Genomic DNA, 130861 nt, shown 5'->3' with positions numbered 1-130861 from the left:
ATCGGAGCACTTGCCAAAACATTAGGCACACTATTCAGATTTATTTATAAGGATCCACATTAGCTGTTTCCTAAAAAAATGTTGTTTGTTTGTCAGCTTCGAGAAGTCAGTTGAGTTCACCTACGAGTCCTTCGAGTTAACCGTAACATGAACGCTATTATATTGTGATATCAAAAGTCTGAAATTTCCCCATTGGAATATAGAACTTACAGAGTTTTTGTGAAGGCATCATCTAAGCTGTTGTCGGAAAGATGGAGGGAAAATTGTCTATAATGATAGCTAATATTAGTTGTTAGGATGTAAAATTTGCAATTTAGGGCTAAAATATAAGCTCCAGTTTTAATTTTGTATAATTTGAAACTGAATTACATGGTTAAATTGCTAATCGAAAAGACTTCCCTAGACTACAGTCCACATTAAAACAATACAGTTAAAAAAGATACATTAAAAAGACACATAAAGAACAAGTAATACCACAAAACTTAAACTAAACTTCCACCAAATCCCTTGAAACATCATCAGAAAGGTGGTAATTGACCTTTTTTGGAGGATGTAGTTTGTAGTAAAATGTCAACATCTCTAGTTATTTCTGAAGCTGAGATTTAGTGCATTTGAATGCATCAGTTTTAACCGAACTGGCAAGTGAGTGCATATCATACTGGACACTGTACAATCATTTATTACAGCACTACTTACATTGGACTGCCATCCATGCTTGCTCTCTCTCTTGCGCAGTGTTTTTAGATTTAACTTGAACCACTTGCGATGGGCGGAGCTCTGCAGGCGAAGAGGCCGCGGGGAGATTGATAGGCGCCCAGATCCTGTGAGAGAAAAGAGAGGCATATATCAGACAGGTGTCAAAACTCACAGCAGGGTGTGGGCGATAGCCGCCGTTCGAAGGGCTCTGAAGACCGAGAGGTGGACGGGAGCAAAATTGGAGACAGTGGAAAGGGCAGGGAGATAACCCGAAGATTTAGTTTTCCTCGACACCTTTATGAGCGTGACATTAGCGCGCCCTCCCTCTCATCCTTTTCCCACTTGACGTGAGGTTTAAGTTTGGCAAAACAAAGTTTTGGGACGCGGCGTGGTGCGTCTTCAAATAATTAAAGACAACACAATATCTGATAGTGATAGATTATCGGGCGCTTTCCACCCGAGACCGTCCGCCGGACCCACCAGACAGACGAGGACGCATTAGGAGCCCGGTGACAGAGCGACAGCCCCGGGCCCATTAGGACCGAGGAGACTGAGTGCCGCGAAGACAGATGGGATGAAAGACAAGCTCGCAGCTAGCAGGGCCCGCATGGTGCCACCAGTGTTTTCAGACTGTCGTTTAAAATAAGGGAGGCCATTAATAACCTCCTCACTGCGCTCTGCTCTGCTGCAGTCTGGCGCTTCTCGCAGAGCTAAATGTGGCACCGCATGGCAGCAGACTGGCAGACTGTGTCAAAGGGAAGCAGCTCGCACCTGAGGAGGCAGACAGCTCGAAGTGTGCCCGCGCATTCGAATGCGCCGCGTCCGTGTTTGTTTTTAATTGTGTTGTCCCGTACGCACTCGCCCTCCGGTGTTTGTCGGGCGGCAGGTTGGACGGGACTCGGATAGCGGGGCGCTGCAGTCGGAGGAGCCGTCAGCGGCGAGGTGAAAAGTCACGGTTGCCAGTGGTAATGACTGCGTTCCCTCTCGTCAAAACCTTTTCTTTGGCAGGGGAACAAAACATAGTATTTGACAGGGAGTGGGCTTTTTCACCCTCACGGTCCAAAAATATTACATGCACACGGCCACGCCGTGAATGAGTTTTTGCAAAGATGGAGTGCAGAGAAAATAAGCTTTTCCTGAGCGGCGAGGTGACTCATGTAATTATTGAGTTATTTAAAGCCCTCGTGCTTTTACAACAAACCTCTGACGAATCGTGGACGCTTGATTTATAATAACCGTTCATTAGAAGACGGCTCTCGCGTGACCAACCCGCACGAGCGCTCGACTCAAATTGGAGATTGTATAGCAGGTACTCAGCTTCAGAATTCTGCAGCGATACCAGATATTCAAAAGCGTGTCAGCTGAGTGAAGATGGATGGCTTGTTGTTTGTTTTGTTTGTTTTTTTTTGTCATCCTGACTTTAAACTGGAGCGACACGCGAGGTGCTAAGGTGAGTTAATGTATCGGCGACGTGAGCCGCACTGAATCCCAGAACGAACGCAGTTGCAGCAGCAACACAATGTCAACAAATCGGATTGGGCCAGCGGTGTGGTGCCGGGTTAATTGCGGGGCTCCGTCCTCCAATGCAACACAAATAAAAGAGGTTTTCCACAAGAAAAGCTCCCTCCGTTCGACAGAAAGCAAAGAAACCGGAGCTTAAGGACATCTGCCAAAAGGTATTCTGTATAGATTATGCAAAACAACGACATCTACATATTCATTTTGTGTCGGCTGCCGCGCCGCCTCTCATGTGCTCCCTCTGACATTTCTGTACAATGATTAAGGCGCATTCTTCTTACTTCTGTCACGACAAGGCCACCGCTATATTTTTAAATGCTACACTGCCGAGGGAGAAAAGAGATAAAAAAAAAAACGGCACATCAGATGATGCATTGTCAACAATTTGCACACACACAGACACTGACATTTGTTCCTGTATGAATAAGTGTCAGGGAGTTGTGTGCTCTGCATGCAGATGTGGGCCACATGTAGGAGTCTTCCTAAAACAAGCAGTGTGGAATGGGAAAAGTTGTTCTTACAGCGCCTCTCCAGGAGGGGCTGGCTGCCTCCCAGACTGCACTGCTGCTGCTCGAGCTGCTCCTACAAATAAATAGTCGGCATCAAAATCTGGTCATAATAAAACACTTGTGAACGTGTCTCCCTTTGAGGATACTCTCATTTCGCGGACTATTTTTTATGCTTGCTATTGTGCTGCGATTCAGAGGATCGGCGTTGCGCAGCCGTTTCGCTTTTTCCGGGGGATGTTGTTGCATCCTGTTTGTCCCGGTCCGGTTGCGGCCCGGCCGCGTTCACCACATCAACGACGCCGATGCTTCAGCAGCGCGGGAATGTGGCATCAATCTTCACACTCGAAGCCGTGGATAATAGAGGAAGTGGACTCCGTTTCAAAGAGCCGTGCCTATCCGAGGCCACGATCTGACGACCTCCGAGCGAAACAAGCGCTTGTTTGCAGAGAGTAGGGGGAAATAAATGTGCTGGAACGGAGTAAAAAGTCGCCTGCCGGTGCAACTAGTCTGGAAGGACGCATGCGTTACAGCTGAGGGTCAAGGCCGGACAATAAGGCCACAGCAGATGGGCACACACGCACACTATTTTGAAGTCGGTCATAATATCAGAAAAAAGGAAGTTGGAGAATCGTGTGCCAAGACCCAGAGGGGCCCAGGAGTTGTGGATGAAGAGTGCAGCGAGAAAAGTGATGAAAAAATACACTTAAACTACATCAAAAGGAATCCTATAATAAGTTTGTTTTCAAGTTTTTTGCACGAGTCAGCAAAAACGGTTCTATTAGTAGCCGCCTGCAACACAGAGAACAGTGGACGGACTTGTGAGCCGTCCCGTATTTATACTGGGATCACGGTCGAGGTGCACGGAGTGCGAATATAAAGACCTGCAACGAATCAGGGCAGCGACGATGGGCCGCGGGATCTTGGACAGGTCCGTCCCGCGGACGTCATCGCTGACCTTTCATGTATTTATGGAGGAGGTTTGATTTCCACACTTTTTTTTTTTTCCGTGCTCACACACGAGCTGTTGTGAAGCGGGGCCGCCGAGGTAAAAGGGCGGCTTTGTGTGGAGCTGGACGGAGAGAGAGCGGCGGAGCAGCGCGCCCCTGCCAGTCCCCGAAAGAAGGGCCCACTAGTCGCGGGCCGTTGAGGGGGAGCACAGGGATCACCTGTTTTATATTAAATCTGTCAGATTAATTACGGAAGTCAATAACCTGCAGCGCTCGAGGTGCGATTTTTTCGCCAAATCTCGCCCCTTGGCTACTGCGATCACAGTTTTGCTGGGCGGGAGAAGAGAAACTTTTGTGAGGAAAACGCATGAATACATTTGTATTTACGGGTCGACTTGTGCGTCGATGCGATCGTGTCATTAAATAGGACGCGTGATAATAAAGAGGAAAGAACAACAAACCACAAAGCAGCTTGCAAATAAGTTTTTTGTTTGGATTTGCCTCTGAGCAGCAATATAAACTGAATCTGTAATGCACCTTATGCTGTTTACCCATCACCTAATAAAATTATAGCACGAGTACAGGGAGCTCATTATCATGCACAAGACACATGAAGGCATCTAAACAGCCCATTCACAGGACTCCTCGCTCCGCAGACAATGTTGCCCTCTACAGGTCACACACATTAGTCACGCTTGTCTGTCTCATTGATTATTGCTGTTATTATTTTTAGTAAGGGAGGTTGTGATGATTTAAAAAGTCTCCACATGAGGTGATGCCTGTGTAATCACTCAATGTTTGCAGAGCTCGGGGACCAGGGAGGGAGGCCGTGATCCAACCTGGAGGCCCTGAATCTCTTGATACAAGCATCTGTCCTCCTCCAGTGTCCTCCAGTAACAAAAAAAAAAAAAAATCCTCTGAGCTTAATGTGCGCTGCTTTGAAGACGACCTCTGACCTTACCGTGAAGGATAATGAAGACAGAGACTGAATCCGCTGATCCAAAGTAGAAGTTAAAAGAAGAGTGAGAACAATCGCAATGTTGTTATAGAGGAACTTTTAATTAAAGCGTGAAAACTGATTAAAAGACTGATCAGAATAACAACTGATATGTAACTATACACTCACCGGCCACTTTATTAGGTACACCTGTTCAGTTTCTTGTTAACACAAATAGCTAATCAGCCAATCACATGGCTGCAATTCAATGCATTTATTCATGTAGAGGTGATTAAGACAACTTGCTGAAGTTCAAACTGAGCATCAGAATGAGGAAGAAAGAGGATTTAAGTGACTCTGAACATGGTGTGGTTGTTGGTCTGAGTATTTCAGAAACTGATGATCTACTGGGATTTTCACACACAACCATCTCTAGGGTTTAACAGAGAATGGTCTGAAAAAGAGAAAATATCCAGTGAGCAGCAGTTGTTGAGAGGTCAGAGGAGAATGGGCAGACTGGTTGGAGATGATAGAAATGCAACAGTAACTCAAATAACCACTGGTTCCAACCAAGGAATGTAGAATACCATCTCTGAACGCACAACACGTCCAACCTTGAAGAAGATGGGCTACAGCAGCAGAAGACCACACCGGGGGCCACTCCTGTCAGCTAAGACCAGGAAACTGAGACTACAGTTCACACAGACTCAACAACACTGGACAATAGAAGATTGGAAAAACGTTGTCTGGTCTGATGAGTCTTGATTTAAGCTGCAACATTCAGATGTCAGGGTCAGAATCTGGAGTAAACAACATGAAAGCATGGATCCATCCTGCCTTGTATCAACGGTTCAGGCTGGTGGTGGTGGTGTAATGGTGTGGGGGATATTTTCTTGGCACACTTTGGGCCCCTTAGTACAAACTGAGCATGGTTTAAATGCCACAGCGTATCTGAGTATTGTTGCTGACCATGTCCATCCCTTTATGACCACAGTGGACCATCTTCTGACGGCTACTTACATCAGGATAATGCACCATGTCACAAAGCTCATATCATCTCAAACTGGTTTCTGGAACATGATGATGAGTTCACTGTACTCCAATGGCCTCCACAGTCACCAGATCTCAATCCAATAGAGGAACCTTTAGGATGTGGTGGAACGGGAGATTCTCATCATAGATGTGCAGCCGACAAATCTGCAGCAACTGCTTGATGCTATCATGTCAATATGGACCAAAATCTGTGAGGAATGTTTCCAACACCTTGTTGAAAGTATGACACCAATAATTAAGGGGTTCCAACCTTTTCCTCGTGTTCCTGAGGTAGGCACTGATAGCATTAAGGATCTTACAGTGATATATATATATGTTCCTAGGAACACGATGTGCTGTAATTCATCAGGAGCCTCTAAGTGTTGAAGACGATTAAAATGAATGAGGTGGTCGCATGAAGGACCTGATCAGTGATCCGAGACCGGCCACTCCTTCACACAGAGAGCTGATGAATCCTGATTCCGGCCTCCAAATTAGCTGTCCGGCTAAAGCGAAGAGAAGAAGACAAAACTGACATCTAATCACTCTTGTGGGAGTGGACTGTAGCACCTATTCGACTCCCGGCGCGAGGAGCGAGGAATGTGATGAACTGTGGATTCGTCGCTCCCCCCGGGTGTTTTCATTGACAAAAAGCCGCAGCGAGAGAGATTCTCCAGAGTCCCAGCCCCGGGTTCAGGCTCACCGCGACATACGAGGGACCCCAATTTAGGACACAAAGAGTGGGTCAAAGCAGCGGGAGGTGTAGCCTTTCTTTCCCCTAGAGTGAGCCATTCCTTTCCTCTTCATGCATCCGTGCCCTTGCCTCTCTTCTTCCTATTTTTGTATTCTCCCCTCTGCTTCATCCTTGAGTCCCTTTCTTCCCTCACTTTCATCACCCGGTGTGTCGTTTTTTTTGTTTGTTTTTGTTTACCCTTTCCATTAAAACCCCCAAAAAAGTTTATTTTCTAACTAATGCACTCATTTACAATTATAAATCCGAGCATCCGGATGCAAATTTTATTATTTTTTTTTGTTAGATGGCTGGAATCTAAAAGGTGTTTCTGCTGAATTGCCTCGCGAAAAATTAGCCTGGAAATTAACATCCTCAGCTCTTCGGATGATTTATTTTCGGACGACGGCTCGAGTACGACTGAAGGAAGGGAACCTCTCGATTCACGATTCACCTTCTGAAGAAGGACAGAGAGGCCCTCCAACCACTTTTTTACCTGGGTTGTGGAGTAAATCACAAACATGCCACGGCTCGATCCTCTGGGACCACACATAACCTTTGCTGTCCCGTGCCGTGCGACTAACCAACGCCCTCCTTTTCCGCGGCCGAGGACCCCCTGAGCTGAGAACAACCACCCACCATCTTATTTTCCTTCTTTTTCGATCTCTCGCTTGCTTTTCCTCCTCCAGGCATTGACATTTAATCAAACCCAAATCCCATTGTGCCTATTAACATATCAGGCTGATACGAGCGGCTGTAAAAAAAAAAAAAGCTCGAATACAGGAACCGGGAGCAGAACATTACCATAACTCTGCCAGCGTGATCTCTATTTTCTCTCCTCCGCCTACGTGGAAAAACGCTTACCTGGCAAGCATGGTGGTGGTGGAGGGAGGTGGAGGGTGGTGGCGGTGGAGGGGGGAGGGAGACGTTTCTCTCCCACTCCTCCACTCATTCACCCTCTGCTTATCTTTTTAGAACGTGTTAATTATTTAGCTGTTTGTGCTCGAGAGTGTTTGCCAAGAGGCGCTGAGACATACTAAGCATTTAAGCATTTAATATTTCACCAGACCATCAAAAGCATCCCAACTTTCTCGTCTCAGCGGTGACTGAATAAACAGTAATTTGGGATTATTATTTTTTTTTCCTCCATTATTATTATTATTATTATTACTTCAGTAATGCTCAGCGCTTTAATGGATGGTGTTGTTTCTCTGAACGCGGCCCCCGTCGTATTAATCATCGCAGACGCGAAGGGGGCCAATGTACGCGATGCGGAACGCGTTTGAAAAATGGTGACGATCACCGGGTCGGGATAAGTTGCCATTATTTTTAAAAAAAAAAAAAAAGAAAAGAAAAAAGAAAAAAGGAAAAAGTCGAGGGCTGTTTTTTTTCACAGCTCAGCAAATATTGGCCGCGCTTCTTGCGACCTTGCTGAAGGTCTTCCTGCTCCTGACCCCGTTGGCAGCCGCTCATGTATGTCAGGTCCATATGTTGGTTTGTTTGTGTGGCAGCGTCTCTACCTGAGACCAACACGGGGCCGAACAGGCTGTCGGTCTCGTGTCAGGGCAGCCAATTACTCCCCCCCCACCACCCACCATCAAAAAACGAGGCCACTCCGCGCTAATGAGGGCGCAATATTTATAATATTTAGCGCGATGAAAAGAAATCGTTGCTGTCAGCGTTGTTTTCTTAGAGAGAGGACGACGAGGCAGCCGGAACGGAACAGAACGGGGCCGCGTCGTACAAAGAGGATTACGAAGACAAAACAGCTCTGACAAGTCTGATATTTGAGGACACATCCGGGGAGATGTGGAGACTATCAAAGTGGAGCTGTTCGGCGAAAAAGCTGTGCTGGATTCAAAAGCTTGACAGAATAGAGCCACTCAAAGCGGAGGGTGGTTTACTGCATAGGTCTTCAACAGGGGGTCCGTGACCCCTAGGGGGTCCATGGAGGCACTGCATGGGGGTCGCATAATCTTTGGTTGATTAGACATTTTTCATATATGTATTTTTTTTCATTTTCCCCACACATTAACATGAATCCGACATATTTTAGTAAAGGGATGAATGCAAAATGATACTAATAATGTATATTTATAAATAGGCTGCATGGGGGTCGCAAAATCTTTGGTTGATTAGACATTTTTTATATATTTTTCATTTTCCCTCACAAATTTAAACTTCTTTAAATACACATTAACATGAATCCGACATATTTTAGTAAAGGAATAAATGCAAAATGATACTAATGATGTATATTTATAAATAGGCTGCATGGGGGTCACAAAATATTTGGTTGATTAGACATTTTTTATACATATATTTTTGGTATTATTATTTTCCCACACAAATTTAGATTTCTTTAAGCACATTAATCCAACATATTTTAGTATGTTAGCTTAATATGAATGGAAAATGATAATAATAATGTATATTTCTATATAATATATAGAACACATATAGTTGGTAGGGGGTCCCTACTTAATTCTCTCCATCACTTTTGGGTCCTTGGATTGAAAAACGTTGAAAACCCCCGCTTTACTGGGGTGACAAGCGGCAAATAAATAAATTAGCAACTGGATAATTGCGCAGACAGGCTGCAACATTTGTGTCCTCATTTAGAAAATGAAATCCGCCCCAGTTTCACTTTTAGTCTGAAACCGATTAAACACCATTTTTATTTTTGTGTTTATATTTAAAGTTTATATAACCGTGTTACATAAGCCATCTTCACATATTAAACAACACAAGTAACACAAGCAGCCCTTCGTATCAATGTACCTGAGCCATCTGCTGTGTAATACCAAGGATTTCACTCTCTGCAATTGCATAACCCGAGCTACGCCTCTCACTACATCCCGATCAGGATTATAGCTTTGGCAAGGATCAAAATCTGCCTCTGTGTTTCTTCATTTCTTTTTTTTTTTTTTGGCGGTCTGCAGCCTTGTACATACAAGGTGGCAGTTTGTATGCTTAATACAATCTGGTTTGTTTACAACGCACTTGATCCTTTAATAGAGCGCCGGACTATCTGGTTTTTATTATTCACCAAATCAAACGCCAATTTCAGAGCCACCCGAATTGATAACGACAAAAACACAGTGGCGACACACTCGCTGCTCTCACGGCGTGTTTGCTTATTAGCCGGGCTGTCTGGTGAAAAATATGGAAATGATATTCACACTCAGACAGGTAATAACCCAAAGGCGAGGGGCGAGGTGTGTATGCCAATTAGTCCGAAACACAAGCGCTGTTGTATATTTGCATATTGTCTTTGAACACACTGTTGTCGGATGATAAGGTTACTTTAACATTTAGATCAGAATTCACTGAACAAGTGGGCCAATTAATTATATCATTATCATGTTGACTGTTATAAATCATCAAGGACCAGTTTATGTATGATTTTAGAGTTTAAAATCATGACTAAACTAAACCTGTGTGAAACTTGGGAATATCAGTTACTTTTATTGAAAAAATTGCAGTTAATGTCGTCAATGTAATTTTTGCACTTTGCAACAGATTAAAAAACTACAGCAATTCTTCCAAATTTAATTTCTCCAAGGTGTTTGGGATCAGTAGCACCTAGGACGTATAAAAACCGAGCATCATCTTTCAACAGGAAATAGTAGTTTTTGAAAAAAGAAACAATGTCCTGATACTGGGATTATTTCATTATTTATATTATAATAAAGTCACCAATGTATGATAAAATATAAACCTCTTTATTTTAATACCTGAGGCTGGGCTGGTCAATGACAGAATTATGAACAATGAAGTCCCAGCGTCCTCAAACGTTGCTACTGATAAAATTTGTTAAATTTGTATTTTGTACGTCATAACAAACTAGAAATGTTAATACGCATAAACAAATACGTTTTTGCTACCACTAGATGGCAGACCAAAGCGTCCACTCATGAGGACAGTGGGTTTAAACAAAGCTAAATAAGCTGCAATAAAACCTAAAACTTAATGTCCACATATGAGGACGCAGGGTCTCAGGAAGTGTTTCCTTTAGATCCAAGGCTTCCGGTTTATGAAGTCTGACGGCAGGGAAACGGTGGAAATGACGATGTTACATTTCTATGAGATGTTCTTATTGTGTATCCAAGTTTTTTTTTCTTTCAGGGTCTGAGGTGAATTTGTTTTTAAGGAGGAGGGTGCTGCAGCTTCCAGCCCTCAAGAACTACGTCCTCATTTGTTGGTGTTTGTTTCTATTTTTGGTTTGGCTCGGCTGAACTGAACTTTGGTTTGGTTGAACTTTGATTTATCTTGTGTTTTTCTATTCAAGCATTCAGTCACTCAAACTGCTGATGGGTTATTTAATGACAGAATCCCACTCATGCACTCATATTAAATGATTAATTAGATGTATTTATTTATTTTTTAGTTAGTTAACAGCTACCAGGACAGAATATTTTAAAAGTCTCTCATTATTAATGAACACACATCAGTTACGGTACTTTTTCCTTTTAATGCCGTCATTTTGAGGGCAGATGTATGTTTTTTTTTTCTAAACAAATGAGGCAAAACTCCACACGGGAGAATCCCTGCTGAGTAAAAGCTACCACAGGAATACAAACCAGACTTAGGTGCACATTTGATTCAAGTCAATACATTAAATTTACTTCATTAAAGGGATGTGTGTGTTTGTGTGTCTCCACATTTTTGTCCTTCCTTTGACCTGGGCCGTGATACTGTGCTATTAAAAGTTAGCCAACTAACAGAAAAGACAGTGTGATGACAACAATAATAATGATGGATTATTTCATTTTAATTGTATTTCTGGATTTAAAGGTTGCATAGTGTTCCTTATCAAAGCACAGCCTTTATTACTGCTGTATAGTGAAAATACTCTTACTGAGTGAGCTTGGTACTAATAAAAATGACTAACAGAATGAAACTATCTGTCCAAACAACAGGACTAATTTCGGCTAATCCAGCCATTATGGTTTCCACTGGTTCTCTGGGGGCTTGTAGTTGTCACTGCAGCTACACACTTCAAATAAATAAAAATGTCATTAAAAGTCCATGTGATTTTTTTTTTTTTTTTTTTAATGAAGTCATGGTTTCTGATTTGTAAATTAAATAAAAAGTGCCACCTTCTCCTCCTCCTCCTCCTCCTCCTGTAAGGACAGAGGCGTCAAACATATGGCCTGTGGCCCAAAATTGGCCCACCAAAGGGAATAGAAAATAGAAAACTGCAATTTTTCAATGAAAATATAACGGTTATCCCTAATTTGTTCACTGCTTTAGAAAGAGAAGCGGAAAACACTCGGTGCGTTTACATGCATGTGAAAAAAAACAAATTGTTGCCTTAATCCGACTTTAACTGGACAACTTAAGACTTATCTGATTAAGACACCAAGATAATGAGATTGTAAATCGATTTTCACCACCATATATATGCCTTAATCAGACTTTAACCGGACAACATGTGTGCGCATGCACCACAACCACTGCGCAAAAACATCCAAGAAAGCCGGTCGCAAAAGAAGAATGTAAAGAAGAACCACCTGAGAGATAGCACCATCTAATCTGCACCATAAATAGTGTACAAGATTAAAAAAGCTGAACTATTATCCATCTTGTTGTTGTTCAAATTTCGGTCTGACACATGAACGACTCTTGTTTATGATGTATTAGGTCAACTGGTGTAGGCACCAGATAATAAAAACTGTATTTTTACTTTTTCAGGATAAAACTTCTTAAATCCTTTTGCGCCTTCTATACAAATGAATGGATTGCACATTTTCGAAATGATTTTATTACTTTATTTTTTATGAATAATGCGGTGCCATTGTATTTGTTTTGTGGAAAATTAACAATTACAAGCGGCATCGGGAGCAGATCTGGTACCGACACCGGAAAGGGGACCACATTAACCCGCTCAAAAAACACATATCGCCACCTAGTGTGGTGGAGGAGGACATGTTACCGTCAGTCACTCGATTTTCTCCGTTGCATGTGATCTGAGACAAGAACCACATTCAGAAAGTCAAATTTCCAGCATAGCTCCATTAAACTGTGCATGTAAACGCAAAGACTGAGACCCAGGACTAAAATTCAGACAGCAATGTGCAAAAATTGCACTTATTTTTCTTAAGAAAAGGAGGATAATTTATTAAATGTAAGCATTTTCCTAATCCACTTATCCTTCTTTGCACTAAAACAAAAAAAAAATATATCTCTAGTTGTAATTACTTAGAGGTTATTATGTTGTTATGTCTTACTGCGTGTGACCCCAGAACTAGAAACGAGTTTGACACCTCCTCTGTTCCTCTACAGGCAGATATCCCCCCACCCCTCCTCTGTGACGGGGATGGTGTGGTCCAGGAAGCGCGCTCCCTCCGCTCCCTCCGCTCTCCTCCCCCGGCAGGAGGAGTGAATCAGCTGACGAATGGTATCTCCCTCCTCTCTCCTCTCCCGGATGGATCGCGCCGCTGAAGCCGGCCAGCCGGAGCGCTATAGCTGACTCCGGAGAGCAGGCTGTGCGCACCGCTCGCCCTCCTCCTGCGGGACGAACCGAGCCTTGAGTAAAAAAAAAAAAAAGCCACCGGGGAAGAGCCTACTTTAGTTCACATCTCGCTGATTTTTACTCCGGACTGGAAGCCAGCCTCGCTTCCCCCTTCAGCATGGCTTCCAACTTCAACGACATAGTCAAGCAGGGATACGTGAGGATACGGAGTAAGAAACTGGGGGTGAGTACTGTTGCACTTGCTGCCTTGCACTTGCGGCGGAGGAGGAGGAGGAGGAGGTGGTGGTGATGGTGGTGGTGGTGTAGGAGGATGGTGATGATCAGGAGGAGGGGTAGAGCGGTTCCAGTTGTTTGCATTGAAGGGCAGCTGGATTAAGAAAGAGGATTTAATTGCTCCGTAGGCTGCGTTTCAAGAGGGAAAAACAGATTAGAGCAGCACCAGCAGCAGCAGCAGTAGCAGCAGCTCCACTGTCTGCTCGGTGCTTCGGGACTTCTGAGATGTTGTGGAAGTCTGATTGATTGATCGGTGATTGACAGCTGCCCTCTTGTGCCTTTTTGTTTCCAGTCTCAGCAGCATGAAACTCTACGAGAAAGTTTGGGAAATTATGAGAAGTGACCAACATCCCACAAAGGGTTCACAGTAAATCATCTATTAAAGTATTAAGAGGCATGGTGCATTCATTCATCCCATCCTCACTGCACGTCGACTCCGTTTCAATTATTCCCAGTTTCCCCTCTGACGTCCAGCTGATCCGGTGTGACCAGCACCTGGATAACGGACTAAAAACGGGCGATATACGTTCAGCAACGAGCGCCTCATAGCGTCTGACTCATAAAGCCATCTGCTTTTGTTCATACTTCCAGCTCATTACGCGAGCAGAGCGGGGCTCACTCCCTCTCCTCTGATGAAGTGTGATGACGGGGGTAATGATGTCTGCCTCCTCACATCATCACCTGGCTTCATCAACAACCGTCCTCCATTGTTTCGCTGCTCCCGAGGAAATCTTCTGTTGCTCCTTGAGAGCAGCCGGTTTACGACCTGTAAAACGAAAACCAAAGTGCAGGACACGTCCTGTTGTTGAGTTGGCCTCGGCCGCATATATATATATATATGTATTTACTCCCTTGCATATGCATTTAAAGAGCCTGTGACTTTGCTTTGCATGCTGCGTTGGCTGATGTATGGATGCCTTATCGCTGCCAGCTCCGCATCTCATCCTGCTGTTTGCGGAGAAAAAACTGTTTGTGTCCTCGTCGCCCACTCCCTCAGCCCTCCACTCGCTCCTCGCTGCCATTTCATCATAGAAAAGTCCCGCTGTGATGGCCTCGGAGGACCCCAGCGTGGGCAGAGAGTGCATATGCATATCTATCCTTCCACACCGTGGGTTAGTTTTATGTCCAGGACGTTTCTTCTCCTGAATGAGACAGAAGCCCGTGTGCCCGATTCAACAGGCACTTCTTCTTCGTCTTTTTTTCTTTTTTCCGGAGCTGGAAATCATCATTAGTGCTAAATGGCTTCATTTCAAGTGTGTGACAGGCACACACACACACACATACACACACATGTGTGTAGGCCGAGTAGAAAGGCGCACATCTGGGTGGCAGAGTGATTCACAGTAATCGAAACAAGTGTTGTTTTGCAGCCCATTTGCAACACAGACGCAAACATCGCGTCTGCCCCTTTTTAGTTTCGTGCTAATTTCTTCCCGTTATTGATGACTCAACAGCTCAGTGGTGTTTACGGCTACGAAAGCGAGACTCAGGGCATCGTTCTCCTCGCCGAGGAGAGTAACTGAATACACTCATATTCAGTGACATAGGCAGGGAGATGGACTTCTTAAGATGCAAAATCGATAAATTGTAGGTAAAACTGCAACACGAATGTCCTTCCCGTGACCCATCCTGTTGCTAATGGCTCATTCGATGCAACCCCAGTTAAATTTCTTACGTCAGAAATCCATTTCTTTATTCCTCTCTTTGAATATCTTCATGGTTTATTGATCTTTTATTCTCAATTTCCCCCCCAATCTTTCCAAAAATAGAAAATTAAATGTCCACATCCGTTTCTCAGACTTTAATATCCTTATTTTGTTTAAGCAAAACGACCCAAACCCACAGTAAAAGGGCTTATTATCATATCATCCATGGGAAAATTGCAGTTACTTCACGTTAGGTAGGAAATCAGTTTCATCAAATTCAAATTATTGACAAATTCTTGAGAAGTAAATGCAGAAGCAGCCGTTCGACAGTGCGGCTGAAATAAAAAAAAAAACGTCGAGAACTTTTTAGATTGAAGAATGAAGAAATAAGATCACAAAACTGACCGGAGGCTTGATGCAAGTTCTTGACAGCTTTTCATGCTCTTTGCTCCAGATAGATTTCGCTCTCGGCTGGAGGAGTGTGGAGGTCTGATGCCTGTCACAGCGTCTGAATTCTGTCTGAACTATCTCTGCTCAGCGGGAGTTTTAGGCCACGAGGGTCCTTGGTGTTTTCTTCTTCGTGTGATGGTTACTTAATATACACATATATATTTATTTTAGTTTAAAGGTCTCTCAGATATCACATATCGAGACTTAGCATCACAGCTGACCTTCTAACGCTCCCCCTGTTGGTCTCAATTGTGATGCTGTGCCATTTAAAGAGTTCCATTGTTTTTATTAGAAAATGGTACAGTCCAACGGTTCTCATTTTTCGATATGTATTAAAGTGGCCGTGGCAAACAGCTCCGGCTGAACTCATCAGCATCACTCACTATGAATGGCTCATTTCCAAACCCCGTCATGTGTGAAGGTTGAGGCCATGAGGTCAGTCTGCAGAGTGATCAAAATTACCAGCCGGGGCACTTTCTCTTCTCCAGTTTTTTTTTTTTAGGAGGGACTTTTGTTTTCCCCACCAGTGATTTCCTACATTAACCACTAGCCCCATTCGCACAGTATTATTTTTACCTGAGGACGTCCTGTGATTCATATATTACTCCCCTACGTCTGTGTTTCATGTGGCGCATTCACACGTGATAAACAAACTCACTGTGTTGTTTACAATTCGTTGTTATGGCTCTGCTACTTTCCATCTCACTGCAGATTTATCCCAGGGAAGAAATTACCAACGACCTGGCGGTATTTAAATCAGCTCCACCTTTGCCGATGAACACATTAATGGTTGATTTAATGGTTTCGTCCGTCTAAACGCGCAAATAGTTTAGCAACATCGTGACCTCGTGCTCTAACATCTGTCCAGACTTTGCATTATAGCACATCCTTCATAATTCTTAAGTTACAAGAGGCAAAAGTCGCGAAAAAAGTAAAAACTCAGCCCTAAATCCCAGAGATTCACGCTGGATTACTTTTATTGGACGACCTCTGTGTTACGAGAATTTTGGTAGGTAATTTGCAGCGTCATTTTTACTCTACACATGGATGATTCTTAGATCAGAGACGACCTCTGTTACTAGGGATGGGCATCGATAACCAGCTCTTTTCATTAGCCTCCATGCGTAACGATTCTTTTCGTACAAAATCTTAATGTCCCAGTCCAGAAGGTGGCTGTAATGCACCTAAAAGTTGTTTGCCAGCTGCTGTAAAACAAAAGAAGAAGACGAATCTTTACACTGAAGCACGACGACAAGGAAGACGCGATGGCAGAGAAGCTAAAACTGTCGCAAGTGTGGCTTCAGTTCACCAGAGGGGACCGGAACAGCGCGACCGTGACAGCGAGGGTGACAACACAACCAACATGATGAAGCATTTGATGTGTGTGTTCAACAATCTCCGGTCAACAAGTCTCAGCAGAGCAGGATCCGGTCACGAATTTCCTATTTATTTTCTTACACAAGCTCTTCTGTCTCATTTAGAAACTCAATAAAATTACTGTTGTTTACATGAAAACACGAACTTTTTCTAGAACAAAGATTCACAAAAGGAACTGATAAAGAATCGGATCGATAACGGCATCGGTATCGATAAAATCTTATCGATGCCCATCTCTTTCAGTGATTATTAGTAATTACCCGAGGTGAAACTAATCCCGTGCGAATCGGGCTACGCTCTTTGTCTTCGTGTTAGCCGAGGAGACGGCGGTGTTTCTCCTTTCTCGTTTCACATTCACCAACTCCTGCTCACCTCTAAACCCGTCCTCTCACCTCTCGTCCCCGAGCATCTCACCTATACTCCCGGCACGCAACAGCGTCGCTCTCACCTCCTCTCCCCTGTTTTTATCTCCCTTCCTCTCCTCTTCCCCTTTATCTGCCGATCTCCCTCACCTTACCTCCCCCCCCCTCCTCTCCTCTCCCACCTTTCTCTCCTTCACTGGTTTGTAGACAGCTGCAGGACCGAGCACAAAAGCATCCTATTCATCACCCCACGCTGCACCCTCCATAACCCCAACAGGCTATTCCCCCTGACACAGTGGAAAGGCACACACACACAAATTGGCTTGGTTCAGCATTGAGGAATTGGCACACACACATGCGCCGACAAACAAGTAAACAATCTGCTGCCAGAGAACAGTGCGTGGATTCTCAATTAATTTTAATCCTGTGGCTTTGTACCATACAGTATTTTTTTTTTGTTGTTGTTGTTGCTACATGAAGACAAACTAAAGAACAAAAGACAAAAGAAGTGTCTCTGAGCAAAGGAAGAAACAGAGCAGCGTCAGTGAACGCAGGTTCTTAGTTGCCTTTCAGCGAAAAATGGCTGATGCTATCAGAGGGATGGACTCCCCCTTGAAAGGCTGAATAACATGACCTTTGAGAATTTTGTGTGTCAGTCTCAGCCCAGGTGCATGTTTCCCAGGTTTAGGTTTGCTGTGGTAAATAGAAAAGGTCAGCTGCTGAATATTTTCTCTACGCCTGTCCAACTTTTCTTGGAGCCTTAACAATAATAAAAAAAAAAATGGTCAGTGTATGTTTGTTGCAGGACAGGTCAAGTGCCATTTTTCTTGCTTCGCCAACGTATTCTGACACTTCAGAGGAGCAGGAGATCAGATGTTTAAGAAGACAGAAAATTCTTCACACATAGACTATAATAATATTTTGCACCACAGTAGTAGTGGAATATTTTTCTATGTTAACGCATACACGCCTCAAACTGGGCATTAACCAATTTCACTTACAAACGACGCCGAGAGCGATGTGACGATTACTCAAGTTAGGAAAATTTGTGTGGAATTCGTTTTGGAAAGTCACAAAAAAAGGCCCAAACCCAATCATCAAGAGTTAATGGTAGTTAATCATCAGTGAGTTAATGGTAGATGGTTTATGGTTGTCATTCAGTGGCAAGTCAACCAAATGAATAATGGACTACACAGAAAATAAGCATAAATAAATTGAAAAAATAATGTAACATCCCTGATATAAACTAGAGGCGGAGGCGTTTACATATAAATGAATGTCTGTAACATTTGAGCCTGTGAAACTCCAAAAGTTCATCAGATAAATACAGACTTTTAACCTCCTGAGACCCTACGTCCTCATATGGGGACATTAAGTTTTTCATTCTGCAGCCGATCACGGGACAAAAGTGGACAAATGTGCAAAACCTACACATTGGCGACTTTATTGTGTCACACGGGGAAATAATCCCCGTGTCCACATATGAGGACATTGCATTTTTCAAAAATGACGTCCCATTCACAGACGATGCTTAATTTTTCTTTTACGTCTTAGGTCCTGGGAGAAATACCTGGGAGAAATTAAAGATACATCGCAAACAAAAGCAGGATAAGGGCATATGAACTAGGAGTACAACAAGGACCCATTATATAAAAACGAGGGTTATGAATGTAACCGAGGTTCTACGAAGTTACTGTCCCTGGGGTTCAGCACAGTTTGACCTAGAAAAGTGTCAGAAAGTCCAGATAAAACAGAAAATCAATGCTCACATGATGGATTACAGCCCCACCTCCTCCAAAAAAGAAAGAAAGAAAGAAAGAAAGAAAGCAAGGATACACGAAAATTAGGCTCCTGTCAGTGCAAAATAAGTACATTTGTCGAATTAACTCTTTTCAAACTCTTTACAAATTAAACCGATTTATTTGATCTGTGGTTAATTTTATGATTATTTATCTTAATGTGTATTTAATGAAATTTAAATTTACTAAAAAATATATAAAAAAAAATGTCTAATCAACCAAAGGTTTTGCGACCCCCCTGTAGTACCCTCTAGGGGTCGTGGACCCCCAGTTGAAGACCTATGGCTTAGACGATCCCTCACTTTCCAGTTCACCTGGATCCCTGCTGTTGATATTTTGCGAACTGCATTTTTCAGACCATCAGGCAGTGAGATGAAGCTGCTTCAAGCTCAGACTAATTAAAAACACACTAACTTGGATCTTGAAAATATGCAAATAATATATACCATATAACTAACTCCTAATATGAGTTGCAAGAATGAAAATTGAAAGGGACAACTCTATTGCCGCCCAAGTGTGTTATTTTTTTTATTTTTTTTATTTTTTTTGAGAACACTGTGGTAAAACCACAACATTAAATGTCAAGGCAGAAAACACATTAAAAATGCATTACATCCGGTCCAGGATGAGGAGGAGTGAATATACAATCTGCCAAAAGTCTGGATGTAAACAAATAATCAGTAAACCAATAATCGCGGCTGCAAGTTATTCATCATCCTAACAGAAGGATATGATTTGCAAAAATATGAGTACAGCCCTGTTTATGGAGGCACAGAAGTGATTTGGGGTCTTAAAATTACTTTTTTTGCGAGTGAACCATTTGGCAATCTTGTGTATATGCGCACTTTTTTATTTTTTTTGCGATAACAATGACTTTTAAAAAAAATAGTGAGTATTAGTGAGGTTTAACGTTCCACTGAGAAAGTAAAAGATGAGAAGTGTCCCATGTAATGATTGGGTCGAAATTGACAGTAAGGAATATATTTGGTGGAACACTTCAAATTACATGGAGTAATATTTATATCAACCAGACTGGCTCAGTGGGCTGATACTAATCATGAATATTTACTCGTGAGATAAATGTAAGCTCCATGAATCCATCCATCTCTGCCTTATTGGTGAAGAAATGAAGGCTGAAGAGCTATTCCTGCCGAAAGGATTCAGGATTAGTCATTCGACTGAAAAATAATACCCTGGCTTGTCATTTTTCTGCAGATAACATGGAAAACGTTGTGTGGGTTTTAGTTTCCTAACATGAAATAACACAATATCTTTGTATTTAGGTTGTTGGATATTTTTTTAATATATTATTTAGGGCAATAAACCAAGAAATTGAGTGTTCGGTTGAAGTTTCCCCTTTGCCTGTTTTTCCTAAAGTTCTTGACGCAGTCCTCGACTACACAAACAAATGCGAACACCTTCTGCTCTAACTGTGAAGCGTGGTCACAGCCAAGTCATCTAATTTATTCATTCAGTGTAATCCACAGCTGAACAAAAGAAATCCCTTTTCACTCACTCATACACATTTACAGTAGGTCACGTATCATTACTACGGAAGCCCTAAGCGGCCATGCATTCATACTTATTATTTCCTCCATTTTCCTGTGATAAAGGGTTCATTTCCTCCGTTTTCTTGAAATAGCGAGTTATTTATTTATCATAAATAAATAATTAATTGTCATCTAGCAAACTGCTCACCTTACAATAGACCTATTACATTAGGCTATTAGGGCACCAATCAGTCAGCATGACGGAACTCTCTCGAATTAATGAGATAAATAACTCGTTATCTCTGGAAAACGATAATGAGATAACTCAAGATCTTGAGAAAACAGAGGTTGTTTTCCTGAGATAACGAGATAAATAGCTTCAGATCTTGAGAAAACAGGAAATTAACTCCGGAAAATGGAAAAAAAAATGATATGTGAAAGCTTAGGGCTTCCATACATTACATACCAGAGGGGTTGATGTGGTGAAAGTCGAGTTGACTAGTTGATGACATCACACATAAAAACAAAGTAGAAAGTAATGCTTTGCAGCAATGAAATCTATATTCTTGACCTGAATACATATCGTAGCATTTCACACAAAAAGAAGCTTTGGAGGCTCTGGAAAGTTTGTTTAAGCTACGTCCAGGCTGCATGGCCATATTTGGAGTATCCCAGTGTGGGCGGAGTAAAGCTCGTCCAACATGGCGGCCACGGGCTCCGCCCACTTCAGGCTTCATTTTTGAGGTTCAGAATCCAATGGGTGACGTCACCATGGGTTTCTCCATAGTACATAGAGTCAGTGTTCCTCACCTGTCTTCTAGGAGGTTGTTATTGTCACATGATTGGTGACCAGCAGTAAACAAGTCGGTACAACCCCTATTACATATGCACCGTTACAATTACTGAAAATAATGTAGTTCATTCATCACGGTGCATTTTCAGAAAGCTATAATAAAGACTTCAAAAAAGTAGTTTATGAAGACCTTTAATATCTGACACTTAGCTTGCAGCTTACACTACATTAAGATATTAAGGGTGCAAATAAAGTAGGTTTAAATAGAAAAAGAGTCGAGAGTTATTACTCTTTAAGTACCTTTCTGGACCCAATGTGTCTTCCTACCCGTGTGTATTTGCAGTTATCAACAGTTTTATCCCTCTTTTGTTTCTCTCAGCAGTTGTAGGCTTACAAAGTGGGCATTTGTGTCCAGCAGGCAGCGGCCTTTACATGGACAGCATGTATTGTGATGGTGTGTGGGTACGTTCCCCCTTGTTGGCGCACAGGCAAGCACCAAAGCACAGGCAGAAGAGTGCAGAACAATGTGTCTATTGTCCAAGATGGCACGGCCGTTTAAGATAGGATCTTGCCACTTCCATGCACTCGCTATTAACAATGACAGGCTGTCCACAACGGTGGACGTCAGGAGATTTTTCATCCCAGGAACTGAACTTGTCAGTGGAGCGTAGAAAACACACAGTCAGCTGCGTTAGGCTCTTAGGCCACTGAGACTTTCAAACAGCACGGAGAAAAGTGCAGTGAAATCAGATTAAATCAGTTAGAAAATCATTTGTGTCCTCGATCCAGTGGCTGAAATGTTCCACTTCGTCTTTAGTGGTGAAGCAGATAGAGAGTTTTAATATGCGTGGTTGTGCTTATTGTTTATTTGTGGCTGCATGTAGCCTACGCATAGCTTCTCTTCGTGTGATGAATGTTTAAGGACTATGCATTAATTCACGGATATGCATAGCTATACATTGTGTGGTCATTTCCTCCCGTTTTCATCGGCTTCCTCCATCAAAGACCTGAAGACAAATCACCGGCTCTTATTGGCCCTGATGAATTGCATCTCGTGCAGCATATGGGAACAACATCCCAATAGTCGTTATTCAAGGTGAAAAATGTGCCTCTTGTTATATAGTCTCTTTCATAAATAAGTCTCTGCCTGCACTTCGCTTGAACATTTCATGTCATTGATTCACGTCACTCTTAATTATCAAAAGAGCTTTCAGTGGTGAACCTGGACAAGTCATGTTATTAGTAGTTACTAATGCCTAAAAGCCAATTGATTGAGTAATGCACCATCAAAGGCTTGTGGTTCATAATCCTTCATTGCATCAACACTCAATAAACTAGAGAGGTAAGGGATGAGGGGTAGAGCACTGAGCTGGACTGAGCTATTTAACACAGTTGTGTTGGGTGCTTTCAATTCGACATGTTTGGACCATTGCTTGTATCGAAAATGTTTAAACTCGTATTATTTGCAGATGATGCAAATATTTTTTGTTCCGGAGAAAATTTAAAACAGTTGCTGGAGGACATTACTGTAGAAACGTTATTTGGTAATTGTAGAGGGAAAACTGAAACTCAGGTGCAAATAAATGGTGTTAAAGCTGAAAGAGTGCATGAAAATGAGTTCTTGGGGGTAGTAATAGATGCGCAACTCAACTGGAAATCACATATGCATGCACACTGTAATAAAATATCAAGAAGCATTTCAATTTGATATAAAGCAAAGCAGATCTCAGATCACATGTTGCTCAAAATTATTAAAATTCATAGACATTGATGGACTGGTGACATTTCAAACAGTTCAAATAATATTCAAGGTCAAAAATGATTATTTACTGCTATTATTTACTTATTTATTCATTCCTTTATTGTGTGTATGTATGTGCATATGTATTAACATGTGCATATATGTATATGTGTGTGCATAGGTACAGTGCATGCAACAGCTTTCATTAATTAATGATTTAAGGAAGAGCGGTGGGATTTAATACGTTTCTCTACTTCCACCCACTCCTTTTCGAGTATGTAAATTAAATTATAAATTGTTAGAATATTTTTTTTGTATTTTGCTTCTTATTTGCTTCATCTATGTACGCTTGTATAAGAGCCTTATTTAAATATTGTTATATTTGCTGAGAACAAACAGCTCATGCGCTACATACTGTGAGCTTCAGATATGTATAGCCTGTATAAAAACAGGCACCATCAATAGCATTTAAAAGTACTTCACAGTGGGGGAAAAAAAGCAGTATTTCTCAGAAGCCTTTTCTGTGTACAGCTGCTAAAGGTCTGATAACTTTGACAATAAAATCCTCCAGCAAATTAATGATTTGCAGCCTCCTCCTCTGAGAGGTGAGAGGATTTGGACCTGCTAGCGTTAGCAGAAGCCTTTTCAGATGAGTTTGCACTGTAGCAGTACTTGCTACATGTTCTGCATGTCAAGGTGTGCGGGTTTCATCTCTAGTGAAATATTTCCACACACACCTTGCCTGTCTTCAAGGAGGCGTCCATGTTGGCAGTGTGTAATATGATGCCTCGTGATTGGCTCAGGAGCGATAGGGGCGGAGCCTGCTGTGTACAGGAGGCTTAAATTGAGATCTAGTGTAGCGCTCCGTGTGAAACAATGCGCTGTTGAGACAGCTGCTGTATCACTGAATGTTAATGCGTTTTTAAATAAATTTAAATTTGTGGGGGGAAATGAAAATATATATATAAAGAATATATCATGGACCCCCTGTTGAAGACCCATGGACTAGACGACTAGTTTGTACAGTATCTAGCGCTGTGAGAATTTGTACATTTTACATGCATGGTCCTCAGAGGATGAAACCAACTACCTCCTTTATTTTAATCTAGTGCCTCTATGAAAAACTATGCTAATAACCTTATAGTGAGTATTGTCATTATTGTACCTGTTAAACATCAGCTAACGCTAACTTGCCATGTCACACTGGAAGTGTCCTCACCATGCTAATGAACCTTCAAATGGGTTTATCACAGTTTTCTTCATTTCATTACACGTCTGATGAATCTGAAACACCAACCATTTTCTATTGAAATCCATCTCGATTTGAAAGATACGACATCAATTCCTAAAATGCTCGGATCCGTCTTTTGAATACGTGCCATTTCCTGCGTGAACAAATGAGACGTTCAAGCAGAATCGCTCAGCGGTGTCATCAGAAAGTCTCAGTAGTGTTTTCGAAGATTTTTAATCTAACGGCTGGAAATAGGCCGGCAGTAGTATTCTAAAAAACGTTCTGTCAGAGTTTAATTAATTCCTTCGGTAATGAAAGTGCTTTGCTCCATATTCGAGTCCCTCTGATCCACATGTTTCGACTGGGTCCGGGGCTTCACAGTTCTCTCAGTAGCGCTGCGTTGCTACATTGTGCAGATACACTGGAGACTCACTGAATAAAAAGCCAACAACAACAGGCCTAGAAGAATCTATCATGGCTCCATTAACACTTCTGCTTCATCCCCCTCTCCTTGCCTTCCTCCCTTCATTAATCAACAGACCAGCCCTCGGGACTATGCGGCTAAACTCACTTTCAATTTGTGTGTCCGTACGCTTAATATATGCGCGCACACATATATGGCAGATTTTTTTTTTTTTTAATGCGTCTGTTTTCTTTTGGCGTGCCCTTTAATTTTGCCCTTTTTCAAAGTACAAATCTGATAAAAAGAAATAAAACAAAAAAAAACGCGCTTCCCGTTAAACACGCCTGTCACCTCCGTCAAATTCAATGCAGCCGGCGTGTGATTCCGAGAAATTTCATCAAATCCCGTCTTCTGAGAAGAGTTGTCATCCTTAAAAGTCACATTTTGTGCGTGCTGCTTCAAAGGGGAAAGCGGATGAAGCCTTTATGTTTGAATCACAATCTATAATGAGTTTGTCTCCTGCAGTTACCTCTCATCAACCTGCTTGCCAGGCACATTCAGTACAGTGTGCAGCCAAAGATAGCCTCAGCTGTGTGTGTGTGTGTGTGTGTGTGTGTGTGTTAAGGGGCTTGTCTTTGTGTCTGTGCATAGGTAAACATTATTATAGCCTTGCTTGACGAATAATTAAATATTACACCTGATGTGCTTTAAATGCATGCAAATAGCCTTGTTGAATAATGTAAGCGCGCCCAAGCTTTTATTTTATTTATTTTTTTTAATGCTTATTATTTAGTGCTCTATTATTAACGCGTGGTTAAGAAAGCTTTGACCTCAGAGTGTTGTGTGTTGCAGGAAAGAGAAAGCGAGCGCCTGTCACCTGTCAGCGTCGGGGGCTCTGTTTGTTTCGGTTTGTTTGTGGCTGAGTTTGTTCACTCCACTCTCCTTCCCTCCCTCTTTATTTCTCAGGGGAGTTCTTTTAATAGTAAGGAGGTGACAGTTTTCCTCTCGCTGAGCACCGTTGTGACAGTTTTGGTACCTGCCCAGCTCGGCATGAAGCTGACTCGCTCGCGTTGCCCTCAAAAAGCTTTTTTCCCTTTTTCTTCCTTCTTCCTTTCTAAATTCGGTTCTAACGAGCCGAAATGACCTCAAGTGTAGGGCCAAGCCGATCTGATCCCCTTTCTATTAAACAGCTTTTAATATTTCCCCGAGAATTATTATTCGGGGGGGAATGAATTTTGGATAAGTTCTGCCAAAGGGAAATGGAGCACATGATAGTAGCCTTGGCAGTGGCACTTTGAGGAGATCATTTAAAGGTCATAATGGGGGGAAATGATGGCTCTTAAGTGTCATAAAACAATAGAAAACATGAGGTTATTGGACAAAGTCTTGGAGGGAAAGGGAAGTTAATGTGATGAACTTTTGACCCGTCGTGAATCGCCAGCAGATTAAGACTTGGCTAATTTAACAAGAGGAAGTTGGGAGGAGGCACTAACTGCTGTTACCTCCCCTTCCCTTCCCACACTCACACACATAACTCCCCCCCCTCCCCTCTTATGTTCCCAATTGTTCGCTCTCGTTTCAGAGAAATGTCTGTTGGGCAAAGTGATAATTGCATTCCTCAATGATTTCATGCTGAGACACAGAGTGACACTGAACCACAGCCCACTTATTCCAAGGGAGTGTGTTCTTTGGGGGGAAGTGAGACAAAAACAATATGACAAACTCCATCGGACCCCGTTCCTTGACATTAAAAAACTCCCTCGCTCGGGCTCACGCGTGTTTATTCCCCCTCGGCGTCCCCTTTGATTCGCGCCGCACGAATGTGGCTGAAGTTAAGTTGGTTCCAGCGAGTCGTAAGACGCTTTGCTGGTTTGCGAGGGGACGGTTGTTGCAGACACACACGGCCGTATCACAGAAGCAGCCTGAACATCAGTAAGCGAGTACCTCTTTAGAATTAATCCTCGGAGGGAGGGAGGGAGGGAAGGGGGGGCACCGAATGTACCAAAGCAGGAGGATTACTGCTTTTAGGGCTTTCGGATGAAATTCGAACAACAAACGCTTGTGTCCTGGAAAACACTTCCGTAATATCCTGCGAAACATGCAAATATTTGCTGGAACGCCGCGTGGCTGCTCTGTGCTTCATTCAATTTCACAGTCCTTATTGATATGATAATGAAGTGGTCATCTAATGGTAATTAAGTTCGTCAGTTGGAGGAGTTGCATCACGGTTGTGAGCTGAAGCTCCTTTCATCCTCTTGCTTTGTATTCTCTTCCCACCGAGGCTGGCCGGGGCCACTTCTGAGGAGCTGTATTCGGTTTCCACGAAACAAACCCCTCACCTGTTGGCCTCGATGCTAATTCTGCAGGTCTGGAAGCGGCGACGGCAACACAACATATTAAAGCGGAAAATAAAGCTTTGCCTACTTACTCTGCTTCATTTATGTATTTAGTTAACAGTCGGGCTGGCTCGAGGACACACAGTAGTGGACAACTCATTCCCAGCTTTATAAAGAAAACAACACTGCGCCGTATTGTTGCCCTCTTTCTGTGGTGGTCTCCTTGTCAGTGAGGGCATTCTGCCGTAGTCAAATGCTCCTTTGTCTGTGTGTTATTGTCTGTGAAAGCTCCAGCCTTGTGCATGGATTAAATGGAAATTGCAGTGTGTGTGCGTGCAGGGGATTGCTGACTGGGGCTGTAATACATGAAGAGGTTTTTGAATGAGGGACGGTTTAAAGAGCAGGTAATTGTCATAATGACGACTTGGACCGAAATTGTCCGATCGCCAGTCCACAGCGGCCTCGCCTCGTTCGCCGGAGCCGGGCCGAGCCTGCCAACCTCGGTGTCACTGGAATCGATAGCGGCTAAAATATACGATAGAATAACTTAACCACAGCGAAGTAAGCAACTTTATAAAGCTGCGCTGGTAGATTATTGGATTATGATTACAGTGTGATCCTTTGTCCTCTCCTTTCCCATGTTTCCTCCACTTGTCTCCATGTCCAACACCCCGGGGTAAACGCTGTGTACTTCTCTTCACTCCCTCATACCTGAGAAAGAATCTTCAATATTGACCCACATCTCCTTCAGAATAATTCAGCTGCTATTTCCGTGCCTTGCTTAAAAAAAAAAAAAATGCTTTGCCGCTGCTGCGGCTGTGATGGCTGGATTCACACAGTGTGTGACATTTTAACTAATGTTTTTTCTGCTCAAGGCTGCGCTGCTCAGCGTGGGTCAAACATCTCCCTTGTCTCCTTCGCAGTAATAAGAAACAACATGCTTTTCCCTGCACTCAACTGTTTTATTTGCATGAGAATTGGACGCGGTTTTACACGGTTGTTTGAGAACGCTCGGCTTGTCGCTTTTTCAGGGTTTAGAAAAACATTACCACGTGGTGGTTTTCCTGTTCCGTGGGAAATCTGGAGATTCCTTTTAACTAGATGCCAAGAAGGAAGCCATCACAACCCATTCTCAATGCTCCGAAACAAGGGATGCAGAGGTGGATTTTAGGTATGGGCGACATGGGCAGACACTTGGCACTTAGGAGAAAGAAACTCTGCGCACAGGATCCTGTCAGTTTGATAAGATTTCACTTTGTGGGTTGATGTGGGTGAAACTTTCTGGTGAGTAGGCAGATTTCTGTCTGGGTTGAAGATTTCAGTCACAGACGTAGTGGGAGAAGAGGAATAAACCACAAAGACAGAATGTTCTGGTTTGCTTTAAATAATGAAGTTAATAATAAAGCAGAGTGTGCACCGTCAAGTTGAATTGGTTTAGTGGTGTGTTGCATTACGGAAGTTCACCCAAAGCACTAAACAAGCTATGACCACCTCTGAATTGATGGACCACCATCTGACCTATAACTCCCTATTAATTGGTAGCAGTTTGCACAGCTTTCTAAACCCTACTTGAATGACATCCAGTTAGGAGTTTGTTGAAAGGTCTTTATTTAAGCAATAGTAACTGTCACGGTTTCTGGTGAGGTTAAACCCAAATACAGGACAGAGGGATGAGGCAGGAGTTTCGAAAACGCAGGGATGGTAGGAAAACCCAAAGAAACACAACAGAGAACTACAGGAACAGGAACTAACAGAGGTAACATAGCAGATGGCATAACAGAGAACAAAGGAGAGACAGGGCTATTAATACCTGGACAGAGGGGTGATGAGATACAGGTGAAAAATGTCCGTGAAGGTTCTCATTCATCCAGGTCATAGTAATCCAAAATAGGTGGGAAACCTCAACTTCCCACCACTAGCCTTTTAGAACTGAAGAAGTAAAACGTCTTCAAGAAATTCCACAAGTCCAATTGCCTTTCTTCGAACGGCTTTTGGATACAGGTAAAACTAATGAGGTCGGAGGACACAATGAGAATCCAATCCCAGCTGTCATTGGGCGAGAGTCCGCCCTGGACAGGTCTCCAGTCTATCATAGGTCTAACACAGAGAGACAGATAACCATTCACACCTATGACCAATTTAGAATCACCCACCCAAACACCCAAACAAACTTGAGACTAAAGCTTCAAGGGTAATGGGAGAAATGTGCGTCTCTACGAGGTTCTGGTGCTAGCTCATGTCACAACTCCAAAGCCACAGCTACAGATCAAAACATTTTTAGCTGCCTAATTTTCCTGTGTATGACAAGTGTATGGGCAAATCACGGAGGAGCCAGAGCTATGTCAATAAAAACACGGTTCTTATTTACTTATGTACGATCCGAGAGCCCGGGTTCGTAAAGGTGCTCAAAACAATCGATCGCACGATCGAACCGCTGAAATATTTTGTGCATCGAAACACAAGAGAACATTGCGGTGCTGTTGGAGAAGAGGATGTTTGACTCGACAACAACAAACTTCTGGACGAACGAAACCACGCAGCCTGATGTGAACGTATTGATTTTACTGTAAATGGTACCTGCAGTCCTCATGTTGTTGTTCCTCCACTCAGCAGCTACACTTTATTACAGAAGAAGAAGGATCACTTGAAGTGTAGCTGGGCTACACAACAACACTTCATACTGAATACTGGAGACTTTTGCCGATCAAAAATGTATAATACCACTTGCAAAAACGAGTTTTAACAAATAATACGCATTGTCACATATAGAGATCGACCTATATGTTTTTTTTGGGGCCAAAACAGATACATTTTTTTTTTTTTTACATAAGCATTGGCCGATTGCCGATATGTGCTTCCAAATTTTCTGAGCCAATATTTGAAGCCGATACTGATTTTTTCTCACTTCATTAACATGATAAAAACATGCACTCTGCTAGCGGGGGAGGGGCAATGTATGGGCTGCACAGGAAAAAAACCTATATGGCCACTACCAATAAAAAATGCAAATATCAGCCCAATATATTGGTCGGGCTGATCTCTAGTCACATGTGTAAGTGCTGTGTACTTCCTACTCTTGCTTGACATATAGTTTTACTAAAAAAAATATATTTTTTAGTTTACGAACACTGAAGAAAAAACAAATTGTGTATAATTTTTGTAATATCATACAATACGCAGTGTTAAATGACGTGGGCGCACACCTGCTCATACAGTTTATGGTACGGTTTGGATGGACAGCAACCACTTAATCAGTCTAAACTGTCATTTTTTTATTTTTTATTTTGGTTTGGCCTGTTTGGTGCAAGAAGAATGTGCATCACATGGCCCAAGTCCAGCTACCAGTTCCTGTCAGTGCACTTTTAGTTTTACGCTCTACAGGTTAATTACTTACCTCCATGAATCTCCTGGAGAGGCAGCCCATTAAATTAGCAACATAAAATTACAAAAGAAATGCCACAAAAAAAAAATAAATAAAAATCCACCAGCAATGGACTCATCCCGTCGAGGATAGCCAATGCATTGGCCCACCCCTTCTCTGACCACAACTTCTATTTAAAAGCCTAATTTATCATGATTCCTAACGGAGGAGTGCAGCCAGTTTCCTCTCTGGCTCTGCCTTGTCCTCTTTCAGCTGCTACTCTCAACACTTCCTGACTTTCACTTCTAAATAATTTCTCTTAACAAACATGCTTCTTCTCCTCATTGACCTTCTCCCATTTTCTCCAGTGCCCTTTTATTTTGTTTTTTTGCTCATGCTCATTTAATACCACCTGCCCTAGCTTTCTTGGTCATATCGGATAGACGGACGGAGCCGTTGCTTTTGGCTACGAATCAGCTGGAACTTGTTGTCCATCATATTTCATGCCACATTGCGACTGGGATCCAGTTTTCGGCTATGAATACACTACTATGAATGCCGCGTGTCATGCCCCGCAGTCACAGCCAAGACCTTAACAAATGAAATAAAGGCTGCTAATGCTATGATATTACATTTTGGGACCAGTTTGGCTCATGAATGTTTGATGAGAATGTCCAATCATGCATAGACAGAAGAAAGGGATGAGGAATGGGAGAGGAGAAATTTAGAAGGGAGAGAAGGCCAAGAGACAAATCAGGCTTGGAGAAAAAGTGAGGAGGGGGAGTGTGCGTTTGGGATGAAGTATGTGTATGTGTGTGTGTGTTTTGGGGGAGGGTGGGGGGTGATTACTTGCTGCTGAGGTAGCACTGCATTACGCATGAGGATTTGAAATGGCCCAGATAAAGTAATCTATGATTAACTGGGGCGCGGCTGGCTTGCCACCCCGCCAACAGCTGTAGTCGGAGGCGAATTACAAAATTATGGGATGTCCAAACATTTTAAATTCGACGGGGAATATATATCAGTGCGAGGAGGGAGGGGGGTGGCGGCGGACGCGTGGGATGGGAGTTATGTCTGGAGTCAAAGGTGAAAGCCGCCGGCGACTAGGGAGGAGAGTGACAGAAGGAGCGGCGGTGCAATTAAGACGAACTTTTTTGTAGTCGTTGGCGGGGAATTGTCGAAATGGCAGAAGAGGCCTGGGAGGGATTGGGGAAGGGTAGCTGCAGGCCGGGGTCGGGGTTTTGGAGGAGTGATCGCGGCAATGATTGCTGTAACAACTGTCCGACGGGATAACAAATCAAATTATAAAGATGGACACCCCAGCACAGACCCCGCCGCCGTCTCAAATTGATTGCTAGCACCAGAAGCTGATATTGCGAGGTCTGGTCTGTCATAGTCCATCAGGCGTCATTATCACCGGGGGAACACTAAACCTTACGCAGAGCTGAATGAGGAGGAAGAGTTCATCCAGTTTGACAGAGAGGCAGTTAGGACCACGCTTACCAGCTGAGCCTGAATTGTTGTTTCAAGGTTAAAAAATAAAATAAAAATAGCTAAACGCCCCACATCTACATCGCTACCTGAATCCGGTCGGTTACCATCCTGTCTGAGGGTTGCAGGACTACCTTGATTGAAGTGCTCTCATGTCCTGTACTTGTATTGCCAGCAAGTACAGCAGCAATCACTCTTAAATCGCAGTTTGCAGAACACGAATCATCAAGAGGTTACAATCCCTTCCCACATTTGCCCCTTCTTTTATCAAATATCTGAGGGGTAATGAATGCATTCGCGCCTCAGATGTATTACGATTGTGTTTCAATATTCACTGGTTCTCCCATTCTTGCAGACAGCTATTTTTATTCTGCCGTGTGATTAGTCATTTAGCTGAAGCGAGCTGTCATTGGAAATCATTTTCACGTCTTTAGACAGTTCCTCGGTTCATCCAAATGGTGAGTGATTTTGCCTGTGAGGGGAATAGGGTCCATATTTTATTGAGAGGCCAGACAGTTCCTCAATAATGCCAGAAGTCTGAGAATGTTCTGCAAAGTGAATGGACTTTGTGTTGGAGGCCACTTACAGAAAATGACTGTGGCTTCAAAGACGATTTTCTACCGACCCTCTCAGTTCAGTCACTGTTTTATACACCCCTGATAGGAGTTGAACTTTAAGGTATTTACTGTCACATAAAATGTTACTGCAATACGATGGAAGTTTATTTCACGACTAGCCAGATCAGTTCCCAGCCCTCCTTTGAACCTCCTAAAAAAGCCCATTGAACAGTCTGCCTCTATTTGTCTGTCGGTGATCATAGTTTGACTCTAATCCTTCTTCTGGTTTCGTAGTGAAACTGGTATTGACACCTTGCCAAGTACCTGCTGAAATGTTTTTCCTTGCCATGGGCAGACCTCCCCCAAAAGTGAAGGGATTGCCCTTCAAACGTTCGATACAGCTTGTTGCCTTTGCTGCTGCTTATTTTACACGCTGCCTCGCGCCACTACCTGGCTAAGCCCTCCTTGGTTTGATAGTTTAAAGATCCACTGTAGAGCAAAAGAGCTGTTGATTTTTAAGAGACACATTAAATCTGATGACTCTGCTCAAGTTTTTGCAGTTTGAAGTGTCTATTAAAATGCCACAAGGTCAATAAAAAAACAAAACAAAAAAAAGTTGTTGTGAGTGAAAAACATTTTTCAAGCGGTTTTGTAATTTCGGTGGAATTCATTTTGGACTGAGCCACTGCGCAGCCAATTCATTATTGATTTCAAGGCTCGCTGAGGGCCGTTCTAATCAAAGATCTTGAGTACTCTGAGGCAAGTCCTCATCAACAGTTTGCATGATATGACTCAATTTATTCGTTCTTGTACAAAAGGAAAGGCACAACTGATGTTGGCAATGCCTACATGGATTAGGAGCTTGTTTTTTTCTCCAGATACAGAGCATTTTAACTGAGGAGTTTGGTCTTTCTTGCCATCCGACCTCAAAAATATGTTGCTCTAGCTATGCATCACATTGGCCTTTTTTTGGCATGCAGTGTGATTCTGACTAGCGCGGCGCTCATTGTTATTCTACCACCAACTTAGAAAAAGAGGGCAAGGTCATTACTGATTAGTTGTTCTATTTGGTGAGACAAGTACACAACGAAAAGTGAGCAGCCATAACATTAAAACCAGTGACAATACAATACTGTCTTAGACATGTACCATCCATCTATTATACGATTGCATTTGACCTCGGTATCTAATCCACGGACATGGGAGCTGAATGTCTGATGTGGTCCAGTAACTATTAGAATTGATAAAAAATAAGGAAGGACTTAACTGATTTGTAACATTTGTCATATTTAACACAGAGTAGGTAATATTGTTGGGTGTATTACATTATTTAACATACAAATCTAGATAATATTGTACGTCCAAACACCAAGTAAAAACGTCCTCCATGAATCGTTTGATTGAGTTAATGAAGTGTTGAATTTTAATAACGTGTTCTCGTCTGGATTCCAGTGGCCCTGTGGCTTCATCTCATCCTTCAGAATTTAAATGAAATACGCAATAAAAACGATTGCTTTAAATCTTCACCTAAGTCTGACCTTAGCGACCTGCTGGATTTTGCTGTTCACTGAAAACACCATTCTGACCGATCGATCATACAAATGATGAATAAATGACTTCTACTTGATAAGAGACTTGAAAATCATGGCGATATTTGACCTGTCTGTATTTCTCTAATTACCTTTTAATGACATGCCCCTTGCTCATTAATCTTTAGAGACTTTAAGACCGAGACCTCCCAGTCAGGCCATCTGGGTTCAGATGTTTAGTCTTTATGGAAAAGTAGAAGAGGTGTGTGGTGAACTGATCTGCTGGTATCTGTGAGACTAAACTTAGTGGTAGTTTCTCCACCAATACTTTCATGTCCCCTAGTGGCTTCTTCAGCAGACATGACGTCACTCTCCGTGTGCTGATGACACCCTTCTTTATATGGCTGTCCTTTCCTGATAACAGAGGGTATCTACAAGAGTCTTGAAGTTAATTTCAATAACTTTTCAAGACCCACTCAATATTTTTTAATACCTCACCTTCCTACGAATTGTAACCATTTACATCAGTGACACATTTGACTAAACAGTTTTAGTTAGATAACTAGGGATGTAACGATTACCGGTTTCATGATAAACCACAATAAAATTCCCAACCGTTAGTAATACCATTTCAGAATTTTATTATCATTAAAACGTTGATGATTACCCTGATAATTCTGGTTACAATAATCGTGAAATTAAATTTTCATATCGGTACATCTCTACATGGAACAGAATTCAAATGGACTGGGAGAATAAATTTAACTTTGAACAGATGTATAATGTAGAATGTGTAGAACACCTGTATAAACTGAAAAATGATTGTACATGTAGTGTTGCTGTGGCACCCAGAGCCACCCTGATGTGGGTAAAGATGAGGAGACAATTCTACTAGCCGAGATCTTAGCTGTCGCTTCAGGTGTGGCTACCGGTGGTGGTGTAATATTAACACTAAGTTGAGGTGGTGTAGGTACCAGATCTGCTTGCCCTGAGTATCCAGCTAGTGCCATGACATAGAGTGGATTCGTAAGGTTGTACTCATGGTGCTCTCTGGTCTTTCGAAACGTTGTTTGTGATACTGAGCTTCTGTCCGCGTACGTTCTGGCGCTCTCAGTGACAATTTACGAACACACCCATGGTAGTCCAGTTTTTATCACTACTTTTATAATGATTAAATTCACACGCTTTTTCAGTGTTTTTGGACAAAATATTCCTAAAAAATACCTTCAAATTTTAAGACCTCATAAAGTCATGATAAGACTATTTAATAGTTAGTTAATAGTTAGTTAGTTAGTTTAATAGTTTAAGGGTTCCCCAAAATTGAATTATCATCTTTTAATACTTATCAAGATACCCTGTAACAGAGGCCCATTGATGCCATTTATATTATATTTTGTGCACTTACTAAGGGTTTGAATCTAAAAGTACAGTCAGGTTTATAGAATCAAGTAAATCAAACCTGAGGCTATGATTTTTTTCTGATTATATCTATTTTTTTCTTGATTATCCAGAGCCAGTTGTCAAAGGGGATGACATCACATGTGATTTGATGAAAGACAGACATGCACCTTCATCTCTAGCAAGTTTAACTCTTGTAAGGCTTTCCTGGCAGTGGATTCTTAAAGTATATGTGAGTGACAAGGTGAAGCCTTGAGTCTTTCCATGAAATAATTAATTGTTCGTGCTCAGTTGTGGTGTCAGTTGGGTAAGATCTGACTGATTTAATTAGATGCAAGTACTAAAAAAAGAATTAGAATTGCTTTTTTCAAGACAGTTTTTTTATTGTGTAATTAACCACAGGTATATCACAGAAGGTGGAACTGTTTTTGCACAAAAGTGATCAAAGCAAAACTGAAGATGATTTATTTTCACCTTTCTATTCATCATTTGTGTTGCTGTTTTTGTTTTTTTTTCTCTTTCTGGAACTGGTGGATTGGTTTTCTAGTGCCAGCGTATTCAGTGCTACGGCATTAAATGAGTCAAACCAGCGGAGAGTCTCATTCACGTCTGTGTAATTACAATCAGTGTAAGAGTGTCTCTGAATAAGAGCCACCAGCGGCCCGAGAATAGGACTGCCTCGACAAAGCGTTGACAACTGTGGAACAGGCAAAATTAAGCCCTCTCCATTCATACCCCCTAGTTCTTATTATGCAGGAGCTATCTCACTGAGCTTGCTTTTGTGCTGGTATAATTACTTAATCTGAGCACTCCTAGGGTGAATTACTTTGTGTGCAGCGAGCAAGCAGGCAGCATTGCTTTGACTAGAGCTCCCAAAGGGAACTGAGGCTTGCTTTAATTGTCCTGTTTTAAAGTTGCAAATGTCGGAATGGTCAAATCAAAAAGGGATCCGCATCTATTTGGGTGTTTCCATCAAAGCTGCATTTACAATGGAAATAAATACAGCATGATCAATTTAGCGTGAGATTTTATCACACGTTTGTTTCTTTACTTCTTTATAGCGTTTTTATGGACGGTGTAGAGAATGATCCAAGGCGCATTAAAGAGTGTGTAGTGCACTTTTTTTTTCCTGTTGTTTGCTGCTTATAATGGGCCTGTGCAACACTTAACTAGAATGGAGGCCCATCAAGGCAGACCGATAAGGACCTAGGGATCCACTCTAGTCAATTATCACAAAGTGCCAAGTTCAACTCAGTGGGCCTTTTATGAAGTACACCAGCTGAGTAAACAAATTAATTGTACAGCCGTGGTTCCCCGACGCGACTGTGCGGCTCAGGGCAATCATACATCAGACAGAGTAATAGCGTGTCTCCACCAGGAAATAGGAGGGACCTACCATTAAAGATAGGCAACCACAAAGGAGTCATTGACTCTTGGCCATCAAACTCATTCTGCCTCTTCCTTTGCTGTTTTCCCTCTATTAGCTTTTCACACACCGACACTGGGTTACGTTTTAAAATTATTTTCGGTTATAAAATACCTGTCTAATATAAAATGGAGCATACAGCATCATCAACTAAACATGTCACTGAATCCATAAACACAGAGGATGATCTTGAGAGCTTTGCATTGATTATTCTAAATAGACAGGGTGATAATTGTCTCAAAAATGTACAAAAAAAAAAAAAAAAAAAAATCAACCGAAGATTTTGCAAAACCCCCTCCTGCAATACCTCCGCGGACCCCTTAGGGGTCGTGGACCCCCTGTTGAAGACCCCTGCTTTAATGTACAGCTATCGGCATGTGCGTGTCGGTGTGCACAACGTCAGAAGAAAAAGAGGCCGCGTTTGTTCCGTCTAAAAATGGAATCGCATTACTCCCGCTTCAAACTGAGTTATAAAGTTGATGAGCCCGTGCAGCTCTCAGGAAAGCATATTATTTGTTGATTTTGAAATGGTCTGAATTTAGCTCTAATTTCAGTCCCCTGGAACGATATTTGTTTGTGCGCGCACAAAGTCTGAAATGCAGTTTTAATGTTGGCAGTTTCAGGCCATATTCGCCTTAGTCGTGATGAATAAATAAATGCCGCACTGAGCCACAGGAGAAGCTAAATTGAATCAATACATAATTTAATTAAGTTAGAAGATATGCAGAATTTGGGATATGAATTAATAACTAAAAGAAATCTGTAAATAAATCGGTTTATTTTTTTATTTTCCTGATTTTCTTTCTAGCAAAATATTTATATTTTAAATATATATTTCCCTCATGTCCTAGTCCCTTTAGGTTATGCTGTGACTGCAGTTATTGTTGGCCATGACTTTTAAGATTTAAAATCCAAGATCAGACTAGTGGATAATTCATTTTATGATTCATTTTATTTAACAGAACTTAAGAACCAGCAGCCTGTCAAACAAGGGCATCGCTCACAATTGCTGACCTGAAAGTGGCGGACACACCCTTTTCCCGGCTAGGCTAGCTAGCACCGTGGCTGGGCGGCGTTATCCAACTTTTCCTTCAAAGTCCGCAGTGAAAACATTTCAGATCTGCAAGCAAATCGACATCCACCATCATGATTTCAACAAATAGCTATCAAAATGTTAATGAGGATAGTTTCGTTGTGCAGCTTGCAACCACTGACTGTATATACTAGCTCGCAACAGACAAACATGAACCACTAGCCCCCATCCAATCAGAGGATGAGAAAACACTGACGCTGCCGTAGGCCACAGAAGAGAAGGCCTAAGAATGCCAACTTGAAATGTGATTGGTTAAGGGAACAGCGTCATTACGACGTATTTCGAGCTTCAGCCGCCTGCAGTTTTAATTGTGAAGGTCCAGGCAGATTTCTTTGAGTCTGGCAACACATGCTGGCTGAGATATGATTGGATAAAAGCTCTAATGCGAAGTTACTCTGCCAGAAGAGAGACAGACGAGACATAAAATGAAAAGAATGGGCTATTAGAAATAATTTAGTGACATTAATGGGAAAATATTAAAATGTAAGTCAGTGATTTTGATCAAATCTAGGCCAGCAGAAAAGGCTTTGCTGGCCCACCACTGACACAATAATAAGTACTTGTGTGGATGCAAGCTCCTATCTCCTTTGGATTTACTTCAAGGAACAACGGCTGGCTTGATATTTGTCCCTCTGTCAAATATAAAAGTTGTACAACGAAAAGTGGACAATAAAAACACAACAGTTACAGCAACCCTAACCCTGAATAAAGACGAGTAAAGTTTATTTCACATGAGCATTTCCTTTCTGTCAGCCGGGAAAAGGTTATATCACATCCGTGCACCGAACAGGATTTAGCAACGTACGTTTAATCTCAATCTGATGACAGATGGTGGTTGTTGTCTTCCACTGGCAGCCATCAGCAATTACATCTGATTAAAACCACACCTTCGTAATAGCTGAGGTTTACAGTGCTTAAATGCACACTTTTTCTCTTTTAACACTTACATCTTATCTTAATTAAACAGGCTGAAGGGATTCGGTGCTACAGTCTTACATGTTCTGGTATGAACAGCAGCTCGAGGTGGCTAATGTTAAGAACTGTACAGTGCTGCTTAATGGTCACTACTTCACAGTTACTACATTGTAGCATTTGCCATTATACCACAATTGTCAGAATTTAGTTCCATAGCCTTGGTCTAGATCGAAATAGATAACACACATTGTCTATACTGTATGGAAAGATGGTTTTTGAGGCTCAAAGTGGGCGGCTCTGGTTGCCGCCATCTTGGCAGTCGCTGACTCCTCCCAACTCAGTTAGTTAGCTCACAAGTATGCAATGAGGAGGAGCAAAAGTTGAGTAAATATTTTTTAAGTTATTATAGTTCTCGCCATAAAAACTGATTTAAAACTCAGTCCTCCACTTTTGAAATTGTTATAAAATATTAAATATATGAAAATATGTAAATTGTTGTGTATTTGCTGGTCAAAAAGAATCAGGTTAGCTGGGTTTTCATAATCATGGCCATGAAATTTGATTATGTCTGTAATTTTGCAAATCCATACAGACTAGATTTGTTAGTGTCTGTCTGTAACAGCTTACTTTTTGCAGCAGCCTATTAAGTCATTCAAAATATTCTTACCAGAAACCAAATTATAGCATTAACACTGAATCAGTTGCATGTTTCCTAATGCTGCACCTCATCAAAGTAATTTGTTAGAAGAGACTGCGAATAACAGGTTCTTTAATGTAGCAGGTGCGCTTTCTGAATGTGCTTTGAGCCCGTGAAACGTTAGAATTACAAATCCCATACCTGAGATCAAAGGAAGAGTAATTGGATTTACTGCTGACCTAAATGAAAACCCAATTTACTTCGGCTCTAATAATGCACAACAGCTATCATGTTATCAAGATTCACGAGTGGTGAGATGTACTGGCTTTAATTTCCTTTTTCCAAATCTTGCGTTTGCTCTCACATAAAATGACGCTCCCTAGATACCGTATTCGGTCACTGTTAGAATCAGCATCGTCAGCTTTATGCCAGGACTTTACAATAATAAACTTCATGAATGAGCCCTGAGGCCAATCAATATCCTGATCAGTCTAACTGTACACAAAGCTGCTTTAATGTGTTTGTTTGCTTTGACGTTTGAAAGATGGGTTTAGGTGGTCAAAGGTGGCTCTTTTATAGCGAACTATTAGTTATATATTGTGTATTTACTGAGGCTGAACTATCTGGACCGCCTGTTTGTGTTATATATTTCTCCGCTCTGAGGGAGTTTCTCTAACGGGGCTGCCATCGTTCTCTGTTGTCAGATCTTCCGGAGGTGTTGGCTCGTGTTCAAGAAGGCCTCCAGTAAAGGACCCAGACGGTTAGAGAAGTACCCAGACGAGAAGGCAGCCTACTTCAGGAGCTTCCACAAGGTAAACAAATGCATCAGTTTCTTCATTCATTTTCCTGTTTAATTTCATAGTAAATGAGACCATATATTGAGTTAGTATTAAGTTACTAGTTACTTTTTACCTGCTGTTAGCTAGGCTAGTTAGCTGGTGGCTTTTAGTGTTTTACTTTCGTTCTTAGGCAGAGGGGGGAGAGGTGTTGGTTGAAGTGTAGTCACATGTCCCATCACTTTTTACCTGCTGCTGTTGGCTAGACTAGTTAGCTGGTGTCTTCTTGTTGGTTGCTAGCTGGTAGCTGACTGCTAGCCTGCTGGTTGGCTTTTCAGTTGGACTAGGCTTCTAAACGTGTTTTGCCTCGGCACAGGGGATTGTAACACCTTATACTGTGAATTAATGAATTACTGATGCATCTGCCTATTGCTTCTTGGGAGGATAATGTTGATCAATGTATGTAACTACAGTATATTATTTTATCATAGTATATATTGTATGCAGTTATCAGTCATAACACTATGACCACCTTCCTACTATTGTGTAGATCTCCCTTGTGACCTTCTGAAGGTGTCTGGTAACAGGATATTCTTAGTACGGGGCCTTTGGGTCCTATGGGGAGGGGCCTCTGTAGATCATCTCACAGATACTTGATCAGTTTGGGGTCTAGTTCAGGGGTCTCCAATGTTTTTATATCATTATAATCATTTTGCATTCAATATTAAGCTATTCCTTATTGTGTCTTTAAAGAAATTTAGATTTATGGTGGGAAATATGTCATGCTAAGTATGCTGTGGCAGCAACAACAAGTCTATGTGGAAGATTTCTTATGAGACGGTGGTAACATTATCAGTGTTTGAAGTGAACTGAGGAAAGAAATAAAATCTGTGCTTGCAATTGGATGGTCCTTCAACCAAGCAGAGCAATTTAGTTACAAATGAATTTAACTCCACAACATATCTGATTGTCTATTAAACCATTAAGCTTGTCCAAACTGTCTAATTGGCCTGGCAGATTGATAATACTGGAGCTTCTCCACTCCAAATTCCTGCTGCAAAAACTTTGTAGGAATTTGGGCTGACTTCCAGTCTAGAATAAGACACGGGATTGGGCTGTATTAATGGCAAATCACACAGTTCTAAGCTTCATGTTGTCACTTTCCAAATTGAAGCCTGTTGCTTTTGTGTGTGTGAACACAGCACAAGGTGCCACGTTTGCACAGGTTTTTGTGTGCCTGTACGTTTAAGGTCACTGTGAAGTCCTTGGGGTGTGAAGATGACCACAAACTGTTGGCATTTACTGAACAGGGTTTTCAGAATGGGACACACACTACACTGCTTTATAATCCAACCCTTAGACTAGGCTAGAAAACGAGTGAATGTTCACATTTGCGGTGACGTGGGCAGTGACTTTCTAATCACAAATAATCTGTGTCTTAGCTGTGAGGGTTGGCTGCTTTTCCTCATCTTTCACAAATGGATTATTGTTGACCTTTGAACTGTTGGCTGACCAACACCCGGCATTGACCAAACAAGTGACTGTGAAAGTGCAAATAATCAGTTACATTATCAGTCATAGTAAGTACAGGTACACACTATTGTACAGTAACAAAATATGAAGATTGAAGGCTCTAGAACAATATGGATCTTTATTGATATTTAGCCATGTGTCAGTGAGCCAGGTGTTTATATTAACATTTTTGTCAGTCAGTTTATCAATCGATCAAGATAATGCAGCATGCAGTGACCACGTTGCCATGAAATTTAGAACCAATATTCATGAACTCCAAGACATAATTCCAAATTATTTGGTAATACCTTGACGTTTCTAAACTGATTTTTACTCTTAAAGCTTGTACAATCTTTGTCTTTGGATACCAAAAGGAGATTAAACCTCCAGGGAGCATCTGTCCCAGTCCATCGACATGCACGGCACAATCACCAGACAACAGCCAAGACTTTTATTTTGCAATTTGGCCAACTGGTGGAATTAATTAGCTTAAGATGATAAAATCTGACGCCAGTGGCCGCATACTAAAAACAAAAAGCCAAGACTTTGGCCTAAAACGCGCTCTTCTCAAAATGCAGAAAAAAATATATATGTGTACTACTTGTGATATCGATTTTAAAAGAAGATTTTCTAGTGTGCTTTCCTAAAATGTTTGACTTAATGTGTAAGATTCAGTTCCACATGGGGTGTTTTTCACACCACATTAAAAAGGAGAGAGCATTAAACCTATGGGATAAACGGCACCATTGAGCGCTGAGCTGTTTTAAACGCAAGATAAGAACCTTGTTTTCATCTTCCCGTAATAGGTTCTGTGCATTGGCCACAGATGATGGAGTTAAAGATCTATTAAGACACATTTGCAACTTTATCTTGTCCTCCAGGGCCTTTTTCTCTCTTTTGAAAGTAATAATCCAGAGTATAATATCTCTCTCCCCGCCTCTTAAGCCCTTTGAAATACCCCAATTATGGCTCATTATCATGGTGAGTGGAGATGATGTTAAAGGAGTAGCACCATGAACAATGTTTTATCTTAATGAGAGGAGATAACTGCAGATAATAAGGGACTGTGACATCAGGTTTCTTACGTGTCTGGAGCTTGAGAGACAATTTAGTACTATTTCTGCTACCTTGTGATTATGGGTCAGGTTGGGAATTTCTCCTTTCAGGTGGAACTGTATTATTTCGCTCTATTTTTTTTTTTCTTTCCATAATGTATAAGCACAAGCTGGGCAGATGCTTTGATTCACGTTGTTTGCATCCCTTGCTGCTACAGTATCAGCCATGCATTGTGAATGAAGCGTCTCTCGAGCTATCATGCTGTCATGCAGTTACGTCCTGTGTGGCTGTAACCCCCCCTCACCCCCCCCACCCCCCCCCCCCCCCCCAGAGGCGTCTCACACACCCGGCGCAGGAGTGAGCGATGAGTGCAAACATGCACCAGTGGACCTTGTAATGCATCGCCACAGAGATCAAGAAAGGTCCCGTCTGAGGGCTTCATTCAACGCTGCAGTGCTTTGGGGGGGAAATAGGTTGCACTGGTGGCTGATTTACACAATCAACACAAAGGGGATTGAGGTTTTTCTTCCTCACATTTTTTTTTTTCCTTTCCCTCCCCATTTCCTTCTTCTACATCTCTCTCTCTCTTGTTCATTTTTCTCTGTCTGTGGAACAGTGGCCCGCACAGTAAAGCAGTTCCCGAATTTATTTATTTTCTTCCGCAATATTGGGCACTCGGAAAAGTTGTGCTACTTTTCTTGAGCTCTCCTGAGTTCCTGTGATGGGCCCCTAATCTCAGACAAAACATTATGTAAATGCAGAAATATGTCCCAAACCCAAATGCTGTTATGGCGGGTTTTTAAAATGATTTGGGAATAAGAGCGATGCCAGGTCCAGGTCTCGTCGCTGGTCATAATGTTGTGGCTGGTCAGTGTATAATATCCCTAGAGGATGAAGCCAAATGAATATTAGTGACATTGAGTCAACAACTACTGGAGGACGTTTTGTAAAATTTGGTTCACAAAATTATGGACCAAGATTTTTTCTCCAGTACCGATTCAACTAATTATATTATCATCAACTTCAAGTTACTCTTTGTTTTCAGTGCTTATCAACAAATGTTAGCGTGCTACAAGCTAAATTAAAGCCTAGTGAACATTGCGCCTCAGCATTTTAGCCTGTTATTAGCGTGCTAACAGTAGCATTGTGCAGCTTCACCAAGCCACAATGTTGCCATGATGTGAAATGAAAAATTATTGTACCAGAGGCTTAAAATTATCATATTTTGTGGAAAATTATGTTATATACCCGATTTGACGTCGTTCAGGATCATCTGCTAGATAAAACATTACCACAGACCATATACTATAGCTTATAATGCAGCTTTATCTTTAAATAAACTAACAGCGCTGTTTGTGTTTGCCGTGTATTGAAGGGGTCAAATTATCGATTACAAATACGATAATTATTGTACGTCTGGCAACGCTGCCAAGCCACTAAAGGGGCCGCTGCAGTAACACATTAAATAGCCTAGAGATACAGAAGTCACAATTTGTTGTGATGCACATGCACACAATACTGAGTCAGTTGGTACTTAAATCACTGCGGAAAGAAAGTAGGACTGAATTATGAATTAAACTAATAAGAGCATGGCTGCTCTGGATGCTAAACTGTTCTATTTTTTTTCTCAGTCTACTTTTATTTCTACTACACAAGCTACGTGATCTTGGCCTGCTGGCCTATGTCTCGGCTGGCTGGAGCAGGGAACATTATGAGTGGTGTGAGAGGAAACAACAAGTATGGAAGAGGTCCGTACTTGTCTAGAAACTAGCCGTAGCCTACTGACTCTCACATCCGTTCTGCTCTTTAAATGTTGCTCGCCAACAGCTTTAGCCTTTAACCGTTTCATTCATTGATGACCGGCCTTTTAACATGGTTGACAAGAGAACAATTAAAGACTGTAGCTAGCGTGTTAGCATGCTAGCGTTAGTATGTAGCCCACATAGATGCCACCTTTGTCCATTGGAACGATGCGGCGGCCATCTTGGGCAGGGGGAAGCCCTGTCCACGTACTGTTATTTGTTTGCATATCAAAACAGATTAAGATATAACAATAAAAATATGACAATAATAATAATAATACAGTAGAATTTATGACATAATCTTTTTTTTTTTTTTTAAACAAGACACTGTTGCCATAAGAGTGTGTGTGAAATAACACAAAATATTACTAAGTTCTAATATTACATGTATATATGAAACCGATGATTTAGGAACAACATGTCCTAATTAGTACAGTTACATAAAGTGGCTGATTTCTAGATGTCATCTCATTTTACATCTCCTGTTTTCTTATCCTTACATAAGCTAGTAACTAGATAGCTTAATTTATATTAGACATACATCAAATTCAACACATTCATAACAGTTAAATAATATAAAACATCTTCTCACTTGTGAAATGGTATTCCCTGTTGCTTGGTTTTGGTGTTTCTTTAACAGGAACATCCGTAAGCTGCACAAAAGTCTTTTTAGTGAATTTTAGTCAGTCAGATGCACCGACAACAGAGGATGCGTTGACGTGAGTCTGAACGCGGCATCTGTGTGGATATATCTATGGTATGTACCCTTGCAATGGAATAGACAAACGTTTTAGCCTAACATCACATTCATTTCAGAACTTGAGCTAGTTTTGCAAAATATGTTTTCCTCTTACAAATCGCCCCTTTAACCTTTATATTTTTGAAAAAAAAAAATGAGTAGGAGCGCAGTTGGGGAGTAAGTCTCATCACACAAACGATTCCCTTTGTTCAGACACTTCGCGCCTTAGGCTGGGAATGCACCGAAATCACTCCCTTCACACACACACACCGCATGTATAAAGATTAAAACATTCACACTAAACACAAACACACAAGGAAAGAGGATGAAACGCTGCAGGAGTCCACGGCTCAGAAATTCCCACTGTTGGCGTTTACTTTGTGCCACTTACATGTATGAATCACCTGCCTGAGGCCAAATACGCGTCTCACATTAAATATGTAAATGCAGCCTTTGAGGGGGATAATAAATGAAAAGTATCTCCTATCAGGTTTTCACCCGTTATATTTTATTTTCTCAGATCGACGTTGAGACACTTTTAAAAGAGCTTGGATGTCGAACGCAGGCTACTTGACAGTAAAAGGGGAAATTTATTACATGTTATTTAACCGAGCTAAGAAATCTGTAGTGCACATATGTCGTGCATGTTATGAGGCCTGGTCTTTTAACCTTTAACAGTCAAACTTTACTATACGGGCAGCGAGCCCAGCTAATTCATTCTCAACAGTCTGGCAGAGGGCCCACAGTTAGCACACAATGGACTACAATAATGTAATGGGCCTTATCTACTAGGCAGAGCGCACAAAGAGAAGACTGCTGAACAAAATGGCCTGTAAATGCGGGTGATATTCAATTAAATGTAATCTTCTCTTTTTTTTTCCATTCACGATCAATCTCCTGGTAAAGTGATTTAGATGCTTATGATCGCACTGCTACCTACCGACTGGAGTTCCCAGAGATGTGCACTTAAACAATGGATGCACGGCTTACACGGAACGAGTGTCAGGTGGCATTTATTCATAAGGGTGGTTTTAAAATAAATCACACAGCTTACGTTATTAGACATTACACTGCGGCGGGCTTCACTGCTGCAACAAGGCTGCGAGTTCTTACTGCTTCCGACTTCTTTTTCATCATCAGAATATAAAGCTTAGCATCACCCCCTCATCTGGCTTACTTTGCCTTTCTTTATATGCTAAGCCTCTAACTGCTATTGCACTTTCAGCAAAGCCGTGCAAAGATGGCAATTAAGCGTTACTGCTGCTGCTGCCGCGGCGTTGGATGTGTTCATTCGGGGTAATGTGCTGCTGCAACTCTGTCTCTCCTTGCTCTTTAGATCACTGAGCTCCATAACATCAAGAACATTACCCGGATGCCACGGGAGACAAAAAAGCACGCTGTGGCGATCATCTTCTGTGACGACACGTCCAAGACATTTGCCTGTGAATCAGGTGAGTTCCTTTTACTACCCTGCAAGAGACAAAAAGCTGCAAAAAAAAAAAAAAAAAAAAAAAAAAACAGACTGGAAGAGCTGCATATGTTTTCGTTTTGCCTCTGAAAGGCATGTTCTGCCCTGGAAGTTGCTGGATGGAGACTCGAGGAGCCGTATTTCTTTTTCAAAGTTTGGACAGAAGCGAGGAGGAAGAATGAAAAGTAAAAGGCCAAATGAGAAAAAGAAATAGACGGATAGGGGTGAAGGACTGCAGTGGAGAACTGGAGATTAGCCAAGTGATGCTCATTTGCCGCTATATTAAGAAGTGGGAGGATCTGTTCCGAAATATTGATTTTCATAGAGCAGGTATGAAAACCAATATTGGGCATAATTTGCAGTGTGTTTCAACCCAATTATAGACTGTAACAATAAAGATTGCTTCTTATACGTGGACAGGAAGCCAAAGAGGCGAGATGCAAGTGTCTTTAAGTGCAAAGTCGGAGGTGAATGCAAATTAGTGTGTTACTGCTTAACCCTTTATGGGGCAAGGAACCATATATGGTCACTTCTGCACACATTTTTAAATTGCATTCCTGTGTTTGTCTGTGAGGTTTAGAAGCGTGTGGTTTTCACTCAGCTAATCAGAGAAGATCTTTTAAACATTCTCAGGTCAAATTCTTGTCAGATATGGTCTGTAAGGTCAACCTCTGCATGAACGCTGAGCAAAACTGATTTCTTAGGTACCACAAAGAAGTGTCCTAAAGTTGTCTAATATGATAACGTGTATGTTGACAAGTGCCTGAATCAGCGCTTACGTTCTAATCCAGGGCTTTTCAACATTTTTCAGGTCAAGAACCCCAAACTGATGAAGAGATTAAATAGGGACCCCCTACCTACTATATGTGTTCTATATTTAACGACTAGTGATGTTTATAAATATACATTATTATCATTTTGTATTCAATATTAAGCTATCCCTTATCCCTTTACTAAAATATTTTAGATTCATGTTAATGTGTATTTGAAGAAAAATTTGTGGGGGAAAATATATAAAAATATATATATAAAATATCTAATCAACCAAACATGTTAGGACCGCCATGCAATATCTCCACAGACCTCCTAATAAAAACCTATGTCCTAGTGGTCTAATTCAGATTTAGAAAACTTTATTTATCCCTCGGGGTCAAGGAACCATTAACATGGTAAATTCATTAATCTTGATTTTCTCTATGAAAACTAAACACACTAAAAAAAGGCTTGTGAGGCCCGACAGTAACACATTGGGGTTGAAATTTTGAATTTCCAAGTATTTCAATGAGTGCCCTTTAAAGGGTTAAAGTGTTGAACTCTCTCTTGCTTTAACCTCCTGAGACCCGAGCATTTGTTTGGTATGCATTTTTAATTTCTCCAAGGTATTTGGGTTCAGTAGGACCCAAGAAGTAGAAAACCAAGCATCTTCTATCAACAGGAAGTAGTAGTTGTCCTCATATGTGGACAATGGGATTATTTCATTATTTATATTCTAATTAAGCCACTAATGAGTGACAAAATATAAAACTGTTTATTTTAATACCTGTACATGGCTGAGCAAAAGCAGAATTGTGAAAAATTTTGTCTCAACGTCCTCAAACGAGTACATGCTAATTAGCGTCGTTGTAGCTCGTTGCTACCGATAAAATTTGTTAAATTTGCGCGTCATATCAAACTAGAATCATTAATAAGAACAAATAATTACGTTTTAACTGTAGAATTTAATGGGGCTTTGTTCCTCATTCACTTTTGTTTTGTGATTGTCTGTAGAATGAATCCAATGAAATGGCCGCTATCATATTTTTACCAACTAGCACATTGACCCTTTGTGACCACTAGGTGGCAGACTAAGTGTCCAGTAACGAGGACAACGGCTTTTTAAATAAAGTAGAATAAGCTCCAAATAAAACCTAAAACTTAATGTCCCCATATGAGGACACAGGGTCTAAGGGATTAATTCTGCTTTAACTCCCATGATCACTCACACATTGTCCCTCTGTTCCTGGAAACCCTTCTCATATTCAGCCTTAAGCCTCGCCTTCATATAAAGCGATTTGGTCGTCATCCATCTTTTTGCAGCAAGTCGATCGCTAGTGGACGTTCCAAGCGTTGCCTGGGTAAACCTCTTGTATTTTTTCCCCACTCCAAATGTGAGCGAAGCAAACAGCCCATAAAGCATTGCTCTTCTTGCCATCACTGCTCTGTGTTTGAAAAGAAAATACAGTCCGAGCCAATACTGCTCCATCTGGATTCACCCGGCGCCAAGCCTGCTATCGGCCTGGTGAATATGTTGCGAGAAACCAAAGTCATGGATATTGTTTTGTTGCCTTTCCCCCGAAAGCTGAGATTAACTCAAGACACCCTCTCCATCAGTTTATTTTTTTTGCCTGGAATTGCTACAACACCCTGGTCACTTCTTGTGTGTCTATTTACTGGAATCGCATGTGGACATTCACATGATGACAACACTACAATGATTTTAAATGTTGTTTTTTTTGTTTGTTTTTTTTAATCCAAGCAGAAATTGAGTTCTTCCTACTTTTTAAAGGATTATAGTAACAAAAAAAAAAGTGCGTATGTTGCCAGCTGGGTCAGGTTGCATTAAATCTCTCTTACACTGTATCTAATACTAATCTGTCATGCAGCCTTTGTACTGCGGAGCAATATCAATGGGAACGGTAAAGGAAACTGCAGGCTTATTTGAAGTCATTTATACTTTGAGAAATCTGAAATGGAAGTTGACTGTTTTTTTAGAAAGGGAAGAAAAAGGTAATTAGGCGTCATGAAGATCTCATATTTTATTTTTTAAAACTAACAACACCCGAGTACGGCCCGTGAAGTGCGCCGTCGTTGGAAAAAGGAGCGGAACAAACGGAAAATAATCGTGCATTTTTGACAGATTCGGGTGCGTCTGACACGCACATAAAAGGAGAGCGCGAGCTGAAGGTTTGTACGAGATACAAATACTACCATGTGTGTAAATTCCCTGGATTCTGCATTTGAATTGGGTCAAAAGAAAATGTAAATACAACTACATGTTGTTTGGTTAATGACACACGATGCTGAAAAGACAATGGATCTTCATCTTTTTATATTATTATTATTATTATTATTATTATCCCTTGCATCCTCACACACTCACAAAACTCCATTACACATCGCCCTGCCACGTCTCATCATGCGTAGCACATGGAGTAGCCAGGCTGCTTCTGTGCTGATGAAGTGTTTGTTTAGCCGATTTTCCACTCGGTGGCCTTAAAAAGTGTGGGAGTTTAGAGGCTCTTAAAGGCCAGAGTAACTCCAAACGAGAAAAGCTGAATCCGCGGAGGCATGAGGAAAGAGCTAAAGTGCAGAGCTGCTGCTGCTGCTGCTGCTGCTGCCTATAAATGTGTGTTTTTTGAATTTTCTCCTGTGGGTGAATGAAGTGCTTCGGGCAGCAGCAGACCTTTTCTTCACCCTGCAAAGTAGTGTAGATCTGTCCCATCTACAATGTTTGTCAGAGGTTGTTTTACTGTGCCAACGATTACACAAGACAATACCTCTCTAGACACATAAAACACAAGTAAGTGGTATTTTTATTTTTTTTTAGACAGGGACATGGTGGCATTCCCGTATTTCCGTACGTGTCTCTGTAGACGAGTGGCCATAGTTGCTTATCTTAGAAGTCTACGGTATCAGGAAGCTTCACACAGCTAAACAACTCTGGAGTTCACTTCATTTCACACCTCAGTGACTTTCACAAAAAGCTCACATAAGACAATTGAAAATCTTCTGCACTGTACAACACAATTTTTTTCTGACTTAACGGGAAGGAAAATAACAAGCACCACACTGACAAACAGACTTCCAGATTTAATTAGAGAAATAATTAGATACCAGTTTTAAAAATCTAAAAATGAAACTTGTGAGTTTAAGAAAAGACCACCTCCGCTAGGCTAACACTTTAGCAAGCAAACAAGCAGGTAGCGTAATGCAGGAAATGAGAAGGCAAATGAAAGAGATGAACTATCAATAATCAAACTCCCATGGGAAACAGCAAAAACTCATTAGCTCTTAGCTGTCTGAAAAAGTTCCACTTTCAAGGTGCTGAACACAACAAAAGTTCTGTTTTCATTAACACGGTCAACACAACTAGACTTGAAGGCTCAGTAATTAACATAGCGGTCCAGAATTTCTTGATTTATTTACTTTACAGCCAAGACTTCAGTGAGAAATGAATTTTAAATATGAAACAACTGCTAACAGCTAGTTAGCCTAGCTGGAACTGTTCTTTTTATTTAACGTTATGCTAGTGTATTTTCACTTCTTGTTCTACTTTAGCCAACCAGGTGCTAACTGTAGCTGTATAAAACTAAAATTATGATCTGACATTTCTGAATAAGCCTCTTGTATGTGTAATTTAAATGTGAAGAAACTGCTAACAGCTAGCTGTCTTAGCAAGCTGTTTCTTATTTTTTGTCACAATTAAACAGACACTACATGTTAGCTAGCAAACTTTAGCGGTGCTGGTTTGTATGTTAAATATGACACTACTGGCAGTAGATAGATAGCATAGTTTAGCTTAGCCTAGCTTAGCGTGAAGAGCAAGTAGGGGGAAGCATCCCGGCTCTGTCCAAAGGTTGAAAAAATAATTCAGTGTGAAGCTCAATCAAACAAATGATGCATAAATGACAGAAACAAAATAAATTTGGCTAAATTTAGCCAACTAGCCCCTGACTCCAGCTACCAGTTTAGCTAAGTGACACAAGAGCAGTATTAGCCGAAATACGAACAAAAAAAATACCTTATTATTTGGACTGGCTATTATTATTTAGCCCCATGCATCCATCCATTTCCTTTCCAATTAACAAGCTAACACCCATCTGCAATTTGGAAAATAGCTTATTGATCGTCTGAATAGATGATCCGTTGTTTCAGATGTGACTCTGGGCATATTGTTCTAGGAAAGCAACTCATATTGTACAGCCTTTCATCTGAGTATTGGCAATGGAGTGGAGGAGAGGCCCAGCCTTCATCTGTCGCTGGCTGTTGCTGAGCCGACTGCCTTTTTCAATCTGCACCAAATCGATCAGATGGATTTTTCTCCCCCCGCGGTCGCTGTTTGCTGTATTCATGTCCTGTACATGCAACATTTTATCTTGAAATTCCTCGGGTTTGATTTATGTGCATATGTATTTGTAAACACACTATTGGCAGCGCGCTTTAGGTGGTGTAATCCGGACACTGTGTTTAATTATGTATGCAGTGTTGGGTGTAAGGGGGCGGTGTGTGTGTGTGTGTGTGTGTGTGCGTGTGTGTGTGTGTTTGTTGGTGGACTAACGGCGAGCCGATGTGTGCAGAGCTGGATGCAGAGGAATGGTGTAAGCTGCTGTGCGTGGAGTGCCTCGGCAGCCGTCTCAACGACATCAGCCTGGGAGAGCCGGACCTGTTAGCAGCGGGGGTGCAGCGGGAGCAGAACGGTGAGTGCCCAATTAGTCCCCGCTAACACAGACAGCCATTCAGGGTCAATCTCTCTCACTCAGCCCACCACCACCACCACCAAGCAGTTAGCAGTTGCAGTCTGTACCCATATGTGTTAAAGCAGAGCTGAGACGTAGAAGGGTTAGGGGAGTGGAACAGCCACCGTCCAATTAGGCCTGCCTAATAAGGGGCCATTTATTGTCAATATCTGATACGAAGTCCCCTGCTAAAGCCTTTAGGTACGTTAGCTCAACTTCACAAGTGTGTTGTGGATGTGTGTGTTGAAGGAAACCGGTGTGTCTGTGTCGAGCACAGGTCACAGGCTGTGGCCGGGGCTGTGTTCCAGGCCTAATGAGAAGTGCTGTGCATCACTGGCTTCCCTCATAATGAAGCTTGTCACAGAGATGGATGAGATTATGGCTCCTAAAGCCATGTGAAATAAATGTGCCTCCCCACATATTCTGCTCACAGGAAATGGAAAAGGAAAAGAGAGAGGAGACAACGGGGCCCCGCTATCACGGCGGAGCTCATTCTCTGTGTAATTTGTAAACGCGCGGAGGAAATCGAAAAGGCAACAGGCAAAAAAGAAGCAGTTTAAAGTTGTAAAAGGGCGAATAATTGATAAGAATCTGCCGTCATTTCAACCCTTTTTCATTTCACTGTAAAGTGTATTTCGCTGTAAAGTGAAATTTTAACCCTCAGCTGAACTTTGCCTCATTTATTTACGGCGTCAGCACCCGAGATTTTGACTGTGCCGGTGTGAACCGACTGAACCGTTTTGAACACAATCCCTCTCCCTCCCGTCGAGGCAGAAATCCTGCGGGAAACAAACCCAAACGTCGAACCTCTCCACTGCGTTAAAAAAAAAAAAAAAAAAGTCTTTTTCCTGTGATTTCAATTAACAGCAGGGCCCGGTAATTAGATCAGAGTTCATTTTCACTATCCCTAAAAATACGCTGCACCGTGACATTGCCATTTTCCATCCACTGCAGACACAAGGCTTATTTTGAATCATTAAGCGTAATTAGTGAGAACTAATTTAGATTATGGAGAACCCTCTCTGTCTCTCTCTCTCTCTCTCAGTCTGCCTCAGAGAGACAGTTTAATGTGAACAGGCAGATTTGGCTTCTTGAACCCGGTGCAGCTCACTGGACGCCTATTTAGACCCATTATAGTAGAAGACAGGTAAAGTGCTATTGAAAATAACGTTTTCACAGGTTGTTGGGTTTAATTAAAAGTGAGTTAAGTAGAGCAGCCACAAAAAAGGTGACGCATTTTAGTAACAATAAGTTTCATTCTCTAGAGTTTGGCAGTGTGTTGATATTTTACAACCGGCCGTCGCCCGGTGTTTGTGAGGCTTGCATTGTGGCACCATAAAAAACAGCATTAATATTTCTTGTTTATCGCTTTTTATTTAAACAGTATCCTTTATTACGGTCGGCTGCAACCTTGGGATTGTGGCATAAATTTTTACGGGCCAAAATATTTATTCGTTTGCTCCATTTAATTTCGATCGCACCTCGTCCTCAGACATCCACAGACCTGAACACATGTGAAAATCTAATTTTAGCGAAACCCGCCACGAAACAGCTCAGTGAGACGTGACGCATCACCCCGTAATAAGGTGTAAAGACAGGCTGAACAGGTGTCTGACACGGTTTGAAAAAGAGTCAGACGGCCTCAGATGAAGCTCGCAGGTTCTAAATGAACAAACAGGTGGGAGTAACCGAGGCCACAGGTGTTAAACATCAAAATTGGGCCACCAGAGCCGTGGTTCCCGACCTGGGGTCTGCAGAGCGCCAAAACGTCTGATCTGAGCTCACCATCAGTTTTCACCCGTTTCACCAGTTTTAAACGAGCATTGCATGTGTCTCCCTAAACCTACTAGATGCAGGATATTGTCAGGTTCGAGCAGTCAATAGAGCTCATCTACCAATGGAATGAGAGTAATACAGCTTTCCCAAGTAGGGTGGGTGTAGGTCTTGGAAAACCTGGTTAAGATCCAGCTGCATATCTGGTGAACCACTGCACCAGAGGGTCGAATCTGGCCCGTGGCATGAATTTGCCAAGTTCAAAAATCTCACAGAAATCTCATCTGCTCCTGAGCTTTATTTTTTTCTGAATTCTTTACTCTGAAAGTCTAATTATGTTGCACAGTTTGTATTTGTTACGCTTTTATTTTTACGCTTATTTAAGTGCTTTGTTTTTTATTCATAGAGGACTGCAATTTTTCAATGAAAATAACTGCTGTCCCTAATTTGTCCACTGCTTTAGTAAGAGAAGAGGACATAACACAACACAGAGACCTAGGACTAACCCAGGACAGTAATGAGCCCAAATTGCACCTATTTTTCTTAAGAAAAGAAGGATAGTTTAATAAACTGTAAGCATTTTCCTAATTTACTTGTTCTTCTATGCACTAAAACAAATGGGAAAAATCTTGAGTAGTCATTACTTAGAGGTTATTATGCTAATATCTTACTGTTCTGGGGCCGCTTGAGAGCAAATTGGGCTGCATGTGGCCCCTGAACTAAAATGATTGTGACACCCATGACTTAGGCTATTGAATGATAAGGGTGCACGGCCACACACACACACACTGTAATTAGCATAGTTGTGTTTTGTCCTTAACGGAGAAATCAGTAGAACGTGCTTCATTTGGTCCAACACAAACTGCCAGTTCCTATTAGCGCACACTTTGTTTTACTCTTTTTACAGGTTAATTATTTAATGCAGTACGTTTTCATGCACGTACAAAAATAAATTATTGCCTTAATCTGACTTTAACTGGACAATTTAAGTGCATGGAAACCTTTCCCCAGCATGTATACACCTTAATCTGACTTTAACTAGACTACGCAGGTGCGCATGACCCCAGAACACAGATATCCAAGAAAGACGGCTGCAGAAAAAATAGAAGTAGGTAAACAGAGTCAGTAGAAGAACCGCTAGAGGGATAGCGCCATCTTTTCCATCGCACCATAAGTAGCGCACACATTACGTACGAGATTAAAAAAGCAGAACAATTATCTGGTTGTTGTTTGAAATGCCGAGCAACATAACATGATACCCCAAAGAAAAATCAACCAGCCATCGACACCCCCAAGCTCCTACCCTCAAAAGTAAAATGAACCCTCTCTTACAGGTAATAATTTAGATTAACACAGCAGTGAGCAAGACAGGTGGTGTATTTTCAGATATAATCAAAGTTAGACCAGAACATGTTCACTTTATGCGACTATCTTTTTACCCACCTCTTTACTTTTCTACAAGTATGACCAGAAGCTTTGGAGAACGATTGATAAAGCTGCTGTGAATGATACATCCTGCTTCCCCTTGTGGTTTCTGAGGAATGTAGTAACTTATGATAAATTACACCCAGAAGTTCAGGAAACTGTCTGCATAAATAGGTTTGTAATAAATGCTGGAAGCTAAAAGAAGTCCGTGCTGGAGTGTTAATGGTGTTCTTGACCGTGAGTGTATGCTGAATGCTTCCAGAACGTTTCAACGTGTACCTGATGCCCACCCCTAACCTGGACATCTACGGGGAGTGCACCATGCAGATCACCCATGAAAACATCTACCTGTGGGACATTCACAACGCCCGCCTCAAACTCATCATGTGGCCGCTCAGCTCCCTGCGCAGATACGGCAGAGACTCCACCTGGTTCACCTTTGAGTCCGGCAGGTGGGCGTGCGTGCAGATTTTCAGCTCTTTGTGTTGTCTTGTGAGATTGAAATCTTGGCAGTGGCAGTTGGGGGCGGCGCGGGGGGGGGTTAGTTTTTGGAAATGTTATAAAAACTTTTAACAAAGCAACTCCGGATTTCCAAATCATCCCAGGATATCAACATTTACCACAGAGTCCTTCAGGCGATGATGTGACAGGTGTGAATGCGTGTCTTTGTTTGTTTTCTGCATCCAGTCGATCAGTGTGTTTGACTTCAGCGGGCTATTATTACGGCGACGTGCCTCTCCCTAACCGAACATTCAAACCGTGCGTGTTTGTAAAGCGGCAATCCAAGAGTAGAGCGCCATCAAAGTGTGTGTCTCTGTGTGTGTGTTCCTGGCGCAGGATGTGTGACACAGGAGAGGGTTTGTTCACGTTCCAGACGCGGGAGGGGGAGATGATCTACCAGCGGGTCCACTCGGCCACGCTGGCCATTGCCCAGCAGCATGAGAGGATGATGGAGGAGATGGAGAAGAGCTCCCAGGTATGTTTGTATAAATATATATATATATATTTTTTTCTTTTTTTGCAGGGGGTTATCTCCTCTCCACAGTCACACTTGCTAAGACCAACGACTGTATTGTGTCGCTGCCACCAGAACAAACGAGTGTATGCATCAACATGGCATCATTTTTGGATTAATAGACCCCTTCGCGGTTTTTAAGCAATGTGACGATTTTTTGAGGGGCGGAGCTTAGCTGGAGGCAAAACATCTCAAACACTACAGCCTGTAAACGCCGGTTAGCATATTTCAAGAGACTGTTTTGGCAAGAATGGATGAGGAAAATGCATATTTGAGAGAATATACTTACTTTAAAAAGTTGACTCTGACTGATGGGACTATATTCACCGACCCCTACACTCTCACTCACTGGAGGGACGATTTGACCAAAGGAGGACACAGAGGGGACAAAGTCTGGTCTGTCTTTATCAAGTGAAGCTTTTCCGACAAAAACATTACAAGGCATATGTGGAACTGCTGTGAAGGGCAATGTAGTAAATGCAACATCTGCTTGGACACCCCTGAAACATACAACTAACGTAAGGTTAGCGTGCGGTTAGCATTAGCATTAACCTGTAATAAGAATCCCCCAAATCATGATTAACAATCACAATTTAGTCGAAACCATAATGTTATTCAAGCTGCAACTGATGATGTAGTACATATTAATCTTACCTGATACGAAATGTGACTGTTGCTGTTGATTGTCTCACTCCAATTGTTTCCTTTAATCGCCAAAGCCAAACCAAAGTTGTCTATGACTCGCAAGTTAGTGTTTTCGGTTTTAGCTCCAAAAATACAGCAAGACGATATTTTCACGCCTGAAAGTGACAGTGTTCGCCTCAAGCTTCCCTCCGTTTTGCCTCCAGCTGGCGCCATGACGTCACAGTGACGTAGGGTTGTATGCCTTAATACTCCTCGTTGCGTTGCTTTCATACGATTGCTAAAATACCCTTATGCCGGAGGACACACTGAGAAATGTTTGCGAAAGCTCCACAAATAGCAGTTTAATTTCAATCCCCTTGTTTTTCTATTATTTCAGTGGCTTCTTCCCCGCCTATTTGATTTAAGCTGATCAAACGAGCAATTCATTGAGGCTGTTGGCAGAATTATTTTTAGAAACCAGAGAGCACAAAGGCAATAAATCATGATTTTCACACAAGATGTCCAAACACACACAAGAGCACACATTTCTCTCAGGGTATTCGCCGCCTGGTCTTTCCCTCTGAAGCGCTGCTTTGGCCCAGGAGCCCTCAGACACCCCACCGCCTTGGCCTCCGTTCCCTCCTTCCATCACAACAGCCATCCATCCCTGCCTTCCTTCCTTCCTTCCTTCCTTCCTTCCTCCCTCTCTTCCTCCCTGCTATCATCTGTATTCTTTATTTACGTAGGCCTGCCTAGTGTTTGATGAGCCTTGACCATATGGCCGTGCTCCTGGACCCCACCACTTGGGAACATTTCCAAAAGCTGCAACCCTCAGCTCTTTAAATTACACGAATAGCTAAACAGAATGGTCAAGTAGGATGTTTACTGCAGAGGAAATACATATTTTCTTGTTAATGTGTTGACATATTTCACATATTTCAAGCTGTTCTCCGGCTTTAGTTTCACATTGCAAACCGATATCTAAAGCACGAGCAGCAAAACAACATCAAGATCCCAAATGAGTCCTCATCTCACTCATCAAACAGCCCCTCAGAGCGGAAACAACCTGCAGCACGCCGTACTGTTCGCGCACTGTTTACCGACATACGCACAAACGCTTCCCCCGTTGTGAGTGAGTGACTGAGAAGTGACAGAGAAGTGAGAGACACCAGAAGCTGCCTTTGTCTGTTTCAGATCCACTCCAGAGAGACGCTAACCAAGTCCATCTCCCTGCCACGCAGCGCCTACTGGCAGCACATCACGCGTCAGACCAGCGTGGGGGATCTCTACAGTTACCAAGGTACAAAACGTACTAATTACCATATGCACCATGTTGCTGTTGGTTTCTGTTGTAAAGGGAAAACAAGCGAAGAAAGTACTTTACAAAACCAGCTATTCAACTTTTCAACATCATGCACAGACTTACATTGCTAAATACATACATCTGCACAATACAATACATTTTTCTAAGATCTCTTTATCACCAATAGTTGCAATTCTTGACCTTTCAGTTTCATGTGTGTAAATCTAGATTCCACCCTCACAACAGACGAGCACAGATTCTTGAGTTTAAACCACAGGTGTAAAAAATACGGCATGAATTTGCAAAGTGCGAAGAATACCAGAATGGAACTGGACCTGTTTTTAAAATGCTATGAACAATTCAAATGAAATTCAATTATCTGCGATCATACAAAACCTGCACCAAAAATAAAAAAAAACTCTTTCTAGATGAATACGTCAGTTATTTGTGTAGCAATCACAGTTTGTGACCATTTTCACAAACAATAACTCTACATTAATTAATTGTATTCAAGTCCATTGTATGTATATCTGCTCCTGAGCTTTATTTTCTTCTGAATTCTTTATTCTGAAAGTCTAATTATTTGTACAGTTTGTATTTGTTACGCTTATTTAAGCGCTTTGCTTTGTACTCATAGATGACTGCAATTTTTCAATGAAAATAACTGCTATCCCTAATTTGTCTGCTAATGTAGAAAGAGAAATAGACATAACACAACACAGAGACCCAGGACTAAACAGCAGGCAGCAATGAGCCCAAATTTCACTTATTTTTCTTAAGAAAAATAAGAATGTAAGCATTTTCTTAATTTACTTGTTCTTCTTTGCACTAAAACAAATGGGAAAAAATCTGAAGTTTACTTACTCATTACTTAATGGTTATGATGCTGCTACAGTATGTTACTGGTTCAGCCCATTTGTGATCAAATTGGGCTGTATGTGGCCTCCCAGCTAATATTAATTTGACACCTCTGATTTAAACCATAAACTGACCACATACTTTTGCATTGGCAAAACTGATGCTATTTTCTCTGGGACACGGGCGGCGCCATCAGTTTGAGACTGGAGCCATGGATGACCTGGCACTTCTCCTAAAGTCCCTCGTGTTTTTATTTGATCAATACTGAGCTCTGCTCTACCTCCACCAGTTACAGAGAAAGGTTGGATTATACACAGCACTTATTAATTTATTTTCTACTTCTTTCATGGACCTACAGCCCTTTGGAATGATCTGCATTTACAAATTAATCTTAAAATATGACCAGGTCTTCCTCTAAATTACAATTATGAATAAACAGACGTTATTTTTTCTTGTTTTCCCTTTTTGGTCGGTGTACCCCGAGGCTAACGGCAAAAAAGACAAAATTAAAGCTAACTTTAGAGTTTAGAGTTTGCAAATCTGGAGTTCAATCAGTTTAACATGATCAGATATGTGGATTAGAGCTATTAGAGATGTAATCAAGAATAGTTGATATGCATGAAGCTGGAAAGTGTTACAAAGTTATCCACAAGAGATCCAATATTCATCAGTCCGGTAATAGAATTGAGTATAAATGGAAACAGGAAATAGCAGCCCTTTCTCTGTAGAGTTGGCCACACAATGAGATGGCAGTAAGTTATAAAGAAGCCCAGGATAAAAAGACAAAAACTTAAAGGAATCACTGCACTATTGTATGGAGTTGCTTCTCTTGAACGATCTTAATAAATTTGTGTGTTTGGATATTCACATACCAACTCATTCAGCTTCTGAATCCACATATAATAGGGCATTGGTGTCACTTCCTTACAGTTGCATTGTTTCAGAATAACACATAGCAAAGTGCACAGTACATAAAAAAGCAACTCAAAGGTAAAGTATGGTGGAGGTAGCATCACGATTTGGGGCCACTTAGCTTCCAGGATATTGTCAGAGTGGCCTCGGGAGAAGCTGTGTGATGCAGGAGGGCGACAACCATAAACATCCAAGAACATCTATTAGTTAAAAGACAACAAAAACCAGAAACAAAGCCAGAATCCAGACCTAACTCCAAATCCAAATGCCTGAAGACAAAAACAGACCTATAAGCTAAATTATCTTATAAAATTAAAGATGGTCTATAGCATCCAAGCTCACCACAGTCTGTCCTTTCCGTGCACTTAATGTAAACGCAAGAGATAGGAAGCGTGTGTTAATGTCTAGATGTGGACCAGAGGCAAAAAGGTGATTAGTGAGCTGATGCGATTATGCTCTGTCCACGGTATTAGTTGATTAGTAGACTTATCTCAGGATTATGGGCCTTTTGGCTTTCACTGATAGAGCAAAACAGAAAGGCGGGCGAAGATGAAAGCCACTCCGACATCACAACTTTCTTTTGAAAAGCTAAGGCTGTTTTTTTTTTTTTTTTCCTTCATTATCATTTAATTGTCTCCTGATAAGCTTAAAAGCAAAATGCGAGTCTTCCATTCCAAACACCAACATGTTTTTTTTTTTTTCTTTTTTTCTCCTTCATATACATTTAACATAGAAGCTCCCACCTCGAGGTCATTATTTATAAGCCCGGCCTCTGTGAAGTCTCCTTTTTAAACTCTTGCTCTCCAAACTCTGGTGAGCAGAGGAGCTTCTCCGTCATCCATCACCTTGGCATCTTCACCGGTCCTCCCACACGTTCTCTGTCCGGTCTGTGACCACCCTCCACCGTCTTCTGTTCGCACGCATTCAGCCCATTATCTCCCCTCCTTTTCCCATGAATAAATTGAACGCATCAGTGTGTTTGAGGACACGCCGATAGGTCTCGTCAAACAACGGGGACGACGAGATGATACTGAGGAATGACGGAAGTCCTGTTGCGACGTGAGATGTTTGGACTGTACGTGGCGTGTCAGGAGCTGGTGCTGCTTTAAACGCCGTTGATGAGCACAGACATATTCAGTAATTGCATTGATTCCTTATTGGCAGAATGTCTCCACCTCTCTGGAGATATAATGTATGTGCACCCGTGAGGGAATTTCAGCTCAATATTTTTGTGAAGTACCCTTTCATCAACCCACCCAGACGAAGTTGTTAAGTCGATTTAACCCTCCAAATCACGTGACCAATTTAAGACGACGTAGCAGCAAGACGCAGCGTCACTGAGTCTCTGTTTAACTTGTGTAGAAAGTGCTAACTTCAACCTATATACCAGTTTTTAAATTGTGTTCATAGGTACATTGTCGCCATGTTTGATGCACGGAGAAACTTTGAAAAGGAAAACGCTAGCAAGCGGAGAGCGCTAACCAGCTTCAAATGCTTGAGAGCAAAACAAAACAAACAAAATGTATTGCATGAACTAATCAATGGTGTCTAAGGAAGAGGGAAAAGTTGTGGGAGTCGTTGCAGCTAAAGAGAAAGATATTTATTGGATATTATCACTTACTGTTACACCTCCTACTCATATTTTATGGTTTTAGTGTGGTTTGAGGTCCAGGTTGTTGAAACAGTTTCTCAAAATGAATTAAAAAAAAATAATAACAATAACCGTTATATGACACGTGTGAGGTTGTGCTGAAATGAATGAAACCAAACAAGGTAATGATGAAATATAAAGGTGAAACCAAAAGTAGTCAAAAACCATTTATCCACAAGTAACTATGCCGCGTGATTGCTAACAGTTTAGTTAACATGTTTTTGGTATATATGGGGAAAGATTTGAATAATTTTAGTATAATTTAAATAAATGATTAAATAAATAATAAAATAATAAATTTTAATCATTGTCTATCGCTGGCTAACGTAACACAATATTGACGATATTTATATGTTTGCGTTATTATGAAGTGGACATCCGTGGCAATTTTCCCATAAAAAAATGTATGGGATGACGTTACTGCAGCTGTAATCTCATAAAGATATCTTGACTTGCACAATACAAGTTGACTTTCATTATGAAGTGGTCACAAGGAATTTAATCATTTCCTTGGATAGCTTAGTAGCACAACGTTCATTTCGTTGAATAAATACAGGACAGCTGATGTCTTAGCAGAGCAGTTTGAATTATTGCCGGAAGTGACAGAACGAGAAGGAGCAGCCATAGTGATCTGATAGATGAGGAGCTGCACGCCTCCAGCTCCCTTCACTGCTGTTCCCAGACGGCATCAAATCAGATCTGGATTATGGCAAACGGGCCAATTAATGCCTGTCTGCTTTAATAAAAACACAACAGATTGTTTTACTGTTAGTTTTATTCTGATTAATTTGTTTTTAGCTATTGATAGTTCAGAAACTGGATGCAGTGGGTACAAAATTACATATTCACGAGAGATCACGGTGTAAATAGTAAAGCACATGAAGTGTGATATAGAGCTCTCGCATAATTAAAAGCATATTTATAAACTAACTCATGACGTTGTAGTTGAATAATAAAAAACTAAAGATAGAAAAAAAAAAGATAAATGGTAGATTTGTGTAACAACGCCTGAACAGTATTTATTTAAACCACAGGGAAGAAATGTCAGCCATCACCAATTTAAATCGTATCTTTCTTTCTTTTCTTTTTTTTTTTTAATTAGATGAGCTATTCTACAATCCTTTCCAGTGAACTCTGGGATCTCTAGAAGTAGCTCCTACTTGTTAGCGCTGGGAAAACCATGAAATCTGTCTTTAAATGAATGTGCTTATTTAGAGACACATTCAGCCGTTAATGAGCTGTTTCTAAAAATATATATAATTAACGTTTTAGTAATAATGACACCTTTATTTCCTGGAATAATAATTTGAATCCAAACCGGAGTAAGGAATGGTGTTTTTGGACCGACTGGCTGCCTGTGTTTGCTTGCCGGCTGTATCCCTGTGTGCATGATGAATATCCAATCAGCACAGTCAATTTGCTGAGTCATGCTCGGGTTGCTTTCAAATACCCTGTGGGTTGGGGGGGGATAATTAAGGGACACAGTTTCTTTTCCCAAAAGACATTTATTCACCTATTTGTTGTTTTTTTTTGTCTTTCTTTTTTTGTCTTTTTGTTGTTTTGGGACCTGACAGTGAAGTAGCATAATTAATGTAATATATTTCACATCTGCTTTTTATTTAGCTGGAAAAGTCTCCGGTATACCTCCCAGAAGTCCTGTTTGCTCGGAGGGAAAATGATAATTGTCATTACGTTTAAAAGAAAGTCGATGTGGCGTGAAAAGAAAAGCTGAATATATAGTGTGTATTAGACGGAATTCAGCCAACCGAGAAGTTTTAAAAGAAACCCAAGATAGATGTTTTAATCTGAGGAAACCACGGTGTACACTAAAACAATGTCTCCGCTCCGTGCTATCTTCCACCTCTACTCTTAATGTTATTCACTTCTTTTGCATTTCAGAAGAAACCGCCGTGCTCTCCGAGGTTGCTGATGCATAGAAATAAGTGCTCTTTAAAGTTTCGAAAAAAGGTCAGAAAAGGTTCAATTACCAGCTAATATTGGAGTGGAAAAGGGGACGAGAACGCTGGCATTTTTTGGCGCGTCCATTTTTTTTTTTTTTTTTTACTCTCTCTCGTTTTATTGTGCTCCGCAGTTTAGAGCCGTGGCATTAGCAATTCTAATGAAACGATGAAGCGCTGTTCTTAGTTTGATCGGCTGGGAGTGATACGGAGTGTTTTTTTTTTTTGTTTTTTTTTTTGAGGGGAGCGATACCGAGAGGCAGAGAGTATCAAAGGCACGGGGACGAGATGATAGAAGAACAGGGATGATAACGGCGTCTTATCTGCAACAGGCAACATGGAAGACTGTAGATGGGAAAACAGAAAAGCTATGAAAAATTCACCAGAGCCAGGTGGAAGTGTTTGGCCGGGGAAAGAGTTTTCTAATTTCAGCCATCAGTTGTTATTTGAATCCAAAATTGAAAATGAGCTGACCCCCGGCGACCTGGATTGATGTTTTATTACTTAGCAACAATCTTTTTGCGGCTCTTTTCCTGTGGTTACAGCTGTTACTAGGATGCAATCTGGGTCGTGGCACGTTGAAAGGTGCCAACAGGTGTAAGTGTGTGTGTTTGTGTGTTTGTGTGTGTGTCCGGGTTTGTCCTGTATGCACCAGCCCAGCAGCTGCCACCCCAGGCCAGATAGGATGACATGACCTTCCCTGGTAATGAAAAGGCACTGACAAATCACTGTCTGCTTCTCATAGGGATAGAAAGAGGAGGAGGAGGAGGAGGAGGAGGGCTGCTGACACCATCATCATCTCTCTCTCTTTCTATTCGTATTTATTTTTATTTTTTTTTTCCATTTGACCAAGTGTTACTGCGTTTGCGGTCCAAAAGCGCGCCTCTCGCCACGGGCTCTGGCACCGCTGAACAAACGCCACAGTTTATGCCAGAGGAGATGATGAGATCCGCTTCGCCCTCTGTGTCTGCGCTCGGCTCCCTGCCTCCTTCTTGTTTTTTTTTTTCCTCCCCCAGCCTAAATTGGCCTTGGTTGAGGAAAGGGAAGGGATTGTCTTGGCAAAGATGTGAAAGGGATATGCCTGGTTGCGCACCAGCGGTTTCAGCAATCTATTAAGCACAACGCAGAGGAAGAGAAAGAGAAAGAATTGCTGTTTTTTTTTTTCTTACCTGCAGCAGTAGCACGGCTGCATTTAAATCCTAAAAAACCACAGCCTTGGGTTTTGTTTTAATTTCAGGGAGTGGTGGAAAGGAAAGAGTAGCGGACAGAGGTGTGTATGCATGACTCACCTGTTATGGACTCATCCTCACGCCCACACCGGCCCCACTCCACTTCCTCCAACGAGCTGTTCCCTCAGCTCACACTGGAAAATGCCTTTTTTTATGTTTTTCCTTCTCAGTGTCTTTCTTTGCGTCACCCGTCTTCACACCTCTTTTTTTTTTTTTTTAAAGAGTAGTCTTCTGCCTCTGTGGCCCTGACACACACTCACCCAGCCACTTGACATTGATTGCCAGGCTGACTGGGTCATGTTTTATATTTCACGTCGCACGTCTCACGGTCTGAGCCTCGATTCCCTTTGGTGGCATCATGACTGACGCTGCTGCTGCTGCTGCACACACAACCTCTGCTCTGCCTTGTGTGTGTGTTATGAACTCTTGCTCTTGCTAATAGGCATTGCAGCTCCAACAACACTCAAGAAAATTATGCCTTTGTCAATTTTGTCCGTGCAGCCCTGGAAAAAAAAAAAAAAAAAAAAAAGAGAAAATTTTCATTTGTTAATCAAATTTCAATTAACCTCTGCAGCTGAACTGATCCGAGACGTCCGTGTACGTATCGACGTGCAGCAATCTGCCCCCGACACCCCCTCCCTCCATCCCTCCCTCCCTCCCTCCCTCCACCAGCCGCGGGTCCCCGTGCATGCTGTAGGTTAGAGTTGATTACAGTGTTGTGCTAGGTTTTTGCACCTCCTGAAATATTGATCACTGGCCACTTCCTCCCCGTTTGGTGCACGATCAGCAGCTTGCCAGCCACTTTATCCAACAGACCACCTCTACGCGCACAACTCCCCGCGGCACTCCTAATGTATTATTAATAGTACGAGAACCGCCCTCCGCCCCCCCACCACCTCCGGAGCATCTATTGCTCCCTCTCGGTGCATTTAACCAATACGAACTGTGGAACAAATTGGTCCAATTACTTTGAATTAAGCTGGAGAGGGAAGGAACAGGAAAAAAATGAAGGCGAGAGAGTGAAATGAAGTTGTTTATCTGAAATGAAAGGCTGCTTGTTGCCACTGTTACCATTTATATTCTGACAAGTATAAAGTACTAGAGACACAGACTTGAGTAAAAGTATAAGTACACTATTCTACTTGAGTATTACTTGAAGTATTTAACATTTTTCGTACTTAAGTATTTAAAGTAGTTTATCTTAATAGTTACTACTCAAGTGCTGAAAGTAAAAGTACAAGTATTGTGTTATATAGTTATTAACGAAAGCAGTCAAAGTTTGCATATCGTTGTTTATATTATTTCAAATGTTAAACCTAAAGGACACGGATGTACAAGGTGGAGTACATGTACAAGTCACTAGCCTCAGGAGTAGGCTGTCCATTCACAAAATGCTACATGAAAGATGAAAACAAAATAAGTTTAAATTTGATGTAAACTAACGTTAGAGAGAGCTCCCAGTTAGTTAGGGACTAATATTACAACTATTCGCCAACAGAAACCATAACTTTGTTACACAGTTTTGTATATACGAGCGTCTTGTTAGCGCAACGTTAGCTGGCTAGCGATCACTATGGCTTTAGCCCATTCTAGCCTTACTTTAGGAGCAGACGTATGTATGCTTGTTTATTTTCTTGAGATTTAACAGGAGTGGGGCCTTACGCACTCTTTGATCCACTTAAGGCGCCGCTCCTGTTGTGAAGAAAACAACTTCCCCCAGTCAAACTCTTCTGGTACCTAGTGTCTGACCACACCACTTCACCTGTTTAGCTTGTTGGATGTCGGCAGCTTGACGGACCTTGTTTACATAGTAACGGTTGCTAGGATGTATGGTTGGCATCTAAATTGTAAAGAAAAGAGAGGTAACTGGATTATTAAGAAACAACTGGAATCCAGGCACAGAAACCTGGTGTTGTGGTTCACATTGAGTGTCAGGTAATATTAATTTGTTATTGCTTTGGTGTAGTTACGGCCGACAGTAACTATTTCAGTTCCAACAGTAAATAACAATAAAATAATAAACGGAATATTTGGGATCACGACAGTATTGTATGACTTGTAACGTTAAACTAAAGCTCTTAGAGTTAGCATCTTATATTTAACTACATTTATCATAACTGAAATCACGTAAAACTAACTTAAATTACCTGAAACTGAGGCTAATTCACTTTCCAAATAAATACTAGTTTGTATGGATAATTGTCGAGTCCAATTGTCCTTCATTTGATCTGATAATCCACATTTTTCCCCGTATTTCTTCCTGTATTTACCGCTACATTTCACTGTGTTTTTGGCCCCAGACGGCATTGACGTCAATGCATACCCTCCGTTAAACTCATCGAAAATATGTGGTTCTATTTCTTTACTATATTACTATACAACTCTGTTTATATCTAAGTATTACGCACATATGCAACATATTTTTTTTCTTAAGTGAAGAAGGTCAGGTTTATTCTTGCCATCTTCATTTCTTCATTAAAATGATACATTGGCCAGTAACTAAGCAACAGTTGTGCTGTGACTACATCATCTAAGGAACAATGCCGAATGGTTTGAGTGTAAAGTTCACTCAAATTATTATTTTACTCCTCTAAAAATAGCTCCTCCTACTTCTTCTTCTTGTCTTTTTTTTTTTATTTTTTTAAATCCCCTCAGGTACAGGTCTGGCTATGACGTTCATCCCTCGAGCACAGACTTTCCCCAGCTTCCTGTCTGATGAGCCTGAACAGGAGGACAGCCAGCACCAGGAAGAGGCACCGTCGCCCCCCAGTGGCTGCGGATCTAGTTGCAGCCTGAGACCCCTCCAATGACAGAGAGCTGCTCCGCCAACACTGGACACTTTACCCACCACTGTAGAGAGGATGTAGAAATATGTATAGCGACATGTGTAATATATAATTTCCTGCTTATACTTTCCAGACAATAGTGCGAACTGTAAGAGTTGACGTGAAAAGGATCTTTGAGGGGATTTGTATCCTTTCTTTCTTGCAGGAAGTATGACAGCAGAAGTAGCTTCAAAGATTGCACCAAAAAAAATCATTTCAAGTGTAGGTTTATGTTGTCAATATCCTCTTAAAGCCAGCATGATCCCTATTTTTTTTTTAATGAACAAGAAGGCACTAAAGATTCAGTCTTAAAAAAAAATAATAATAACAACAAAAGGTTTTGTCCGGTGTGCAGCCTCAATTCAAGTGAAGCTTCACCAGTTCGGACAGATATTCCTCCCACTCCAACAAAACACTCTTCCTCTCGAAAAACGTGAAATTGATCAATGCCTCGTGCAGAAAACGAGTTGATGGTGATTGCAGGTTTTAATCGGCTGCAGCCGGCAAAGAGGTAGAAAAGGAAAAAGTCATTCAGAAATGTGCTTCAAGGATATGGGAACGGACTGTCATGTCAGAAATGATAAAGTGCAACCTTCTCACAGCCTCTGCTTTAAACTGCCAACCTTTTCTCCAGAGCTATTTGATTTTAATAGCCCCTCCCCGGCCTCATACATACAGTGGCTCTTATCTGATAACTGGTTCATTAGCAAAAAGGCGGAAGGAAGGAGAAGCAGTTTGACTAGATGAGTTATGCAAAGTAGAGGTGAATTTGGCAACGTGGGTGCAAGACGTGAACATTCAAATGTGGAAAAAACACGCGAAAACATAAACTCCACAAATTGACTTAAACAGGTAGATATGGGCGTACACACTTCTCTTGACAAGAAGACAAAATATATTGTAATTTAACGGGATAAAATGAAGAATGGAGGGTATGCACGTGACGTCACAGCCAGCAAAGTCTCCATGGTTACGGCCACCGAGTGGTGACCGTTGAACATGGAGATTAGCATCATTAGCTTGAATAATAGACTTTAATAACGTCTAAATTATAAAATTTATTTTTTTAAAAAAAAAAAAGGTGAGCTGTTTTTTGACTGACTGTACCAACAGAACTGAAAAGCAGTCAGAGATATATTTTTACAGACATCTCCGACTTCTCCTTTCTTTAAAGGAAAGTAATTTAATTTTCTTTAAAGAAAAGAGAAGTAAATGGATCGATGCATTACGAAGAAACAGCTGGAATCCAGGCACAGAAACCTGGTAATATTAATTTATTGCTGTATTTTTTGATGAAGTCATACCTTAAGTTAACGTTACTTCTAAAGTTATTCTGGAGAGTTACCAGATAAGTTTGTTTCTGTTGTTGTTTTGGTGTAGTTATGGCCGACAGTTACTATTTCAGTTCCAACAATAAATAAAAATAAAATAATAAACAGAATATTTGCGATCACTCCCCGTCACACTTTTTAACGTGGTCGGAAGCTACAGTATTGTTTGGCTAACGTTAACCTACTTCTCGGTTAAGCTCTTAGCGTTAGCATCTTTTATTTATCTACATTTATCATAATGAAATGAGCTAAAAATTAACTTATATTAACTGAAACTTACTTTTATAAATCCATACTAGTTCGTATGGATCAATGTCGAGTCCAATATTCCTTGATTTGATCTGATAATCCACATTTTTCACGGTCTCCCCGTATTGACTGATAGATTTCACCTGTTTCGGGGGGCGAGGCCTCGGGCGGAAGTGACGTCAATTCATACCCTCCATAAAATATTTGCCCCTGCCTGAAATATTTTAGTTGCAGAATTAGTTTTTTTTATTATTATTATTATCAGCAAAGGTCCTCCAAAATGTTCAGACAAGCTTTATGACTAAGATAGAAAGAAAAGCAACAGCAAAATAGTCATACACATCAAATGGGCACTGTTGAATTGATTGTATTTACAACAAAATGGCCGCCATCAGAGAAGTGTGATGTAAGATTTTTCATTCAACACATGCCCCCATAATGAAATCCAAAATGCGCATTAAGCCAGGCTACACAAACAACTCATTTTTTCACAGTTTTGTTTTGCATCCATTAGCAGGACCTGAGAGAATGAGTTCGCTTAAATAGCGACAGGAGCCGTGAAAACATCGTCATTAGGTCCTTTCATTAGAAGCATGAGTATCTCTGAATACATGATTTGAATGTTTGTCCTCCTCCAGTAAGAAGTGCCTTTCGACGCAGACAGCGGTGGGCGTGAGATCCAACCAAAGCGACGACTTTGGGCTTTTTGAGTTTACCAGTTTTGTTGACGGAATAGTTAAAACAGCTTCGGGATGTCTTATGTTTTCTTAAAAATATTGTAGACCCAGCTGTGAAATGCCATGTTACACCTAAGAATACTGACTTTAACACTCGTTGCCTGTCGGTCACCAGACGCATCATCTCCTAAAATAAAAGATTTCCAATGACAATCAGTTTTCAGGCAACAGTCAGTGTCAAACCTAAACCACTTATTTGAACGTCTCCTCTTCTTGTAGTTGTTCCTGATGGTTTGGGTTCTAGAGCTACGTTAGATACTATACTCCCGGGGAACTGGAAAAGTTCAAGCACTTATTTCGTGTTAAGTTTTGCAGTAGTCACTTTATTTTATGTTATTTAAAAAAAAAAAACAATAAAAAAAACAACAACCCTCGTATTAATTTGAGCCTCAAAGTGCCCATCCACTGAAGGTTGTTAGTCCACTGAGACGTCTGTTGACACATTTATGCCCTAGTTGTCTTGAGTCTTAGCTCAAGTGTGGTTAATAAATGTTGTGAATAATAGTTCCACTACTCACCGAGACGACTGGAGAAAATTCTCAGTGATCGCGTCAGTTCGTCATTTGCAGGTTTTTCCACTCGTTTGTAGACGTGTCACGGAGGTTTCTGTTGGTATGAGGTCGTGTTTGTGTCCACCATGTTTTGTGTTCTGTTAGGTTATATGTTGATAGCACTTTGAATACATGAGTGTAGGACTACAGTTTTCACTAAATGTACATATGTAATGATTTTGTTGATTAAAAAATGTAATAAACTGAATGTTCTATCATGTCACAGCCTTTTTTCCTTTCGAGTTATTATTAACCCTCTGAATCCCAAGCAGTTTCTGGTCTTTTTTTTTTTTTGCTTTTACATTGGTTTTCTTTATTACATGTATATGCATTATATTCAGTTTTTAATAAATAAATATACATATGCATATCCCACTGGATTCCCCACGTTGGTGAACATCAAACCAACCCGTTGCCTCCAATCCCAATAACCACCCTTGAAATAAATAGATAAAAAATAATAAATAAAAAACAAATGAATTAAATTAAGAGAGAAAATTAAATAAATAAACAAATAAATGAAAATAAAACTTGCACAACAAACAAACTTGCAACACACACACATACAGGTAAATATAAATACATATGTGCTTTAATTTTTCTCTGCAAAGTGAAGTCCTGCTCCGCCTAGTGGTCCGTTTTGTAATTGCAAGGGGTCCGTGAAAATAATAATATTGTTTAAAAAAGATGGTGACATTTATAGATTCAGGACAACCATGGACAACTATAGGCTGATGTAACTCCATAATTTAAAAACTATGAATCATTAGAAAAAAGAAAAACGGTAATTGAATTTCTTAGATATTTTTATTTTTTATTTTTTTATTGGTGGTTATCTCAGCTTTAGCACAAAGCCTGGACAAAAGAAAATGAGTTTAAAAAGCTTAAACAAAGACGAGTGGACCTGTTCTGAAATTAGGCAGCCACCACTATGACCTGGATAACTGGTAATGTGCCAGACTTATTTTGGTCCAGCAAAGTAACCTCCTTTCTATGTGAATGCTTCACAATGACGGATGGATTACAGAAGTTAAGAAGGTCCTCTTTAAAACCAGACAAGGTCATTTTTACTCCCCAGTGTTTAGTTGGCACCATCTCTTCCATCTGGAGCCACACAATTCTACCGTATATACCAGCGAGCAGCACATGGTATTACCTTGCACCACAGCTGGTGCACATTAGCTATTTTACAGGGTTCTTGCACAATTTCAAAAGTAAAATTTGTTTAATACCTCAACAAAAGTAATTTAATTGGAACTGGGGAACATGGCAGCAAAGTATGTCCTTGTTGGATTTAAATGAATTGTGCCGCTGCCTTTTCGGTGTCTGGTGGAGAAATGAATCTTGTCATATCCGACTGAGAAGTGGCATCTGACTCTGAGCTTGTTAACGTCAGGTCGTGCTGCAAACATTGCAGGGATTAGCCTGGCCCCGCTATGGCTAGCTGCTGCCACGTACTCACGTACGCGTTCAACCGGAGTCAATCACCTCCCAAATAAATCCTCTTCCATCCACTTGTGGTTGAATTTACACTTCCCCATCTTTGAATATTAAACCACTCACCTCCACGGCCGTGAAACGGACTCTCATTTACTAATGTAAATTAATCAAACAAATACCAAATACACACTATTAGATGTTTGACGGTTGGCCATTGTGCTTTCCCATCGACATTAAGAGCACCTGCTAAAAATTTAACACCTACAGCAAAATTATGTTAAATTCAAGACAATTTAAATTACCCAGATTTTAATTTAAGACATTTTAAGACTTTTTAAGAACCTGTGGGACCCTGTTTTAGATGGATTGTGCTAATTAGACTAGGATTGTAGTCAAAAAAATCTCCAAAACCCAGAGACGGGGTAAATTTGGTCACTGGATAGAGGATTCATGGGCCAACTCCAAATCAAATTTATGGTCAATTTAAGACCTTAATTACCCAAATTTTAATTTTCAAGACTTTTTATAAACCGCGGGAACCCTGTTTTAGGTGGACCGTGCCAACTAAGGACTGTAGTCAAAAAAATCTCCCAAACCCAGAGACAGGGTAAATGTGGTCACTGGGGAAAGGAGCTATTGGGCCAACTCTCAATCAGTGACCAAGGTATTTAAAATTTTGACTTTTTTTTAAAAGGAGTGGGTTTAATAGGAGTCTCGAGAACCTCTTGGTGACATTACTTAATTCAGCTTGAGTAGCTTGGTTACACATTTCCTTGTAATGCAGAGCTAACCGACTGTTGGGAAATGTCAGAATTTAATAGCCAACTCAAAAAACCCACAAAATACCATTTGGCCCGAAATTGTCTGGTTTCCTCGAAATCCTTTTCATTCAGCTTCCTCTAATCACACCCCACCCACACCACAGGAAACTCAACAAGGTAGAGGCTATGACACTGTGTTTTATTTGTCGTTAACAACCACACAGATCAGTTTCAGCATCACAAGCGTCATGGCAGTCAACTGTACAATTCTTCCGGCAGGAACAGCGGGATGAGGAAAAAGAAGCTTGTGTGACTCCAAACTACATTGTCCCTTTTTTTTTTTACGTTGCACATTTCTACCATGTCCACATTTGCCTTGTTTCCTAGCGGAATAGCCCGCATATCCATTACTGCCTCTGCCAGTGCCTCCACTTCTATGGAGATAAATGAATTAGATTACACAAACAGCACATAGCTCCGTGGCACCATTAACCTTAAATATCGATTCACAGGAGGAAGCGGAATAAATACAACTTGGAAAACTTTTCATAAAAATCATTTTCTTTTTTTTTACATCTCATAAAGGAAAAAAAAAACAAAAACAAACATTCATTAATAAACAGCACACCGACAGACTGACAGGGTAAGGAGGTATAAATGAAAGCACAGATTAGCTAATTAGAGTTTAGCTTTGATACTAACTAGAATGCAACCATCCTAGACAGAAAGCCCGCGGGGTAAAGCAACGGTCTCAAGTGATGGTACGGTGCTGAGTGACTGCTTTTCTTTTCTGTTAGATGATTAGACAGCATTGTCGAGCTCTGAATGGAAACCAGGAGGGATGAAAGTAAAAAAGGGGGGCAATTACACGGGCTTTTGTCAGGCGTTTTACTCGGGGGTTAGAGGAGTGAAAGGCATGATTATGCAGGCTTTTGTCTGCTCTTCAGCGTGGCGGCTAATGTCAAATATTGTTTTGCCCGAAAACAAATATTTCCTCAACAGTAATTATGCATTACATTTAATTAGTGGCAGTAGAAACCGGACCCAAACAAACCCTGAGATGAGCACCAGTGACTCATTTCATAGCACGGCTCATGTAGTCTCTAATTAAAAAAGAAAATTCAAATAAATAAGTGCAATCTGCCACTGCGCAGACGATACGAGGTACCGTGTTTAAATCATTTATCTCGAGGCAGACGTCTAGCGGTGGGTGGTCTAATGGTCTGTACGTTGGCATAGACCGGACAGGTTTTTATCTTCCTGGACTTCTTGGACATCCTGGGACACATGGGCATGTTCTCATAGAAGTTAGGCTGTGAGGATGAGGTACATGTTAGTCGTGTTAATGCTGTTAGACAAAGATAAACATTGGCAAGCGAATTTGGCAAAGCGTGACAGTGAGGCTAATTCAGAGGGCTGTGAAATAACCTAAAACTACACGATTACATACACAGCTGTAAAAAATAATTTGCTATGAAGAAATCATTATAATGCATTTATTTATCATTAATATTCAAATGATTTCCAGGATTCAGATTGTGAATAGTATTACACATAATATATTTGACACCTATTTTCTACTTCAATCCCAGAGCTGTATATTAGAAAGAGTCTATCCCTCTATGCTGATTGGTTCTGAGCTGGTCACATGTTTCATGGGCGCCATGTTAGATACATCTAACCAATATTCACCCATAGAGAAGTGGCAATAACAGAGAATAAAATTGGATTAAAAGTTAAAATATTCCTCAGTTCAACCCAGGGTCGGAAAAACACGGGAAAAAATCCACAGTTTCCCTCAGTGAAACAAAAACAGAGAAAGATACGAGAGCAGAGGATTAAAAGGAAAATGTCAACTATAATGTGAGGTAAATGTCAATGTCTCTCTTTGACTTTTGTTAAGATTTTATATAGGAAAAATAAAGTCGTACCATCATTAATGTGAACCTTGATCTCAAAAACACCGCTTTACAAATGAATTAAGTTTGAAGTTAGCCTAGCCTTATGCTAATCTTATGCTAGCTAGTTATCTAGACTAAAGGCTTAGAAAAATAGCAGCTAGCGTCATATATACTGTGAAACCCATGTGTTCATGTAATTTATGTCCATGTAGATAGACATATTACACTGACACGTAACTTTTCCTCGGTTACTACTAAGTTATAATGGCTAGCATGCTAATGCTATAATGATAATACTAAATAACAGTAAGACTAGTTTAATTTTCCACTATTTATGAGTATTTATAATGTTTCTGAGTAATTTCAAACTTTAACAGTGATGGATGAACACGGAGTCTGAGGAGAAGGTAAACACAGCTCCATGACTGATGAGGTGATTGGGCTACAAAGCATTTTACAGACTCATTTAAGATATTTAAAGTAAGTAGACGCTGGGATATTTAAGTGAGGACCTTTTACATATTGACAGACGTTGGCGATAACATTTATAGGTCAGTAAATGGTGAAAATAAGACATTTATTTCAACATAGCACATCCGCCCCATAGGGTTACACTGTAGAATCTAACCTCCGATGTAGCAAACATGGCGCCCATGATTTGAGTTGGCCAGACTCTCTCTAATATACGCCTCTGCTCAGCTGGGGGTCCGCGGACCTCTAGTGGTCCGTGACATTATTGCAAGGGGTCCGTGAAAATAAAATATTGTCTAAAAAATATCAAATGACATTTATAGAAATAGGATTATTTAACTCAAATGTGACTGAGACCTTAATCAACCTAAACCCCAGAGGATTTTTTTCTCTGATTACGCCTGTTAAAGTGTAATTTAGTGTATTTTATTAAGAGATGATGGATTATGCATCCATATCAAATTATGATTAATAATGATCCTATTGTGAAACAAGGGAAACTCATGAACTTGTATGTTGAGGTTGGTACTTAAGCAATTTTTTGGTCCAGGACCCCAAAAAGGTTAAAAACCACCAGTCGACTTCACTGTCAGTTACTGTGAAGCAGCATCCGTTAGCCAGCATGCACAGATTACTATGGATCAGGTTACCTGCTGATGGGACGTGACGTACCAAGTGGGATTAATTGTAAAGCGCGACAGCGTTGTAATGAAGCGCATGTCTGATGAGGAGGTAAGGGAGCGCCATAAAAGTGTCCAGGGTAAAGACAAGAGTGGATAAAATCAATGACGCAACGCGTACCTGTCTGTGAGACGGGTGCAGTTTGACTCTGTACTCCTCTCTCTTGTTCTTCTTTCTGTGGTGAAGACATCAGACAAAAAAGGCGGTTATCTATCTAGAACTGCTTAACTGTCCCACACAGAAAGGCCCTCAGCAGACCAGAGCCAGATCAGCTGATTGTTCCGGTGCGAACCACTGCGCCAATAACCCCTCCCCGGAAACCACTGATTTTCACCGAACACAGTCTAAGTTGCCATCTTTTGATTTGGTTTGTGGTTTTTAGAAGTGGCAATGTTGAATTTGTCTGATCAAACTGAACTATTTTAATTAGAGATTGACTGATATATCGGGCAGATACGCAGTTGGGTTTGCAGATAGATATATATAATATTATTATATTATATCATGTAAATGGAGGGAGAAAAAGCAGCATCGACCATCAGCCAATGCTGATGTAAAAGAAAACCGGTATCGGCCCTAAAAAATCCATATCAGTCAATTTCTAATTTCAACGGCTTATTCATTTTTGTGAAATCTTGATGAGATATTCATGTTTTTTTTAGCTGCTAAATGCGAAACCACAAACACTATTCACACTATTCTAACTCATCTCGGTTCACAGATGTTAGCGTGAAACCCAAACCAAGGCGCAGCTGGTATTAATGTAAAGTTTGCTGAAATCGTACCTGTGCCTCATTGCCAGTATGATGATGGCAGTGAGAATGGCAAGTCCAGCGGCTCCAACTCCGATGTAAATGTACATCATGTATAAAGACAGGCTGATTCCACCTGGTTGTAAAGAGAAATAAGGAAACGGGGAGCATTCAGTTTTACCCGTGTGATATAACGCAGACACCTACAGCTCTTGTTCACAGCTCAGTCAAAGCAGAACTCCAAAAAAGTGACACAGGAACTTGTGGTAATGGCACTTCTAAGAAGTGACACTGACATCACAAACATTGGCCTGTTATTGGTATTAATTAGGGTTTAGGGTCAGTCACGTACACACTATTGCTTCTGTACCTGATTCACTAACAGTCAGCTGCACAGTGGTGGTCTGCACTCCCACGTCCGTGTTAAAGGTACAGCGGTAGAAACCCCCGTCTTCCTGTGTAACATCGATGAGCTGCAGGCTGACATCCAGGCTGTCTGCACAGCTGACCCTGCCCCTGACGCTGTAGTCCTCGCTCACCAGGCCCCCATCCGCCTTCTTGCACACCCCGATAATACTCCAAGGCTCGTCGCGCAGCATCCTCTCCAGGATGACCTGGTGAACCGTGGCGTTGTGCTGACGGTTGCACGTGACGGTTAGGTTGCTGTTCTCCTCCGCCACCAACTCCGAGTCGGCCACGATCTCCTCCGGGGACGGGGGCTCGGGCTCTTCTTCTGGCGGCGGCTCATCTGTTTAAGCAAATACGGGGAGAAAATAATGCTGCTCGGTTACATTTTCATTTCCAAAAACAGTGCATTAAAGTTTCTTTTTTTTTTTTCCCGCTGTGGCATTTACCTAAATCATCCACTTGAATGTCAGTGGTCCACGGTCCCTGAGGGAAGGTCTGCACAGAGCAGTGATACGTCCCGATATCCTGGTGGGTGACGTTCCTGATGGAAATGCTTCCATCCATTGGCGTGGTCCTCAAGAACTCTACTCTCTCTTTGTAATGGTTAGAAAATGACACTCCAAACTCTGGATGGAAAACGGCCACTGGATTCCTGTCGGGCACTTTGGTCCAGGACACCATGCTGAGGTTCCCTTCCCAGGGGCACAAGCAGCGGAGGATCATCCCCTCCTCTAGTCGAACTACAGCCTCTTTCTGCTGGGTGGCGACTGGACGGAACGATTCGAAATGAGAAAGATTACATCATTCATCGTATTTTAATTATATATATAAGTAACATTTAGGACTAACTGTGTTAGGGAAGCTTCCCCCCTAAATCTCCCCTACTTGAAGACAGCCATTCACAGCTCTGAGGCCGTCCCTTGGGTAATGGTAATTAGGCTAATTTGAGCCAAAACACATCAACACAATGTGATCAAGCTTCCAGACTTTCACAGGCTTTTATATCTGAGCTGAATGACAACTCATTTCAAGATGGGAACAGTATCAGAAGAATGAAGTTTTACAAAATTACAAAAGGACCATCAGCTAAAAAGGATGTTTTCTTTAGTTACTGATTATAACCGAGTACAATCTCATGAAGCTAGATAGAGTAAATAGATTTAGGCAGAATAACTGTGCTCACAATGTCCTGAGACAACAGTAAACTATCACTTTCAACACTGTTGCTGAAAGTGTAGCTGTAGGAAACAAGGTAATTTATGAAAAAAAAAAGAAAATTGAACATAGATCATTTCCATACCTTTAAGAAAAGGGAGAAAGATGAGTACCACAAAGTACCAGTAGTCCTTTTGTACTGCTTCCATCTTGCCCCACCGAGGGAGAATGAAAGCTGCATTGATAGAGGAGTGGAGAGGCACCCGAGCAGCACTTCCTACTTGCTCTCTGGCTACAGAGAGTAACACTTAAGCAACTGGTACACAGTTCCTGGTCTGAACCCACAGCTCACATGTGCTTTACCACCACGGCCGGGCTCATGACTTCTTTACTTGAGACGTGATGATGAGTTTTACAGTGAAGCCTTCTATATATTTACATAAGTAAACTCAAAAACTGAGGTATATCAGAAGTTAATCACCCAAAAACAGTATAAAACCACACTTTCAAGCGAGTCGAGATCTTGAGTTGAGACCAGATACCTGAAGTATGGTACTATGTGTGTAATCAGAACCTGAATTAATAGGTTTTTTAAGTAACACTGATTTATTTTAAGTAACATTGATTTATTGTGTTAACTCTCAGTGAATAAATATATCATACACAGAATGTAAAATTAATATTGGTTGAAGAAATGCGACTGATGATTGTGGCAGTGGGGTAAAAAGAGGAACTGGTCAAGGCCTATGCGCCTTGAGTCAGGCCAGGACGTGTCCAGACACAGTTACTGGAAAAATACTGTCAATGCATTGATCAATTAGTCATGAGTGTAAGACTCTTATTGGATAAAGATGCTGGTGTGATGGTTAGTCATGATAATGTATTAGAGATAGGATGTGTCCTAGAATTAAGAGTATAAAAGATTAAATCCAGAAGTGTATTACGGGAATTTCACCTCGGACACGGAGTGTGCTGCATGTGGACTGAGCCAACTCCCTTGCAGTGCTATCTACCATCTCGCTACGACAGTAACGGACGGGTTTCAGGCGTGGCTGCATTGGTCGTGCAGCTCACTTGACGCCTTTCCTACTCTAAAAGATTTTTGGACAGATTTGGACATTTTCTATACCCCTACTCCACCCATCAAGCTCATAAGTAGTTCTTTTTGACATATTGTTTTCCAACAGCAATGATTATGATTGATTTGACAACAGTTAATTAGTTTTTGATTGATTATTTGACTTTACAGTTACTATTACAACAATTGTCTGGTTGTTTTGGTTACTCATGTGAATTTTGAGCTGTTGCATTGCTACATCTAAACCTGCAAATAAAAATTGACTCTAAAAGTCAGAAGAATTTGGTCGAACGATATTTTCCTCTCCTTCAGACCGGGATCTTTATACCTTTTGGAAATGATAGTCCATCTATGCACAAATCACGCGACAATTTCTCACGTTTAGGTTATTTATTTGGTACAGAGAGAATAGGTATTGATTCAGCGCTGAGACTTCAGTCCACCCACCTTAAGGGAAGAAAAAAACCGAAGCTCTCATCCAAGCAGACACAGTGACCCTGTTCTACCTAGGCTCTGCCCATAGAGAAGGGAGGAGCGCTGCCTCTCATGTGTCACTGAATTTCCATGTGTGGCCGATTGGCTTTATCTGGTTTCCAGTGTGTGAAATATTGGGGTGTGATGTATCCTAGTCTGTGACCAAGCTGCAGCAAAGCAGAAAACATCTCCTTTTATGGTGAGATAACGGAAGTAACATTCTTCCTGATTTTTCCCAGTGTTAAACACAGGCTGAAGGTCTAACTTAACCCCTTAAAACCCAACAGTACAAATAGTCTCATGGCAGTAAAATTATAGGCAACTTTAATGGTAGCTAGCTAGCTAGCTCTATTGGTCACACTGGTCATTGAGTCCACTGAAAACTATTTTATGTCCCTAGGGCTTTCAACCTAGATTCAACATGATTCTGCAGTGGAAATCACAGTGAGTACAGTTTATTACTCACTGCATTAATGAAAGATTTTTAATTTTCATGCAAACAACAATAAATTTGAGGTCAGTCAATGTGGAAAAACCACCCTGAATCAAAAATGTAAAAGTATTTAGAGAAGGTTTGGACGCTACCTCCTCCAGATTAAAGATTTTCAAGGCTACATGTGTCGTGCTCGTTTCAGGGGGACGATGCCAAACAACACTCTGGATGTACGACAACTGTGTAGTGAAAGAGACAAGCCTCCAGTCCAGACCGGCAGCCCAACGGAGACAGCTGGTGCAATATGAAACAAAAAATAAAAAAAAGAATACAACAAAAAGAGACCCCAGAGACTGTCGAGCAGCTCAAGTATTTTCTCAAGCCGCAGGAGGATTACGTTCTGCTTTTAAAACTAAAGGCAAAGGTGACGCAACACAGTGGTAAACATGCCTCCATCCTTTTAGAAACACGATGCAAGAATCAAAATCAGAATGCGGTATGAGCAAAAATGTTTGATTTTTTTCATGCATAATCAGGTGTTCAGAACATTTTCTACTGGCTGAGAGAGGAATTACTGCAGTAGATTGACTAAGGATGGACTATTTTACTGTGATGATGAGTAAATGTAGAATAATCCCAAACTAGTAGTAAAACAGGTTTTCATGGCCCCGTGTTAGCGCTGCCTGCCGATGTAGAAATCCTGGGACATTTACAACTTGGTGATGAAATTAATAATTAAATGTTAACAAGATGAATGAAGAAACTATTACGGTTTCATTTATTTTGATATATGTAATTATATTTAAACTGCTATGTCTGTAATGTCAATGGCAGCGCAACAAGCTACCGGCAAGCTAAAATTGGGGACACTTTGGGGGGACAGCTTTAGCCGGGGGACAGGTCATCCAAAACAAGGACTGTCCCCAGAAATTGGGAATGTCTGGTCACCCCAAAAAAAACAAACAAACAAAAAAATGTCCTGGCTTCATTTTTCGGACCTAAAAGTACCAGTATTTAGTATTAACCTGTATACCACCCAGCACTTCTGTAGGACTGAGTGCTCTCCGTGCAGTTTTTATAATTGTATTTGGTTTTGATTTCATTTTTGTAGAAAATAATGTCTTTTCTTTTCATCAGATTAGTCAGTCTGTCAAACACACACACAATCAAAACTCAAGTATGAAAACCCACTGTGGAAACGAAATCAGTTCTTCACTGCGTGTGGAGGGTTTCTTTCCTGTCAGAGCAGCGTTCTCGCTGTGCGAGAGGGTCTACGCGTGTGAAAAGACACCGTGGTTTTCCGGCAACTACCCAAATGTGACATTTGTACTTGAACGCCGCACCACAATAGCTGTGTTAAAAGCCACAGGTAAAGTCGTGATAAATAACACCGATCTCCTCTGAAATGACATCATCACGCGCAAAGGAAAGGAAGGTGAAATTACTTTAATATCCACATGAAGACACAACACAAAACAACATAAATAATGTTCCGTTTAGCTATTTAACAGCTGGGAAAGGTTTTCGAGGCACTTGAGCAGGTGGGCGTTGGTGGCTTCCTGCTTCTTCTCTGTGGACAAGAGAGTGGAAAATGGTCAGATTGAACACCGGGGGGGACGCTGATGTGCTTTTTTACGCAGGGAACGAAGGCGTACCCTTCTTAGACACGGCGTGCGCCTCCTCAACTCTCAATCGAACAGAGGGACACTTCAAAGCAGTCTTTGCCTTTTAAGAGGAAGTCAGACAAACAGATAAGAAAAGACAAGATAAGCAAGGAGCTGGTCATCTGGACTGTACTGAGAGATTAAAGACACAGAGGATTTTATTTGACATATATCACCATTAAACTAGTCAATAAAAGAAGCACAGCCACTGAAATAAAGGTTTTAAGTGTGTACGTTTGTACCCTTTGGTTGTTATGAAGCAAAGCCCAAAGCGCAGAAGCTCCCATGCAGCGGGTTTCTGTATCTTTGTTTTCCAAGCAGCCGAGCAAAACCTTCATGGCTTTATCTGCAACGAAAACAAACAGATGATAATTTGTTCATCAGTCATTAGAAAAAAAACAAACAAAAAAGAGTAATATATACTTTTTAAAGTCAAAATAACACGAGCAAAATGTGCTTTTTACCACAAAAAGGTAATAGATTACTGTAAAATGTGCACACGAACGTAACAACATGACGATATTTTTCCGTGCACATGAAATTGAAAATGTTTCAACCTCCTCCCGGCTCATATTTTAATCTCAAAGACACTTCGGCAACGTGACTTAACCTTTATACAATAGGGCACCGAGGTTACGCCGCACATTTTTTCTGAGCTGATCAATTGTCTGAAATTTTACAGTATGCACCACATACACAGGAAACATGATCTTTCCACAGGAAACTGTAATGCTTTTCACGCACCTGGTCCACAACTCCCACCTGCAGCTTGCACTGCACGGGGTGGTGGGGGTGGGGGGGTGGGGGGGGCTGGGGTACGCAATCGGCCTCCGAGTCTCAGTGACTTCCTCTGCTTTCTTCTTCTACACGTCTGAGAATCATTAATCTTCACGTATCTGCAGCGTTTGTCCAACGTTTTTTTTCTTTTCTTTTAAGAATAAAAACTGAATTTTGCGGACGCTCTTAGTCATTCTGGAATTTCCGTTTTCTGTTGTGAGGAAAAACGCACCATGATGTGGAATTTTTGGCTTAACGAAATATAAGATTCGATAAATACCCACGAGTAAATGGCTCAAACAAACTAAACTCGTGGAAACAACTGCAATGACGACTGCGACTCACTTCAATAATGTAATGTGAGATTTACAGTAGATAAAAAGAAAAAGGGCTGAAAAACTCGTGGAGTGTAGGCGACGAGATGAATCACTTTCTGCCTCAACATCCAAACCTAAAGCGCTGAGAGTTAATCTGAAGCAAAGGCCGAAAAATACTCTGTGGGAAACTTTTGCTGCACAGATCTTTGCCCTAATTAGTGGTTTACACCACAGACACAGGAAACGCTTTTTCATTTCTCCCATTTCATATCAGTGTCATATCTATCTATTGTGTTTTAATGCTGTTTCTATCCTGAGAACCGTGATCTGAATCCGGATTTTATCTGTTCATCGTATTGTTTTGTACTGACTGTGAAGTGCATCTGTCATCTGTGTTTTATTTATTTATTTATTTATCAGGGACTGCGGATACAAATAGAGGGCATGCGTGTGACATCACAGCAAGCGGGCGTCTCCATGGTTACGCCCACTGAGTGGCAGAGAGTGACAGATGAATGTGGAGATTAGCATTAGCATTGATTTGAATCATAGGCTTTTACTAAGAAACACACTGAATCCAGGCACCGAAACCTGGTGTTGTGGTTCACATTCATTGTCAGGTATTAATATTAATTTATGCTGTATTTGTTTGATGAAGTCAAACCTTAAGTTACTTCTTAAGTTACGTTCTGGAGATAAGTTTGTGGATGGTATTGTTTTGGCGTAGTTAAGGCCGACAGTAACTATTTCAGTTCCAACAATAACTAACAGTATTGTTTGGCTAACGTTAGTTCTCAATAAAGCTCTTAGCGTTAGCAGCTTTTATTTAGCTATATTTAGCTAACTAAAATTAACTAAAACCAACTGAAACTGAGGCTAATCCACTTTTCCAAATAAGGGGGTACTCTAGGACAAAACCATTGGAGCTGTGTTGTGTAAAGTACCAATATAGTGTAGAAGGTATTGAGGGTATAAAGTAACTTAAGGTCTGACTTCATCAAAAAATACAGCATAAATTAATATTACCTGACACTAAATGTGAACCGCAACACCAGGTTTCTCCGAGTTGTTTCTTCTAAAGCAGCGATCCATTAACTTCTCTTTTCTTTGGCAGATATCTGTAAAAAATAAATCTCTGACAACTCTTCACATTTTTTAAAATAAATTTTACAGTTTAGAAGCTATCAAAGCCTATGATTCAAGCTAATGCTGCTAATCTCCATGTTCAACTTTTTCTATTCAGTGGCCGTAACCATGGAGACTTCGCTGGCTGTGACATCACGTGCAGACCCCTCTCCCTCTATAGTATTTCCTGACAATCAAGTGATTTCTGGTCACATGTCAATGTTCATGGTTCATTTGTTATTTGTATTCGTATGGATCATTGTTGAGTCCAATTTTTCTTAATTTTTTTCTGATAATCCACATTTCTCCCAGTTTTTCTGTATTTACTGAAACATTTCACTGTGTTTTAGCCACTCAGTGGGCGTGGCCTCGGTGGGCGTGGCCTCAGGCGACAGTGACGTCAATGCACATCCTCTATAAGCAGCTCTGCTATAATCCGGCATATTTCGATATTGTTGTCCTATACCCAAACAAAACAAATAATAAGCTTATTGAACGTAAGCCCTGCTCCCTTTTTCATACCGCTGGCGATGATGTGCGACTTGTTGGCGGGACAGAAGCAGAGGTTGTGGAGGGTGAGCAGCGCGTGTCGCCGATGTGGAGCCAAGTCTGCCAACAGCTCCAGGACCCCGGTCACTCTGAGGATACTCTGCTGACCGTCCTCCGCCAACGAGAGACCGACCAGCAGCCTCAGCCACAGGCCCGGCAGACTGGCTCCGCCCCCCGCGGGCTTAACCCCGCCCGCTTTGGGCACCGGCACCGACAGGAAGGCCTGAAGAAAATTATTCTGGGAATCACACGGAAAAAAAAAAAAATAGTTTAATAGTTAGCAGAGCGTAGGTGTGAAGGGAGATTTTGCGAGACGGGCTCGTGTCATTTGTAGCCGTGCATTTCTGACACTTTGTTTCTCACTGAGATTATTTTTGACTTGTAAATTAGCTCTTCACAGTGTGTTAAAATTAAAAACTGGTGATTAATATCGGATGGACAAACTGCGTCCAAGTTTAACACACACACACACACCTTCTGCAGGACGCCTCTACAGTCTCGGGACATGGACAGGTTGGCCAAGAGACAGAAGGACAGTTTCTGGATGGGGCTGTTTTCGGCAGAAAGACCTGTGGTCAGCTTCATGACGGAGTGCATCAGGGAGCTGCCCGAGGAGCCTTTAGATCCTGGTACTACACCAGGACCACTGCCACAAAGAGAACTGCATGCTGGGAAAAAAAAAAAGCAAACAAAGAAAAACTGTCAAATTTACCTGTTTGATTAGAATTAGAAACCTTCACATACAAATACGCATTCATACAAGCAGCATAACCCTAAAATATGACAACTATATTTAAACTAATTTAAAGAGAAGCAGATCATGGTAAAATATATCTGAAAACACAAATAGCTTATCAGTCAATCACATGGTTATTCATGTCGAGGTGAGAACTTGCTGAAGGTCAAACCGAGCATCAGAACGGGGAAGAAAGGGGATTTTGATATTTTGGTATTTCAGAAACTGATTATCTACTGGGATTTTCACCGACAACCATCTCTAGGGTTTACGGAGAACGGTCCGAATTGGAGAAAAGATCCCGTGAGTGAAGTGGCGAGACTCACTCCTCACCTCTACCTGTGGCCGGCGGGTACGAGAATGAGCCGTTTACCACGGACTGTAAATAAAGAAGAAAGAACCCAGCGTGTCGTCCCTCACAGGAATCCCGGTCAGAGCTTTGAAGCTCAGCTCCACGAAGCTCGACTCCACCTCACGGCAGAACGTTCAGAAGCTAAAGGCCGACGGTTAGCGACCTGTGGCGCCACCCACCTGTCACTCACAGCCACCGCGCCCTTAACCCTTAGACTTCCGCACTAAGAAATACGATTAATCGCGATTAAATATCATTCATTTTTAATATTCTATATTAATCGCGTGCACTGCAAACGGAGTGTTTTGACAAATCATTTTTAATATGTTCACACAACTGTTGAGATTCATACAACATAAATACTGGAGCTGTATAACGCCACAGCTTAGATATACAAAAAAAGATCAAACGTGTGGTTACAATGCCAGACAAAGGGTTAACAATGCATAACGTAGAGGCCTGAATGAAAGGATGATATCACAATTCAACTCCTCGACGTTTTAACACCTGGCAACCCTCAAGTGGTTATTTAAGGAGCAGCAGCTTTGGTGTGGTTGAGCTGTTACTAAAACACACCATGAGTTTTGTGAGTTGCATTTTGGGCTGCAGATGTAATAATAATTTAGCACTGTAGCATTTAAAAAGATTTAAAAAAAAGATGTGCAAACGCAATATTGCATGCAGTTTAAATTACAAATACCAACAAACAAAGCAAACCATTAACAAAGGGGCTAATTTTCCTTATAATTTGTGTTGTCGATCCAAAACGTCAATCTCAAAAACTGTGAGGCGCTATTCTTCTTGTTGGAACTGTTTGCCTCTTCGTGTTTATCTTAAAGCTAACTAGCTTAGCAGCCAGCGCCACCGCTAGCTGCAAAAATAAAGACTGGGCCGTTGGGCTGCACGGCTGTCTGCACGCTGCACCAAAACACACCTCAGCATGTTCTGACCCAAAGGACGATGAAGACAGAATACATTGTGTTTTTGGTGGTCTTACACTTCAGAACGAGGTCAAGCCTAATTGCCCCCCCACTCAAAAAAACAAGAAGATGAATGCAAAGCTCATTAGCGAGAAAAATCCGAGAGCTTTAAAGCAAAAAAAAAAACATGTTTTTCGTCTTTTAACTGGCTTTTAGATTCATTTGCAGAGAAAGGACTCTCAGTCTGACTGATGATGACAAGCGTGTGAATCTGAGAGGAAGGGATGGGAATCATTTAGCCTTAGGCTACGGCTACTAATTATTCTACTACAAGGCCTTTCAGACGCATTAACATTAATACATATGACAAAAATAAAGAGATGCCAATAAAATATCTGTGGCACGACATCCCCCGCCAGTGTAACTGACATGACTAATTGCCGATTACACACGAAACACAGAGATGAACAAGCTGAAAGCCAGAGACACTGATTGATGTTACATATCGGAGAACATGACAGCTTGTTGGTTATGCTAATCCTAAAAATGGTAACGTACAGCAACGGGCTGATTTTAGCCCGAGGTTATCTCGATACCTGTCGAGGAGCCTGGTGTATCATGAAATTGACTGGGGAGGCCCGTCTGCTCTATAATGGATCCATTTCACCGACGTGAATAAAAAACCGCTGCCTCAAAATCTGATTATTTTGCACCATCTCGCACACAAGTGCAAGGAGACGCTGAAGATTTTTGATTTGCTTGACTTTCGAGTTGTTTTACTGCCACGGCTGACAAAAAAAAAACATCAGCGGGAAAATACGCGTTTTTCGCGCAGATGAAATCAACAATCTGACGAACAAAAGCTCAGGATGACGGAGGAGGTAGACTGGAGATGAAAGATGCAGGAGGAACGTAGCGGTTTCGGGAGATTTAATGATAGCCTGAGGTTGGATGGTGTAATACTAAGCCCGGCTACATGCAGCCTGAACGCAACCTGCTGTTCGGTTAACCTTTAGGGAAACGCTGTGCCCGACTTCACTGATTTCTGGTGCTTCACGGCTCGAGCTTACGGGTTGGGGGTGGGGGGGCGGGAGGTGGAGGGGGAGGGAGATCAGAGCGCGCACACGTACCCACTGAGGAAACCGGTGCCAATCAAGCAGAGATACACACATGCAGAAACGTTGCACACACTGATGAAACTGATTTCAATTGCACAAATACACCAGCCTGACAGATCAAAGGAACCACGGGTTGTTTAGCAAAGTGAAAAATTTCCCCCCCGCTCTTTTCCTCCGCATGAATCCTGCCCCTTTCGCCTTCTTAGAAACACTTATTTTCAACTAATTTCCACACAGACGCTGTCCTACGTTCGCGTGATGAAACACCAATACATATCTCAAAGCACAGACTCTGGCTCTGTCTTTTTTCTCCCCCACGTACGTCTCCCCGCCGGAGTAAAAGCGGTCGCCGTACGTGCGGAGAGGGAGGGAGGCGGCCGCGCGGCCTCGATCCGTGGCTCGTGACACTGCGCTCATTGTGGCCGGAAAAGGAAAGCGGTCAGTGGTCTTATACAGTAAGTCACGATGTCGTTCAGCGGTGACTGGAGCGGACAAAGGGGCTCTTGGTGAGGAGCGTTTGTGTGACTCAGTCAGATTGCTAACCGCAGACAGAGGCGAAGGGCAGGCACGGGCCAGGCACAATCACACACAATCACACACACACACACCTGTTGTGCAGTCGGCTGTGTAGACACACAGAAGCTCCAGCGCCGCCTCCATGGTGGCGTCGTCCAATAGGAGCCACGGCCAGAGAGCGTAGAGCGCCGGTGTGAGGCGGGCATCTGTGGCCGCCACCTACACAGATGAAAAACAAATCACATACACACAACTCGTGCACTTGCAAAGGAAATGAGCCAAAGAAAACAAAACAGACGCGTGCTACAGGATTACAGCTACAGGCTTGGTAATATACCGTAGATATGAGCTGATTTATGCAACAGCACCGACACAGATGGCACTAATCAACATAAAAAAGCTTAAATATTTTCCTAGGAGGGGAGGAGAATAGTGGCACAAAGTAAACGCTGCAGCAGAGCGGAGGCTTCCTGGCTGTTTAGTCCGAGGTAACCACCAGCGAGTGAAAAGGCCACTTAGGAAATGAAATCCAGCTAATATGCTCCATAAGTAATGCCATTACAAGGTTTTAAGAAGCTAAACTTGCTGACATGTAAGCACACATTCACAGAGGCAAAGCTACTGCTGCTCTGAGGTTCCATTAAAAATCAATTAGCAGTGGGGGAAATTAAAAAGCAGGCGGCGAGGCTCACTTTGCATCCGTCGTTACGGTAAAGAGCGCTCCGCAGGATCTCCACGCTCATCTTGACTTCCTTTAAATACGTCTCTTCCTGACAACAAAGGAAAAAAAAAATAAAAATAATAATAATAAAGATCAGCATGTGCAACTGTCCACAAGTAAAAGCGACTTTTACTCACTAAAGCCTGGAAGAGACACACCGTCAAAATATTTATCCCACAACTCACTCATGTCGATGTTGGAAAAACACAGCCAAGAAAAAATGATGAGATTGGAAATTTCCAGCCGTTTTTTTTTCTCGACTCACCTTTTTGCGGTGAGAAGCTTTGCCGGGTCGGACGGACTCCAGGTGGAGCTGGGAGTAGGTTTGCTTCATTTGCTCCACACAGCTGTCGATTAACCCAGCTGGAACAAAAAAATAAATAAATTTAAGATTAAATTCACCACAAATAATTTTAAATGACACATATTTCTTTATTAATTTATAAGGAGGTAAATACACGAAGCAGCCGATGCATAAAAGAGACAATAAAATAGTAAATGCAGTTTTCTCTGCCACTGGAAACATGTTAGCATGTTAGCCAGCTAGCGTGCTATTGATAGCTTGGTGGGTTCACACACTGAGCTATATTCAACATTCTAGTAAGTTGCTATTGGTTTCCCCATAAAAGTTCACAAAAATGTTTTTTTTAAATGTTAGATGATGTCATTTATTTCCATTAAAGAGGGTCCAGTGGGAGGGGCCTTTAAATAGAAAGGATCTGCACAACCTAATGTCCGAATGTGACCATAAATTCATTAAAAAGGGGAATTAAAACGACAGTAAACAATACAGAAGCCAATTTCATACCAAAAAAAAAAATTGGTTTCACGGATGGCATTTTTCCATTTCTGGGGCAGTCGCTGCCCCCAAACCACAGGGTTTAAATGTTCAGTAGGTTAACTCAAAGAAACCACTACAGACAGCACCAGCCTCGGTCTACCTCTTGCCTAAGTTTTGGGGAATTACCTTTGGCGGCGTAGTTTTGAGCTACGGGACTGCAGGCGAGGAGCAACATCAGAGCTCTGGCTGTGAGCTTCTTCAGAGGGTCCTGAAGAGTCCTCTTCTCAAAACTCTTGATGTTAGTAATCAAAGCGGGAGATAGTGACTGCTCCAATTAACAAAATGCTCTCAAAAGACACTTACATGCATTTCATGATACACTCACTTGCCACTTTATTAGGTACACCTTGGTAGTAAAAGGTTGGACCCCATTTACCTTCAGAACTGCCTTAATTATTGGTGTCATACTTTCAACAAGGTGTTGGAAACATTCCTCTGAGATTTTGGTCCATATTGACATGATAACATCACACAGTTGCTGCAGATTTGTTGGCTGCACATCTATGATGAGAATCTCCCATTCCACCACATCCCAAAGGTTCCTCTATTGGATTGAGATCTGGTGACTGTGGAGGCCATTGGATTACAGTGAACTCATTGTCATGTTCCAGAAACCAGTTTGAGATGATATGAGCTTTGTGACATGGTGCATTATCCTGCTGGAAGTAGCCGTCAGAAGATGGTCCACTGTGGTCATAAAGGGATGGACATGGTCAGCAACAATACTCAGGGAGGCTGTGGCATTTAAACCATGCTCAGTTTGTACTAAGGGGCCCAAACTGTGCCAAGAAAATATCCCCCACACCATTACACCACCACCACCAGCCTGAACCATTGATACAAGGCAGGATGGATCCATGCATTCATGGTGTTTACGCTAAATTCTGACCCTGACATCTGAATGTTGCAGCTGAAATCAAGACTCATCAGGCCAGGCAACGTTTTTCCAGTCTTCTATTGTCCAATGTTGGTGAGTCTGTGTTAACTGTAGTCTCAGTTTCCTGTTCTTAGCTGACAGGAGTGGCCCCCGGTGTGGTCTTCTGCTGCTGTAGCCCATCTTCTCCAAGGTTGGACTTGTTGTGCGTTCAGAGATGTTATTCTGCATTCCTTGGTTGTAACCAGTGGTTATTTGAGTTTCTGTTGTCTTTCTATCATCTCCAACCAGTCTGCCCATTCTCCTCTGACCTCTCACATCAACAAGGCATTTTCATCCACACAACTTAACTCTGTAAACCCTTCGAGATGGTTATGCATGAAAACCCCAGTAGATCAGCAGTTTCTGAAATACTCAGACCAACAACCACGTTCAAAGTCACTTAAATCCTCTTTCTTCCTCATTCTGATGCTCGGTTTGAACTTCAGCAAGTTGTCTTGATCACCTCTACATGAATAAATGCATTGAATTGCAGCCATGTGATTGGCTGATTAGCCATTTGTGTGAACAAGCAATTGAACAGGTGTACCTAATAAAGTGGCAAGTGAGTTTATATCGACATAAGCAATTCTCACTAACGGTTCAGGGGTAAACAACACCTCTGATGACTTTGGAGAGACTTTCATTTATTTTGTGAACCCCCTCCACCGTACCTGCAGTAAAAGCTCGCAGAGCTCGGCGGCTGAGGGCCCGTTAAGGGTGTCTGACAGAGAGGTGGCATGTTTACAGTTTGAGATCGAAACCTCTTCGCGCCGACTCTTCGCCTCCTCCGTGAAAATGGTGCAGAGGAACTGCAGAGCCACCGTGTGAAGGAGGGCATTTGAAAACTTGTCAGAGACGCACACGGACAGCGTTCCTGCAGACATAAACAGAAAAAGAAAAGAGCGATTTGACAGGGGGGAGCAGCAGATTTATAAAGAATGACGCCGAAATACGTAGCCAGACAAAATGGCAAATCCATAGTTTAAACCCCCTGACAGCGAGACATTTGTCCACGCATCCAGACGCCGAGATGCCGTAAACTTGCACTCGCGGACAAAAAAAAAAATAAATAATAATATACACACACAAAGGCTCAGCATTCATCTTTTACCAGACTCATCAGACTTCCCCTGCTGCGTCATTAATCACAGAGGAAGATGAGTAGGAGGAGTAGAGGTAGCATAAGGACAGCATGCAATTATCTTATCCTAGCATCTGCTCAGGAGCGTTAACACAAATTGTATTTTTCTGTGCCAGAATTAATTCACTAAAATCCAGATTATTTAGTCAATAATCAGCATATTTCTTTTATGCTTCTTATGTAGAGCCTTATTTCAGCACCTCTTAAAAAAATCAAGGTCCTATGAGGTAAAACATTTCTAATTCTGACGTCCAAACAGGAACCATCGCTTCTGTCACTTTTACTGGTGGGGGAGTATTCGTGTACCCGTAAAAGTCCGCCAGCGCCTCCCCAGCGCTGCAGAGACAGATGGGTGCGCTGCCGAGCCGTCCCTCTTCAACAGAGTAGCCAGGAGCATAAACACGTCTGCCCAGCACACGCACACCACATCCTGGGCACCTGGATCTGAGGAGGGGAAAGAGTGAGTCACCCGCTTTATGGCTGCAGGGCACAGATGTCTAAATCAGATCGGCTATAACGACGCGCAGCGGCGGGGATTAACTGTAACATTACTCATATGTTCTTCCACCATTACAAAGGTTCTGGTTGGAGATTTTTGGACTACAAAAATTTTGAAAGTGCAAATGAATCCTGGTATAATTTCATTTGGTGTCCCGGAAAAATACAAGTGAACACTTATAATATGTGGAGTATTATTACTCCTCAAAGTTTAAATACTCGCATCATTTCACTGGGTACAATCCTGTGCAATATCTGTTATATATCCGTCTGCAATCCAATTACTTTTTGTTGCGATTCATTACTTACTCTGTACAATCCTGTGCAATATCTGTTCGCAATTCAACACTTTAAGCTCGTCATGCAAAACTTTTTGTTCACAATTCAGTTACTTTTGGTTGCAGTTCATTACTTTTTTATACACGTGCCAGTAATCGGATACTTATTCTATTCTATTTTTTTTAAATCTTTCATCTTTTACAGTCTTTATTCTTGTTAATTTTCTTCCACTATGTACGCTGTTGGTTTTTCTGTTCTATTCTATTCTATTCTATTCTATTCTATTCTATTCTATTTTATTCTATTCTGTGCGGAGAAACTGATTTTTTGTCGCTCATACAGCCTGAACATGTATATCTACCTCAGGGTCGGGTTAGTGGATGGGTTTATCTGTTTGTTTTATTATTATTATGATTACTTTTAATTTTTTTTATTATGTCATTTGTCTCCCGCTTTGTTTGACCGTCCTGTACTGTCAGTTCTTAAGTTATCTGGCTACACATACAGGGGATCTTATTTTGTACATTTAGTCAAATCTGTACTGAAACTGTCTTTTTCCTTCCCAGTAACAATATCTGAAACATGTTCGTATATTCTTTACAAAGAAATTTGCATTTTGAATTCAAGATCTGACCTAATCCTTTGGTATCCAGCATGAGCACAGACACCAGAGTGGACGACAGCTGCTTGGAAAAGTCCATCTGGCCAATCAGCTCCTGGCTCATCATGACACACGACCTCAGCAGTTTGGAGAAGCCGGACAGGAACTGAAGTAAAGTGAAAAGCTGGAGAAAAAACAAACAAACAAACAAACACATGGCTTTAACCTTCTGAGACACAAGCATTTGTTTGGAATTTCTTTAAAATAAGATTTGTTTAGGTCGTTAGTTTCACTTTGGATGATTTAATAAACAGCATAACATCTTAATTATTGACGAAAAACGCACTGAGGCTTAAAGTATGTGCCTAGATAATCAATCCATCCGTACATCTACAGGAAATACAACAGTTAAACTATTCAAATAAGGAAATATCTCCTTTCCTTATGATCTTTAATCATGTTACATTTCAGGGTTTCTCACATAGTCTGTTCCATAAGTTCACACCGAGAACTGAAACACATCTGTATTTTACATTTGTTCTTGCTTTACATATTTCTTCTTGAAATTTGAAAAAAAAAGGCTTTAATTCCTCACTAAAAAAATTATTACTGTAATTGAACTATATCCACTAATTTTAAGGTGTCACATTCAATAAATAATCTATTAGTTCTAAATAACCCACTTTATTTATTACTATGAAATATGAAATATAAGAATATGTTGGATTCATGTTAATATGAATATGAATAGGTGTGTAAAAAAAAATGTAAATTTGTAGGGGAAATAAAAAAAAAATTAAATAAAAAAAATACATAAAAAATGTCTGATCAACCAACGACTTTTTAAGACTCTGTTTAAATTTAATTTTATTTCACAATTTTTTCTAGCTCCACTAACAACATTAATTTTTGTTTCAGTTTCATTCAGTAACACTCTCACTATTAATTAAATTCCCTTTCTACTGTTCTTATTAGTTCCTGCAGCTCATCCCCTGAGCAAAACAATGAAATGCCCAATGTAATTTATTTTAGGTATTTGGAATTACTAGGACCTAAGAAGTATAAAAAAAAAAGTATGTTCTCCAATGTGTAACCAAAATATAGAACAGTTTATTTTAATGCAAACGCAGAATTGGAAACTAAGAACGTCCTCAAATGTGTACTTTGTTAAATTTGCATGTGATATCAAACTACAAAAGTATTAATAAGCATAAATAAACAAGTGTACTGACTGATCGCTACCAGTACATGACAGGCAAAAGTGTCCCCATACGAGTACGTAGGGTCTCGGGAGGTAAACCACCATCGAGCACCGAAGGAAAATATGCAAAAAAAAAATAAAAAAAAAATAAAACTATGTTTTTATGACAGTCAGGTTTTCCACCCATGCTGAAATCTGGGGGCGCACTGAAGTAAACCAGCGCCGCACAGAAAGTGAAACTGGCACTGTGCACTGTACAAGCCCACGTTTTATGTCCTTAGTCATGACAACAAGTTGGTGAGTTCTTTAGAAATGTTTGTTACAGCGTTTCCCCACCTGACTCTTCAGGTCTTCTCTCTCTGCTGGAAGGATGGTGGGAGTCTTCAGCTGAGTCAGACACTTCTCGATCGGCCCGACCTCCACAAGACTGAGGAAGAAAATGACAGGGGGGGAAAAAATGGGTCTGCAGTTTGCAAGATTAAAATCTAATTTCCATGCAATGTCACTCCGTGTCACCTTAGCACCATGTTTTTTTTCTTTGTCCGGGTCTGAAAAGGTTTCTGGGCAGGTTATTTTACCACCACGTCCTCTGTTCTTGGTTTTAATCTGCAACCTTGCTCTCTGATTGCTATATTTGGGATTCCTGACCCCACAGCTGCACTTAACCCCACATAATTACATCTTTCACATTGTTCCTTTTTTTTTTTTTGTGTGTATTTGTGGCCGTGCACATATGAATACATGTTCAAAGAAAAAATCTAATTCCCTCCTCGATAAAAAAATTTAAAAAAACACATTTATTTATGTAATCTTTAATATTTACAAACGAGAATAAAATATAAAATAATCTAAAAATATTGGTGCCAAGGCTCAGTGTTGATTTATGTCCGTGAAAGTGAAGAAAGTAGAGCCCCCCCCTGGTGGCTGGAGTCGTCATAAGCACCTAATCCATGTTAGTGAGTGGGAATTGGGTCGAAATAAAAGACTAGAATACATGAGAAATACCTTTTTTTTTTTTTTTTTTCTGTCAGGGATGGTTTCAGTCATTTCATGTAGTTAACACACATTTGAAATTTCAAAATTCCAAAACTAAACAGTGGTAACAGTCTTGGAAAATGTATATTATTCCTCACACTAGATTTCATTTTCCATAAATTTAGAGCTGTGGAAATTTATTAAATCCATTTCAATTCTTTTCCATACTTGCGTAGGAACTCTCTTAAGACCCGTGGGGCTGTGAGAAGAATATATAAAACTAAATATGTTTAGTGTATAAATATGTTAAGTGTATAATCCAACATTTCCTTGTAACTGGTGCAAGTGGAGCAGAGTGTAGAGTTAACTAAATGAAAATGATCAGATATATGAGATTTTATTCATGATAACACATTAAGAGGAGGAGGATGGTGTTTGTGTGGACCGTTACCTGGCAAAGACCTGCAGGAGCTGGTTATTTCGGATGGCGGCGAGGGTGAAGTCTGGCAGGACGGCCAGCAGGTTGGTCAGCAGGCCACAGTGGGCCGTGAGGAGGTCAGGAGTTACCATGACGACGGGTTCCACGGCCGAGGGTTCGCCCTGTCGGGAGTCCTGCGAGGCGACCGAGTTGCTCGAGTCCGTGTCACTCTGGCCTGAGAGAGACATCAATACAGAGATAATAGAGTTGCCTCCCCGACGGTTCACACAGTCACAGTGAATCACAACTCAAGACGAAGTCAAACCGAGGTAGAGGAGCCGTATATTAAGGACACTAATGCAAATGGTTTTAGTTTAATCACTGATCACACAGATCCATTGGAAAATAATATGTGATGTGGTTTTAAGAGGTAAATAAGCACTGTTATTGTGTTATTGTGCACACAGATTTTCCTCTCTGTAGTACCTTGAGCCATCAGTCTGTTGGCGGGGGTATCTTCTGCGACGCTCAGTGGGGAGGGAGCCTTAGGGCTGTGCAGCCCTGAACCTCTTATCTATAATGGACAACATGAAGAGGTGAGAACCCATTTGACTTAATGCAGCGTTTATTTGCTGGTGTGCATAAACAGAAGGTCGCTTTTCTCTACCTAAACCAAATACAAATATCCTCAAATGTACAGTGGAATATAAATCAATGAAAACTTGGAAATTCTTTATCACTGTCAATGACTTCAAGAAGCAAATAAAGCAACACCTTGGCAAATACAACATATGGTTATTACATACTGACAGGTTTAATTCATGTCGTTTGTTAACCTGCTGCGTCCTCATATGGGGACGTTAAGGTTTAGGTTTGTAGCAGCTTCTTATTCTGCTTCATTTAAACTTTTATCCTCTTTACTAGATACTAGTTGGTGTAAAACATGATAGCAGTCATTTTAGTTGATTCAATCTGCAGCTGATCACAGGAAAAAAATGGACAAGGTATAAAACCAAATTTTACAGATGAAACTTGTTTATTTACATTTATTAACTTTTTTTTAGTTTAATATGACACACATTCTATCAACAATAACGAGCAATAAATCCACTAATTAGTAAGTAATAGATTGAGGACGTTGGGACTTCATTATTTGCAATTCTGTCTTTGCTCAGAAATGAAAATTAATAGTTTTATATTTTGTTACATATTGTGACTTTATTTTAATATTGAGTGAAATAATCCCCGTGTCCACACATGAGGACACAAATTTTCCCCAAAAACGAGTTCCTGTTTAAACATGACACTTAGTTTTTATAACAAGTTAAGATAAGATGATAAATGCCTTTATTTATCCCACAAAGGGGAAATTGTCATTGTTAACAGCAGCAGATACATTCAGTAATCACACACAGTCCACATATGGGTGGACTAAAGAATAAAATATAAATATAAGAATATAAAAAAACATAAAAAAAGATATATTACAAACAAACAAGGCATTGTTCAACTAAGAAAATATGGAAACTGAGTATATATATATATATTTAATCCCAAATAAAGAGAAATGGAGAAGTTAAAAATGCAGACCAAACAAAAGCTCAGGTCTCAGGAGGTTAATGTTGTTTTGTTGTGGTTGTCCATATGCTTTTGTACAAATGTTTATCTTTTTGTTTTCTTCTTTTTGCCTTAAGTTGATGATCTTAGAATATTGTTAAGTTTATTGTAAGTTATATGGTATTATTTGTTCTTTATAATGTATCTTTTTAACTGTATTGTTTTAATGTGGACCCCAGGAAGACTAACAGTGCTCTAAGGCACAGCTAATGGGGATTCTTATCAGTGGTGTCTTTGCATTAAGGGCCCCACCAGATGGCGCCGCTGTGCAGGGGAGGATTGTACGCTTTGATAAGTTTTCGGTGTAAGTTAGTAATAAATTCAACTTTGTTCCGAATTAGTTGTCCGCAGATTTCATTTGATGAACGTAATTTCCTCTGTAGACACTTTTTGTGGTGTAGTTGTGTGTGAATAGTTCATTGTGCCTGATGCTCTGTTTCCGCTCGGTGGGGCACAGCGGAGATGGCCCTGGCCTGCAGTGTTGTGGACTGGTGAACTGCTGTGTCCAGTTTGGGTAGTGGGGCATGAAGTTCGGTGCCCCCAAAGGATTCTCATTGGATGATTTGAAGCAGTGGGGCGATGACTGCACAGGTCTCGCTAGCTCGGCTAATGTAATTGACTGTATATACCTGTGGCTAACGGGAGCTAATTCACGTTTCATTCATTAATAGCGTGATGACTTGAGTTGGCTATGTGGCTAGTCTGCGATTTGGGACTTTACTGAGTAGAAGTTGGAGACAAAAGTTTTGAGACCATATCCACCAGAGGATTTTATCATTCCGCAAGAGGGAAAAGACAAAACTAGGTCATTCAACCAGGAGTGGTTTAAGCAAAACCTGGGTTAACCGGGAGGGAGCAAGAAGGTCTGGATTTTAGTCTTTTGGAGTTTGCATGTTCTCCCTCATCTGTGTGGGTTTTCTCTGGGTACTCCGGTTTCCTCCCACCTCCAAAGACATGCTCATTAGGCTAATTAGTCATTCTTAATTGAGTGTGAATGTGAATGATTGTTTGTCTATACGTTAACCTTGTAATAGACTAAGGACCTGTTCAGGGTGTACCCCGCCTCTCGCCCGATGACAGCTGGGATAGGGATAACCCACGCGACCCTAGTGAGGATAAGCAGTAGTAAAAGATGAGATGAGATGAGATGAGATGAGATGAGATGAGATGAGATGAGATGAGATGAGATGAGATGAGATGAGATGAGATGAGATGAGATGAATCGAGTTGACTTCTTCGCTGGTGTGCGATTTAGGACTTTAACACCTGAGCAGTAGTTGGAGATAAAAGGTTTTGGACCATATCCACCAGAGGATTTAATCCTTTCTCAAGAGGGAAAAGACAAAACTAGGTCATTCAACCAGGAGTGGTTTAAGCAAAAAAACGTAGTTAACCGAGAGCTTGTCAAAAAGGGCTTGGTGAATCTAATAAAAGCGAGAAGGTCTGGGTTTGAGTCCAGCTCAGTACGTTCTGGGTGGCATGTCTTAGGTGGGTTTTCTCCAGCTGCTGTGTTTCTGTTTGTTGTGAGGGCATTGCTCTCTGGTATTTCTGGACTGCATCATAAGATTCTCCTGCATGACCCCCACCTCTACCCAAAATCACCACTGATCCTTACACATAAATAAATAAATATGGGAAAAAACCACTGCCACTGACCACAGTGCTGGAGGTGGAGAGGGAGCTGGAAGGCCTGCTAGAGGTGACGGTGGGTGCGGGTGGTTCGTATCTCCACCACAGAGAATTCTCAGAATCTAGACCGAAAGATTCAACACAACAGGATGACATACGAGTGGCAGAAAATGATGAAAAATTCAAAATACAACTCACTGTGGATGTGTACCACATTAAATTTTTACAGTATGAAAGCTATAATGGATGTCTCTCTCTGTACCGTGGGCATGGTTAATTAAACACAGGCTCGGAGCTTACCCACTGAAGTGCTCTCCTGAGGGCAGGGGCCGCTGTTAACGCCAGCGTGAGGTTGGAGGTGGAAAGCGTACCTGCCACGATAACAACTAGAGGCAGAGAGAGCCACGTGCTGGAAATACTGACAGTGGTAGAGCAGAGCCTGCAGCGCTGGAAGACCCACCAGAGACACGCCTGACGCCTCGTCGTGGACACATGGATGCTGGGAGAGGGGGGGGAAAGCAAAGACAGATGCTGAGACGTCACATTTGCGTTTCTCCAAACTGATAAAAATCAAGAGAAGGGAGACGAAAATAGGACAAACTAGAAAAAGGTTAAGGGTATTAGTTAAGTCGCTCACAAATGTCACTTCATATCTAAGGGATGACATTTTGTGTCCTAGTTTCTTTCTTTTTCAAAATAGCCTCAGCAAATAAACAGTTTTTTATTTTATTTTTTTTAAATCTTTGTATCAGATTTATGTTTTGCTTTCATAAGACGAGAATAAATTGTTGTAATAAACAGCTGCATTCACAAGTAACGGCGTCCTGAATTAAGATGCTTTTAACGCCTCGACAAAAATTTAATTATTTTGGACATGACTGCTAGCGACACCCCCCCGGTCTGAACCCTGCAGGGCTCAACGAGAGAGAGACGAGGATGGGTAGGAATGGAAAAGAGGTAGTATAAACAAAGACACAACAGCGAGACAGGGAGAGAGAAAACAGTTTGTGGTCTATAAAAGCTTTTTAACTAGCTGGCAGATCTGCTGACCTGCCAGTGGGAGTCCTTGGCCTCCTCTGCGTTGGCAGGCATGGGCATCACCAGCAAGTTCTGCAGGATAAATGCAGCCTGGACACACAAACCAAAAAAAACAAAAAAAAAAAAACACACACACAGTCAAGACTACATCAGCAACACTGCCATCTGCCTGTCTTTGGTAGGTAATACAGATTTGAATCCTTTTCACTGTTTAATAATGCTGTGGAAACCACCCGTTAACCATCTCTAAGGTTTCATGTTAGTTTACTTATTACCTGTGTAATAATAAGATGAATAATTAAAACATATTCCTGTGCTTTAAGAGACAATTCATCTGTGACCTCGTACCTCTCTGCGGACCATGCTGCTCTCCTGCTGATCCAGGAGGATGTTGAGCAAGGTGCCCCACAGACCTCCGCTGATGTTCTGACAGCTGACACATAAAGCCTGGCACCCGCTGGGCATCGAGGACAGAGCCGCACCTAAACCCAAGCTGGCAAATCTCACCTGACGTGAGGGAGACGCACAATGTTGGAAAAGAGAGAAAAAATAAATATTGGTGTTAGAAAAATACAAGGTTAACCTCCTGAGATCCTGCATCCTCATATTGGGAGATTAAGTTTAAGGTTTGCAGTAGGGCTGGGCGTATCAATCGAAATATCGATAGTATCGCTACCAAGGTCAGTATCGGTATCGGATCGATACTAGTGTGATGAGATCGATACTTTTTGTCATTTTCTATACATCCAGCAAATTATTCAGAGTTCATGTGAGTGCAACTTCTCTCCGAGTCTGTGTGCGTCAGGAGCTTCGCCATCCTCACCTGTAGTAAAAGGTGGATATGGTCAGAGTTTGACACTCGAATGCATCGCACAGCTGGAACTAATGCCGTTATTGAAATGCATCAGTACTCGGAAGAGAAGACAACTACACTGGATGCAGACTCACTTCTTTGGTGGAAAATGTATGAGCCAACATTTCCCTCTCTTTGTTTACTTATTTTGCTGCTGTTACTGACTTTATTTTTCATTGTTGTTGTGTTGTTGACATTGTTACATTTATATTCTTGTTACATTGTTCCTTTTTCTTAGTTTGCAATAATGTTTTTTTTTCTAAATACAATTGTGTGTAGCAAAAGTAGAATTATTTAAATTTTATACTGTTAAATTGTTTTTTATAACATAATTAGTTAAGAAAAAAACTGTTTATTTGCCTAAATATTTGTCCTGTATTTTATCATAATCCTAATAAACTAACAGCTTACTTGCAAAGTTATTCAATGATTATGATATTTCAAGAAAAAGTATCGGTATTGGCAATACTAGCCCTGTATTTACTTGGTATTGGATCGATACCAAAACTCCCAGTATCGCCCAGCCCTAGTTTGCAGCTGCTTCTTCTTATTCTTTTCATTTAAACCTGTTGTCCTCTTAAGTGGACGCTTTAGTCTGCCACCTAGTGGTAGCAAAAGAACATGATAGCAGGCTGATTCATTCTGTGGGAGATTAAACTGTTGCACAAGATAATTCTCTCTCTTTAAAATTAATAGTAGGGAAGTACAGAAGTCGGTAAACAAGATGGTCGTATCCATGAAAGCTCTCGTCTTGTCTGAATATAACGTAAGCTTCAAACTATTGTTTACACACGGGGCGGCCATCTTGGTAATTCAACTCAGGGGTAGTGAGGATCCTACGACTTCAGGGGACGTTCCAGACGAAAATTCCAACTCAGAAATTCCTATTTCTGAGTACAAAAGGAACAAGCCATCTGTAAACGTATCTAGGGCAGGATCTGATGTATATGAATGAATGTAACCTTTTTATTGTCAGTCTATTCTGTATTTGCTAAAGTGCATGTGTATCGACTCGTTGCTGCAAGTAAAACTTATGAACGAGACTCCAGTGACTCTGTAATTCTTAATGAAAGAATTCCTGTAGATATTAGCATATGCAGACTGAAAAAGGATAGATTTCAAACGTGTTACCTGCAGCAGCATTAGATGTTAAATTAGCCTCTGATTTATGGTTGCTAGTTTCTTCTGTGACAAATCAGCCTCTTACACCGACTTGTGTAAGAACCTATTTTTCTGCAAACAGACAGAGAATCTGATATGACAAACTGTCACGTCGTGTGCGTTTCTGTTTTTGTGCAGCTGCTGTGGGTCTAATTTAGTCCCAAAGGCCAAACATCTAAAACTTCATCTTATGACAGAAAGCGTTTTTGAAGTGAAGCTACAGAAGGAACAGAAAACTCCCAAATATCCACGACCGCATTGTCTCCTACTGTGTCCATACCATGAAGTCTGAGCGCTAATTAACAAATTCAAGGGAATTGGAAGCAGTTGCGGTTTCTCTGTACCTCTTGATCTCGGTCCACCCACAGCGGGATGAGCCAGGCCAAACACAACTGCGAGTCACTCGCCTCCTCAGCTGCTGCCTCGTTCCCCAAGGACCACTGGGAAATCAGATCCTGGTGCAAGAAAAAAAAAGGTTTTTGGTTTAATTGCAGAATGTTTGCTATTGTGAAATACTGTGCTCACCTTCTATCCAAACAGTAGACTCTGAATATTGGAACATATTGACTTCTATATTGTTTCTACACACATCCTGTAGATTTCATTTCAAAAGCTTGACTACAACTTGCCTTGTCCTTGTTTTCAGACATCATCTCATGGGACAGGTGAAGCAAGCAGATGACAGCGTTCTTTGTCACACCTTTCCCCATGAAAGACAACGAGTTCCCTCCCCACTCCACATAAAACGACGAGATCACCTGTGTAAAGGACATAGGATGTATTTGAAATGCTGCATTACAGAAAAATGCAGTTACCGTCAGCTGGATGAGGATGTATTAGGATCTTTTTCCGCTTCTTATTTGATAACGAGCTGCACTTCTGTCGACTGCACAGGAAAAGGCAAAAGACGGTTCCCAGAACAAAGAGTGCTTGTTTCTGAGTTAGTGCTAACTGTATGCATGTCAAGCAGCACACTGCAGCCAAATGGAAGTTAAATACAGCGGAGACTAATTATCTAGCTTTGTTGTGCCATCACGATGTGAGGCTGCACAGAGGAGCAGATGAAGAGAGGAGCCCAAGGCCTGCTGAGCTTCAGAGCGCTGCGTTGCCAAGAGTATCAGGCCAGAGGTGCGGGTCACAGGGTTTAAAAGGCTGAGGTGAAAGAGTCAGTTATCTGGTGGTTACCAAATAAATGGATGTTGCCACCAGAAACCCCCGGCTGAAAGGGAAATTAACCTTTAATTTTCATCTTATGTTATTCATGTCAATGAAATCTCGCCCAATAGGAAGGAAAAATGAGCTGATGTGTGCTGTGTAAACACAGCAGCCTATTCCACAGGGTTCTTCAGTTTGGACACCTCTGTGCAGAGGACTGCTGCGCAAGCTGGTCTACACCGTGTTACGCTATTGTTTTATGGACTGTCGAACAGCTGAACAGATGGAAAAGGCAAGGTTGATTAATCTCATCAGCATCTTCACAGTGTGGCAAATCCAATCAATGAGATTTTTACCCATTGCCATTCATGTCCTGCAACCATATTTTGGTAGATTTTAATTAATTCCTCAGAAACTACTCGGATTCTCCTTTTTATTCGTTTACTGTAGGCATTCTCGTATCCGAGGAGAGGGCGGGAGGCTCGCTGGTGTCCGTGTAACACGTGAACATATGCACGCACACTGCGCAGGGGCGAAACTTCATGCAAACACGGGCTGACGCACAAACGCACCTCCAACAATCCGCTGAGATACTTGGAGCAGAGGGAGCTGGGCTCCAGGTCGGGGCAGTGGGAGCTCCAGCCGGGCTGGGCGGTCAGGCAGACCATGCCCTGCAGCGTCCTCTCAAGGCTGGGAAGGCCATAGAAACGCGGGGCGTCGGATACCCGCAGGCTCTGAAGCAAGCGGACTGCCAGCTGGCTCTTGAAGGGACCTGCTAACGCCAAACATAGCCTGGACAGACAGGAAAGGGGGAGAGCAGAGAGAGAGGAGGGAGGGCCGAGAAAACCCAGACAGACAGAAGGGGACAAGAAAACAAACAGACAGACATGAAAAAAACAGGAAGAGAGATTAAGAATTGATATTAATCAATGTTCAAACCCTCGGGCAGGCAGTAAAGCAACACGCGGCGCGTACGCTCGCCCACATTTCCCATACATTAACGAGCAATAATCACAGCGGCTCTTTCATTTATTTTTCATGCCGCAAATATTATTCATTAGACGTGTAGGAAGAATTTTATCACGGTGCTGGTAGAGGAGGTCTTGGAGGACAAATCTTGACTCTGTGGCCCCGAGTTGTTAAGTTTTTATTTTAGGGAGGCAGATGAGATTCTTAACTTAAAAAATAAAAATAAAAAACATGACGGCGGTATGCGTGGAAAGCCACAGGTCTGCGGTGCTACCTGTCGGTGGTGTGCGTTAGTCGGAGCAGTAAGGTGTTGAAGAAGCCGATGAGCTCTCTCTGCAGTCTCTGGCTCACGTGGTTCTTCAGCTCCTCGGGCTCGGCCGGGCTGTGGGTTGAGGTGTGCGTCTCCACGCCGAGCAGCAAACTAAGGAGCGACACCGTCTCCTGGAAGATGGGTGGATAAAAAAAAAACGTGATTTCCTGAATACGACACAACTCCAGATTCATCGCTTCTTTTCTTGGCTCCATTCTGAGCTTAAAACACGTAATTTTGTCCAAATTGTTTATTAATGTTAACGACTGGATTATACAGTGAAATATGCAAAGTTCTGTTCATTTATCTGTTCTAAATTTAAACAAGCTGACTCCAGGAGTTGAGATGCAGAGAAGTGAGAGAGAGAAGTGTGTGTGTGCGTGAGTAACTCTGCCCAAAGACAAGCAGCAATTTATTACCGAGCAGCGTGCATACAGTGGGTAGTTAACGCAACTGTACGAGGCGACAGATGTTCCCGAAACAGCTCAGTAATTACAGAGATTTTGGAGCGGAGCAGCGCCGCTCACCCCTACCAGGCTTTCAGTCTGAGTCTACTTTAGCTGCCAGGGGAGGACTTATTGTTTACACACACATTAATGAGAAAGCCAAGGTGAGACTGATTAAATCCTAAAAGCAGCTCTCTCCCCGCTAAAAGAATATGGTGATTCTCCTCCTCGGGCGAAGAAATATGAATCCAACTTTGTTTTAAGAGCTCAGGAAATAATCTCTGCCACGAGTCTGAGGTGGGAAAGCAGTGATACTATTTTTCTGCTGTTGTGACAGAGTAATATTTTCAGCTTGTCTGACAGCTTATGTGATTTATTCATGCTAGGATTCTAGGTATATAAGCCTCTGTGTTGGAGAGGAGGGCGCCTAACCAGATTACTAGTTAATGGAGATGCATATACACATTCGGCTGCTGCGCACAAAAAGACTCGGCGCAGTGCTGCACGGTTATGAGAGATCTGCAGTAATTACGGATAACAAGGCCACTCGTGTGCTGCTCATCACGAAACTATCTAAAGGCCGCAGCTCTAATGCACCGAGGTTTTTTTTTTTTTACTCGCATGCATCCACGTCCAGAAAGCGTCAGAGATTCGTACCCGGCTGAGGAGCAGCTCCAGTATCCAGCGCAGGTCCTCGTCCTCTGGGTCACACACGAACTCCGTGTGCATCTGTCTGAAGTAGGCGTTCAAAAATGCAACAATGCCCACCAGCAACCTTTCATCCTCGACAGAGGCTGGACACACCTGGAGAAACCTGCGGGGAGGAAGAGGCAGTGGCAGCATTACGGAGAGAAAACGGATTCTGAGACGCAACAAGCTGCTAAATAGTAAAAATTCGAGTAAATCGTGAAATATTGCATCTTGCATTTCATGCAGGAAGATGAAAGGAAACAAACTAAGAACATTGTTTTCCAAAAAAAAACGACTGTTAGAAATCTGGGAATTCTGGAAACATAAACCTTTTCCCAATTGCGTCCAGATGAGCATCTCGTCAGAAAAACATCATCCTGAGTTGAGCCCGACGCCAAAAAAACTGTGGAATCTGTTTTTTTTTTTGGACTATCGCAGTGAGTTTTGTGTGATTGTTGGTTGGAACCGAGTGCCTGTTGTTTTTCAGTTCAACAAAGACCGTATGGAGCAGATGGTAAACGCTAGCATGGCGGCGCAGCCTGCCAGTCCTTTTACGAGTTGTAAGCAGTTTATTTCTGCCACATACGAGCTCATAAAGCTCAACAACGTTGATTTTCATTAACATCACGCTCCATTTGTCGGTTAAAAATTACATTTTGAATTACAATTACAGTGAGCATTATACTCAACACTGTTTTTTTTCCAGTGAATAACATAAAGAACTACGTTTTTTTGATTAATAGTGTCATTAGTGGAGGCACAGTGGTGCAGTTGTGAGCGCTGTCACCTCACAGCCAGAAGGTTCTAGGATCTATGAAAACTTTCCCTCTGACTGCTGCTCCAGCTTCCTCCCTTATTCCAAAGGCATGTTAGTTTTTTGGGGTTTTTTTGGGGAGTGATTCTAACTCGGTCGTAGTTGTGCTCTTTGTGTCTCTCTACGTTAACCCTGTGATAAACTGGCAGCCTGTCTGGAGTGGACCTGACCTCTCGCCCAGTGCCAGCTGGGGTCGGCTCAGGACACTGTAGAAGGAGGATAATAGACGATGGCTTGATAGTATCGGTGAACGTAAGTCAACGATTCAGGTGAAAGTTAAAGATTAACATGGTTTCTTCATTCAGATCAGATCATAACATTATGACCACTTTCCTAATATTGTGAAGGTCTCTACATCAGAGAATGGACATGGGCCTTCTGAGGGCTGTGTCCCTGTCACTTTAATGTCATTGAACTCAAGTTAGAACGAAATTTAGTTTTGGAGCTTGAGGTCAAGTGTCTAAAAAGTAATAATTAAATAAATACACACACACTACAGGCTGAAGGTTTGGAAGCAACTTAAAGTTTCTGTTCCCTTCTTTAAAAACCAGCATGAGTTCTATGTATTTTGGGATGTATTTCCTGCATGATCAGACTGTACAAGATCTTCTTCAGCGGAGGTGGAGAGACTTTGTTCTTCTGGGCCTTTTTAATAATGTGGGTGGTGTTCACTGTCCAGCTCGAGTCCTCTGTGATGTGCCGGCCAAGGAACTTCTGTGAACTGCTCCACCACCTCTCCGTTGATGCTTAGACCTGTGTGCTGTCTTTGTCTAGTATTGTCTAGTATTGAGGTTCAGGTGGTTGTCACTGCACCAGACCACTAGTCTCTAGACCGACCTCCTCCCCGTACGGAGCCTCACTGATGCAGTGACAAAGGCCAGATCCAAACGTTTCCCAGCAGAACACTGAATTTCCACAAGATGGTCGATGTTATTCACATCTCCAGTTACTGGTTTTAATGTTGTGGCTGATCGACGTATAATAACACTGAAAGGAAAAAGGCTGAATGACTAAAAGGGAGAAGTTGTGTTACGGTATGTAGTAGCAAGTTAAGCAAAGAATGAATCAAATACTGCAAAATAGAAGTGAAGAAAGAAAATATTAACAGATTAATTGATTGCAGGTTGTTCAACACACTTTACTCTGTGTGCATTGCAAAAAAAAAGTATTACAGAGAGTTCAAACTCAATTTGCTGAATTCATAAACCTTCACCAGACATATTTACAGCTGCAGATGCGTCATGTCTAACGTGTTTGCAGGATACCTGGTCACTGCCGGGTGCCAACTGAGAGAGCGAAGGGTGTTTCTGCAGCTGTGGGTGGGAACGTGAGGGAGAACCAGCCTGTCAATCAGCAGGTAGAGCCTGAGCCTGGAGAGGGCAGAGGCCACAGAGCTGTGTCCCTCCGCGGTGACGATGGTCTGGATGCAGTCCTGCAGCGCGGTGGGGAGGTGAACAGCCTGCAGCCACAGAATCTGAACTTCTGACAGCTTTAAGTCAGGATGAAATCTGTGGGGAGGAGCAGAATGTAAATGTCTACAAAAAAAAAAAAAAATGTATCCAAAATCACATTACATGATTATTGATGCACTGTCAACAAGTGTGTTGCATAAGCATCTCCCTCAGGAGCATACTAATGACTGCATTTACAAACATATTTGATCACCAGCCCAGAGGGATGAGACATTTATGAGTCATCAGGAGGGAGAAGTTTTCTGAGAATTTCCCGCAATTCAATCAACTCAATCGAGCAGAGACAGCGACGGTCGTACCAGCCACGCTCGATGGCAGCGTTAAAGGGGAAGAAATGAATCCTGTCACCACGATAGGTAAAGAAAAAGACAGCTCTGCAGCCAGACACAACAATATTTGCATAAATGCAAAGTGCAAAGAATACACCCTTCAATTTTCATTGACTAATCCATCTTAAACGAGTACTCGTCTCCCCAATCAAAGCACTGTACCAAATTTGGTTTCAGATGGATTGATCCATCCCATGGTGTGTTTCAAACGTCTTTGGTGTAATCAAGCTGGTTAAAACTCTGAAAGACATTCTCATTTGTTTGAATTAGGGCACATTAGAAGCAAATGAAGACAGATGAAACACAAGATGCCAAGACTCTGAATCTAATTCTTCATTTCAACTTCCCACTATGGAGAACGTTGTAAAAGAGTGATAGGCAGCTGGTTTCATGGTTAATTAAAATGATTCTGTCATTGAATAATCACCTACCTACCTACATACTTAGCTAAATAGCTAGCTACCTACCTACCTACCTACCTACCTACCTAGGTACCTAGCTAGATAGCTACCTACCTACCTAGGTACCTAGCTAGATAGCTACCTACCTACCTACCTACCTAGGTACCTAGCTAGCTAGCTACCTACCTAACTAGCTACCTATCTACCCATCTAGCTAGCTAGCTAGCTGCCTTCCTACCTAACTACCTACCTACCACCATGGCTAGCTAGCTACCTACTTATCTACCTACCTACCTAGTTACCTAGCTATCTACCTTCTTAGCTAGCTATCTAGCTAGCCAGCTAGCTGCCTGCCTACCTACATAGCTAGCTATCTAGCTAGCCAGCTAGCTGCCTACCTACTACCTACCTACCTACCTACCTACCTATCTCTCTACCTACCTACGTACCTAGCTACCTACCTACCTACCTACCCATCTAGCTAGCTGCCTATCTATCTAGCTAGCTAGCTACCTACCTACCTACCTATGTACCTTGCCACCTACCAAGTTACCTAGATATCTAGCTATCCAGCTAGCTGCCTACCTACCAGGCTAGCTAGCTACCTACCTACCTATCAACCCATTTAGCTAGCTAGCTACCTACCTACCTACCTATCTACCTACCTGCCTAGCTAGCTAGCTAGCTAGCAAGCTAGCACAAACTATACCAGAGGATGCTGTTTTGACTGGTTGTGTATTTAAGGCAACTTTTAACCTTATAAATTAAACCAACCTGAAATTTATTACAGAGTACGTTGACTTTCTACACGTGCTTCAAAAACGCTGCACAAAAGAAAGAAGATGTCCAAGTAGATGTTGTTAAGGTGGACGAAGGAGGGAGAAGTATTGGAGGCTGCAGCGTACAGTACGGACACGCACCACAGATGTGACGAGCTAAAATCGCACTAAAAGCACTAAAAGCACTACAAGAAACTCACTGTTCAGCATCACTGGCAGCGCCACGCAGCTTCTCCAGGAGGCTATCGATCCCTGAATGCCACGCAGTGTTCCAGGCCACCTGCAGCGCTCGCCTGGCAGGGCTAAGTGTCTGCAGGTCAGAGCAAGGAGCCAAGACGCAGCGGTACGGGCTGACGGCGTGATGAGTCGCTGCTTGCAATGGAATATTGAACCTTAACGACACAAAACATTAAAAACCTTTAACATGCTTTGATCGAAAGGGGAAATAAAATGTGGCTTTATATGTGGCCGTACCTGCGTGTTACTGTCAGTGGTAACGAGAAGGACGTGATGGTCGAGTCTGTGTTGGATTTGTCTGACCTGATGACAAAAAAAATAAATCAAATAAAATGTTGATTGGATGGCTGTTAATATTACAGTCACGGACAGAAAGAACAAATAAACTCACCATATTTCAATGCTGGCGATCTCATCAAACAGCAGTAAACTCATCAGGACAGCAATCTCACTTCCACTGGATTTGTTCTCCTTTAGTATCAAGGAGGCTATAATAAGGACACACAACAGAGTTTTCAGCAATTTGCATAATAACCTCAACTTCATGACTTGAATGTGAAACTCCATGAGAGTGACAAACACTTAAAAACTCATTTCAAATCTTGCTTTTGTAATGTATAAAAACATCTTCAATGTATTGTGCGTTTTTCTATCTAAATTACATTAATAGCATTACAACACAACTACACAAATAAACAGGAAATCACTTTTTATCATACACAATATTATTTAAAGTCTCAAAAAATGGAGGCAGAAGACGTTATCTTTCAGTCATATTTCAGAGCGCCACACGAGACCTGTCAATCTAAGCCTCCTGTGCACAGCAGGCCCCGCCCCTATCGCTGCTGAGCCAATCACAAGGCCGCATATTACACACTGACTCCGGCAGGTTCCCCGCTATTGGCCGAGAGCCTGTTCGGTCCCCAGGAGAAATCCTAGAGGCATGATGCAATATTAGCAGAAGAGAAGGTAACAGTAAATTAATATTTAAAGCTGTGTATTACTTTTACAGCTTAATATTTAATGCAAAATGTTAATAATAATGTGTATTTATTAACAGCACTAGGAAGAGTTTAATGTAGAACACATATAGTAGGAGACTTCTGGACTACAGGGAGCTGAAGACTGAACAGACTTGTCTAAGTTTATTTGTATTTTTTTTTGCATTTATTTAAAGAAAAAAATCCCTCTAAAAAACTAAAGTGAAAAAAAAAAAAAAAACAATGTGTCACTGAAACTCCAGCTACAAATCACGCAACAAATCGTGGAGTTGCTGCATAAGTTGTGACTAAAGACAAAGCTCTTCGCAGGGCGCTGGTGCTGAGCTGAGCTGAGCTCCGCGGCAACAAGTTGCATCACACTAATATGCCATTTATTACAGTGTGACAACACGGTTAAAAGGAGCATTTGCAGCAGTGGGCTGACTTGCGAACGTGGCCCCCGGGCTGCACAAACACAACGTGTATAGCTGTTGCTTAATGAGTTGTCTTGCGAACGTACCCCTGAGCAGAGTGAGGAGCAGGAGGTTGCGCTGTGCCAGGCTGTGCCTCAGAGATGGATCTGCATACACCAGCTTTCTCAGGATACATACACAAGGCTCCAGCAGACAATCTAAGCTCTGGGGTGGTGGAGGGGGGGGGGGGGGATGAAACAACAACAACAACAACAACAACATAGTGACTCTGTGTTTAATTGCAGGGTGAACACACACATTCTCTTTCCGTCTCCTCTTCTTCGGTGACTCACACAGATACGCAGATGTCTTTACTGTCAAATGTTTTGACTGTGCAGGTTGCAGGCGGCGGCGGCGGCGGCGGATAGTCGGGACAAATACGACCTGCAGACATTACTTTCGCAGACACGTCTGCGGCCGGGTAAAGTAGCCCCCCCCCCCGCCCCCCGTTCCTTCACCTCCGTGTGGTTAAAAAACTTGTTGGGACATTTACCCCCGGCAGTGAGTCTGATTCAAGGCCTGGGAATGATCAGCGGGCTGCGGCGACTAGAGGGCAAACATCACTGCTGACCAGGGCCTGTCTGACACTATTAACGCAGGTCATTTCATCCTTCTATCATCCACGCCTCAGTGGGTTTCCTCCGCGACCACTGGCAACACATGTACTCGCATAACCACGTGTAAACAAGGGCACTTACACAAACGGGAGCGCGAGTGATTCAATCTCCCGAGTTACACGGTTTGTTTTGTTTCACAATCCTTCGGCACACATCTAAAAGCTGATTGCTTTTACCTTGTTGCCATTTACGCTGCCCGTAATGAAGGAGACGACTTTGTCCGCCAGTCCGAGGTTCTTCAGAACCGGGTGCATTGATGCGTCTGAAGGGAAAAGAGAGGGAGAGAATACATAACGGTAAACATTTGCATAATTGTCGCCTATTTTCTTTGTTTGTCGGAAACATATGGTTGTGTGAAGACACAAGCTCTGCTGCACTTGCTGCAAATTGTAGTTTTGTCTAAAAAAAATTAACAAACAAAGTTTAAAAAGTAGGATTTTTTTTTTATTAAGTATACACAATACCACAATGTTGGCAATTAAATTGTGCGTGTAGATTTCTAGTGGTACTATTAGCTTCAAAGTATTAGAAATATATTATGATGCTATGAAACAGATGAGTTTACGACACTCAGCTCATTAGCTTGTCCAGACCTTTCTCACCTTGAAGCACGACAGAAAGCTGCTCTGCAGCTGATCTTCTCAGGGAAACGTCAACAGTGTCCGAGTGCAAGATGGAAAACAGCTTCTCCACCGACTCCACCTAGTATACATTAGAATAGATTAGGTTAGATTAGATTAGATTAGATTAGAGTAGATTAGAGTAGAGTAGGTTAGATTAGAGTACAGTAGAATAGAATAGAAAATAATAGAATAGAATTAGACGAGATAAGAGTACAGTAGAATACAATAAAATAGAATAGAATAGAATAGATTAAAATAGAATAGATACAATTAAATTACATTAGTACAGTAGAATAGAATAAAATAGAATAGAAGATTAGCATAGATTAAGATTAGATACGAGTACAATAGAATAGAATAGAATAGAATAGAATAGAATAGAATTGAATAGAATAGAATAGAACAAAATAGATATGATTAGATAGAATAGGTAGATTAGATTAGATTAGATTAGATTAGAATATAATAGATATGACTCAATTTGATTAGAATAGATACGATTAGATTAGATTAGTACAGTAGAATAGAATAGAATAGAAACGATTAGATAGAATAGATTAGACAGAAATGGTAGATTAGATTAGATTAGATTAGATTAGAACAGATACAATTAGATCAGATTAGATAAATACAGTAGAATAGAATAGAATAGAATAGAATAGAACAGAACAGAATAGATACGACTAGATAGAATAGGTATATTAGATTAGATTAGATTAGAATATAATAGTTATGACTCAATTCGATTAGAATAGATACGATTAGATTAGATTAGTACAGTAGAATAGAATAGAATAGAATAGAATAGAAACGATTAGATAGAATAGAATAGACAGAAATGGTAGATTAGATTAGATTAGATTAGATTAGATTAGATTAGAACAGATACAATTAGATCAGATTAGATAAGTACAGTAGAATAGAATAGAATAGAATAGAATAGAATAGAATAGAATAGAATAGAATAGAAAATAGATGCAGCACTAATGTACAGGTACTCAGCACCATACACACTATATAACAGAAAAACAAAATAAACTATAAACACAATATTTACAAGAATTATTAAAATAAAAAAAAATATGTGAATTGAAATAAGTGAATGTAAAAAAAAAGAGTGTTATCTGTCACATACAGATGAGGAATGGAACAGGCAGATGGCTTGAGGCAGGAAAGATTTCACACCGTGAAACACACCGTTATTATATGTGTGTGTGCATCTTCTTTTGTTTTCCTCTTCCTGATGTACGTGGGTGGACTCATACCTTCAGGACGGACTTGCCGCTGGTGTCAAGTGAGACGTCTAAAGGGTTTCTGAGGCAGTAGAGGTTTGGGAGAGAGGAAATCGTGGGTTGATCCAGGTCTGGTCTGGATGTGTTTGCCCCCTCACTGCTGGTTAGATGGGGCAGGATTTGTTGCACCGCTGCGATTCTCACACTGTTAACAATGAGTAATGAGAGAAATTAGGCCAAACTTTGTAATTCTTCAACATTTTTAACATGCAAATACCAACTGGTTGTCAAAAAAAATGGCCGGCACCAAAGATAAATCTATTAGCTGCTGCTGCTGCTGAAATCTTCCAGGCTGGTGTTAATTTCCATGTCTATCAATATTCATGGACTGGGACTGGGGGGGGAAGCTGTTTTACACAGGCCTCAAAGATCATTGAGATGTCTTGATGAGCACATCACCCGACAGCAACATACAACGGAAAAAACCGAGAGTTGTTTTTAAGTAACACGCAACGGATTGTGTTAAGTTTTGGTGAAACCAAAGGTGGAAACAACCAAAGGTGGAATCAGCACCAAAAAGTCAAAAGAAAAACATAGAACATCTGTAAATGGGCTGATTCATTACAGCCCCAGTAAGTGATGGTCATTGGTCAAAAGTGCTGCTGGTTTCAGAGTGGGAGGAGGGAGAAGACGTTCAGGTACGGCGGTGTTGGCAGGAACCAGGTGGATTATTTTAATTCTACTCCATTTTCGTCAATGTCTTTGGAGGAAAAGATGGAAGTTAAGAGACGGGGATCACATCAGCCAAACAATGTTCAAATATTCAACACATGACAAAATTGTTCGTTTTGTGTTTGTTTGAAAGAAATGTTCGGCTAATGTCAGGTGTAACCAACTTTTCTGTTTTCTGTGCCTGGTTTTTGGAGGAAACTGTGGATTTGAAACATTTGTCGGACAAAATTAGTCATAATTTATTTAATGTAGTTGGTACAGTGGTTAGTGACACTGGTTACCACGCGGGTAACATCTGGGTTCATGTCCCGGTGAGGATCTTAAGACTCAAAATAGAATTTTTCTCCATGTTGTAGAGTTGGTTGTCATAGGTTCAGTAAGTGAAGATTCTCAGCTAAAGCCACATAATTGAAGTTATTAAATTTTTTGCTAATATTTCACAAAAAAATTTTATTTCACTTATTTTGCATGAAAACACCAACACAAAATGTGTCCGTCAGTGAAATGTTGTGATTGTCAAGTTAATTGAGCGTCAAAGGGAACTGTTTCCTCTCTAGCATCGCCACCTGCTGGTCGTTTTTGGTTTTATCATTACATTTCTTTGTGTGTGTGTTTTCATCCTGTCATATTATATTCTTCTGCCTCCTCTTTTCATTTAATAAATTTGAGAAGTTGTCTTTGTTTTGGGTCGTATCTTGTCATTAACCACTGATGTAGGGCACTAAAAATGATGTAACTTTGTATTGTAGGTGAACTCAACGTCAAAGTCGTATCATAAGTACAACACACTCACACGTCTAATATGCACACACATCGCTGCAGACAAATAATAGCCCAAAACAAACCACAAACAGGGACAATGGAAAGACCCAGAGCTCAGACTCACGTGGGCTGTTTGGTGAAAAGAAGTCGCAGCGCTGCTTGTAGCTTGGCCGTACTCGGGAACACGTCGTCTCTTGCCACGTCCGTCATGTCACTTATCAGCAGGACACAGTTTCCCAGTGACTCTTCAGTGCTGGCGTAACCCTGCCACACACACACACACACACACACACACACACACACACACACAATTACGCACATAACGCAATTCCCAGACTGTCTTCACAGACAATGGCGCGAACGACGGGGAATTGGAGCTGAGCAGAGCAACAGTAAATAAAATATGCATCGCTTTGATTGCGGGTGGTTTCATTTCGTCTCTTGTTGACATGGTGGGCCCATCTCTGAATGGCATCCTTGAATTAAATCACACTTGACAGCCTAGTCAAAAATCTCATGTATATTCATGAAGAATTTCCTGGCTTTCTGTTGCCGGGATCTGAACAATTAACACAAGTTTCCACCCAGAAAGGAAAACAAATTAGACAGAGTATGAAAATGGGAGGATAACTACATTTTTGCAGTTGTTGTGGACCTGATAATACTCATTTTCGTAGATGTTTTGACGGTGCCATACATGTGATTGGCTGATTAGCTATTTGAGTTAACAAGCGATTGAACTGGCGTACCTAATAAAGTGGCAAGCGAGCGTATAAATGCAATAAGTTCCAAACGTGATGGCGCTTTACGAGCTCTGCCGTGCAATTACAACGCAGCCTTTACAGAGAGCACAACACCTGCAGTATGGGCATGACCGGGTAAAGTGCCTCGTTGAATCTGTCCCAGGTCGACGGCGTCATCATCAATCGTCCCTTGAGCAGAAATAGCAGGACATCCTTGGCGGCAGTGGTCACCTATAGATCACAGGTAAACTGCTGAATTCACACAAGGCAGCGCTGATAAAACATGTACAAGCAAGTGAGATGACGGATTTTTAAACATCTAAATTGCTCGACAGTCTGGGCGTGATTTAGAGTAATGGAGAATAAAAAAAATAAAATAAAAAAAAACACACGCACAAGGAAACTGTGCCTGTGGTTCTTTGGTTACTCCTTGAAACCCTGAACTGACGAGTTAAAGAAGTGACCAAAAAGACTTTCTATTAAGCCTTATTTCCCTTGGTACCAAGGTTTCAGTTGAGCTGAGACGATACTAAAAGGTGACCTGACAACATCACGGACCATTAACTGGTGGAACAGAATCACCTCTGAGATTGACACAAGTGCTCATGTTTGAGTGTCCAATGGAGGGGGGGTAATCTGCAATGGAAAACCAGCCAAGTAGAGGAAAGTACTAGAAATCTAAAGGGGTAAACATACAGGAAAGGACAAGAACCAATGTGGTGACACAATGGAATTTAAATAAAATCCAGTGAGCGGTGGGTGTTTAGTGTCAAATATTATTAATTTATGCTGTTATGATTTATGCGACAAAAAATAGCAATAAAACAACAATAAACAGAATATTTGTGATCGTTCCTCGTGATCCTTTTAACACTACAGTATTGTATGGCTAACGTTACTTCACAGTAAAGCTCTTAGCGTTAGCACCTTTTATTTAGCTACATTTAACTTCACTGAAATAAACTAAAACTAACTGAAACTGAGACCTTTTGTTATGTGGTAGTTCACATGGATCATTGTCGAGTTAAATTGCTCTTAATTTGATCTGATAATCCACATTTTTCCCGCTCTCGCTGTATTAACTGATACATTTCACCATGTTTTTGCCACTTGAGGGGGGCGTGGCCTCAGGGGGGCGTGGTCTCAGACTGCAGTGAAGTTAATGCATACCCTGTATATATATTCTATTGTATAAAGAGTCGAGTGTTATTGGAACTGAGGTCTAAAAGTTAAAGGTATTAGATGTATTTATACTGTTTAAGTGATATAAGTACACCAATGGCCTCTACCTTTTCCGAGGAGTCTTGGAGACCGAAGGTGATTATTTCATAGAGCACCCTGTGGTGGAGAAGGAAGTTGACTCCGGCACACGCTGCTGGATCCTGTCGTGACACATTCTGGATGCCGAGGCAGTCCTATGGGGTGTATGTAATCACACCAGAGAAGATTATAAATTATTGCCATCGTCTCACTTGTACTTTCAATCCACTTTAACTGTAGCTCTGCAAGGTCTCGCCGGTGATTGGTAAAACGAAAAGAAAGACTGATCTCAAATGTCAAGTGGGGATTTTATAGCACGACGTCAAAGAGCTCTCACTCATCCGCCTTGATCCTACTTATTTACATATGGATGATCCACCAAACAGACCCACATTAAGGCTGTATCTGACATATATATATATATATATATATTTTAGCCATGACCCTTTACACTCAGTTAAACAATGACTCTATACGATGGTTTGCTCTGACCTTGACCAGGTTTAAAGTGCATTCATATGTTTCCGTTCTGACGTCCAGTAAAGGATGGGACAGCAGCTTGAGGAGGAGTTTTTGGCTTTCAGTCTGGAGGAGGGGGCTGGGCTGGTCAAACTTCCACCTGAAGAGGAAGGAGGAAGAACGAATAATTCATATTTAAAACGGAGCAGAAAATGCGAATGACGTCATATTGCAAAAAGCCGATTCCAGAGTCTCATCTCACAGGTAAGAGCAAACGTGGACGCATTCTGTAACGACGGGCAAGTGCCCGTGAAACGGGAGGCCGTCTATGGCTTGGTCTGCCAGCTCCAGCAACTCCAACCAGTTCTTTTCGCCCTTCGGGGAGGAAGACACCACACGGTTTGAACGCACGCCTTCTTTCTAAGATGACTGCCGTCCCCATTTGAGCTAATGTGACCTGCAGCTTATACCTCAGCTTGAGCTTCTTTGAGGAAATTACAAGTGGATTCCATCCAGAGAGAGGCCCGGGTCACCCTCCTGTAGAGCTCGTGGCTGTCTGAGTTCACCTGCTCCAAGTAGGCCACTGCTGTCTCTTGCATGCTGGGTAATAATCCTCCCAATGACGAGTCCAAGCATAAGTGGAAAATAGCTGTAGCCGTGTTTTCTGGGAGGTTCTCACTAGCCTGTGTGAGAAATGCAGGAATATTAGCCTTCAGATTAAAAGAAAAATGTATACAATTACGCTATTTTGACACAAACACACACCTTCTCTGGAGGGAGGATGGTCTGCAGGAGTTTAACGGTGAATATGGCAGCGCCAGCGTAGGCCAGTCTGTGGTGAGTCTGGGGAATATCTGCTGAACAGCTCTGGTGGTAGCTCAGGATATCTCCCAGTAGTTCCATGCAGGCTTGCAGCTTCTCCTTCTAAAACACACACACACACACACACACAGAAACATAAACAACACACACACACACACATCAGTACAAGCGCATGTTCTCACATCGCGTGCATGTTCACACACTCCGACGCAGCCACTGGCTGGGCGCCAGGAGAAAAATTGTTCGTTCCAGGGGTTAGCGATGGAACGTAATCAGATTTCAGGGTTATTTTGGGATGAGATACAGATCCACCCCATCTCACTGTGAATAAATTGGAACAATCTATTCTGAGCCCACTTTGTTCTGGGTGCGGAAACTGAACAATAGGGGACGAACGCCAGCAGGGGGCAGTGCGTGCCTTGTGCATTTGCGCCGAGGCCGGCGTGAACGGTTCAGCCCCCATTCCCCATAGGGAAAAACCTAGAGGTCTGGCACACAAAAGCTGCTCTCCACATAAAGATGACAAAATAGTTCTCAGGCGGCACGGCTCTGGGCATGTATTAAACAGCAGAGGGCCACAGGGGCCTGGGCTTGACAAGTGTGTAAATCCCCTTGCAGAGGAACATACTCTTTAAACAGCCAGTGTGGATAACAAATGATTCTGCATGGTAAAAAAAAAAAAAAAAGGCACACCTGTTTAACGCAATCTATTTTGTGGGCGTAATACACATAATAAATGAAGACATATACAAACCCAGCAAAAAAAAAACCCTGGGGTAGAGACGAGGGGAGTTTGCATGTATGTGCAACAATCTCTTTGTAGCCAAGAGAAAGGCTTTGTAACCTCATATAATTCATTTCACTCAATCACACGCTCGCACGTCTCCTCGACAGTCGAGCACCGTGTGCCTGCGTGTTTTGTTGTCAAATTGTCTAGTGGCCGACGCAGTTCGTTTCCCCCCCCTTTTTCCCGGTGAAGTGTATCCATTCATCTACATAAGAGGCTTGTCATGAGTTGTGTTGACTTGCCAGCTCCATCCCCACCAGGCTGCGCTCGTCCCAGACCAGCTCGCAGACGCTGTCCCCGAGCAGGAGGACGGCGTCGCACAGCAGCTCCAGAACACGGTGGAACACGGGCAGACTTTCTGGAGAAAACAAAAAAAATATATAAAACAAGTGGCAGATTCTAGTAGATAAAAAGGGTGAGGGTGCATTTACACATATAATTCACCCCTTCACATTTAAAAACATCAACCTACCAGTTTTAAGCAGAGGTATGGCACGCTCCATGGTGGCTACAGTAAACTGAGCCACAGTCAGCTGACGTAGCTGCATCTCCAGGACGTCTTCGACGCCCAGGTCAGGCAGATCCACGGGGGCCACGTCTGCAGGCGAATGCAGCGTCTGTGCGGGGGCCTGGGCGGCTGCTGCTGCTCCACCTACGTGGGAGCTCCCACTGCAGGCGTCACAGACACGACAAGGAACACAACTGTACATTCATGATCGAACACGGCGGGTGACGCATCAGCCGTATAGGGATGCATCATAAAAACCTGAATATGCCATCACAGGAATCAAACCTGCTTTTTAAGCAGGGCAGCCCAGCGCCAGCCGCTAGAGGGCTCCTGGTGTTGTTCACATTTAACAAGAAGATCCTTCTTTCATTCTTTCTTTCTTTCTTCACACCGTTTTATCCTCTTGTGTGGGTTGTTGGTGTCACTAGCAATTTTATCGTTATCAAAGCCACAGCAAAAACCCCACTGTGCACAAATTCACAAAAAGCCAAAAGGACTCACTTTTCAGGTCAGATTAACAGAAGTGACTACAACGCTGAGTCACATCATTTCTACAAGAAAGGTAGACAGACTAACACCGTGTAAGCCTCAGGAGTGTGAGAGACGGCAAACTGAGCAGGTTCTCTGCTCGCTCTCATCGCTAAAACGATTACAACCTCATCCAAGGAGTTAATACGTAGACCACAGGCGCCCCCTAAGGGGTGAGCGGAGGTACTGCAGGGTCGGATTGCAAATTCTTTGGTTGATTAGACACTTTTTTTTAAATTTTCCCCCCACAAATTTAAATTTCTTTAAATACACATTAACGTGAAAACAACATATTTTAGTAATAATATATTTTCGGATAAATGCAGGCAGAAGATGCGTCACACTAGCTGAGACCTGTCAATCTAAGCCTCCTGAACGCAGTAGGCCCCGCCCCTATTGCTGCTGAGCCAATCACAAGGCCCCAGGTGAAAACCCAGATGTACGCTGCAACATTAGCAGAAGAGAAGCTAACAGTGCAGATCGCTACTGAGGCCAAAATGTCTGGTGATTTCTACTTTCAGCTATGTTCAAAGTTAAAACTTGAATTTGTCAATTATTTTCTGTCAATTATATTTACGACTGTTGCACAGCCACCATACCATAATCCACTATACACATGTTTGAAATAAAAAAAATGAATATTTGAACGTATTATTTCAACAGCTTAATGTTGAATGCATAAATGATATATTCATAAGTAACACTAGGTCGACCTTGCAGCCCATACATTGCCCCTCCCCCGCTAGCAGCTAGAAGCTAGCAGAGCGTAGGCAGCTGGTAGATTTGGAAGCCAACAGCAGCAACTCCCTTGAAAGAAGCTAGAAGCAAATGCACAGAACCCTTTTCTTATTTAAATGTGTATTAACGTCAGCAAAGACAATGACGCAACACCACTTATGTTCAAATATATTCAAAGAAATTACATGAATGAGAATTAAGTGCACTGAACCCTCTTTTTTTTGTATTTAAATGTGTTTACGACAGTTTCCATTGCTACTAACTCCTTTTAGCTGTTTATTTTGTCTCAATAAGAGTGTTAAATATTCTTTGAGGTGAATAAACGTTCATGTATTTTGGTTTAAATTGAGACTTCGTGTCATTTTTATCGTGTAAACGGATAAAAATAAGTATAACCTCCTGTTGCCTTTATTTAAAACGCATCGTTATGAGGCTTCGCCGCCTACATCCACACACCTGTTAGAAGCTGCGTCTCCGTCCTGGCCGTCTCCCCTGGCCCTCTGGCCGGTGCGACCCACCACGGACGGACGGGGAGAGCACTCGGCCCCAGGAGAGGAGGCCTGGGAACGCTGGTTCCCCAGAACCTCGTGGGTGTAAGAGAAGGACGAGTTCTGGGACACTGGATCTACACGGACACAAAACACGAATAAAAAAATGACATCCTTGCATATTTGTTGCCTCGTTTACTTCCCTTAAAAGTAATTAGGCAGTAAGATTTGAGTGGAAATAGTTAAATTTCTTGTGCTAGTGTCATTTTTTTTAAAAAAAAGTTGTAAATCATCCTCAGTCCAACCGAGTCACAGACATGGAACTGTAACATAAATGAGACACGCATGGAAAAATACTTGACTGTGGCTGTCTGCATTTAAAAAAGCCTTTAAAAAACTTGATGAATGAGGCTAACAAATGAGGCGCGCTACCTTGTTTTGCAGAGTAGAAGCTTGGATCTTGATGAAAGCGCAGTCTCTTCCTTAACCCCACACAAAGCTGCTGCAGGCAGGAAAGAGCCGGCAAGTGGAGGTAGCTGGCCTCACCTTCACCCGAACCCAGTCTCAACAGGGACAGCAGGTTCTGGAAGCAGAGGCGGATATCGGAGGCGTTCTTTTACTTTGAAGCCGCGTTACGGATGAACAGCTATTCAATTAGGATTTTATTGCAAGTTGGCAAATATCTAAACTGGCCAATATTCAGAGGTAAACCGAGACAGACAATCTACAAAGGCTGCTTTTAAAACAAGAATTCATTGCAGACAGCGACAGAAAAGTCGTAATAAAGTCTGGAAAATAAAAAAAGGCCAAGTGGAATTGAATTATTGAAGCTGCAATTTGTTCCAAGTTCAGATTACCTGCCCTCTGTGGTTAAAGTCACGTCTCTGAATTCAAGTCTTTTAATTTTGCTTAATAGCTCCGGCAACTCGAAGGAGGGGCGAGTAAAGCCACAATAAGAGAGGAACTTACTTGTAATTATATCTTTTTGATGATGAGATTGCTGAGTGACAGCGTGCTAATGCTACCCTGAGACCAGTGAAATTTAACGACCAATATATTAACCAAATACTAATGTTCACAGTGGCTCAGCGTCGCAAAATGAAGCCTCCTTCTTGATTATATCGCACATGCACTTTGTTGCTACAGAGATGCATGAAAGGCACGCATACCTGTTGAATATATAAAATGCCTTAGCTGTTGACGAAACTCAGCAAAACAAGGTTAACGTTTTTGCCAAGGATGCGGATGACTGTGTCCGGTTATAAAGAAAGGCCTTAGAGGAAAAGAGGCAAAACGCACCACAGAAGACTTCCACACCATTTATTTATTTATTACGGATCCCCATTAGTCCTCACCGCGGCGAAGGCTATTCTTACTGGGGTCCGAAGTCATGCACGAGCTACATCGTGACTGAACTCCATCCTCACCGCGATCTAGAACCTGCTCAAGCAAAGCAAAGCCTCCGCGGACTTCCACGACCTCCTGCAAGATCAGGGACGCGGAATTATGAATTGGTGTTTTTGTCCAAGGCTGCCGTTTGACAGGTTATTATTTTGACAGTGGTTTGAGTGAGCATCCTGTAAATCCATTATGAGTTAGTCATGCCAGCAACTCAAAACAGGACACTGAATAAAGAAAACTCAGGAAATGAGGGAGAAAAAAAAATATATAAACAAACCCTCAACTATTTTCTTTTCACTCTGTGACTGCTGGGGCATTCTGACTGAATCAAGCATTTTTAAGTCAAGATATTTCAGGGATTTGTCTGGAATATTACCGCTTCATTTGAAGGTGGCAGCAAGAATGTAAACTGATTAAAAAAAAAAAAAAGGAGCAGAGGCTTTGAAAGTAAAAATGATGGCACTGACAAATACCCTGTTTCAAGACGCTGAAGAAAATCAATGCACATTTGAGCTCAATATTATCTCAGATTCACAAAAACATTCAGAAGAAACCCATGTCACATGGAAGTTATTAAAATATACCTGTTATAATATAATAATGGAAACTGCTCCCACTACTGACCACTTCCTGTCTGATAGATTGGTGTACGCACATTTACAATACTTAATCTACCAGTGCAAGAACATGTATGTAACGTAATGTATCGGTACCTTTACAATGTTGGGCCTTTGCAGAAAGATCTCAGCGGGAAAGTCTTGCATAATTACATCACATAGAAGTTCACACGTCGTCCGCACCAAGTTGGGATTGCTGCTCCCCAGAGAGCTGTTTTTTAAGATTATTAAACAGTTTGAATACTCAGTAATTTAACATCAAACACTGTTGTGAAGCCAATTAAAACCAGAAGGTTTAGTGAAAAGGATAACAACTAAATAACAAGGCAAATCAGGTAAAATTACTTATCAAACCAAAGCATTTGTTTAAACAAAAAACCTAATTTAATATTATTCCCAGGCATTCTTACTTCTCATTCGATGAAAGTATGTGTCTGTCTGTATTTGTCAACGCCAGCCATGGAAACACAGAAAACTTCAGACATCTCACAGACTCATGAACTGCGCGACAAAGATAAAGATAGAGATATTTATGAGCAACAAAAATAACATCCATATCCTTAAAGGAAAATGTAAGGGCATATTTTAGAGTAAGGGGCACCTGCTATCCTCTGAGGCACTACGTCCGCACTGCTTGGCGTGCTCTTGTGGAAATAACCCATCTTAGGCAAATTCTCCTCAGGTGAAACAACTGTTGCATCTGCAGCAGAAACACGAGTAAAAGGACAATATATCACACCCCAAACTTTCAGTCATTTTTCTTTTTTTCAAAGAGACTCTAAACACAAACAAATGTTTGGCTCAGCACCTGTTGGAGTTGTCTGATGCGGTCCATGCGAATAGACAACCGCACGACTAGGGAGTAGCTCAGGTAGCTGGAACAGCTGGTCCAGGGTCCCATCAATGACAGCTCGCAGTCTGGGCTCCACGTTTGGTGATAGTTGGGTGAGAAAGTCTACGGCGTTGACGTCTCTCAGCATCTGTGCTGCGCTAGGATGCTTTGAGGACAACGTTACACAATTATTTTTTTTTTAAAAAAAAAGAAAGAAAGGAAAAGCTTGTTATATTGTTGCAAACCTCTGCAAACCACATTTTGATCCCGTTTGGTAAAACCTTTATGGGGCGTGGAACCATATTTGGTAACAAAGGTTTAAAGTTGATTATCAATGTGATGCTCAGTTGGTGGACTCATCTTCTCTACCCACTCTGATCTAAATCTAACACTGTATTTACTGTCTGCATGCAGTTTATCTACCTTTGATAAAGCTAAAAGCAGTTCGAGGACCTCCTCCTTCATGGGCACCTCGGGGAAATTGAACCACTCCAGGAGATGCACAAACAGCATCTTTTCTTGCACAATGTCGCAGACGGAAATCAGGGAATGGTCCAGCTTGCACAAGATGCTCTTCAATGCACGAACTCTTATCTCCACCAAAGAGTGGCCTGAGATTTGTAGAAGACAAAGTATTAACACTAAAACATGCATCACAACAGACTTGGCAATAAACAAGCTGGTTAATGAAGTAGAAGTTAGCTACATGGATTGACTTCCGTTCGTAAGATAAAGTTAGCTACACTCATCAGCTGTGATAACATTAGTTCGACCAAAAACAATAAATATAAGGGATTTAATTAAACTTAAAGAGAGTAATTGTTATTAGCTGTGGTGCATGCGGCTACAGATGCTTCGCTAAGAGTTCAGCTCACCTATTTTCCTGATTATGGAAGATAGCTCCATGTTCAGGAAATATTCTAGAAACTTTCCCCGTTGTAAAAGCTTAACAGTGGATCGAGGCGGCTCCTCTGTCCAGTGAGTGGTTGTCTGCCAGCGTCATATCAACAAAGTCTCCCCGGGTTTGTTTTCAACAACCGCGCCAGCGTCAGTCCACTTCCGGTACGGGTCCGAAGCAGGGTGCGTTCAAGATCAGCACCCCTAGAGTGTCCAAGAGGCGTTTAAAAAAGCGTCACTTCACTTCCGCTACAGGGTGCGTTCAAGAACAGCAGCTCTCTAGTATCCAAAAAGCGTTTAAAAAGGCGTACTTTGACCTGGATGACTGAAAACCTTCACAAACAGAACTTTATTTATGTAAAAATTCTAAGTAAATGAATTAACCATTTATTTTTCCTTGCACGTAACTGACAAAATATGACTTAAAATAAAAACTTAGTTTAGACTTGAGTAATCTTCTTGAATTATCCACAAGGGAAATTGCTTAGTCGCAGTACGCTTAGTTGCACATAAAAGAAATATATGATACCATATACAATATATGGTTCCTCACCCAAAAATAATGTCTTTTAAATTTATATAAGATCAAAATGATCAGCTGTAAAAAATGAGCTATGCAGCAATACATTTTAAAACGTACCACACGTTATCTGTGCCTGACCGCATCCATTTATATGGAAATATGACCAAACTTGTCCAAAGTCACACGCAAGACTAAACTGCAGCAAGATGGATTGTCACAATTGATACGTGGTATTCATCAGTGTTCCTTGTAGCGACGCAAGATAAAATTTTAATAGTTGTACTGTCTACCACATCTACGCCTTGTCCTTAAGGACCCTCTAATACAACATGTTCGGTAAATCACAGCTGGTTAGGCCACGTCCCATGAAATCATGTCACTAGCTGACGTTTCTCTCAACACTGTTAGTCAAATGACCCAGAAGACATACCATTTTGTTGCATACCACTCCAGGGTGATTTTCAGAATGAAAATGAAGCAACTTTTCTTTCCAGTATCATCAGTCTTTCAAGGCATGTTTCAAAATCGCTGAAAGCCTCCGCATTGCTGACATATTGAATGAGATTCTGACAGCAGCCACATTAAACTCTCATTATTAATCTTTTCAAACATTGATGTTCTCAAAAATCAAAGTCGATGTGCCTTGCCTCTTAACACGACTTCCATACTCTGCGTGTGATTTAATCCTGTTGCACTGGAGGTGCTGCGTCGAGGTGTGACATGGATGTGATGGGCAGACAGGGTGATAATTAACAAACTTTGCAAATGGTAATTTGATATCCTAATAATATATTCAAGCAGCTTTTGAGGATTCCAGAGGGATTTAAGCCGGTAATTAATTTGGTCACACACTACTGTATATGCTCTACTGTCACCTTGATGCTTAAAGAGGTCCACGACTGTTTGACTTAACAGCATGCAGGTACCAAAATTTCTCTCTGAGTGACTCCAAATTTAGACATAACATTAGTTTTTCAAATAATGCTCATGTTCCAGATCTATATACAAATCAAATCCAAGATGTTGTATTTTTCCTGCTGCTCCGAAACAAAATCATTCTTTCCCGCATCCCTTCAATTTTGTAGAACCTATTTGTTATTTTGGGGAAACCTTTGCATCTCGACCAGAATTTTAAAACAAAGTTTCGTGGGCTGGAACAGAGCTTGTCTGCGCAACATGAGTCTTATTGATGGACCTGCCAGAGGGTCCATTGACCTGTGGAGGTTAAAAAATGTATTCCAGCTCTCTCTGCCTCTGATTCACTACATAGGACGGAGCTTCTATGAATTTTTTTTCAATTCATTTCTTGGCCGCGCTACAGACAGACAATGCGAGAGAATACAGAGCAGAGGGAAATTTCTTACATCCAAAGAGCTGAGGAGGTCTTCTTTACATGGAGGGGAAAATACTCCGCTCTGGGTTAGCCTGAATTGTCAGTAGCTGTTGTGAGAGCGCATCATATCGCTGTCTGACAGTCATTGTGTCCTTGTGTCTCGGATTATTTGTTAGCACTTGCTGCAGACAGGAAGAAAAACTTTAAATTGATGAAAACATGGGGTCAGGTGTGTGTTTTCACTTGCAGGATATCCTCCATATGCACATTTTCAACCAGATTTTCAACCAGATTTATGTCAATTCCTTTCCTCTTCTTAAAAAAACACAGATTGAAGAGATTTTTGTGACTCTCTTTCTACGTTAGCACACATTTAGCTTGAAGGTATACTTTGTGTTTTGTACCTTCATCCTTTAATTTCCATTTTCTTCACAATTATATTATTGTAAATCCACATATTTCCCAGTTATTTTACATTAAACTTAATTACTCTCAGGCTGTTCATGAATTTATGCCTGATCTCTGCTAATTTAAATACTTTGAAGCCAGATTTACTCTCAGAGCATCCCGGTGTCTGGTCTAGCTAAAGCCCATCATGAGCCATAATCTCAGCTCAGTTAATTTTCAGGATAACTTGCATTCTGTGAAGACCTGTGAATGCACTAGTAAAGATAATATAAATAAATCAAAACAGTCTTAAATCAAAACACATTTTGGGACTGTAACCTTTTGGTCTGAGGAGGACGTGGTTGAATCTTATATTTCCCTTGGTAAATAAGCGAGCGACACCACCAGCAGCAGTCTAAAAATTATTCTTTTCTTTTTTATGTGTTCCTTGACTTAAAATTGAACCTCCACCCAATACCTCAAACACAGAAGTTATTTCGCCAATAAAACATTAAAATAAATAATATGTGGTAAAACACTATCATATATTAATGGAATCCGTTATTACAATAGCTAAAATGAACTATTTGCTGATATAAGGTAACCACATTATAAGTATTACTACAGCTACTTTTTATTTCAGAAGAAATATATATGCAATTAACTCAAACTTTATCACATATATAGCTTTTTAAACTCTCTTCTGTAATGCTGGAGGAAGGTGGTTAATGCTTAATCCCCTATATCCATACAGATCCACATGCATTTAACGGACACAGGCTGTAAATGAAAAACTAAGCCACTAAAAAGTAAAAAACTTTTTTCTCCTCTCACAGGCAAAGGCTGAAATGTAAGTTTAAGCCGCTCGAAAAACATTCAAACTAGCATATCTTTAGTCAAGAGTCGTTTTGTGACCTCCCGTCTGGTCCTAATAATGAAAAAAAAAAACCTAATGAAATGTGTATCTCCAAATGTTTCGCAAAAGCATGCTTGGCAATGCAAAAACATCATAGCTTTTCATGCATAAAACAAGGTCAGCTCAGCTAATTAACCATATCATTGTTATAATCGTCCAAAATGCAGCACCCCATATGGCCACATCATAAAACGAGAACTAGTGATGTAAAATTACAGGTGATATTGTCACAGCACGGACGCTATATTTATGATTTTTTACCAGGCAGTTGTGTAGACTGAGATCTATGGATGAACACAGCTGGTATAATAGTAATTTAAGCACATCTTCGACGATCTCGTAAAACTTCGAAGTTGTAAAAGGTGAAATAATAGACTCATTTAGCTGCAGAAAAGGTAGCGTTTAAATCACAGTAGGATGCCAAAATAATGAGGCTGGGATGTGGACGTCGTCCTTAGCTTAAAACGGCCCACATCGTATTTTGAGGCAACAACTTCCTGTGTTATTCCACCCCTGAACCAAAACCCAAGTGGTCCCAGCGGCCCTGCCACGGTTTGACATGCCTGCTGTACCCGTCTTCCGCTCCGCTGCAAGTGTTGAGGATATGAAGGTGGGCACCGAGGGGGGCCCCCCCCCCCCGACTATCCCCCATTGGCAAAGGAGTCAAGTCAAAGGTCTGAGCCGAACTGAATCAGGCGAGTTGCAGACATATTGTGCAAATAATTTATGGCCGATGCAGCGTTCATTTGAAATTAAGATGAAACAGCTTCCCCCACATGTACGAGGAACCTCATTAAGCACCGTGGTCTAGTCCATGTGTACAATGCCAGCTCAACGTTTTGAATCGCGCTTACACATAAATTGAAATTCCTCTGGAAATATTGATCTTGGGAGAGTGAACGAGGCGGATCTCAAGTCCGATAACATCGTGCAGATACTCATCCAAGTAAAGAGCAAAGGATTCATTTCATTCTAAACAGCTTGCTATTAGTAACCATTTGATCTGTTTATCTGTGACAAAACAGACCGGATTATTCCCACAGCTGAGAATTCACTTGTTTTTGTTGTCTGGCAACAAATATCAACTGCGCTAAAGTTTGTTTGTCAGGTCTAATTTAGCTTGTAGAAACACTGCATCCTTACTTCCCTGCGTCCTTGGCGTTACACCTAAGCGCTGGCACCCCTCCTTCCTCCCCCCTCCAATAGCCCTCCCCTCCAGTGCCAGCACATCAAGTGAAGGCAGCTTGATCAACCCTAATAGGGCCTGGTAATTAGAGTCTTTGCATACAGCCTGTCTGCACGCAGCTGCCCTAAGCAGGTTGGGGAAGGACTGCCATACACTTGACAGTGTGGAAAAAACAATGTAATATTCAGTGTATGGACCAAATTAGTCTGGCAGTGGTAAACACAATCCACTTTAAAACAATACTGACACTAATTAGGCAACCAATGTATCATTTCAGAGTTCAAGTTTTACTTGCTGTTATCAAACACTCAAAAGTACTTTTGAGAGCCAGCTTGATGTTCCACGAATACAAATTAGAAAGACCTTCCCGCATAAAGGCTAAGCACAGACAGCTTTAGGGAGAGACAGAGTAGCGCTTTGGTATGTGTGCTGCACTGGAAAAGAGAATCTTGATCATGGAAAGATACTGTATATACTGTATGATAGTAATTTCATGCAAACCAGCAAGAAACCCTGAATTAGAGCATGCTTTATCTTCATTAGTAGCTGCTTTATATGCCCGCGCAGTCAACTGCTTTAAATGAAAGACTGGACTACATTTTGAGATTTAAAAAAATTTACTATTTTCTTTATGGATGCAACTCTTGTCATGGTTTATCTTCCCACTCTGTGCTCTTATTATTAAGATCCAAAAAGCTTGAATCACTCGTTTTAAAAGGACTGTCTGAGGGAGTGTGGTGGCACCGGGTGAAAAATAGCCCACAGTCATTTGCTAATATTTTTATGTGGCACAGAAAGCTTATTTATGTACTTGCTATTACGAGTGAACTGAATAGGCAACTTTCTGCAGAAACCACTCCCTAATCACAGTTTTGCAAATCCTCTGGTATGATTTTAAGTTTATTTTACCCTTATGGGTGAAGTATTTCTTTCAATGCATCATGCATAAAGTAAAATAAAATCTTTTACACTGGCCTAATGTTAGTGGATTCTTTTCCACAATATTTATCCAGACACATTTACCACTTCTTTATTATGTCTAAGGTATTTTAACAGAAGTTTTGAGTATGTGTGAGTAAACATATCCCACTATAGTAAAAGAAAGCCATGGCAGCCCTCATTAGAGCGGTTAAAGTAAAACATTATTCCAGAAAACATTCAGCACTCACTTGTTTATGGAAGAAAGAAAGTGTCAAAGATCGGGTTTGTATTTTTTTTTTTTGTTTAAATGAAATTTATTGATAAGTATAGTCAATAAGTCAGTAACACATATTTGGAAGAGTATTAGGGAAAAAAGTTGACATGGTATTTCGAATTTTTCTCGATACTTCAACATTTTTCTCGAAGTGCATGATGAAAAAAAATCTACCTAATTTTCTTTCTCTTGGGGGCCCTAATTCTCTTCCGTACGACTTTATTCTCAACATTGTATTTAGATTTTTTTTCGTAACATT

The 130861-nt window shown here is 41.5% G+C and overlaps 3 protein-coding genes and 1 long non-coding RNA gene across 7 annotated transcripts; 1 reads left to right on the top strand and 3 right to left on the bottom strand.

The window, feature by feature from the left end:
• Positions 1-12643: 12643 nt before the first annotated feature.
• Positions 12644-68642, top strand: dok6 (docking protein 6). Of its 2 annotated transcripts, none has more exons than XM_047568727.1 (8): positions 12644-13070; positions 39860-39967; positions 46377-46491; positions 51845-51964; positions 55464-55659; positions 56039-56177; positions 58035-58140; positions 67407-68642. In XM_047568727.1, exons 1-8 carry the CDS (start codon positions 13005-13007, stop codon positions 67559-67561), a joined length of 1005 nt encoding a protein of 334 aa, XP_047424683.1. In that variant the 5' UTR covers positions 12644-13004; the 3' UTR covers positions 67562-68642. The 2 variants fall into 2 exon arrangements, with proteins under 2 accessions (XP_047424683.1, XP_047424684.1); XM_047568728.1 differs by having other exon boundaries at positions 12650-13070; positions 55464-55653.
• Positions 64337-70728, bottom strand: LOC124995953. Its single transcript, XR_007110781.1, has 3 exons — positions 69188-70728; positions 64812-65254; positions 64337-64631 (listed from the first exon to the last, which is right to left on the bottom strand). It is a non-coding gene; the product is annotated as an uncharacterized LOC124995953 (long non-coding RNA).
• Positions 70729-72825: 2097 nt separating this feature from the next.
• Positions 72826-78317, bottom strand: cd226 (CD226 molecule). 3 transcript variants are annotated; one of them, XM_047612113.1, is made up of 6 exons: positions 78159-78317; positions 77305-77625; positions 76821-77198; positions 76484-76586; positions 75819-75873; positions 72826-73958 (listed from the first exon to the last, which is right to left on the bottom strand). In XM_047612113.1, the coding sequence occupies exons 1-6, from the start codon at positions 78220-78222 to the stop codon at positions 73824-73826; spliced, it is 1056 nt and encodes a 351-aa protein (XP_047468069.1). In that variant the 5' UTR covers positions 78223-78317; the 3' UTR covers positions 72826-73823. The 3 variants fall into 3 exon arrangements, with proteins under 3 accessions (XP_047468069.1, XP_047468070.1, XP_047468071.1); XM_047612114.1 differs by having other exon boundaries at positions 72826-73079; XM_047612115.1 differs by having other exon boundaries at positions 72826-73076.
• A 3112-nt stretch (positions 78318-81429) lies between these two features.
• rttn (rotatin) lies at positions 81430-125211 on the bottom strand. Its single transcript, XM_047568790.1, has 49 exons — positions 125041-125211; positions 124589-124776; positions 124142-124331; positions 123935-124033; positions 123744-123834; positions 123430-123544; positions 121748-121898; positions 121284-121452; positions 119526-119722; positions 119296-119411; positions 118210-118368; positions 117915-118127; positions 117707-117819; positions 117478-117604; positions 117015-117140; positions 115840-115956; positions 115107-115246; positions 113522-113693; positions 112236-112335; positions 111810-111895; positions 111064-111181; positions 109955-110051; positions 109801-109866; positions 109527-109718; positions 107611-107853; positions 105499-105655; positions 104360-104526; positions 103689-103908; positions 102591-102719; positions 102306-102416; positions 100296-100454; positions 99960-100037; positions 99210-99408; positions 98937-99031; positions 96150-96237; positions 95697-95898; positions 94607-94697; positions 93103-93253; positions 91998-92135; positions 91222-91424; positions 89761-89866; positions 89059-89156; positions 88765-88842; positions 88165-88291; positions 84905-85098; positions 84404-84668; positions 81905-82008; positions 81654-81723; positions 81430-81568 (listed from the first exon to the last, which is right to left on the bottom strand). The coding sequence occupies exons 1-49, from the start codon at positions 125069-125071 to the stop codon at positions 81495-81497; spliced, it is 6720 nt and encodes a 2239-aa protein (XP_047424746.1). The 5' UTR covers positions 125072-125211; the 3' UTR covers positions 81430-81494.
• Between the last annotated feature and the right edge of the window lie 5650 nt (positions 125212-130861).

The sequence above is a fragment of the Mugil cephalus genome, chromosome 18, assembly GCF_022458985.1.
Source record: "Mugil cephalus isolate CIBA_MC_2020 chromosome 18, CIBA_Mcephalus_1.1, whole genome shotgun sequence".
Lineage (NCBI taxonomy): Eukaryota > Metazoa > Chordata > Actinopteri > Mugiliformes > Mugilidae > Mugil > Mugil cephalus.
Note: the sequence above shows the minus strand (reverse complement) of the source record. Positions and strands in the feature narration are given on the sequence as shown.

Coding starts and splice junctions, on each gene's coding strand:
- rttn (XM_047568790.1), bottom strand. CDS start 125,071: ATGGAGCTATCTTCCATAATCAGGAAAATAG. Junction 124,332..124,588: donor TGCTTTTAGCTTTATCAAAG/GTAGATAAACTG, acceptor TTGTCCTCAAAG/CATCCTAGCGCAGCACAGAT. Junction 100,038..100,295: donor GCAGCATGGTCCGCAGAGAG/GTACGAGGTCAC, acceptor TTGTGTGTCCAG/GCTGCATTTATCCTGCAGAA.
- dok6 (XM_047568727.1), top strand. CDS start 13,005: ATGGCTTCCAACTTCAACGACATAGTCAAGCAGGGATACGTGAGGATA. Junction 56,178..58,034: donor AGATGGAGAAGAGCTCCCAG/GTATGTTTGTAT, acceptor TGTCTGTTTCAG/ATCCACTCCAGAGAGACGCT. Junction 58,141..67,406: donor GGATCTCTACAGTTACCAAG/GTACAAAACGTA, acceptor AAATCCCCTCAG/GTACAGGTCTGGCTATGACG.
- cd226 (XM_047612113.1), bottom strand. CDS start 78,222: ATGGAAGCAGTACAAAAGGACTACTGGTACTTTGTGGTACTCATCTTT. Junction 77,199..77,304: donor CATTCAAGTGGATGATTTAG/GTAAATGCCACA, acceptor TTGCTTAAACAG/ATGAGCCGCCGCCAGAAGAA. Junction 75,874..76,483: donor ATACTGGCAATGAGGCACAG/GTACGATTTCAG, acceptor TCTTCACCACAG/AAAGAAGAACAAGAGAGAGG.